The sequence below is a fragment of the Chlorocebus sabaeus genome, chromosome 8 (genome assembly GCF_047675955.1).
Source record: "Chlorocebus sabaeus isolate Y175 chromosome 8, mChlSab1.0.hap1, whole genome shotgun sequence".
NCBI classification, from domain to species: domain Eukaryota; kingdom Metazoa; phylum Chordata; class Mammalia; order Primates; family Cercopithecidae; genus Chlorocebus; species Chlorocebus sabaeus.
This window is the reverse complement of record NC_132911.1, coordinates 23,231,204-23,375,382: the sequence shown is the minus strand read 5'-3', so window position 1 is coordinate 23,375,382 and position 144,179 is coordinate 23,231,204. Positions and strand designations below refer to the sequence as shown.

The 144,179-nt window shown below is 42.9% G+C and overlaps 1 protein-coding gene, 1 long non-coding RNA gene and 1 other non-coding gene across 3 annotated transcripts; 2 read left to right on the top strand and 1 right to left on the bottom strand.

The window, feature by feature from the left end:
* Positions 1 to 15,796: 15,796 nt before the first annotated feature.
* On the top strand, positions 15,797 to 15,936 carry LOC119618965 (small nucleolar RNA SNORA67). Its single transcript, XR_005235307.1, has one exon. It is a non-coding gene; the product is annotated as a small nucleolar RNA SNORA67 (small nucleolar RNA).
* A 12,219-nt stretch (positions 15,937 to 28,155) lies between these two features.
* Positions 28,156 to 124,922, bottom strand: LOC140712184 (uncharacterized). Its single transcript, XR_012093666.1, has 3 exons — positions 124,819 to 124,922; positions 32,440 to 32,549; positions 28,156 to 31,872 (listed from the first exon to the last, which is right to left on the bottom strand). It is a non-coding gene; the product is annotated as an uncharacterized lncRNA (long non-coding RNA).
* Positions 124,923 to 124,926: 4 nt separating this feature from the next.
* On the top strand, positions 124,927 to 130,011 carry NKX2-6 (NK2 homeobox 6). The gene is made up of 2 exons (XM_007961944.3): positions 124,927 to 125,476; positions 128,665 to 130,011. Exons 1-2 carry the CDS (start codon positions 125,002 to 125,004, stop codon positions 129,294 to 129,296), a joined length of 1,107 nt encoding a protein of 368 aa, XP_007960135.3. The 5' UTR covers positions 124,927 to 125,001; the 3' UTR covers positions 129,297 to 130,011.
* Positions 130,012 to 144,179: the final 14,168 nt, after the last annotated feature.

The window sequence follows — 144,179 nt, the reverse complement described above, 5'->3', positions numbered from 1 at the left end:
AGATCCTAGGTCTTGATTTAATACAACCCATTTGAGGACTTCAGAGCAATTTCTTTTCTCTAGCCCTTGGTGTTTTTCCACTGTCAAACTGTGGCTAATGTGAGCTAACCTTCTGGTGGTTTGGAGGATAAAGTGAGAGAATGTATTGTGAAAGCACTTTGGAAAAGCATATGTGTTATATCCATGTAAGAGATCAGATTATTAAAACAGCTTTGTGGGCTACTTAGTTTTCAATTCTTTCCTTCAAAGCCAGACTAATCCCAAGAACCTAAGCCAATGGCAACCCATTTATGATTATAGTCAAATCATGACTTTGATTCCTAGAGCAGCTCACCCTGACTGGCTTCAGATTCTTCTCTCAGCTTCACTGAGTAGTTTTACCCTCGGCTTGCCAGAAAATAAAAGGCAGGGCATCTAGTTAAATTTGAATTTAAGACAAACAAGCAATATTTTTAGTACATATATGTTCCAAATCACACATGAGACATACTTAAAACTGTATCCCTCATTTATCTTCAATTCAAATTGAAATGTGTTCTGTACTGTTATTTGCTGGGTCTGGCAAGATGCTATTTTATCCTCATACTGACCTCTCATCTCCTTCGGAACCCAATAAATTTTAATATGGTAATGCTTTTAGTTACCCTTAAAGCAGAAAGGGAGACATCAGCTGCCAATTTCATTCATCTTGAAAACATAGAGTATCTTTTTATTTATAGGTTTATTTCATAAGTAAATTTCAACATTTTTCTCATAACAAGACTATAAAAACAACAAAAAGCTCAGAGATTAGCAAGCCCATCTCGCCAGCCCCATTCTGATCTTTGTATCTGTGTTTTAGCCCAGCCTACCCAAATAACAAACACTAATCTCAAAACAAAAACAGAACAAAGAAAAACCCTCCCCTGCCCCCAGCACAGACTGTAATCCTGGCCTCCAATTATATCAGTGACATGCAAAGGCTAAAGCAGTGGTTCTTCAATCCCAGATGCACATTGGAAGCAAGGGAACACTAGAAAATTCAAAAGTGGCCAGGCACAGCGGATCCCGCCTGTAATCCCAGCACTTTGGGAGGCCAAGGCGGGCAGATCACGAGGTCAGGAGCTCGAGACCAGCCCAGCCAACATAGTGAAACCCCGTCTCTACCAAAAATACAAAAAATTAGCCAGCATGGTGGTGGGTGCATGTAATCCCAGCTACTCATGAGACTGAGGCAGGAGAATCACTTGAACCTGGGAGGCAGAAGTTGCAGTAAGCCGAGATCACACCATTGTACTCTAGCCTGGGCAACAGTGCAAGACTTCATCTCAAAAATAAATTAAAAATAAAAAAAAAAAAATTCAAAAACTCAAATCATACCCCAGGTAAATTATGGCACAAACCCTTGAGGTGGTACTCAGACATCAGTATTTTTTAGCACTCTCATGTGATTTTAGTGTGCATCCAAGATTAAAAACCACTGCTCAAGCCCTTACTTCTCATTTTTATACCCAGTCCAAGCCCCTTACAAAGCTTTAGGAAAATACAGGAATCAGATGGTTGGAGAAGGGGAGCAAAACAGCAAAAAGATATGAAAGATATTGTTGCACCCTCTCGGTCCTCAAGTCCTGAATCTTGATTTTGTCTTTCTTCTATTTTCCTCTGGCCATAGCCACCATTGCCATGGAGCAAATGTGTCATCCAAAGCTTGTTACTCAACTTCCTCAATATTAGCAAATAGATTTAAAACGTGGGATAAAATATGAATAACAACTAATGCTTTTTAAATTTGTAACCTGTTTAATTCTCACAGCCACCTCTGTAAGGTAGTAATTATCACACTCACAGTACAAACAAGGTAACAGAGGATCATAAAAGTTAAGTGACTTGACCTGGGTCACCTAATGTGTAAATGGTCCAGTAAGAGTCAAGATCAGGCTCTTTCTATAACACAACAATATGCCCCCACATACACAGTTCCCTAGGGCCTGTGCAGACCAATTCCAGGGAGCATCATTCATTGTATTATGATATGAATAGCGGCTATACAGCAGAACCACAGACAATGTGCACAACCTAGTACAGCAGCCCCAAATGGCTTCCCCCAAATTATCAGAGGCTGTTGATAAACGGACCAAGAATCAGAGTTCTGTGAGTGGGAATCTGATTTTGAGAAAATGTCTCCTCAATCAGGTATTAAATTCTCTTACGTTTTTTGTCCCACCAGTAGGGCAGGCACAAATGAGAGAGAGAGAATAAGCATTAAAAAGAGCATCTTATCACGGCCACCTCAAGCTCAGCACTTCCTAAACTCTCCCTGCCCCAGAACTGTTCCTCCCCACCACAGCTCGTAACATTTCCTTCCAGCATTTTTCATGTGGTTATTCTAGCCAAAAGACTGGAACTTATTTTATGCCCACACCCTCTCCCGCATTCCCTCACACACAGTAAGTTAAGATGCCCTGACATTTTAACATCTTAAATAATTCTCATCTCTCTCCCTAAATGTCCATCCCTAACCCCATATTACAGTAAGGCCCCAGCTTCTCTTCCTTGGACAAAGGTAATAACCTTCCAACTTATCTTCTGAAGGTCAGTCTTTGCCCCTCAACTCCATCCTCCTCATTACAGGGTGATGTCTGTAATGTCACATCCCTGCTTCAGAGGAGAACCTTCAGAAGTTCTCCATTATTTACAAGACTAAGGCTAAATGTGTGAGCATGACAGATAAGGCTGTTCATGAGCTAGCTGCCCATTTCTCCAGTCTCACCCACCATTTCTACCTTGATGCAATGGTTAATTTTAGGTGTCAACTTGACTGGATTGAAGGATGGCCTGGATGGTTGCTGAAGCATTGTTTCGGGCTGTGTCTGTGATGCTGTTTCCAGAAGAGACTGGCCTATGAGTCAGTGGACTAAGGGAGGAAGACCTGCCCTCAGTGTGAGCAGGCACCATCCAATCTGGGGACCCAGTTGGGACAAACAGAAGGAAGAGGATGGATTTTCTCTCTCTTCTCACTCTCCCTTCCCAAACAATATGACTTTTTTTTCCTCCTGACTTTGAATATCATACTCCAGATTCTTTAGCTTTTAGACTCTGGGACCTACACCAATGGCTTAACTAGGGCTCTCAGGCCTTCAGCCTCAAACTGGAAGCTGCACCATCGACTTCCCTAGTTCTGAGGCTTCAGGACATGAACTGGGCCACACTTCTGCCTTCTCTGGTTCTCCAGCTTGCAGAGGGCCTATCATGGGACTTCTCTGCCTCCTGTGATTTTGTGAGTCAATTCCCCTAGTAAATACCCTCTCATATATCCTATTGGGTTGTGTCTTTCTGGGGAACTCTCACTTGAACACTTGCTTATTATTCTTTGATAAAATCAAACTGATCGTAGTTCCTACTTCATACCTTGTGATTCCACATCAATATGTTTTTATCCACGGTGAACCTCTGACCTGAGGTATCCTCTCTTCCCACCATGCCTTCTTTATCAAATAACATGTGTGCAGTCATCAAGGCTTTCTCATACCTACTGTGGGGTTAGAGCCTCAACTATTGAGCTCCCATAGCAACTTTTATCATGGCTCTTACTACATTCAATTAAAAATGCCATTTTTGCCTGTCCATGTGACTGACTATCTCAGAGATCACAAACTAATGACCTATGGGCTAAAAGAAATCCCAGATGGTTTTTGTTTGCTTGCAGCATATCTTTTAAAATTCTGTATTAAATGTCAGTATTTAATAAATGATGTTCAACTTCTATCCAAGATACAGTAACAAGGATCAGATTTACCCTCCTTCCTGAAACAAACCAACCAAAGTAAACAAAAGAACAACAAAAAAAAGATAAAACACATGTAACAAAAATTTTCAAGAAACTGCACATCAGGTAATGAAGGGCAATGATCCCTGAAAGATGATAAATTAAATGAGATGAGCCCTGCCATTGCCCCCAATATATTGCCTTGAGAATGTTTCCAAGCCAGAGAATAGTAGGGAGAATAACTTATAAGGAGCCTAAAGCAGTCCCTAAATTGAGAAAATAGAGCTGAAAGACTAAGGTAGTTAGAATTCACAGGATAAACTATCAAAAAGGAGAGAGATGCACATGGAAAGAACCATGGATATCTGCAGAGTCCCATTTGGGTTTTCAGCAGAATCCTAGTCAGAACATGAGGCCAGGGAAAGAACCATCCAAAAGGACCAGGAAAAAAGTTTTTGACATTCACATAAAGCTAAGAATATTGGCTATTTTCAATAGCTAGACTAGAGAATCTCATAATTCACAGAGCATTGGATACAGCACCCAAAAGGGTCTTGCTTCAATAGTATGAAATAATTAGCCCTTGATATGGTTAGGTTTTGTGTCCCCACCCAAATCTCATCTTGAGTTGTAATCCCTACGTGTTGAAGGAGAAAAGTGATTGAATTATGGGGGCAGTCTCCCCCAGGCTGTTCTCATGATAGTGAGTGAATTCTCACAAGATCTGATGGTTTTATAAATGATAGTTTTTCCTGTCCTCATACATGCTGTCTCACCTGCCACCATATAAAACATGCCTTTTCCCATTCTGCCATGATGGTAAGTTTCCTGAGGCCTCACCAGCCATGTAGAACCGTAAGTCAATTAAACCTCCTTTGTTTATAAATTACCCAGTCACCAGCAGTGTCTGTATAGCAGTATGAGACCAGACTAATACACCCCCAAACCAAACACTGTTCTTGTACCACTTACCAAATCTTAAACAGCAAGACACCAAATGAATCAAAATATTTCCAAATATCTCAGCGGTGTGCCTGAACAAAAATTAAAAATATTTATAAAAATACAAAAATATCTAGCACCAAACAAATAAAATTCACAATGTCTAGAACCCAGTCAAAAATTATCAGACGTGCAAATAAACCAAAAAAAATATGCCTTATAAAGAAAAAATTCAATCCATAAGAACCAACCCAGAACTAACAGAGATGTTAGAAATAGAATGCAAGGTCATTAAAACAAATGTAAAATATAATAGTATTAACAAGTTAAGTAGAAATACGGAAGGTTAATAAAGACACAGGTGCATTGCAGATTGTAAAATAATGTTGTATGGGAATAATGGCAGATGAGACACTGCAGAAGAAAAGAGAAAAGGACGTGAAGACATAGCAATAGAAACTATACAAAAAGGAACACAGAGAGAAAAACAGGAAAGAGTATCAGTTGAACAAATTTAGTTGGACTAACATACATATTATGGAAGTCTCCTAAGAAGGGGAGGGAGAAAAAATATCTTTAAAAATATTTTGCTACGGGTGAGTTAGGTGAAAAAAAAAAGAAAGAAAGAAAAAATATTCTACCAATAACACTGTTTTCGTGTTATTTTGAGCAAAAAAAATAAATTAGGTATCATTATATTATAACCCAAATTATAAAATAAATACCCATGAGTCCATACTAATATTAATAAATAATTGCATACAAAAATGAATGGGAGAGGTGTGATTTAAATATAGACACAAATAGATTAAAATTAAAAGTGTTATACCATGCAAACACTAATTTTAAAAAGATTATTACTACATCAATATCAGAAAAAGTAGATTTCAAATCAAAAATTATTACCAGAGATAAAGAAGGTAATTTCACAATAATAAAGTGGTCAATTCATCAAGAGGATGTAATAATCCTAAATGTTTGTGCTCTTCCTAACATTGCTTAAAAATACATGAAGCAAAAACTAATAGAATGTCAAGGAAACATGAGCAAATACACAATTATCATTGCAGATTTCAATGTCCCTCTTTCAATAACCGATAGAACAAATAGACAAAAAATCAGAAAGTACATAGAAAACTTGGATAACGTTATCAATAAAGCTACAGTAATTAGAACAGTATAGCATTGGTATAAAGGCAAACATATAGACCAATGAAATATTATAGAACAGAGTCCAGAAATAAATCCTCAAATATGGTCAGTTGATTTTTGTTAGAGACAAATTGCCCCAAGAAAGCTTCTTGGTGCTGCTCACCCTTCCCCCAAGCCTCTTTACATTTCTAAGCCCTTGTCTAGGTGCTACAGTGAAGCCAGCAGACTTCACTTATCAGACCTTGCTGCGATAAGCAAATCCCAATTACAAAACATCTGGACTGCACAGGGGGAGGTCATGGGAAGCATAAACAAACTTTACCTACACCCTCCTGTAATAAACATCACAAGGTGATATGTGGCCAAATTAACCAGCAAACAACCCCGGGATGTGGCCATACCAAAGAACTCCCTCAAACTCCCCTGCCCAGCCATACCAAAGAACTCCCTCAAACTCCCCTGCCTAATATAAACCCCTCATTCTGTAAGCTTAGTGCTGCCTCCTCTGTCTGCGGTGGAGCAGCCAGCAGGTTAATAAACTTCCTCACCTGACCTTGGGTCTCTCTCTCATCCTTTCTCTTGGCTAACCTTACAATTTTTGGTAAGGATAACATGACTATTCAGTGAGGAAAAGACAATCTTTTCAACGAATGGTGCTGGAAAATAGGATATTTATATGCAAAAGAATAAAATTGAGCTCTTACCTTACACTGTATAAAAATTAACTCAGAATGAATCAAAGACTTAAACATAAGAGGTAAAACTATAAAACTCTTAAAACACTGGAGAAAATCTTTATGACATTGGATTTGGCAACAAGTCCAGAAATATTACACCAAAAGCACAGGCAACAACAGTAATTCAAGCTTCACGTATGTAAATGTTTAAATTACTATATCATATTTCTATATTAAATTTTTTACTAATATATAATATCCTTCTTTGCCCTCTGAACTTTTTTGAAGTTAGGCCTATTTTGTCTAACATTAGTGTAGCTGCTTCAGCTCTCTTTTAGTTACTATGTGCATGAAATATCTTTTTCTATCATTTCATTTTCAACCTACTTGTGTATTTGGATGTAAAGTAAGTCTCTTGTAGTCAACATATAATTAGATCATCTCGTTGAAGGAGGGGGGTCATTGTGCCAGTCTTCGTCTTTGTATTAGGGGGTTTAATCCATTTGCATTTTTAAATAATTACTGTTAAGGAGAAACTTCTGCCATTTTGCTATATGTTTACTATTTGCCATATACCTTTTGGTTCTTCATTTATTATTGTCTTCTCTTGTGATTACTTAATTTTTTGTAGTGAACTGTTTTGGTTTTCAGTATTTTCTTTGTGGTTACCATGGGGCTCACCTTTAACATCCTAAAGTTATAACAATCTAATTGGACTTTAGACGAATTTAACTTCAATAACATACAAAATTCTGTGCTTAGAGCTCTTTCCATATCCTCCACTAGCTCTTAGAGCATTTTTAAAACAGCTGTTTTAAAGTCTTTGTCTAGTAAGTCTGATGTCTGGGCTTCCTCAGGTACATTTTTGTCAACTTACGTTTTTCCCTTGAGTGGACCATACTTTCCTGTTTCTTTGTGATTTCTTTTTTGGTGTAAACTGCAAGTTTGAATCTTATAATGTAATAACTATAGAAATTACATTCTCCTCCTGCAGATTTTGCTTTTCTTCTGATTCTTGTAGCATGGCTCTATGCCTGGGTCAGCTTAAAGTAAAAGCTTAAGTTTTCATTAGGTTTTTACTGCATCTGTGTCTTTTTCTGGGCATAAGCAGTTACTTTCTAATGCTTTCTATATGCAGAGCTGCCTCTGATTGTCCAAAGAACAGGCTCAGACCTTTCAATATCCTGGAAAACACTTCAGCCCATGGAGGTTAGAACAATGGCATCCAGCCTCCATGCCCATACCTCAACCATTAAAGCAACAATTCAAAACCACAAAACAAACCCCCAATATTTGGGGAACAAAGTCCTTATTACCTACTGTGGATAACACAAGCAGCACTAAAACCACAAGTTGCCATTCCTCAGCAGCTGCCACAGGGTTGGGAATGGAAAGAGAATAGGTAGCTGCCACTGTACTGTTGGTTAAAAGTGACCAACATTGCTGCAATTTACCAGCCAAGGTCTTCACCCAGAAGTTGCAAACATTCAAATAAACTCTAGAGGTTCAAAAACATTTACCTCTTACAGTTTCTGCTGCATTATTGTTGTCTAGGTGGAGAGACAGATTCCTGGCACATCCTACTCCACCACCTTCCCTGATACCATCCTTAAAGGTAAATTTACATCACTAAATACCTATATTAGAAAAAAAAGCCTCAAATCAATTACCTCAGCTTTCTCCTTAAGGAAACTAGAAAAGGAAGAGTAAATCAATTCCAAAGTAAGCACAACAAACGAAATAATAAAGATCAAAGCAGAAAACAATGAAATAGATCTACTTATACCAAATCAATAATACAAACAAAAAAAAAATTGGTTCTTTGAAAGGATCGATAAAATGGATAAAACTCTAGCCAGACTGATAGGAAAAAAATGGAAGTCATACAAAATTACCAATATCAGGTATGAAAGTGTTGATTCTACAGATATTAAATGTGACCACTTAGATAAAGCAGACACATTTCTTAAAAGACACAAGCTATCAATACTTACTCAGAAGAAACATTTAATCTTAATAGCTCTATGTCTAACAAAGAAATCTAATTTATAATTTCAAACTTTCTCCAAAAGACAACTTCAGGCTCAGATGGCTACACTGGTTAATTCTCTCAAATATATCGGAACCAATTCTACACCAACTCTTACAGAAAATTCAAGAGAAGGGAATACTTCCCAATGTATTCTGTGAGGCTGCATAACCCTAATACCAAAGGCAGACAGAAACATTACAAGAAGAGAAATCTACAGGCCAATATCCTTCATGACCTTTAGTGTAAAATTATAACAAAAAAATTTTGGCAAGCATGTTCAACAATATATTAAAAAGACAATACATCATAATCCATCAGTGTTTTAACATTCAAGAATCCATCTATTTAATTCACCATATTTATAAACCAAAAACTAAAAATCATATGATGATCTCCATTGGAACAGAAAAAAATTTGTTAAAATTCAACATCAATTCCTGAAATAAATTCTTGAAACACTAGGATTAGAAGAAACTTGATATAATATACCTATTTTTAAAAGACCATAGCTCACATCATTGAATATTTTACACCCAAAGATCAAGAACAAGGCAAAGACTTCTACTCTCACTACTTCTATTCGACATTCTATAAACAGTTTCATCTAGTTTAATCAGGAAAAAAAAAACAACAAACAAAAGGCTCCAGATTGGAAAGAATGAAAACAAAACTGTCTTTATTTGCAATCACATAATCATCTATGTAGAAAATCTAATGATATCTAAAAGAAACTGACTACAACTAATATATGACTGTAGTAAAGCTTCAGGATACAAGATCAACATAGAAAAATTAATGCTGTTTCTACAAAACAGTAAGGAATAATTAGAAATAGAAAAAAATGAAATACCTTTTACAATAGCATTAAAAGTATTAAAATACTTGGGTAATAGCTGACAAAGATATGCAAGGTCTGTACACTAAAAAGTACAGAACACATTCCCATTGTGATTGAGGATAGTGAAAAGAAAAATAACTACAGAACATTGATGAGAAAGAAAGAAGTTCTAAATCAATGGAGAGTTATACCTTGTCTGTGGATCAGAAGGCCCAATATTGTTAATCTGTGAATTATTCCTAAATTTATCTATACATTCAATGAAATGCCAATCAAAATTTCAAAATTCTAGTAGGTTTTTGTTGAAATTGATAAACTTACTCAAAAATTCCTACAGAAATGCAAAAGATCTAAAATAGACAGGACAATAGCCAAAACAATAGCCTGGAGTTTTCTTGAGGTTTTTAAATCACAAATTTCTTTGTTAGATGTAGAGCTATTCGGGTTAACTATTTCTTTTTGGGTAAGCACTGCTAGTTTGTGTCTTTCGAGAAATATGTCCATTTCATCGAAGTGGTCAAATTTAGTATCTGTAGAATCAACTCTTTCACACCTGATACTGGTAGTTTTATGTCTACTCCATTTTTTCCTAGTGTAGTATGTGTATAAAGATAGACAAATAGATCAGTAAGACAGAATAAAGAGTCCAGAAATAGATCCACAGATATGTGTACAATTAACTTTTGACAAAAGTACAAAGGCAAGTCAAGAAAGTCAGGAAAGCCCAGCCTTTTCAATAAATGGTGCTGGAATCATTATATATTCATAAGCAAAAAAGAACAAGAACTTCAATATGTATTTCAAAACATACACACAAGTAAATTCAAGATGGATCATAGATTTAAAATGTAAAACCTAAAGCTTCTAGGTTTTGTAAACCAAAATGTAAAACAAAACTTCTAGAAAAAACCATAGAAGAATATCTTTGTGGCACAGAGTTAGGCAATGATTTCTCATCTAGAACAAAAAGAAGAGTATACACAAAAGAAAAGTTGATAAATTGGACTTCATCTAAACATAAAAACATCTGTGTATTATTTATTTATTCTCTAGACAGGGTCTTACTGTGTCACCCAGGCTGGAGTGCAGTGGCACAATCACGGTCACTGCAGCCTTTAACTCCTGGGCTCAAGCGATCCTCTCAGCTCAGCTTCCCAAGTAGCTGGGACCACAAGTGCACACCAACACATCCAGATAATTTTTGTATTTTTATAGAGATGGGATCTTGCCATATTTCCCAGATTGATTTCAAACTCTTGGGCTCAAGTGATCTGCTCACCTTGGCCTCCCAAAGTGCTGGGATTACAGGTGTGAGCCACTGTGCCCAGTCAACATCTGTGTATTAATCACAACTTTTATTTTGTATATTTTATAATGTGTTGACATTTTGGGGAGGATCTTGCTGCCTAGGGAAAGATTGCCCCTGCAAGGGCTAGTTCATTCCCAGAGAGAGTAAACAATTTGTTGGTAAGCCTACCTTTCATATATTATTAAATAACTAACCAATCCAGAGTTCATACCCCCAATCACCTCCTTTATCTAACACACACCAAGTCAGTATTTCCCCTGCCCTAAATCAACCCAGGGCAAAGTACCAAACAACTAGGGACAACCCTGTACCCTAAAGGCTGCTGGAGCTGATCGTAAGTTTTTTCCCCTGCCCTACTTTGCCTTTCCCATAGAGACCCCAATAAGTTCTGTAACCTGTGCCTTCCCCTTGCTTCTTTCTGCCTCCTAACTGACACTGCTGCTTCACCTGTGGCCAGTATTTTATGCTGTGCCTATCATTTCTAAGGAAACTATGAGTAACATTAAACTTTTCTCTCAATGGCATTGACCTATCTGTGTTGTCACTCAATAATCTCTATAAATTAATACCCAAGAACAAATCAATCTGCTCCTCAAAAGACCCTGCCAAGAAAATAAAAACAGCAAACACAGATAGCAAGCAATTATCCGCAAAGCATATATCTGATGAAGGATGCATATAGAATACACACACACACACACACACACACACACACACACACACATACTTATTTACCTCACTGAAGGAGGTTAGGGGGAGGTACTGCCCTAACAAACCTGAAAATGGGTGAACTCCACAACATGAAAGGCAGAACAAATTGTACATAAGTACTATACCCTAGTTGATAAAGTTGTTTCCCACAAGGTATAACTTAACAATCATGATACCACTATACACCTATACTAGAACTGAAATATATATATAATATTCTTAAACCTCTTCATTCCCAATAAGAAAACCACAACTCAGTATAATAACAGACAAACTATTTGAATAGACACTTCACCAAAGAAGATATGTGAAGGACAAATAAAGGACGAAAATATGCTCAGTATTATTAGTGACCAGGAAAGTGCAAATTAAAACCACAAAAGGATACCACTACACACCCACTGGAATAGCTAAAATTAAAAGGACTAATCATACCAAGTGTTGGCGAGGACTTGGAAGAATGGAACTCTCCTTCACTGCTGGTGAGAATGTAAAATGATGCAACCACTCTGGATAATACTTTGGCAGTTTCTTTAAAGTTTAACTGTTCATTTATTGCATGACCCAATCATTCTAAGAATATTAATATGAAATAAAAAATACACATCCATATAAAAACTTGTATACAAATATGCAAATCATCTTTGTCATACCCAAAATTTGAAACAACCTAAATGAATAGTAATAGATGAATGGAGAGACAAGTTATAGTATACCATGCAATGTAAAACTATGCAGCTATAAAAATGAACTATTGATAACACAACATGAATAAATCTGAAAATATTTATACTGAACAAAGAAGGGAGATAAAAGGAATGCTCAATGTATACTTTTATTTACTTAAAAAAAACTCTAGAAAATGCAAACTAATGTATAGTGACAAAAAAGATCAATGACTGTCTGGGAGGTGGGATAGGAAAGGGATTTTCAAGAAAAATGAGAAAAGTGTTTGGAGTGATGGGTTTAGTGGCATAAACATATGTCAAACTTTACCAAATTTTATACTTTTAATATGTAAAGTTTATTGTCTATATTTTTAAAAAATGTAACAGTCTATACAAATCTAGATTTTTGGCTTCTCTTGAAAAACTTACAAAATTTAGAAACACTGGAGCCAAGTTCCTGTGTCAAAACAGTTAGCTACAGCCAAGTGGCAGCTAGACATATACTTTGAGTAGCCACAGACCCAGTCACTCTGTTTTTCTCATATATATCCATTTTCTTAATTTATTCTCTTCTTGGTCTCCATAACCCTCAAGTGTTTGATTCCTGAACCATCTCTGTACTCTCCCCTTCATGAAAGGGAACCAGAAACTTTCCAGCAAAGTCAAAGATTTTCATTTTAAATCTCCTGGGTCAATTAAAAAAGTAATATTCATCTCATTTATTGTTAATAGGAATGTAAAATAGTACAGCCACTTTGGAAGGCAGTTTGGCACTTTCTAATTATAAGATGTAGCAATCATGCTTCTAGGTATTCACCCAACTGATTTGAAAACTCATGCCTACACAAAAAACTGCAAGGGGATGCTTGTAGTAACTTTACTCATAATTGCCCAAAACAGGAAGCAAATAAGATGTGCTTAAATAGCTGAATGGATAAACAAAGTGGTACATTCATACAATGGGATATTACTTAGTGATTTTTGAAGAACTACCAAGCTGCCAAAAGACATGGAGGAATTTCAAATGCATTCATTGCTAAATGAAAAATGTCAGTCTGAAAAGCCTATATACTTTGTGATTCCAACTATATGACATTCTGGTAAAGGCAAAACTATAAACATAGTAAAAATATCAGTGTTGGCCAGGATCTGGGGGAAGGAGAGAGAGTTGAGTAGGTAAACCCCAAGGAATTTTTTAGGGTGGCAACATTCTTTATGATACTGTAATGGTAAATACATTATTATACTATGCATTTGTCAAAACCCACAGAGCTTCATAAGCACAAAGAGCGAGCCTTAATGCATGCACTGTTTTCAAAAATCATTTAGGAGTTTGAAGAATATCAAGATGAAATGCAGAATATGGCAAAATAATCTAATTGTATTACAAATGTATAAAACCACCTCCCTGAAGGGGGTGGGGGAGAGATACTAACCTAACAAACCTGAAAATGGGTGGACTCTGTAACATCAAAGCCAAAACAAATTGTACAAAAGCACTATACTCTAGTTGATAAAGTTGTTTCCCACAGGGTATAATTTAACAATCATGATACCGCTGTACAAACATACTAGAACTGAACAAGTAAATAAATGGATCTCAAATGGTGGGAGCCAGATTCTTACTGTTGGAGTTGGAGGTTGCAATTAAACAAGCGGAGGAGGCTAGACTGATCCATCTGGAAATGGATTTGAGTTGGAGCTATCAGTATGAAGTTATGTTTGGATTTCTATAGACAAGGCAGTTATATTCAGATCTATTTATAGGTATGTGTTTATAATGAGTTACTACATACATACATTTTCTTGCTCTGTCAGTTGACAAGGCTCAAAAGCCTTGAAACAGTGAACCCCAGGAACAATGAACACACTTAGCACCCAAATCTTTCTCTGGACAACCACTTCCTACCTGCCCCTGGCCCTCCATTTCTTCCTCCTAAAGTGTACCTTGGCAATCATCTATTTCAATTCTTTAAGTTCTGGTGGCATTAGTTTTCCAAAGTCACAGAGCCAACAGATAATAGGACCAGCAATGGAACTCCCCGATATTATTGCAATGACTTTTACTTACAGGGTAATTCCCCTACTGTGGGGTGCATGTTTGTTGTATTTTGTATAACAAAACAAACAAAAAAAGGACCATTTGGGACCAGCTCCTTCCCTTAAATATACTCCAACACCTTTCTTAGGACTAGGAGTGCTGGAGATAAATTTGCCCCAGTTCTTTTTTGGATTCACTTTAATAAAAACTGCTCATCTTCTCAACCTCACAAGATTTTCTTTGACAGGTGTTGCATCTTCTTATGAGCATAAATGTCCTTCCAAAAGAAGACTTAAATGGATTAGAATTTGTTAACATGAAGCTTTTTAAAAACGAGCAAACAGAACAGAGGACATTTCGACTTGGCCCAAAATCAAAGAAACTGATGGACTGATGCGCTTATCTACTTTTTTTTTTAATTTCATTATGTAACAAGGGAAAAATCATCTCAAATTTTCCTGGCCATCACCCTTCCTGCTTCTCTTTGCTTTCTTTATAGTTAAGCAAAGGCACTCAAAAAAATTGGCTCTTTAAAATGTCTTTAGAAAAAGTGCCTGGTTGTAAGGTAGGTAATGCGCTTTCCTTTCTGCTTACTCTGGAGCTTTGCAGACATTAAAACTCAAATTTCTTACAAGTTGGCACTGTCTTAATTATTCCCCCTTTGTTTTGTTTGATTGGAAGTAATTACAATAATTCACAATTACCCATTAAATCACCTTTTTTCCAACAGCAGCACTGTCCTCTCTGTTCCACATGTTCCTAATGTAACTTGAGAATAATGTTTTTTTCCAAGGTCTTGAATCAATCGGGGCCCTATTTTATCCCATCTAATTTCTAACTTTCCTCCAGCATACCTTCCAGTTCACCTGAGCTAAAATTTCTTCCTTTCTACCCCCACCCCTCTCACACCCTCAGTCTCATCTGTCTCATAAACACATATGCACACCATACACAGGTACACGTGTGTACCTTTGTACAAACATGCATACACACACATGCATACATACATAGGTACACACATGTACCTTTGTACCTTGCTGACAATTGCATTCCCAGCTCAGATGCTTCCAACCCTTTGTCTATGCAAACTCTACTCATCTTCCAAGCCTTGCAAAGTTACCTTGTTTCCAAAAACATTCCCTAATTTGCAAGATACTCTGCTAGGCACAGTTAAAGAAAAAAGATTAATTCTACATAGCCTCTATCCTCAAGGAGCTGGTAATGCTTATTGGTTCCTTCTCAAAGATACTAGGACATTTCATCTCACCACAAGTGCTTGATTATATAAAGAACATCTTGCTATTTTCTATCTCAACCATGGATTGTTAGAACATAAATCATACGTTATTCTCCATTTTGCTTTGCTATTCCAATTTAGAGGAGGAGTGGCTGACAGGGGAAGGAAGACATGAACACAGTGAAGGGCTCGGGTAATAATTTCAGTAGCCTTGAATTCTGGGCCTAGGCTCAAGAGAATAACCAGGACTCTAAGTCACCTAGGGAAAGAATATATATCAAAGCCCATGTACCATATGGTTAAATATTTAAAAGTATAGATCAAGCTAACAAATAAAATATGCTCTCTCCTCTTATCTTGATGAATATTCCCTCACAACGATAAAATTGAAAAGCGTGTGTAAAGCTAGGGTTTTAAATAACTAAAAATCAAAAAATATCAACAATCCAAGGGGACTCCCTCTCCAAGGGAACATGCAGTACCCCTCTCAGGAAAGTACTAGCTTAGAATAGAATCTAGCATGCCTGAGGTCTTTGGGGAACAGGGGATGCTTATTTCCTCTGCCTTCCTTGGCTCCTACATGGACAACTAAGTCTCTTCCCTTCAGGATAGATTGTCCTCTCATGCACATGCTGAAGAGTTGTCTTTCTTGACATAGGCCAGAGGCACTGATGTGCAGTAGGTTTCTTTAGTCATCAGCTATGCCCTTCCCACCAATAGGGAAAAGTATATCCACAGAATCAGTCGAGGTGGACGGTTTGGCCATAAGGGTGTGGCTATTAACATGGTGAAAGAAGAAGACAAGAGAACTCTTCAAGACACTGAGACTTTCTACAACACCTCCACTGGGAAGATGCCCCTCAATGTTGCTGACCTCATCTGAGGGGCTGTCCTGCTACCTAGCCCCAGTCAGAGTTCAATCTTGGGGGGCTGAGGAGCAGCAGGAGAGGGGAAGGAAGGGAGACAAGAAGTGGACATCTTTTTTTCTTTGAATAAATATCACTTTTTGAGGCAAAAGAAATACATATATATGTGTATATATATATATATCAACAATGACTAAATGTAATTATTATTGTCTTTTCCTAATGTTCTGTTGCTGGGCTAATAGCAGTGTGTAGATCAGTAATAAAAGCAAACATAGTTCATAATTACTACTTATTTATTTCATAAACTTTATTTTCCTTGCCTTCATTTCAGCAAAATCACTGTTATCATTGAGATTTTCATGTTTCATGTTCTATTGATAGTAATGAGATTTTAAAATATATTTGTATCAAAGTTTACAAAATTTCAATATATTTTCAACAAATAGTAAATTTCAAAAATAAAAAGTTTATTTTTATAATATGTTTCAAAAAGGTATTTTTTCCAAAGCACACAAAGTAATCCATTAAAATTAAAAGACAAAAAAAGTAATTTAAAATATCAAGTTTAAATCAAAATTATTTAAGTAAAGCTGAATTTTATTTAACTTTTTTACTTAATTATATCTTACTATGTACTTTATAAAAATAAATTTATTCCCAATTCAATGTCCATCTACTTGCCAATGAAGAATTAGTATTACATTTCACAGTGTTACATCTGGATCCACACATACACAAATCGAAGAGTATTTTTGTTTAAAATTGAAAATGTTCTTCAGCTGTTAGAAGCAACTGTAGCAAATATTATGTCAATCCGTGAATAACTCTGAAACCACAATTAAAACCTGAAGAGAAACAAGAAATGGATACCGGGTACTACTGGAAAATTATACTTCACTATGCAAGAATCTATTGTATTCATGCAATCTGAGAAAATGACTTGACAAATTAATTTCAAATGTTTTACATTTACATAAGTGCTGCCACCTTTCACATCCTCACCACTCGTCTAACCAGTGTCTTCTCATGTCCTTAGTGATACCACCCACAAACCTTCTCAGCATTTAAAAACAATTCTCTTCAGTTTTGAGACAAGACATAAGGCAAGAGTAGTGAAGAAAGATTTCCCTGGAATGATGAGAACTAACGTTTAAATTACATCTCATGCCCAGCACTGAGCACCAACTATCAAGGGACAGAGGCATTCAGGTGCTCTTTAACAGTATTTTTTATGTATTTTTATTTTATTTATTTATTTATTTATTTATTTATTTGAGACAGACTCAAGCTCTCTTGCCCAGGCTGAAATGCCATGGTACAATCTCAGCTCACTGCAACCTCCGCCTCCCAGGTCCAATCCATTCTCCTGCCTCAGTCTCCTTAGTAGCTGGGATTACAGGTGTGAGCCACCACATCTGGCTAATTTTTGTATTTTTAGTAGAGATGGGGTTTCCCCATGTTGGCCAGGCTGGTCATGAACTCCTGACCTTAGGTGATCCACCCACCTCAGCCTCCCAAAGTGCTGGGATTACAGGCATGAGCCACCGCGCCAGGCCAACAATTTTTTGTTTGTATGCCGTGTCCAGGACTAATAGCAATATTTTATATCTGACAGCCTCCAAAAATTAAGAAATGAAAAAAGTCCATGAAAAAGAACATAACACAATACAAAAGGGATACATTCAGAATGTCAGAAAGAGTTCTTGATACAAAATGATGACTATAGCTGATAACAATGTATTGTATTCTTGAAAATTGCTAAGAGAATAGATTTCAAGTGTTCTCACCAAAAAAAAGTATATATATGAAGTAATTCCTATGTTAGCTCGATGTAGCCATCCACAACATATACATATATTTTAAAATAGGTTGTACACAATTAATATATATGATTTTTGTCAATTTAAAAAGTAAACAATAAACAGTATTTTGTTACCCAAAAAAAGTGTTCTTGAAAATTAAAAATACAATAGCAAAAATTTAAATCCAACAGAAGTGTTTGAAAATAATGTTGAGGAAATATCCCAGGAAGTAGAAAAAAGAGAGAAAGTAAGTTTGTGAAGTAAGTAAGGAAACTAGAGGATCAATCCAGGATATACAGCAGCCAACTAACAGGAGTTCTAGAAAAGAAAAAGAGGGAAAATAAAGAGTAACAATTCTATTATAATTTCAGTACTACCTTCAAGAACTGAAAAATATGAGTTTCCAGATCAGAAGGGGTCACTGAAAAAACAGTGCAATCGATGAAAAAATATTCTGTATAATGGTCCATCGTGTGGTATTTGTAAATACCAGGGAAAAAGATAAAAGCCTAAAATTATGTGAACGGTGGGAAAAGAAAAGTGTTCATTTACAAAAGATATATCACTGTCATTAAAACTCCTATTAGCAACACTGGTAGAAAACAATGTAGCAATATCATCAAAATGTGAGAGGAAATTGATGTCAGTCTAGAATTCTGTACCCAGCCAAACTATCAGTCAAGCATATAGGTGAAATAAGGATATTTCAGAGTTTCAATATGCCCCCAAAATTGTCTTCCCAGCTACCTTTCCCAGGAAGCTACTGGTTGACCCATTCATTCCTCCTCAGTGAAAAGTTAAGCAGGAAGGAGAAAGACAGGGAAACGAGGTAACAAGGCTCCTACACAGGAAAGGTGAAGGCATTCACAGGATGAGAGTGAAGAGAAGTCCCAGGATAGCAGCTCTAGTTAGAAACATCTAGAAGTCTCTCTAGATTTCTCTCTAGAGAGAAATCAGCTTGACTAGAACAGATGCAGGAGGCTTCTGGACTAGACAGTCATGAAGAAAATATAAGTAACAGAATACTTGACAGGTTGTAAACACACTCAGACAAGATTTTCTGGTCTATTCCAGGGGAAAGTTTGAGAGATTTCACAACTGATGCAAAGAAAATTTTGCAAATAAAGAAGTGGCAATAATTAATTCCAAGAAAAAAATCAAAAGTTATTTTTCAAAAAGAAGAAAAAATGTTATCCTAGCATACTGTGTAAGTTCAACTGTGAATATTAATTACATAGTAATAATATAAACATTGAAAAGTGACTTACCCAAAAATTTTGGGGGAAAAAAACCATACTGGAAGAATGCGAGAACAGTCAGAAGAATAACATGAGTGTGTGTGTAAAGGCACTATCATTGAAAAAATAAGAAATGGTAGTATAATAATGGTCTATGGGGGAAAACATAAGAGTTAAAAATATTACCATGGGAATTGGGAATTAAAGGAAATTTGGCACAGAACTACTCTTTCTTAGTTACCTACCTAGTATTATTTATTGACTTGTTAAACTATGTACCTGTTTTACTTTGACAAAATTCAATTTAAAAATCAGTTGCACGGGAGGGAGTACATGGAATGAGACTGTAACAAATCATGAAGCAATTCTAGAACAATGAGAGTGTGCATTGGCCAGGGACAAAGAGTAAAATTGTTTCTCTGCATTAAAAAGTTTATTTTAGAGTCAAGGTCGTGATTTTAAAGTGCAACTAGCCAGTGTAATTATATCTTTTCCTCCAACTACATTTGTCCAAGCACAGATACAGGCACCAAGCAAAAAGCTGGATTTAATTAAGGCTGCAGTTTGTTAAAGTGAATATATGAGAAAATGGAAAGTGAGTCAAAGACATATGCAAGGGTTATAACAATTGAACACGGAATTTAAGATAGGTGAAGAAGGAATCAAGACAGCAAGGGAATCATGACAGTGAGGGGATGAAGGGCAGGGAAAATATGGTAGGACCAATGGATTGAAAGTCTGATGGAATAGAATGGTCATTGGCGTTGGACTACTAGAAGGAAGGAGGTAGAAGAGTGGAGGTGTTGGTCAAAGAAAGGGAGCCATGAGATTGAGATTAAGGAGATGTAATTATTGGTGATGACAAAGTTGCAAGTGTAACTAGGGGAATGAGTGGCTGAGAATGGGTGGAGGACAAAGAAATAAGAAGAGCTTAAGGAAGTGAGGAGACAGGACTTATTCTGGGTAACATGACGACAAGTAATAAGGATGAGAAGCTGTTGCAGGGGGCAATTATTGACATCCATAATGTAGAATGCCATTTTCACATTTCATATCTATGACTTTTATGCTCCTGAGTTTACAAATTCAGGATGGGAATAGCTGTTTTACCATGTCTGTAGTAAATCCTGTATACATCTGAGGGGTAGGAGTGGATAATATACTTACAAATCCTTGCAGAGGATGACAACAGTGTCTTCAGTTCAGAGGTTCTTTGGTGGTTCTTAATGACCTGCATAATAAGGTACTGAACTGCTGTCTTTCATTTCAGAGGACATTTATCAAGTTCTACTCTATGTCTACTCCATCCTTTACCCAAAATGGCTGAAGCCCATCTATGCAGACTCACTGTGAATACATGAAAGCCACATGCCGCATCCTATCTTCGTTATTCACTCAGACCCACCCTACTTCCTTCACTCCTCTTCCTTGGATCACCAATCATTTGATTCTATCCTTGTTGCCCTAATTATTATTTCAGGGTTCCCATTTTAGGTCACCATCTTGTAATTCTTCAGTGGATTTCAGCCAATTGTCTTGTTTTTGAACATGCACTGGGACCAACCCCTATTTGGGATCATCGTCCATTTCAAATAATACCTTCTCTCTGTTCATCCTAGTTCTTTGAGAGGGCCAAGGCTACTCTGTACATGGGCCATGGTGAGGGTGAGTGTGCACCCTGTTCCAGACACTTGTCTCCTCTTTGAATTCTCACCAAACAAGGGAGAAGTGTCAGCAAAAACAAACCAAAAAATAGTATATACAGTTTCACTGCACCTCTTCTTCTGCAGATGAAGATAAATAATCCAAAGTTCTGGTACCCCAGGATATGTATTCATGCTTCATGTCTTTGCCTCCAAATACAGGCCATTGTTTTTCATCAAACAACACATACTACATATCTCCTATGTGCCTAACACATACTACATATCTAGTATGTGCATGGCACATACTAGATGTGCTGGCTTCCATCTAGCTTTCCATCAATCCTTTAGACACTTAAAGACTACATACGTGTTTCAGTACAAGTTTCCCTTGCTTTGGGAATTGGAGGCTTTGTCTACTAAAACAAGGAATAGTTTTTGCTCCATATCCTGATTTGATTGAAGTTATGAAAAATCCAATCCCATCAAAACTTTACTGCCAATTATCTCAACATCCTGCTACAATTTTATAATTAGACAAGGAATTTATACAGCCTAAAAATAAAGTTTGAGGTATTATTTTTATACTGAATTTACAATTTTTCTAATGGTTGTTTCAAGGGTATTTTAAATTATTTTTCCCAAAGAATCTGCATTTAACTAATTAATATGATCTTTTAAAATATTTCCTTGATTTTTAACATTTTACATGTTTATATTATTTTCCTAGCTAGGGCTCATGCCTGTAATCCCAGTATTTTGGGAAGCCAAGGTGGGAGACTCACTGGAGCCCAGGAGATCGAGACCGGCTTGAGCAATGTAGGAAGACTCCATCTCTACAGAAATAAAAAATAAAATTCACATTTAAGAAATCAGTGTCTTATATTTTCCTCATTTTGGACACAGCTCCAAACATCTTGCTGGATATATAGTATGCCCTTAATACACGTGTGGGAGTTTTGTTTGCTTGGCTGGTTTTGGTTCTGATTTTGTAGCAATACACTCAAGAAAGGCATACAGAACATTTTTTTTAAGCTTTATGCAATCTCAACATTATTGCCTCCATTTAAAAATCAGCCTTGGCTGAGCAAGGTTGCTCATGCCTATAATCCCAGCATTTTGGGAGGTCGAGGTGGGAGGATCACTTGAGCCCAGGAGTTTGAGACTAGCTTGGACAATAAAGGGAAAACCCATCTCTACAAAAATATAAATAATTTTTTTTAAATATAATGGTCTCTAGTAACCACACTACAATTATCTAAGAAAGTATCCTTAGAAAATACACACTGAAGTATTTAGGAGTTAAAAGGCACAATGTCTCCAATTTACTCTCAAAGGGAATGTATGTGTATATAAAAAGAGAGACAGAACAAGAGACAGATAATAGAGCGAGAGACAAAGAGAGAAATGGTCAGACAGAGAAATGGTGAAGTGAAAATTGGAGTAGCCAAAAACATAGAGACAGAAAGTAGAATGGTGGTTGCCAGGGCTGAGGCAAGGCGGAAACATGGTGTTATGTCATAGGGAGAGTTGCAGCTTTGCAAAATGAAAAGAGTTATCAAATGGAGTTATGGATGGTGATGATGGTTGCGTAACATTATGAATATAACTACGACTACTGAACTGCATACTTAAAAATGATTAAGATGTTAAATTTTATGTGTATTTTACCATAATTTTTAATTTGGGGGAAAAGAGAGCAAATGGGGGAAATTGTCAACAGGTGATGAATCTGGTAAAGAAGGGTACATAAAAGTTCTCTGGACTATCATTGCAAATTTGCTGGAATTTTAAAATTATAGAAAAATAACAAGTGACCCAAATAAGTCAATATCTAGAAAAAAGCATATCCTAGAGTAAAAAATTCTATCTTGCCATGCACTAGAAAGCAGGAGGAAAAAGAGGTTTCGAGTGCCGAGTTTCAGATGATGGATGAGGTGATGAACTACCAATTGTTTCGGTAGGGAAAGAGCCCTGATGTTAAATGAATTTTCACTTTTGCTAGACTTGGTTTGGCTCTTAGACAACTCAGTCGTCAGACTTTAGGGAGCTTTAGGAAAATCCCAGCACACATGTTTGAGCATCATCTACGACTGCTTTTGAAAGCCCTGCCCTGAGACAGGTCCACCCTTGAGACACTGTCCAATGAGAAAGGAAGTCAGTGGAACAATGAGTTATAATTACCAGGGAGACTAGATGGCTGAGAGGCTGGGAAACAGCTGACATCTCTCTGCTTCTGAAAGCAATTCAAGGTGAGCTCCTAATGCTACGTTGGCTCCTGAAACCACAAACTATGCCTTCTCTCCCCCAGTAAGTCATCACCAAATGCCAAAATGCATGGACTCGTGTGCTTCAGCTCCTGTATATTGTTAGGAAGTTACAATTCAGAAGCCAGCATCTGGGCACAGTTGGCAAAGTATTCTAATTTCCCAGCTCCCTCTTGCTGCAACCTGGTCCTCCGGAGTCCTTCTGCAGTGACCCGTGAAGCCCAGGATGGACTTCCCATGTTCAGGTTTACTGTAAACTGGCAAAGAATTAAGTCAAGAAGCCTTAGGCAATGAAGACATGCACGGGAATGCTGAGGCCTGACCACAATTGAAACTGTCTGAGTCAAAAGTCAAGAAGTCATTCACATGCCAAGGGCCATTTCCTCCACCTCACCCCCACCCCCCGCTATGCTGGAAGTCAATTCTCCACAGTGCGTGGTGAGTCAGGCGTGAGCACTTTGATTACGGCTCAGCTGATGTCATTCAAGAAAGCAGGGGGCGTCACCCACTGCATCAGAGGAAGAGACATTTGACTGAGACAGATCCACCCTCAAGCTCTCTGGGGAGCCTGACATTTCCAGGACACAGAAAACAAACTTCCTCTTAGGAGGGAATATGCTTTCAGTGTGGGAAAAAAAATAAAAAATAAAAAATAAAAAGACGGAGAGAACTGGAGAGGGTCAATACGTGCTCACCTCTGGCTGAAAGCCCACAATCAGGGAAATTTCTGTCCTTTCCGAAAAGGTGAAAGCATCAAAATGTCCTCTGGTTCACAGGCAGATCCAAGGAACTGCACGTACACAGAGAAAACCTCAGTCTTGACCCAACAGAGCCTACTGGATCTAGCAACCACGTAACTCCCTTTCAATTCAGCTCATACATTTAAGTATTTATTGAGAGGCCACCTTGTATGTGGTATCAAAGCTATTCTTTGTGGTGGGAAGATGGAATTCAGATCCAACAGGGCCAACATTTAAGCTGCTGTTGTCGTTGCTGCTGTTGTAACTTACCTTGAGTTCTCATTTTCTGACACTCCCTTTGCATAGATTATCCTATTTAAATCTCAACAATTTTGCCAAGTAGATACTATTATTTTCTCTATTTTATAAATGAGGAAACTGAGGCACCAAAATGCTAAGTAACTGATTGAAGATCACACAGAAAAGAAGTGGAAGGGCAAGGGCTTGAGCCCAGCCTAGACCAGCAGTGTTCAATAGAACTTTCTGCAATGATTGCAATGTTCTCTATCTGCCCTGTGCAATAAATAGGGTAGCCGCTAGCCCTATGTGGTTAATGAGCCTTGAGATGTGCTCGCTGCAACTGGAAAACTAGATTTTAAATTTTTATTCAATCTTATTTAACTTAAATTTAAGTTGTACTTGTTGCTAGTGGCTACCCCATTGGACAGGGCAGATTTAGACTGACTCAAAAGGTACACAACCATGTACTAAACAGCAGATGACAGTAGGGAGGACCACAGCCTCACCATCTTTTAGTTGATAGAAAATCAAATTACAGTAGACATCCATGCCATTCTTGAAGAGGAAGAGGGTTGTCATGAGGCTGTAAGGAGTGGACGAGAGAAAGGCATGGCCTGCGGTTGCCAGAAAAGGGAACACAGGCTGACTGGGGCTCTCCTTCAGGCACTGATGGCATATGTCTTTAAACATGCTGAAAGCACGTGGCTCACATCCCTAGCTACCACACTTTTCCCCCATCTACCCACAACAGCCTGCATACAACTGTGACCCTGGTCCTGTAGTGGAGTCTGCAGGCCCCGAGTGCATGGAACCCCAGGGCATTCCACCCTCTGATGGGCACTGTGCCCAACACCAAGGAGGATGCACGGGAAAGATGTGTCCCTGGCCACCTGCTTGGGAGGAAGTAGCTCACACCCCAGAAGGCCAAGACTTACCAGCCTGAACTCACTGAGTCACAAGAGACAATGTGTGAGTCAGTTTAGGATGGGTTTCAAGGGAGAGAAAAAAAAAGGATAACAAATTTGGGCTGGATGAATAGGTAGGCACAATGTCACACAGGAAGAAAGATTTGAGCTAGGCTGCAAGGAATGGATGAATTTGGAAGGTCCAAGAGATGGGGAGGAGAGGGCCAGCCGACAAGAGTGAGCACAGATGTCATGAAGAGGTCTTGTGGCTTATGTACGCAAGGTGGGACAGTGGTCAACTTTCTGGCTAGCCCTGTCTCACTCCAGTGTTGGGAGCTCTGTTAACAATGTCCTTCTTCTCAAAGTGCCAGAAGAGATCTGAGATAATTTTTTTTTTTTTTTTTTTTTTTTTTAAAGACAGAGTCTCTCTCTGTTGCCCAGGCTGGAGTGCAGTGGAGTGACCTCAGCTCACTGAAACCTCCACCCCCAAGCCCAAGTGATCCTCCTGCCTCCCGAGTAACTGGGACTACAGGCAAGCACCACCACATCTAGTTAATTTTTATTATTTTTAGTAAAGACGGGGTTTCACGATGTTGGCCAAGCTGGTCTCAAACTCCTGAACTCAAGTGATCGGCCTGCCTTGGCCTCTCAAAGTGCTGGGATTACATGCGTGAGCCACTGCGCGCAGCCCTGAGAGATTATTTAAGCTGGCAGGAATTTCATCCAATTATAGAGATTTCAGAGACCACCCCATAGGGATTCCATGAGATGTCCATTCTGTTTTGTCAGCCAGTGAACGGGGTGATTCTGATGCCTCTGAAGCTCTCGTGGGTGTACAGATCTCAACCACTCCCTTTTCTAAACCAGGACCTGCTCAACTGTTAGAGGTCAAGGAGAATTTACCCCATTTCAGAGCTGTCCAGAAAGAATGACCCAGACTCTCTTGGGAAGCTGTTCTGAGAAGTAGTAAGTTTAGCTCAAGATACAAGTCCTGGTGGGCCAAGGGAAGAACTGTCTGCCAAAACCCAGCAGCAACTTCAAGTGGCTGTATTGGAATTAAAGATTTCTTTACAGGGAATTTTTTTTTGAGGCAGAGTCTTGCTCTATTGCCCAAACTGGAGTGCAGCGGTGCAATCTCAGCTCACTGCAACCTCCGCCTCCCAGGTTAAAGCAACTTTCATGCCTCAGCCTCCGGAGTAGCAGGAACTACAGGCAAACACCAACACACCCAGCTAATTTTTGTATTTTTAGTAGAGATGGAGTTTCACCATGTTGGCCAGGCTGGTCTTGAACTTCTGACCTCAGGTGATCCACCTGTCTTGGCCTCTCAATCCCTGTAATCATGGGATTACAGGCATGAGCCACCATGCCCGGCCTTCTTTGCAGGGAACTGAAAATAGTTTCTCCAAGCATTTCATTTTGCAGTAGAGGAAGCTGAGGCTGAGAGAGGAGAAGTGACAATTTCAAGTTCAGACAGCTATGAGGCCATACACAGGAGGTAAAAAACAGGATTTGAGGCTGAGATCCTTTGACTCAGTGCCACTTGGACAGAACAAGGTCTGTCCCCACTGCATTGACTCCTGAGTACCATCCAAAACTAAAGACAAAACCCTTCTCTTGGCCTCTTTCATGCCTATTTTCATTAAACTATTTGACTTGACAGCAGTTCTGTATTAAAAAGCAGGCACGTATCTTTCAAGGGCTGTATCCTTTGTTGTACTATCTCAGTATTTTCCAAAAGCACGAGGAGATCCCGGGGAAGATAAACCTCTGCCAGTAAGGTAAATGTTCCTGTTGATTATGGGGAAAAATATGAAGTCCCTCAGTGTTTGCTGCCCCTATGGGAAGAAAGTGGTGGCAAGTCTTGTTTTTATTCTGAATTTCCTCCTGGAGAGTGCAGGTCCTTTTTGTTTTTGGTCTCCCGGCCAAGTCAATACATTTTCCTTCCTCTCTTAAGGAATTCCTACTCCGGATGGCAAATTTCACCCACGCAGCTCTGGGGTTCCCATGTGTCCAACTCAGAAGCAGACAGGGTGCAAAGGTAGCACTTCCCTTTCCTTTTTCATCAGCATAGGCTTGTGCACGATGAAAGAGCCCAGCACTTTCGGAGGCCGAGCACCTTGGCACAATAGAAAACGCAGACCCAAAACAACAGCATGCATGATAATGAGCCTTTCCTTTCTCCTGGGAGGTGTCATGTGATATTCCCCTAGGAGCATCTCTAGTCCCTCCTGGGTTCTCCCCTTGCAACCACTTTATAGGGTAGAAAGAAACATGGAGCGTTGGAATATTTTTACAGGGAGATAGAGGGTCTTGCGATGTTGCCCAGACTGGTCTTAACTCCTGGGCTCAAGTGATCCTCCTTTCGCCTCAGCCTCCCATGTAGCTGGGATTACAGGCTTGAGCCACCACGCCTAGCTCAGATTTATCTTCTAACACATTCTTTTAAAAGGTCATTTTAAAGATTCTTTTTATCTAGTTTAAAAAACAAAAAAAGTCCCAGAAAGAAACTGAAACAGGAAGACTCCTGCAAAGCTCATCTGCTAAATAGGTTGGTTTTTATCTGACAAAAATGCTCAGGTTGTGAATATTTCTGACAACAAGCTGGTTCACACGACAGAGGATACTGCTGGGAAATGTGGGGAGGAATTAGCCTGTGTGTGTCATTAGTCACAATGGGCATTTCCTATTTAAAAAAAAAAAAAAAAACACCCCACATTGAAGAGGTTCAGAAAATGAATTCCTCATTTTTGAGCTGCGTTTCAGGTTGTGATAGAACTTAGAAACAAAGGAACATGCTCTGCCAGTCCCAGTCACAAACTCCGTTCCAGAAATTAAGGCCCAGGGCAATTCTGATATTTTGATTTTTTTTCTTCCCTTTTCAGTGTATAGAAAATGACTAAAGTCAAAAGCAAAGATTCCTAAGAGTCATTCTGACAGGCACTTGGGGCCAGGGACAGTGCTAGAAGATAGAGGACAGGTGGTTCCAGATGACATGCGAGATACACTGAAGCTCTGCGTTCCTGCCCCCACCTCCCCAGACCAACGCCAGTAGTAGAGTAGTTGATGTGTTTCAGTAAATAAATACTTCTCTAGGCATTTAGTAAAGCCAGGGTATGCGATCCATTTATTTGGAAACAGAGTTTTATGTAGTGTTTTATTATTTTTCCCTTGTAAGGTTTTTTTTTTTCCCAAAGAAGAGTACTCATTAATTTCAACCATGGCCCTTAGGTATGTTGAAATCTTCTACTTATATTGGCTACCACAGAATCTAAGTTCAAATAACAATCTTTTACGAAGAGCAAATATTTGTCAGTACTAAAATTGAATGTGTTCCTCTGTGAGATACACTCCAACACCATCCTAGAGACTCCAGGAACTTGGGTAAAGCTGTCACATAAAGAAGCTGGAACTTGGGGGTCTCTGATACAACCCCCAACTGTGGTGCTCAGAGGGTCCATATTTTCCATGGCTGTAAACTGGGTTTTCATCCAGCTGCTGGGCTACTGCCTTATAATACATGACAAGTACCTTGAAGATGGGATTTAAGACAATTCATTCCTAAAGCATCTGAAAAATCTGGCCAATGCCTTTTTCAGGGTGTGTATCTTCAGTAAATAATACAAGCTCATATATATTGAAAGCTTACTTTGCACTAAGTACTGCAAAAAGAGCTTTCCATGTGCTGGCCATGCTCAGTGGCTCACATCTGTAATCTCAGCACTTTGGGACACCAAGGCGGGTGGATCACTTGAGGTCAGGAGTTCGAGACCAGCTGGACCAACATGGTGAAACCCTGTCTCCACTAAAAATACAAATATTAGCTGGGTGTGGTGGCACGTGCCTGTAGTCCCAGCTACTCAGGAGGCTGAGGCAGGAGAAAGGCTTGAACCCGGCAGGCGGAGGTTGCAGTGAGCCAAGATCATGCCACTGCAGTCCAGCCTGGGTGACAGAGTGAGACTGTCAAAAATAAAAAAGGCCGGGGAGGGGGCTTTCCATGTGTTATCCTCTCTGATCCTCCCAACAAGTCAATGATAGAGTTATCATTGTTATTCCCATTATATAGATGAGGAACTGAGGCACAATAAGTCAAGTCAATCGCCCAAAATCATACAGCTAATAAGTGGTGGATGTGAGATACACATCTTAGCATCCAGATGCCCAAGCTTTAGAAAGAAAAGTCTCAAAACTATCATACTATCCTGCCCCCCATTCAATAAAAAATATCACTCCTTAAGTGAGACATTGTTTTAACTTCAGAGTCAGCTCTTCTGAGATGGTTTTGCAAAGTTAGTTTTTGTATAGATCTGCATAAAGTTAGGTTATGCTACAGTAATAAAAATACCTCCAAAATCTCAATGGCCCAACACAACAAAGGTGAACCTCTTGCTCACTTCTGCTAGGACATCATTAGCCAGGTCTAGTCAGGCAGCCCCAACCTGACTACTAAGGAATACTGGGGGACACCCGGAAGGTTTGGTGAGCAGTGACTATGTCCCGCCACCTGGAAAGTCCTTCTCAAGTCTCTAAGGACTTTGTGGCAACAGCATTGCTCTGAAGGATGAGGTTCCAGTCCCAGGTCTTCCACAGACCCACATGTGGCTTGAGCAAATGACTCCTCTTCTGAGCTGCAGTTTCTTCATCTCTTAAATGATGTGATTACACTACTGTCCTTCAAGATCACTCCAGCATACTTTTGAATTTACAAATGAATGTCCCTTACAAAAGACATGTGCCAAGGCTACGCTGGCACCCTCCAGAGGATGTGGAAACGTGTCTCGATGTGAGGCAAGGCTGTTCTGTGGCACAAGTCAAGCTCACCGTTTTGCTTGGATGGCGGGCTTGGGGAGGCTGTTTGCCAACCTAACGGAATGGGGTCAGCGGTTCATGGCAACTCCTAGGCCTCTGGAGATGTTGGGAGCTTTTTTTGTTGGTTTTTACACCTAATAAAAAGCAATTTCCTCTTTTCAAAAGACACATTTTTTTATGTTTTGAAAGATTAGTGGTTTGCGGGGGCGGGGGAGGTTGTTTGGCTTTGTTTTCTAAATTAAAAGGACATCATCTTTTAAGGCTAAAGATATGAGTAACAGAAAGGACAGATAGGTTAACCCAGGTCACTCTGCAAGACAAGAGCAGAGCAAAGAGGAAACCCCACTGCCCTGGATGGGCCTCACTCCAAGGCAGGAAATCATTCTGGGATAAAAATGATTGCCAAATGGTCCGTGGTGAACAAGTGTAATGGGTCCCAAACATGGATTTTATATCCCTTTGAACACACCTAGAAAAGGGGACTCGGCAAAGTAGATTTTGGCTCCAACCTAGCTCTGAAAAGATGCCCATTGAGACACAACCCTGAACCAACCCAGGAGCAAGCTCCTTGCTGGCCTCTTCTGGGAATGGAGCAATTTTACCTTTTCTGGAAGTGACATTAAGGGCAGGTAAGTGAACAGTCACACATGAGCCAGCTTTCCCTTCTTCAAAACCAGCCTCGGCTATCTCTAGACAGGAACGTGAAGAGCTCACACACCACGGCATGTTCACACTAAGTTACACCACCATTCCATCACATTAGCCCTGAAAAAGACATCTGCACACCCACAAGGCCAGCCTGCAAAGGGAAAAGAGAAATAGCAGCAGTACCAACTATTTCCCTGGCAATACAAATAATTCCCAGGTGTGTCTAAAGATCACGCTGCTTAATCTACTTCCTCCTCTTTTACCCTGAGGACCTGCTTGCCCATCCAGCAGAACATACTTCCCAGAGGTTTGCCAGACTAGTGAAGCTGACCCAGTGCTATCCTTGGGGCTCTGACAATATCCCAAAAGTTTCACGATAGCGGTATCTGAGGGGCTAGTGCTCCCCTTTTCCCCAATGCATCCCTCATGTTGCCATAAGGAAAAAAACCCCTTACCCTACACCATTCGTGGTGACTTGATTTGAAAATACCTCCTCAAACATCCAGTTTGATCTTTATGACAAACTTCAGGGAACATAGATTCTCATTTCCACTGTAAGATGAGGAAAGTGCAGCTCATAAGGCTTTGAGTGGCTTGCTGGGCTTCCCCGGCATTCACAGGTACAGGGTGAGAGTGTTGCAGCTAGAACTTGGACTTAGATGTTCTAGTTCCATATCCAAGCTCCTCTACCATTTGCCTAACATTCACACGGGTTCTTAGTTGAATCTTACCAACATGATGTTCCCCTGCTGAGAGCATCAGGACCCCAATATATCTAAGTTGGCCCACAAGTTCCATAAACAGAGGCCAGGATTTCTCATGTCAGGGAGAGGACTGCCAGGAAATGATTATGAAAGTAAAGGAAACTGAAGTCAGAACAATCCTGACCCCAGGTCACAATAGCCCTTGCACAGGAGGACATTCTGGCTGCTCCATGACTCAACCTGCGTGGGAGGCCGCTCTAATATCCAACTCATCTCCCAGATTGTTCAGGTTACCAGGGGCCATTTGGCTGGGAGAAATTCAGGCTCCTGGTCAGCGGTCAGAGGCCTCGGGCCTCTTGTGGTCAACGGTCTGTTTTCCCAGGTCTCCATGCAACCATGACCCCAGGAACCATCAGATGACAGGACAACACTGGTGATAACTGCCCAAGAAGCCCCTGCAGGCCTTGGAGCTCAAAGTCCGTGAGACATCTCCACTGCCCGACAAGGGCCCACCGACCTCAATAGGAAATCGGCACAGGGCTAGGACATAGCGTACAGACACCCACTTCAACTGCTTTTGCATAGAAGGAAAGATCCACTTGAGGAAAAACAGGCAGTTCCACTGACGGCAGTTAATCATCAGGACTCTGGTTATCTGGAAAACACACAGAAAGTTACAAAGCAAGCTAGAGTGGAAGGACATGAAGAATTTTACTCTTGCCTGAAGCTTTTAATGCTCACAAGTGTACACAGTCACCATCACAACTGATCCCACAACCCTCCCCTCCCCCGAGGGAATGCAGAAATAATTATCACCATTTGAGGAATAATTATCCCCAAGGAAATAAGTTTCATAAGGAAATTTGCCACCGGTTCCAGAAAATTCCAGAAAAATAGATTTGCCCGTGATTTCACAGCTGTCTAGTAGCTGTTCCCCACACAGACCAGCCTTGTTCAGGTTCTTCTGGGTCAACAGTGTCCTCCCTTTTGCCCTCTGCTCTCTCAAATTTTTAAAGGTGAAGTTCATGTTCATCTTCTTGGAGAAGCTTTGCCTATTCACTCTAGAGCCAGAACTTGGTCTCTGAACTCCCTCTTCAGGTCCTTGTCCTTCTTTTCTAATCCATTCACCATTTATTCACCCATTCAATAATGAGATGCTGCAAGAGTTCTTCATTGGTACAAATACCTCCCAAGCTTGGCTTCCCAGCAGACCTGGAGTTACCTGCTTTGCAGTCATTTGTGGATTGAGAATGTTTCGTTACGTTACTCCTCTGGAATCTTCTTGTTCCTTCCCATTTCTACTCTCCTCTCCCATTCACATTCAAACGTTTTCTGAAAAATATTTTTTTGAGACAGAACAATTTATTCTCCCTCACATTTTTTTTTAGCGTTAAGTTCAGGGGTACATGTGCAACTTTGTTACATAGGTAAACTCACGTCCTGGGGGTTTGTTATACAGATTATTTCATCACCCAGGTATTCAGCCTAGTACACATTAGTTATTTTTCCTGATCCTCTCCCTCCCCCCACCCTCCACGCTCTGGTAAGGCCCAGTGTGTGTTATTCCCCATTCTGTTTCCATGTGTTCTTATCATTTAACTCTCATTTATAAGTGAAAATATGTGGTAGTTGGTTTTCTGTTTCTACGTTAGTTTGCTAAGGATGATGGCCTCCAGCTCCATCCATGTTCCTACAAAGGACATGATCTCATTCTTTTTTATGGCTGCATAATATTCCATGGTGTATATGTACCACAGCTTCTTTATCCAGTCTACCATTGATGGGCATTTAGATTGATTCCATGTCTTTGCTATTGTAAATTGAAATTCAGGAAATCTTTTAACAAGGTGAAAATAGGATCTAGAGACCAAAGGATAAATCTAATACAGAACCATGATTTTATCTTTCATTGTTGTATGATTTAGATCGTTCAGCCTCTCCACTCCACTTTTGCTATAAAATGGAGAAACTTATCACCAAGAACTAAATATCAACTAACTCATCAGTCTCCTTAGCTGCATTAGCTGTTAAAATATTTCTATATGACCCTAATGGTTGGTTTGAAAGAATGGCTAATGAAGCTAGACATGGTGGCTCTCACCTATCATCCCAGCTACTTGGTAGGCTGAAGTCGAAGGACTGCTTGATGCCATAAGTTTAAGACTAACCTAGGTAACATAGTGAGACTCCATCTCCCAAAAAAAAAAAAAAAAAAAAAAAAAAAGAGAGAGAGAGAGAGAAAGAGAGTTCTCTGACTCTCCTTTCCCAAACATTGTCCTAGAGCCACCCACACTTCCCATGATCCAGCAACTGAAGGGTGAGCACCTGGACCAGACTTAGAAACTTGCTTCAACACAAGGACACATCCTTTCTGACTGGTCAAAGCCAAGACATAAGAAAAGGCTACAAAAAATCAGGAAAATAAGTAGAAGAGGGAAATGCAGCTCTGAGTGGAAGTGCAACTCCTAAAAGCTCAGCAATGCAGTTGCTAAGCTGTTGAACTACAGTGAAATCCGGGATCATAAAGCAATTTTCACCTGGACCACAAAAGCTCTTCTTGAAACACATCACTTTTCCCATTGAGAAACACTGGACTTCCATCTCCTGTCTTGTTTGCTTTTGGCCTCTCTGCATGTCTTTTGGGGTTCTCTCAGCCTATTCCCTGAAGACCCCAAAGTGAGCACTGGCTGTGGGCAAGCTGATCCCCACACAGAACAAGGCTGGTGCCTTGTTCAGGTTCTCCTGAGTCAACAATATCCTTCCTTTTCCCCTCTGCCCTCTCAAATCCTTCAAGGTGAAGTTCATGTTTATCTTCCCAGAGAAGCTTTGCCTTTCCACTCTAGTGCCTAGTGGTTCATCCCTCCTTTGAGCTCCTACAGCACTTATGATTTGGATAATATAATCTTCTGCTGCCTTTTGTTGTTTTTCTCTCATTTCATGCATATTGATCATTTGTCTTCAGTTTCATTAAAAGATCAAGAACCAATTCTTACCTTCTCCTAGACCCCTAGAGCACTGGCATAAAGCAGGCAACTTAGAAATGGTGTGGTACCTGCTTGTCCATGGAAATCATGCTCACAACTAGCTTGGTCAGTCTGCAAAGGTCTCTGTCTGAAATTCTTCCACAGGTCCAATTGGGATCCATTTTAGAAGACATGGTGGGCATTTTTGACATCTGACAGCAAACTCATAAACGTAGCTAATGTCATTCTAACTCCACAAACTGCCAGAAGATCCTAAAACCTACTTTAAAACCAGACATTGATCAGCTGTTACAGAAACCACCAGCCCTGTTGATAACCTTTGCCTAAAGTAGAATAAATATGTGCATAAACTCATTGACCATGAAATTGACCAGCAGGCAGTGGGGAGGAAAATTAACACCTGCCTTTACTGTTTCTAACAAAAGAATTAGCACATCATTCCCACCTTCCCTCCAGAAAAGGGGAAGAAGACATGGATTGGGACTGGGGGAGGCTGATTTCACTTCTCCTTTTGTTTTAATCTGTAGAGCTTTAAAAGAGAAAAATCTCTGCAGACAAGAAAATGAGACCAAAGACTGTGTCTGTGGGTCTTATCTTTGGAAAAGGCTTATGTTTACTCTCAATAAACTTGACTGCTTCTGAGACAATGAAAAGAATGATTGCTTAGATTATGTTTGATGATCTCAAAATGTCAAACAATAATAAGGGTCAGCCTTTAAGAGAGAAAATTATAAAATGAAAGGCAGGGGAGAGAAGGACAGCTGGAGGTAGATGCAGTCACATTCCAAGTGTCGCTTTATAAACGGAGAAAGTCACATGGAGAGGGGTCCTCCCACTTCGGTGAGCTGCATCAGAATCACCTGAGGAGCCTGTGAACAGGCAGATGCCCAGCCCCCACTCCAGGAATTCCAGCTCAACAGGTCTGAGTAACAAAGTGTCTAGAGCATCACTCTTTGAGAAATCCCATGCTAGAAGAAGGAAACATAAAAAGATGAGAGGCTTAGTGTTCCAGAGAGTAGGTTAGATTAGGAGACTCTGAATTAGCCAGAAAATTTAGGAATCCAAGTTACCCACAAAGAGGTATTAACAAGACAATTCACATATTCCCATATATATAGGGCTGGTTTGCAGCTTGCATGCACCTGCAGGGCCATACCAGTGATCTGTACCTAGTATCTGTGCTGATTGGCCTGGGCCTGTGCTATCCCAGTTGCCAAACCTTACGCATGTCATCATTGCAAGGACATGGTAAAAGCAGCTGAACACCAGCCATGGTAATTCTTAAAAATATTTAAGGGACCCTATTTGTAAAACTGACAAGTACACAAATATGCAAAGCAGATGAACATTTAAATGTTCGAAGGAGGTTTTGTTTCTTGTTATTCTTGCTTAAACTGAAATATTTGGTGATTTATGGAAAGTAAAAGAAAGTTGCATATGTGACAATGTTTCTGCCTAAAAGTAGGAGTATGGCCGGGCGTGGTGCCTCATGCCTGTAATCACAGCACTCTGGGAAGCCAAGATGGGCGGGTCACCTGAGGTCAGGAGTTCGAGACCAGCCCGGCCAACATGGCAAAACCCTGTCTCTACTAAAAATACAAAAATTAGCCAGGCCTGGTGGCGGGTGCCTGTAGTCCCAACTACTCCAGAGGTTGAGGCATGAGAATTGCTTGAACCCGGGAGACAGAGGTTGCAGTGAGCCAAGATTGCACCACTGCACTCCGGCCTGAGTGAGAGAGCAAGACTCTGTCTCAAAAAAAATTTATAATAATTAATTAATTAATTTTAAAAATAAATGAAAAGCAGGAGTGTCCACTGACTTATTGCTGCTTCCCTCAGTTCTCCATGTTTGAAGTGAATTCAGCTATAGTGTCAAGGGTGCCTCATGCACTCAAGAATCAGAAATTGCTCTGTGATTTGCCTACCACCGGGACCCTCCTCAAAGTGAAGTGGCTGTCCGAGTGACTGTCCTCCTTCTCATCCTCTTGACTGATTTCTTCTCACCCTGCCCTTCTGCCTCTACTTTGATCTGACCCCCTCCCCCTTAATCACAACGGGTCTGTTTATCTAAACATTATCGGGCTTTGGAGAAATTACACTACAGAAGCCAAATAGATAAATAAACTCTGATCTTAGACCTCAACTAGATCAAGTTTATTAGTCCCATAGGGATGTTTATCTTGGAGAAGTGCAACTTCAGATCTGGATTCATTATTTGTGGAGGCTGCCAGATACATCCATAGTACGATCTATGTGGGGAAAGGGCAAATGAGGACAGTGCTAATCCCAGCATTCAGGTTTAAGAGGCCCCCTAAAGAACATCTCTCTTACTGGCCTGGCTTCTGGGACAACTGAGAAATGAGAGTAAAACCTCTCTTTAATGAGAGACTAAATTATTATCTTTATTACTGATAAATATTACAGTAGAGAATGTGGTGGCTAAGATAATGGAACAAATAGGCTTCCTCATCTTGGATCCCAGAATTTTCCATATTTTACCAGGAAATCACAAGAAGATGCTATCCTTGTTTTAGCACTGAAAGCCCCACATCCCAAGAAACCCCTAAGTCCTGAGCAAACCTGGGTGATGGGTCACCCCAGCTAGGCCAGGGTAGACTGCCTCCAACAGCATGGGGAGAAGAAGAGATTACACTTCCTACAGGCAGCTCCCTCTCAAGGGAGAGGAACCAGGAAGGCCTCAGTTACGGAGCCCAATTTCTCCTTCCAAGCTCACCAATCAAATTAAGTAACTAAAGGACAACAGCGTCAAGCTGGTGAATCCCCACCCCATGGAAGGAAACATCTAAAGTGGGGGAAAAAATTCCTTTCCATCACCAAATTCTATTAATGTAACCAATACAAATGAACCCTTGACAATCCAATAGGAATTCACTGAAAATATGACTTTAGACTAATTTGAAAAGATATATAATTTCAACCCACCAGGCCCATATGGTGAAACCCTGTCCCTACTACAAATACAAAAATTAGCCAGGCATGGTGGTGCACACCTGTAATCCCAGCTACCTAGGAGGCTGAGGTGGAAGAATCATTTCAACACAGGAGGCAGAGGTTGCAGTGAGCCAAGACCTCACCACTGCATTCCAGCCTGGGCTAGAGTGAGACCCTGTTTCAAAAAAAAAAAAAAAGAAAGAAAAGATATATAATTTTGTAGGTTTCATACAATAACAAACTAACTTTTATAAGTGTTATTTAATAATAGTTTCATTGTTTAATAAAGTATGCATGATATAATGGGGGTCTGTGGTTGGATTAGGCCATGTGATCAATTCTTGCCATTGACTTGTGAGCATAAGCAATACGTGTCATTTCCTGTGCAAATGTTTAATTTCCAGTGTGTGGCCATTCAGTGCACTCTTTTCGCCATACAGTGGTAACCAGAAAAGTTCCAGATTGTGATTACTCTGAGTAAAGGCAATAATGACATGGGTACAGGGCCTCCAATCAATCTGCAAAGGACATGTAGCACATGTGAGAAATAAGCAACTGTACTCTTGCACGATCGAAACTTGGAGGTGAGTATTACCACATCACAACCAAGTCTATCATGACTGATACCATAGGTCATAGCAACTACCTAAAACATAAATAGAAAAAAGATTGAAAGGAAATATTAACAGTGATTGCCTCTTTGAGGTAGGATTTTAAGGTCTTCAATTTCTGCTCCTTGATTCTTTTTTGTACTCCTAGGTTTGTTTCATTGAGATTGTTTTAAATGTCCCCATTAAAAAAAATTAAACAAAAACAGATGCCTTTAGACCATCTGCTTTGAAAATATAGAGAGGAATGCTTTAAAAGTATTGTATCAGTTGTTTATGTGCAAACCATGTGTCATGACACCAGTTTAATCTCAGTTCTAAAATATTTTCATATAAATTCTGCTAAAAATTCTGCTCTGTGTCCCATATATGAAGAAATACTTTCCACAAAATTTCCTAACTGAGATGTCTATAAAACTCTTTGGTTTCTAAGGAATGCTAAAACTATTTAACTAACAAAGCACAAGGTCCAAAGTACTTCCAACAATTCTCCACCTGAAAAGGAATTCAAAAGTGTTTTACTTTTCAAGAGTCACCATTGAAATCTACATTTCAGAAGAATAAAATGACACGAAGTGCATGCTTCTCATCATTATAGACATTCTATCCACTGTTCTCATATTTTTTCTTTTCTGTGATATTTATAGGGAGAGAGAGGAGGAGAAAGAGAGGTTGTTCTGAAAAGCAAAAACTAGAATTATTGGGCTACTCTATTAATTAACAGTATACTCTAGGAGCAGACTATTCAAAATGTGGCTATAGTCAATACAAAGTCCTTAACAAGAATTAATACAAATATCTCAACAAGGCCACATAGTAAGAGGTAAATTGCTGGAGGTATTTTATAACTGAACATTGTACACTTCTTTTTCCAACTCGAGAAGAATACTGAGCCTTCAATGATCCCTGGCAATTCTTTTACATAAATCTCAATCAGTGCTTTCTCTCAGATTCTCGGCAGTGGTTCTTTCAAACCCACTCCATCCACTCAATCCTTGGATCCAACCACTCCTTCCTAAAAGTTGACCTGACCCCAAGGAAGATTTACGAGTTGTTGGCCTTCCTGGTATGTAGTTCCCTTTCTAGTTTACAGAGAGTAAATTCAGACAAATAATTTAAAGAGCTCATTGTTTCCTGACAGATTAAAAAGTAAGTATCCATGCGATGGGGTGCGGGAGGGAGAGGTGGTACTCCTGGAACATACCGTACTTACTAGTTAATGGGTTGCCAATTTATAGTGACTTTGCTTGAGTGGGAAGGTTTGCTGGGGAAAGGCACCAAAGAGGAGTTGAAGGGTGATGTGTTGCTGGAGTAGTTGTTTCTTTCCTGACCTGAAAGCCAACCACTTACTAGACAGAGAGACACTCATTATAAAATTCCTCATTATAAAATTGTAAAGGTAGGATTTGAATTGCATCTAAAATAAACTCAGTTGTAACTCATATAGCATTTTCATAATGAGCCAAACATCACAGTTTACTTTTTTAAAAATCACTTCTTGCAGTACTAAGAAGGGCATGGAGAATACCTTCAAGGACTTTTCAAAAAAGAAAACTTGGTTTCATTATAGAAGAACAAGTCATCTTAAAGAGCTATGAAGTTATCCAACAAATTTGCCTTTTTAGAGTGTTTAATAACAGTCATTTAAAATAAAAGAATATCAAAATTTTTCTTTAAAAATTATCACAAGCATGTAATAGGTACAAAGCTCCACTGAATATATGGCATACGAGAATGTTACCCAGCCAAAGCCAGCTTTGGCCCCGTAGATGGGCTGACGAGCAGTCAACACTAAAGCAACAGGAGCTATCCTGCCACAAGTACAGGTTCACAGGCCTTTGCCAGGAGATGCCTCAGTTAGCAGAAGGCACAGACAAAGGCTCAGATATTGAGGTTAACTTCCAGTTTCGAAGCCTAGCATTTGATCCCCAAAACTCACAGGTATGACCTGTATAAACCATGGACAAAATGTTACATTGTGAAGGCCTTCTCTCTATTTTGTTACTTCCATCAATATGAGTCTCACCTTCTGTGATGGTTAATTTTATGTTTCAACTTGACTGGGCCATGGGATGCCCAGATATCTGGTTAAATATTATTTCTGGGGATGCTGGAGAGGGTGTTTCTGGACACGGTTCGCACTTGAATGAATGAACTGAGTAAAGCAGATGGTCCTCCTCAATGTGGGTTGTATCACCAACCTATTGAGGGCCTGAGTAAACAGAGAAGTGGAGGAAGGTGGAACTCTCTTCCTCTCTCTGTCTCTCTCTCTCTCTGTCTCTCTTTCTCTTTCTCTCTCTCTCTCTCTCTCTGCCTGACTGCTAAAGCAGAGACATCAATCTTCTGCCTTTGAACTGGGATTTATGCCACTGACACTCCTGGTTCCCAGGCCTTTGGACTTACATCATCATTCCCCAATTCTCAGCACTTCACACTTGGACTAGGATTAAAACACACGAAGTGCATGCTTCTCATCATTATAGACATTCTATCCACTGTTCTCATATTTTTTCTTTTCTGTAATATTTATAGGGAGAGAGAAGAGGAGAAAGAGAGGTTGTTCTGAAAAGCAAAAACTAGAATTATTGGGCTACTCTATTAATTAATAGTATACTCTAGGAGCAGACTATTCAAAATGTGGCTATAGTCAATACAAAGTCCTTAACAAGAATTAATACAAATATCTCAACAAGGCCACATAGTAAGAGGTAAATTGCTGGAGGTATTTTATAACTGAAATAAACACCATCGGCTGGACATGGTGGCTCACGCCTGTAATCCCAGCACTTTGGGAGGCCAAGGTGGGCAGATCACAAGGTCAGGAGATCAAGACCATCCTGGCTAACACAGTGAAACCCCGTCTCTACTAAAAATACAAAAAGTTAGCCAGGCATGGTGGCGGGCACCTGTAGTCCCAGTTGCTCAGGAGGTTGAGGCAGGAGAATGGAATGAACCCGGGAGGCAGAGCTTACAGTGAGCTGAGATCACGCCACTGCACTCCAGCCTGGGCAACAGAGTGAGACACCATCTCAAAAAAAAAAAAAAAAAAAACCCTCACCCTATCAGTTCTGCTGATCCTCAGGCATCACACTCAGACTGTGACTATACCACTGGCTTTCCTGTCTCCAGCTCGCAGATGTCAGATCATGAGACTTCCTGGCCTCCATACCACGTGGGCCTGTTCTACAGACAGACAGGCAGACAGATAGACAGATAGATGATAATGAAGATAGATCGATAATAATGAATATGATAGATAGGTGATAGACATGACGATGATGATAGACAGAGAGACAGACAGACAGATCTCCTATTACTTCTGTTTCTCTGGAGAACCCTGAGTAATACACCTTCCCAAAGTAGAATCAAAAACAATATACTTCCCAGACTCCCTTGCAGCAGTTATAGGCAAATGACCCATTGGATCCACATGACTTGGATGCAGAAGAGAATTACATGAGGCAGTAACTGAGTGCTAGGATGGAGCTTCTGAATCCAGTACCAGACACATTTACAGTTGGGGAAGGTGGCAGCAGTGGTATTTTTGCCAGGACAGCTCCATTATATGGCTCAGGGTGGGTCCTAACTACCTCGTTCCTGGATGGGCTGCTCACTCTCAGTTGTGCAGCACCCAGTCTGGTGATCTGGCCCTCCCAGAGATTTTGTAAAATATGCAACATTCTTTTTTTTTAGAAACAAGGCCTTAGTCTGAGGCCAAAATGCAGTGATGCAATCATGGTTCATTGCAACCTTGACCTCCTGGGCTCAAGAAATCCTCCCACCTCTGCCTCCTGAGTAGCTGGGACTACAGGTGAATGCCACCATCCCTGGCTAATTTTTTATACTTTTTTTCTGTAGAAACGAAGTCTCACTATGTTGCCCAGGCTGGTCGTGAACTCCTGAGCTCAAGTGACCTTCCTGCCTCTGCCTCCCAAAGTACTGGGATTACAGGCGTGCACCACCATGCCCAGCCTGCAACATTCTTCAATACGTCTCTTTTGGCCTAAATTAGCTAGGATAGATTCTGTTATTTACAAGAACGAACCTCAGCTGACAGAAATGACAGTTTACAGGTCAAGGATTGAGCCAATAAATATGGAGAATAATAATATCCAGGAGTGGCAATTACCACTTCAGGAGCATACATAAGGCTCCATTTTCCCTTGGCACCACCCCTAAGTGCCTGCTCTTGGTACTTGAAGAGTGCTCTCAGCTGAAAAAAACTTCTATTTCTATGATCAAGTATAAGGATTAGAAGGCAGATTTTTTTGGTAGAAATGGCACACAGGCTTAATCTCACAACATATTTGTTAAAGTCATGTGATGTTTTTTCTCTAGAGCAGGTTTTAAGATGAGGTCATGGGGAAAAGTATGAAGGAACTGGATGAAGGATGAGCAGAAAAGAAGCAAGGGAGAAGGCAGAAGCAAGCACCAGAGATTTCATCTGCTTCTCAATTTTTCCTAAAACATGGGGGAAAGACTGAAAATAAACATGCCAAAATATTAGGACTCTTGTCCCTCCTTATCTGAAGGTATTGGTTTCAAGACCTCCCTTGGATACTAAAATGCTCAAGTCCCTGATCTAAAATGACACAGTAATTGCATAAAATCTATGCACATCCTCTCCTATACTGTAAATCATCTCTAGATTTTTTTATAACACCTAATACAATGTAAATGTTAAATACTTGTTATACTGTATTGTGATAGTTGTTATACTGCATTGTTTTTATTTGTATCTTTTTTTACAAATAGCTGTTATATTGTGTCATTTTTATTTGTATTATTTTTATTGTTGTATTTTTGTTATTTATTGGGGTTTTAAAAATTATTTTCCATGCATGGTTGGTTCAATCTGCAGATGCAGAACCCACAGATACAGGGGCTGGCTGTAGTTGCTACCATTACGTAGGATTATGAACAATACTTTCTCTACACATTTATATTTTTCTTAACTTCCCAAATCTTTTGTAATCCACATGTATTTTATAACTGGATTTTATTTTTATTTATTTTTTTTTATCACACAAATAATGTCATTTTAATAGAGTTTTTTTCTTTTTCTTTTCTTTTCTTTTCTTTTTTTTTTTAATTTATTTATTATTATTATACTTTAAGTTGTAGGGTACATGTGCACAACGTGCAGGTTTGTTACATATGTATACTTGTGCCATGTTGGTGTGCTGCACCCATCAACTCGTCATTTACATCAGGTATAACTCCCAATGCAATCCCTCCCCCCTCCCCCCTCCCCATGATAGGCCCCGGTGTGTGATGTTCCCCTTCCCGAGTCCAAGTGATCTCATTGTTCAGTTCCCACCTGTGAGTGAGAACATGCGGTGTTTGGTTTTCTGTTCTTGTGATAGTTTGCTAAGAATGATGGTTTCCAGCTGCATCCATGTCCCTACAAAGGACACAAACTCATCCTTTTTTATGGCTGCATAGTATTCCATGGTGTATATGTGCCACATTTTCTTAATCCAATCTGTCACTGATGGACATTTGGGTTGATTCCAAGTCTTTGCTATTGTGAATAGTGCTGCAATAAACATATAACTGGATTTTAAAGTATTTTTAATAATAGATTATTCTAAGTCTCATTGCACTCAAAGCAATTGGTTAACTATTTAGACCCAGAAGGGAACTTTGGAGTCATCTAGCCTAATTTCCCACACACAGAAGCTCCCCCAACATGCCAGACCTTCAGGATCCTGGGTGAAGAGACCCTGACCCTCACAGACCCTTCTTCACCCAGAGTTCCCTGACATACAGAGGACAAGCCCCTGCTTCCTCTGCCCACGACTCTGCCTCAGATGTTTGAAAATAACTTTCATTTGAAGGTCCTGAGACTTTTCTCCAAGTTAAACATCCTTGTTTTTTTTTTTAAGTAATTTCTCAAATGGCTTCTCACAACCCTAGTTATACTGAGATTTACAAATGTCCTTCATAGAATGTGGCACCCATAAATAGAACAAGATATTCATGTTGCCATTAGACCAGGATAGGGTATATTGCCCTTGACATAACATTGACCACCAAATATATTTTCCTTTCATTTTATTTTCCTTCTTTTTATTTCCTTTCATTTCCTTTTCTTTTTCCTTTCCCTCCCTTCGCTTTCCTCCTCTCCCGTGTCTCCCCCTTCTTCTTCCCCTTCTCTCTGTCTCTCTCTCTCCCTCCCTCCCTCCCTGTCTGTCTTTATATATTCGTATTTCTATCTCTCTATGGCAAAATGTTGCCTTTAATGGATGCACACTTTTTCTCATAGAAGCATCTTATATTCCTATGATGATTTCATAAAATGTTAAACATAGAAACAGATGTGTATAGAGATATGCACTGAGCCCAACATACTGTGAAGGAGGCATAGGAGCAAGTTCATGTTCATGTTCCCATCCCAAACCCTGGGCCTTTTTCCTATTTGCAGAGCCCTCCTTCCCTCCTTATATACTATAGCTACTCAAGCCTCCCCTCACTGCAGAATAAACTCTGGCTCATGTCTGTAAAACACTTATCCTCCCTTCTCAACATACACATCTGGCCCAGCTAGGAGGCATAATCTTGGTGCTTGGCTCTGTTTCCCAAAGTGACCACTTTTATTTGATAAACCCCAATTCTTACCAATATGCCTATGGTCAACAATAGTTTTCTATGTTTCAGCAGTATTTGCATTTCAACAGAGAATAATGCCTTTGCTTACAGGTCACACAGATCTAGGCAAACTGTCAAAGTAAAAAAAGTAGTAACTTCACAAAAATGAGTGTCGTAATCTCCATGTTATAGATGAAAACATGTCAGACCCTTAGAATTTTGAAGATGTTGCCAGAAGTTAACCCACTCACGAGTGGCAGAGCTGAGAATCCAGTGACTATCAACTCTGCACTGCCTTGCCCTACTCCTCCAGATCAGTCACCGGAATTCCGGGTCCTTCATTCTCTCCCTTCCCCATCTAGGAGCATCCTGTTTCTCCAAACATAATAGCCAGGGAGCTTCACTGTCTTTCTCTTCTCTCAAATCAAAGCCTCTCCAATCATCTTTTCCTACAAGTGTGTTACATACTAGTAGATATTATCTGTCCAGCATGTTATATAAGACATTGAAGAGCTAAATAATATAACTCTAAAGTCCATTTTAAATATCAAGCTGGAGCAAGGAAGAATTCCTCTGAAGTCACACGGTGTGTTCCTCCTTTTATTAAAACTCACTTTGCCCTGTTGCCTAAAGATTAATATTTTAGAGCAAAGTTGTTGATTCCAGGAGGGCTCTCTCTCTTGTTCACTTCCTTTGGTCCCAGCACCTAATGCATTTCCAAGCACATTGTAGGACCTCAGTAAATACTTACTGAGTTGATTAATGAGCATCAATAGCCAACCACCTTTTGAAATGTTCTACAGGCCTGATGTGGAATTCCAAAGCCCACCTGACTTACAGATATTGAGCCCCCCCGGAAGGGGAGACCTGAGCTAGGAAAAAATCTTGTAAGTTGAAGCTCCAGATTTATACAAAAGAAAGAGAAGTCCAAAAAAATTCCAATTAAACTTTGGAATTTATTCATATAGTCAACAAGCATGCATTAAAGCCTTCCATGAGGCAGGCACTGTAAGAGAGACAGAGAGCTGAGATGAATAAAACACAGACCCTACCCTGAAGAAACCCACAAGCTACTCTGCAATATAGACGCATGAACAGATAATTCTGTGTCAGAATGAAGTAGGACTTCTCCTCCCCCATTCTATGGAAAGGATATTTTAAAACTATGAGAAATCTAATTAAACCTGTTACTGGGCCAGGCGTGGTGGCTCATACATGGAATCCCAACACTTTGGGAGGCCAAGGAGAGAGAATCACTTGAGGCCAGGAGTTCGAGACCAGCCTGAACAACATAGGAAAACCCTATCGCTACAAAACATTTTTTGAAAAATTAAACAGGTGTAATGGCTCAGCCTGTTACCAACCGGCTGAGGCTTAAGGGCATTGGTAGCCACCAGGGTGGAATGGAATACTCATCACGAATGATAAGTTTTCTTGCTTTGCAACAGGCTGAGTCAACCACACCAGGAGAAGAAATAGACCTTCCTCAAGCCTCAACTGTGTTACCTGCCTTTATAAGGTGAGCTTGAGTTTAGTTAAAAGTTGTGGAGAGATTCCACTGAAATTAGAACACCCACCTCCATCCTTATTTTGAGAATTAAAGTCCAACTCTACTCAGCCAGAGGCAGCGATGAAAACTGGGACAAGTCCCATCAATGTTCAGCCCGTTCAAGAGGCATTCAGACCTCTAAGGTGCAGGGGTTGGGGGCATACACTTTATATGGGGAATGGTGGAGTCTTCTGTGAAAGGTAAAGGAGAAAAGGAAGAGAAAAGCTATCAGAAAACAGGAAGCACCACCTGAAATGTCCACTTTTCAAAGACCTCCATTTGTAATGTCCTCCCTGGTCAGGTACAAGGGAACAAGCACATTAGATACAGATATCATCTCCATTCAGTCCACCCTCTTCTGTTCTTTTGACATCGACACAGCCCCTCAAAAAATGACATATTCCTCCACTGTCATAGGGTTGGGTCTGAAAAAGACTGAAAAACTCTAGGAAGACACAGGAACTGCTCCTCAATCATGTGGCAGAGCCAAGGCTGGAGAGGCATCCATTTCTTACCCTTCAATCAGCACCTCTCTAAAGGCAAAGTCACCATTGATTAGCAACAGCTGCCTAGAAGAGCCCATGCCCAAAAGGCAGTACATTCCCAGGTAATGCTTCATGCATTAAAAACAAGAATTAAAAGGCATGAAAAGTGAGGATTCCCCTACGCGTGGGTTATAAAAAATATTGCAATAGACACAGTAATTAGTATGTCAATAATAAATGCCATTTACTGAGTACCTATTATAGGCCTGACACTACACATACATTATTTAAGATCATTCTTCCACTATCCCCATAAATTAAATATCATCATCCCCAATACATAAATGGCAAAACTGCAGCTCAAAATTGGAAAATACTTTTCCCAAGGCCTCAGTGCTGCCACTTATATCCAGGTCATGCTTCCTCTACAGTCCTTGTTCTTTTCATTATACCACAGAGCTCATTTATTGGCAGACTTTGGAGGACTCTGAGCAGAAGCTCTTTAAGGGCTCCAAGAAGGCTTCCTAGAGGAGGTTCCACCTGACCTGGGTCCTAAAGGATGAGTATGAAGTATTCAAAGAAAGGGCAGGAAGAGGAAAGACACCATCTTCACCAAGAGGACCACCTAAGTAGAAGTGTGATGTGAGCAGGAGCCCAGCATGAGCTGAGAATGCCAAGGCCACCAGTATTGTTAGAACATAAATGTGAGACAGGCAGACAGGAAGAAAGGGCAGAGGAGGTAGAGAAATCTGGAGGGGTTGGTTTGTGCTGGGCTTTGCATGCTGTGTTAGAAGTTTGAACTTTCTCCTATAGACAGCATGGAGCTTTTGGAGGAGTTTAAGAAAGGGGAGTGACGTGATCAGATCAGCATTTTAAACACATCATCATGGCAGATGTATGAAGGGTAGATTTAACAGGAACAAGACCAGAGGCACAGATGAGTCAAGAGACTGTGACAATAGTAAGGTGAAAATTAATAAAGACCCAAACATAATGTTTTTAATAGGAATGGAGATAAGAGACAAATCTAAAAATTAGAAAGAAAAGTTGGCAGGTCTTGGTGGTGATTTAGATACAGCGGGCAGGCGAGTGGGGGGTGGCATTTGGTGGTGCACGTGGCATTCAAATCATCAGAAACAGAACTGGTTTAAGAAGAGAATGAGTCTAATGTTGGAGACATTGGGCTGAGGTGTCTGTGGGATCTTGAGTAGGATGTCTAGGAGGCAGCTGAATATAGATGTCTAGGGGTCCCCATGGAGACCTGAAGGCTACCTACATCTAGGTGGCAATTGAGGTCATGGGTTTTGATGAGTTCTTCCAGTATGGAGGACCATGGGCTAAGGACAGGACCCAAGAGAACACAAACAGTGAAAAGTTGGACAGAAGGCCATATGCAGTGGCTCATGCCTATAATCCCAACACTTCAGGAGGGCCACGGTGGATTGCTTGATCCCAGGAGTTCAAGACAAGACTTAACAGCATGGTTTAACCCTGTCTCTACAAAAAACACAAAAAATTAGCCAGGTGTGGTGGCACACACGTATAGTCCCAGCTACTCGGGAGGCTGAAGTTGGAGAATCACCTGAGCCCCAAAAGTTGAGGCAGCAGTGAGCCATGATCATGCCACTGCACTCCAGCCTGGGCGATGGGGTGAGACCCTGTTTCAAAAGAAAAAAAAAGCTGGACAGAAGACAGGGAGCTCCTGAAGGAAGTGTTAGTAAATGGTTAGAAAGGAACTAGAAAAATCAGGAGACTAACGAGTTCTGAAAGCCAATGTACAACATTTTCAGAAGGTGAAAGTCATTCATAGTATCAGATTCAGAAGAAAGCTAGAGAAAACTCAGTACAAAAAAAAAAAAAAATTCCTTTAGATATGGCTATTAGGGAAATGCCATGACATCAGAAGAGCGGTGTCAGTCATGGTTTGAGAAGTGGTGAAGGGGGTTTCAAGGTCAAAGGAGAGTTGGGGTATTATTAGGATGAGAAAGAAGTAACCATGTTTACAGACTGAGAGGAAGGAACTGTAAGGAGACGGAAAGATCAAGGATATTAGCCAAGGTAGGGAGAGAGATGGAGGGGTAGGTTAATGTACCAAAGTGATAGAAGCTGTGGTCAAAAGCACAGACACAACAGCAAAGCAGCAAAGGTGGCCGTGGGCCCGGAACACAGGTGCACCCTGAGGTGGCTGAAAATAGCAAGGAAACTAGAGCTGCAGGTACATTGGAAAAGATTATGGGAAGATTTAAATATATTGAAGAAAATCATGCCCTTTGGTTTCCATTTTTCTTGATAAAGTAGAAAGCAAGCCTTCAGGGCTTTGTAGTGATGCTAATCCACAGAGTTGTGTCGTTATCTCCAGCAGCAAACGGGGAATGATGGGTTGTGGGGAGATGAAATTCAACATTGGCTTATTTGGGGATTTTGCAGCCAAGCAAAACTGTGAGAAAGCCTAGAAGATACATATAGTGGCAGTCAAAGAGTAAGTTTAAGAAACTCAATCTGGGGCAGTCCTGAGAGTCCCACTCAAGAACATACTGTCCTACAACTCCCAATGTGATTTTAGTCCTGGAAAAGACAAGATTCTTAGAAGCACCTTGCACTAAAATAAGTTGAGCTTCGTCATGCTAAGCAGACGCTGCTAGTTTTGGGTTGTCCTATAAAGAAGTATTAAACTGGAAGAACTGGTAGGACTCCAGCCAGCTCAATGGCACAGCATCTCCATGTTCCCTGGCACCTGTGGGGCCTGTTTGCTTGTTTTGCATTTTGGGTTCTCCTAGGGGGCCAGATTAGTCAATGCACTATGCCTTACCCTTCTCCCCACTGCTTTTGTAGCTTTGCTTCTCTTCCAATAAAAGAAAATGTTTCAGCCTCAAAGCTTTTAAATCAAAATCAGTTAATTCCGGGCTCTCACCCCCTCCTCTTTCACATTGGTCCATGCCCCTCTGCCTCCCTGCTGACTGAAAACCCCACCTATGCCACCGAAAGAGACTCTCTCCATCAACTTGCCTTGTCTAAAGCTCACCCTTCCCCAGCATCAGTGCTTTCCTTTGTAGCCCTCTAGAATAGAGACTGCATGCACTCCTGTGCCCTATGCTAGAGCTGGGATATTCTCCCAGATCTTCATTGTCACATTGAAAGTCCCTCCCTGTTGGCCCCCATGCTGTCTGGCTCTACCACTCACTGACTCTTCTCACAGTATTCCTGTCCTGACCTCCCAGTAAATCCCACTACAGTCATCAGACTTCGGCAGCTGGATCACTAGCATCTTCCTCACCTTAAGCACTGACGGCATCCCGGGGACAATCCTTCCAACACCCTGGTTTCATTGTCCCAAGGTCAACTGCTCCACTTGCAAAATATTAGCCTCTTGGACCCTGGAGCTCACCTCCAGTGAAAACATCCCATACTTGCAGCTTCCTCCCTCTTTTTTCCTACCCTACTCTCCAGCTTCATGGAGCACCCAGGCCCTTGAAGCCTTTCCTCCAAAGCTGTTCACCTTCCTCTGCTTCATCTCCACCCTTGTCTAGACCAGACCCTAAGTGGAAGAATGTCGACCACTTCTCCCCATCACTCTCAACTCCCTTGTCCTGTCCTGAGCTACGCTGGTCCCTCAAGCTCCCAGGATCCCAACCATCCATGTTCCCTAGGATTACAGGACTTACTAAAGAAACATTACAGCTGGGGAGATTTGACAATCCCAATATATTGATTCCATTCTCAACCAAACCCTCAGGTCTGCCAAGGTATCCTGTTATATTCCTGAGTCAGCTCTTTTTCCCTAGTCTCTGCAGTAACGATTCCAACTTTAATACTCTTTTCAAACCCTCTCCACAACAACATCTCCACTCTGAATAAGGTATCTTGCCTCTTATTTCACCAGAAACAGGATGCCTCAGGCAAGATCTCCCTCAACTTCCTAAGTGTTTCTGTACCTACCGCTTCTTCTCCAAGCAGTGTTCTAAGGTTCATTCTTCCATCCACCTTTGCTTTAGAGACTATCCCTGAAACATTAATTATCCCTCTTTTTCTGTATCTCCTATCTCTATTCTTCCCTCAGATTTTAGCTTATAATTGCATTTAAGCCTCTCTCAACTTTAAAAAAAGAAAATAGTTACTGTGACTCAAGATCCCACATCTAGACGGTGCTCTGCATAGCCAAGCTGTGCAAGAAATACTTTTCATTCATTTTTTAAATCAAAGGAATGCATAAGCACAGCTTTTGAAGTTAAATAATGCTACAAGGCTTAACAAATTTTTAAGATATTTTTCCATAATCCTCCTTTTTCTAAATAACATATGTATGTTATACTTTAACTTTTTATATTTAAACATTATATCTCCCTAGTATGGAAGATGAAGATCAAGCTCTCTCTACCAACTGCTCAGCATCTCCCACCAGACACACAAACATCCCTTTTCCCCCTTCCTTCATCCTCCCCATATTGTTATACCATAATTAGTGGTTAATTAATCAATATTCACGTGACCATGTCTATATATATATTTCATATATTTAGTGTACTAATGTTTTTTAATTTAGTTTACTAATTTAGTTTTTCCTTGTACACATTTTGTTTTTACATATTTTTTCCTAATCTTTCTTTCCCTGTTCAGTCCCACACTTTCCAAAAGAACAGTAAAACTCTTCTCAATACAATGAAACACATGAGGAAATCCACCGCTTAATATTTGTGTCTCCTATAATCCCTCCATCATCAGTTCCATATGGAAGGATTACTGCCTAGACTGACTGTCCAGCTGTCATACTGAGGTTTTCCTTTGCTACCATCTGTTAATTTTTTCTTTGCTTCTCCCAGTTTTAGAGAACCTGATTCCTAGATTCTAAGTCTTTCTATTTCTTGGTTTATATCCTTGTTTTGGTGGATTGCATCCTACAGTAGCTTTCTGAAAACAAGGGCACGGAAGGAACATCTTTTGAGACCTTGCAAGTCTACTCTCACTCCTAAATGGTCATTTTGTTTGGGCTATGGCTCTAGGTTGGAAATCATTTTCCCCCAGAATGTTGAAGGCACTGCTGCACCATCTCCAAACTGTAGAGATGTCCTATGCTATTCTGATTCCTGGTCCCTAGTATATAATCTGTTCCTCTCTGGTAGCTTTTACAAACTTCTCTTTATCATTAGGGTCCTGATATTTCACCATGCTGTACTTTGTATGTGAACTGTTTTTCATCTATTATGCGCTAGGTCCTCACTGGCTCTTTCAGTTTGGAAAGCCAGGTCTTCAGAAGACTTGAAAACTTTGTTCTCATTTATTTGATAACTAACCTCTTCTACTTTCAATTTTCTCCTTCTGGGCTCTTATTAGTTAGATGTTTGATCTTTTGGACTGATTTTCTCATTTTCTCATCTTTTCTACTTTCCATCACTTTATCCTTCTTTTCTTCTTCTGAGCCATTATCTTTCCTCAACATTATCTATTGGCCTTTAAAATTTCTACGATCTGCCAGGCATGGTGGCTCATGCCTGTAATCTCAGCACTTTGGGAAGCCAAGGTGGGAGGATTGTTTGAGGCCAGGAGTTCAAGACCAGCCTGGGCAACACAGCAAAACCCTGCCTCTACAAAATTAAAAGAAATAATAATTAGTATATGTGCTGCCAGAGAGAACACAAATAATAATAATAATTAGCCAGGCATGGTAGTGCATGCCTGTAGTCCCAGCTACTCTGGAGGCTGAGGTGGGAGGATCGCTTAATCCCAGGAGGTTGAGGCTGAGGTGAACTGTGATTGTGTCACTGCACTCCAGCCTGGGCAACAGAGTGAGACCCTGTTTATTAAAAAGAAAATACTAACATATTTTAATTTTCAAAAGCCCTTTCCTGTTCTCTGAATGTTTCTTTACATAAAATCCCATTCTTATTTCATAGATATATTTTCTCTTATCATATGAATAGCATTAATCATTATATTTTGAACTTTTTTATGCCTCCTACATTGTCTCTACTCCTTTCTTCCATTCATTTATCTGTCAGGATCTCCATGTACACTTACAATCTGCCTCAGTTTGTTGGTGATTCCTGGTTTCTCTTCATACTTAATGATTAGGCACTACATTTAAGAAGTTCATCATGCATGGGCAGAGCCTACTGCCTCATGAGCCTCTCCAGAGTTTAAGAAAGGATCCGTCTCTTCTGCTAGGCCCTGTGTTTGGGGAGGCCAATCTCCTCACCTGGCTGCCTGTGTTGAGTGGGCTGTAAAGCAGAAGAGGCCAAGGGAAACTTCCTGTTCCGCATGCAAAGTGTCACTTAGTGCCCCTGCTTCCAGCACATGACCTGAGGGCCAGAATTAATCCCCAGGCATGGGGTGTGGTGGGAGGAATGGCAGGTACTGGGGAAGTTGCCTGGTTGCCTAAAGATGGGAGAGAAAATATGGGTATCTAAGGGTTCCTTATGAAATGTTCCCGCAGCCTGCTTTTTGCCCTTTCCCAGTGCCTCCACCTTCAGTGGTACCTGATGCCTCTGATTCCAAGCTTTTCAGAGTTTTCACGACAAGAATGCATTTCTTCCTTCATGATGTAACCCCCATGCCAACCTCACAGACAGTTTAGCTTTCACCAAAGGAGAAAGAGGGAAAGAGGGAAGGTTGGGGGGGGGCGCAGGAAAGAGAAAGGAAGGAGAGGGAAGGGAAGAACTGAGAAGGGAAGGAGAGAGGGAAGGAGAGAGGGAGGGAAGCAGGGAGGGAGGGAGGGAGGGAAAATTTTCTTGAACTTCTATTATGTACCAGATTCCATCTGTCCTGGGCCCTTCACATAAATAAACATTGTAATCCCAACAACCCTCTTAGATGGCTACTGGTATCATTACTCACATCCATCAGACGGTTGAGGAAATACTGCTCAGAGATACTATTGGGTTGGTACAAAAGTAATTGTGATCTTTACCATTAGAAGCAATGGCAAAGACCACAGTTGGTTTTGCACCAACCTAATAGATAACTTGCTCAAGGTCATATAACTAGCAAATGTCTGCATTCATACTCAGAGCACTGTGACCCCCAAACCCCATGCTCCTTTCCCCTAATAGAGATATATGGCCCTGGGGACCACTGGCCACCTCTTAAGTCACAAAGTGTTGGCAACCTCTGCCTTTCCTTCATGCAAGGCCAGTTCCGCTGCTGGGGTTGACTCTGGAGGCCCTTCCATCTTCTGGTCCCCCAAAGCTTAGCCAGCCTTCTCAGGCAGCGGATAGAGTATTTTATATTCTCCCTGGAAGGGGACCAAGGCGCTGTGTTCTCAGCTGCCTGGGCTAAGATCTGAAGCTCAGACCCAGCCACTGACGTCACTCGGCATGTCCTCCACTTCCACCAGGCCGTTTATGCTGGCACAGCCCAAGAGCAGGGCTGGCGGGAAGAGGATCAGCCCAAACAGCATTAATAAGAGGCAGCTGGTCTTTAAAAGCTTCCCTGACAATGTAAAGAAACTAAGTCAGATGTTTTTGGAAAGGGTATTTGAATGAATGCGTCTAGCACCTCATCTCTTTCTAGTGCCACTCTTCCTACTTCCTTCCCCACATACTTGCTGCAAGTTTCCTGTGGCTCCTTTCAGCACAAATGGATGATGACCTGATGGGCTAAGGTCAGACACTGGCCAGCATGAGTTAGGGTCCCAGGACTGAGTTGCAGTCAGGGTGCAACATCAAGGCAGGTGCTCTCTCAGGATCACCCAACAAGCACCCTCAGTGCCTGGCTTACCATGCCCTGGTCCCAGGCCTGTGGGGTAGAGTTGCTAAGATGTTTGGGTGGAAAAAGGGTAAGCAGACACAGAAAGTGGGCAGGGATTAGCCTCTTCATGGATTGGCCTAAAAGCTGCACTGGCTACCAAAGTCACGGCATAGATTATGCCGACAAATGGTAACCTTCCTTCAGGGACTAGAAGAAACTAAACTAAGATAAACTGTGCACCCATCGCACACTGGGCAATGTGTTACAGTCTTTTATGTGCTTCAATTCCCATCCTTAATAAAGCCCCATCCATGCTGTCTTCTTCTCAAGCTATTCCAAATCCTTCTCCTCCGCATGGCCAAGTTCTTGCCTCTTCTGTGAAGCTTTCCCCAGTCAACTCCTCCAACAGAGACCTCTGAGACCTTTCAGTATTTTTTATCTACCCAATCCACTCTGAATCACATGGTTTTTGTTGAGGACAATCTGTCCTTTACATTGGCCTGTGATTCCTATAGAAGGCCCCATGCAGGAAATTTCTTTTCAAATTCTGTGCCAGAGGAAACTCTCATCATGAACAACCAGCATTCTCTCTCCTTTCTGACAATGAGATCTTTGTAATGGACCATATTTCCTTCTTTGCCTACCAGGAAACTCCAAGCACAGGGAGGGTATAGTTTAAGTTAGGCATTCAGAGAAGGTCTCTACTATATAAGGAAACGGTTTTTTAAGCTGGGACCCAAAGGATGAAAAAGATTTAACCAGATGAATACTGGAGGGAGCATCATCCCATTCTAAAACGGCAGCATGTGCTAACGTCCTGAGGCAGAAAAAAACCAAATGCCCAGTGTGGCTGCAGCATATTGAGTAAAGGAGCCAGCAGTACCAACAAGACTCAAGAATGCACTTGAGACCCTCCAAGAAAGGGAGCCAGCTCTTACAGATCCTGTGGGCCATGGAGAGAAGTCTGGCTTTTAGTCCAAGTGTATTGGGAAGCACTTGGAGAGGTTAAGTAACACATTCCATCTTAGTTGGCTTTTCAGCAGCAGAGCCAGGTCTCACCACAATTCCGCCTGGTTCTGAAGCCATTCCTTATGGTACCTTTGAAAACTTGAGAAGTTTTATGTGGAGGTCTGATGTGAGCCAATTTACCTCTTAAGATGATTTCTCTAGCAGCTCTGTGGAAAATGCATTGAAGAGAGACAAAAGCAGGAAGAGAGAGATCAGTTAAGAAACTATTGCAAGTTGCCAGGTACAAGATGATGGCAATCTAGCCTGGATACATCTGTGGTCATAAAAGGAAGTGAAGAGCACCATGGCATGTTTTGGGGATGGAACTGACAGAACATTTTGGTTGCATAAAGTACTATAAGGAGGCCAGGCACAGTGGCTCCCGCCAGTAATCCCAGCACTTTGGGAGACTGAGCTGGGCAGATCAGCAGAGGTCAGGAGTTCAAGACCAGCCTGGCCTACACGGCAAAACCCCATCTCTACAGAAAAAAAAAACACAAAAATTAGCTGGGTGTGGTGGTGCACACCTGTAATCCCAGCTACTCAGGAAGCTGAGGCAGGAGAATCGCTTGAACCTGGGAGGCAGAGGTTGCAGTGAACCAAGATCTTGCCGCTGTACTCCAGCCTGGGTAACAAAGTGAGACTCAGTCCAAAAAAAAAAAAAGGTACCATAAGGAATGGCTTCAGAACCAGGCAGAATTGTGGTGAGACCTGATTCTGCTGCTAAAAAGCCAGTTAAGATGGAATGTGTTACTTAACCTCTCCAAGACATAGACCCATCATTTGCACAATGGGAATAACACCTATCTCGAAGGCCTGAATCAAGTATTAAAAAACATGATGGCCGGGCGCAGTGGCTCACACCTGTAATCCCAGCACTTTGGGAGGCAGAGACGGGCAGATCACGAGGTCAGGAGATCGAGACCATCCTGCCAACATGGTGAAACCCTGTCTCTACTACAATACAAAAAAATTAGCTGGGCATGGTGGTGCACGCCTGTAGTCCCAGCTACTTGGGAGGCTGAGGGAGGAGAATAGCTTGAACCTGGGAGGCAGAGAGTGCAGGGAGCTGAGATCGTGCCACTGCACTCCAGCCTGGTGAGAGAGCGAGACTCCATCTCAGAAAAAGAAAGGAAGCATGATGTGCTGGAAGTGCTTCAGAACACAGCATGAACCTGTTGAGAATCTGTTTCTACAGACTGGGCTGCACCAGCCCGGGGACAGGGACAAGAGGCCTGCAGATACCTGCCCTCGTGGCAATGGGAGCCGAGGCTCAGCCACCCCACGGGCTCAAGAGGCCCCTGTGCTTGTCACCCCTTTTTTCCCGAACTTCATTTTCTTAGAAATTCTACCATAGGAAATGATACTTTCAGACCCCAGAGGAGGGCAAGTTCTAGTCCCCAAAGAGCACTTGAGCAGGAGGGGACAGAATAATCTCAGGAGGGCAAGTTTACTGCAGTGAGAAGCTGGGAAGTAAAATTAACTCTTTAATGAATATTTTGCAGTGTGTTCTTTCTACGAAGTCCCCTCTTTCTCCCTCTCTCTCTCTCTCTCCCTCTCTCTGACTTCTTTCCTTTCTTTTTCCTCCTGTGCCCTCCTTTTCCTTTCCCTTCTCCTCTATAGTCATGGCCTCTGGAGATCTCCTGTCCCCAGTGTTAGGACTCAGGACCAAGAAAACCCACCTCTGTTTATTCTCCACCCCTTTCCTCAGCAGCTCACAGCTGAATTCTCTAAGGTCAGTGAATTCTCTAAGGAGAAGTTAGCCTCTGAACTCGAATTCTCTCTTTCTCTGCTAGGAACCTAAGAAGTTCGATTTCACCAGCTTTCCCCGCAAATTTTCTACGGGCTTAGGGCCATTGGCTATAGAATTCAGTGTCTTCAGTACACCAGACCAAAGCAGTTGCATAATGTTCAGCCAGGCTCCCAGAAGCCTTACAAAGCCAACCTTCCAAAATAGCCCTGGTGAATGAGCCCAAATAATATGTGAAACTGTATCAGGGCTGCTGTGCTCAGAAGCCTCACACAGGGTGGGGAGGGGCACTCACCAGACCAAGCTGCTGACCGTCGATATCTTCTCACTGCCATGGGCCGATTAGAAAGGGATTAAGATTAAGTGGACAGGGGGCAACTCCAGTGCATGAGGCTGGAGCGTGATGAGAGGAGAGCAGTCAGCTAACGACTAAGCCCTATGATCGGACCCAAGCAGGCAACACACCGAACCCTCAGAGATGGCTGGGATCCCTGTTCTGCACTTCACCCGTGTTGCTCTCTCGTGTGTCCCCACAGCTCCATCATCATTTCCCCTTGGTAGATGGAGACACCAAGGCTCAGAGCCGCTCAATAGCCTGCCCAATCCACTATCACTTGTCTCCTTAAAGGCATGCTCGGGGCCGCAAGGGCTACCAGCTGTAGTTAAGTCAGATGTCACAGGTGCAAACCAGGCTAAGCTGCTGCGCTCCAGAAAAGAGGCAAGGAGGTATTCCCAGAGAGATCGGCTCTCAGGAAGGAGGTATTTGGATCTGTCTCTGTTTAAAGTTCTCTGTGGCACTGGTTTTAATGCTGCACAATTCTAGCTGTTGAATAACAGCTCAGAGAGCAGGGCAAACAAAAGGAGAAACTATGAATACAGTGGGAGCCCCTGGGAGCTGCAGGAGGAAGTCATGCACAGTGCGGCCAGGTGTCCCACCTGCAGGCACTCTCAGCTCCCCCAGTTGCTCCAGCAGAGGGTGCTGCTCATGGTCCCTGCGTGGACCCCAAACCTGGCTCTTCATGCTGCAGCTGCCCTGTTGCCACCAGGCCTCTCTTCCATCCAGCCTCCCTCCTGCATCTGCCAAGAAAACGAAGGCTCAGGGACAGGACCTGCCTCAGGGTCCCACGCCCTTACCCACAGCCTACCTATATCCTCCCAATCCACTCCTAGCTTTTCTGTGCCAACCTCAGTGGGATACATACCCCTTCCTTCACCCAGGCAGGGCCACCAAAAATGCCCTCCTGAGCCTTGGTTCCTTTTGGTGCTCTAGTTTCAAATCCTGCTTAACTCTTTCAGCCCCTAACCTTGCCCATGTTGTACTCAAAAATATCATTTAACATCCCAAGTGTCCATGTCAGATGAATGAATAAATGAGGTCTATGCATACAGTGAAATATTATTCAGCTTTAAAAAGGAAGGAAATCCAGGCAGGGTGTGGTGGTTCACGCTTGTAATCCCAACATTTTGGGAGGCTGAAGTGGGCAGATCACTGGGGGTCAGAAGTTTGAGACCAGCCTGGCCAACAGGGTGAAATCTTGTCTCTACTAAAAATACAAAAATTAGCCGGGTGTGGTGGTGGGCACCTGTAACTACTCAGGAGGCAGAGGCAGGAGAATTGCATGAACCCAGGGTGGGGGCTGAGGAAGCAGTGGGCCAAGAGAGCACCACTGCACTCCAGCCTGGGTGACACAGTGAGACTCCATCTCAAAAAAAAAAAAAAATTCCTACAAAAAATTTAAAAATTAGCTGGGCATGGTGGTGTACTCCAGCAGTCCCAGCTACTCAGGAAGCTGAGGCAGGAGGATCAGCTGAGTCTGAAGAGGTCAAGGTTGCAGTTAGCCGTGATCATGCCACTGCACTCTATCCTGGGCAACAGAGTAATGACCTTGTCTCAAAAAATAAAAAAATTTTAAAAAGGAAGGAAATCCTGACACATTGTGACAGGATGCCATGTGAAATAAGACAGTCACAAAAAGACAAATACTGTATGATTCCATTTGTACCTAGGCACCTAGAAGAGTCAAACGCACAGAGGCACAAAGCAGAACAGGACTGCCAGGGGCTGGGGGATGGGGAAATGGGGGCTCGTGTTGAATGGGCACAGACTTTCCATTTGGAAAGATGACAAAGTTCTGCACATGGATGATGGTGGTGGTGGTGGTCACACAATAATGTGAATGTTTTTATTGCCACAGAACCGTACACTCAAAAATGGTTAAAAAGGTAAATTTTATGTTATGTATATTTGATCACTTTTTAAAACTTCACATGAAAGTAAAAACCAGTTTCAAAAATGAAATCGCTTAGAAGCCTCTCTCCAGGAAGCCTTCCCTGAACACCCAGGCTTCACTAGATGCTGCCCTGAGCTCTGTCCATAGCTCTATCATAGCACTTCTCACATTTTACTTAAAATGTCTATGATGTGTCTGTTTGCCTTTCCCAATAGGACATTAAGGCTGCAGGCAAAATTTCATCCGCTTTCGGGTACTTGGTGCCTGGTCAGTGCCTATCACATACACAAGTTCACAATACGTGTGCCTTCAATGAAACAACTGAACCCTACATCTGTCTCCTCTCATCCTCTGTCTTTCCATTGTGAAGTTCCTCAGAAATGTCAACCTATACACACTTTGTTTCTTCAGTTCCCATTCCCTCTTCACCCTCCAACAATCAAACACCTTACTCAGACAGTGCCCTAGTAATTACTCCACCTCGTGAGCCTCTGCTCCAGTGACTGCTCTTCCAGAATCTTCCACCATCACCCAGTTGTGCCATGAGGTCTGTTCTCCGTGTTCACACAATCCCTGAGTCATCCCCATGATGTGATTTTCCACATTCTATATCAATTATTAATTTATGTGACACTCCATCAACTATGAGCTTCTTGGAAGCCAGAAAGGTATCTTACACATCTCTGAGCTTCAGTACCTAGCAAAGAGCTTGCCACATGGTAGATACTTGATAAGTGTTTGTTGAATGAATTACTGAGCCCCAATCACTTAGTTCCTATCACTAGTCACTTCCCTCTTGTGAACATCAGATTAAAAAAGAAAGAAAGATAGGCAGACAGAAAGTATAGTGCATGACTGAAAAAGGAACGAAAGAAAAAGAAAGAAAGAGGGGAGGAAGGAAAAGGGGAAGGAGGATGAAAAGGAGGGGAAGGAAGGAAAAATGTAGTGGGGGGCTGTCTACAGGACTAGCTCCTTAAAGTTTTGCTTCAGTTGACTCTAACACAAATCCTTCCAGTGCCATCTCATGCCTCCTGGGGTGTCTTGTTCCGGCAGTTTGATTCATTCTTTATTTTAGGGGGCAGCCAAATACCCTACTTCCCTTAGTAGGCAGAGTCTTAGACGGATCTTGTTGCACCAGGACTCATCTGCACTCCAGAATCATCTTCATCTGTATTTAACTATCCAATTAAATCCAGGCAATCAGCCATTCCAGATAGGGCTGGGGGCTGTGATCCCCATGCATTTTGTGAGCTTGCAGCAACTCAGACCAACAGCTGCACAGTGTTTAGTTTAGGTCTTTTTTGTAGTGGTGCAGGAGATGGTCTTTTTGGTATGTTTTTATGGAAGGGATAGAGGAGGGGAAGTTGGGTAGATGCTGAGTGATCACAGTGTCCTGGAGGATATTGAGCACCGGGGGAAATTACCTTCCTGATGACTCAGAAACAGGAAGTAGTGACCCAGAGCAACGCACGAAGGGGAGACATGTACATAAGTGATGACATCGTTTCCTATTTTGATGAGTGTGGTCGTATGGGAGTGGAAAAGAGGGGAAGAAAACAATCAAAGGGATAGGGCAGTGGATCTCCTGCGCGTCTTTGCTCATATCCCCATATCCCCAGCCCCCCTTCCTGCACTGTCATAGGGGCAGCACCTCGGACAGCCTTCCTCTCTGTCAGCCTCGGGCTCTGGTGGAGAAGAGAGAACCTAGCAGAGCTCATTTTGAGTCATCCTGACCAAGGATAGGAGCTAGATGAGCAGGCAGGTGCCCTCAGTCCTGCAGAAGCCAACGTGCTGGAGGTGGGAATCCTCTGAACAGTCAGCGGAAGAAACCAGAATCCTAATCTTCTGAACTCCTTGCCTGCTCCCGGAGCACAGGAGTGGCCCCCACCACCCCCACTTCACCACTGTGGGGAATGGGTAAAAGGGATTGGAGGTGGCACAGTGAGCAGCCAGCAGCCGGGCACAGAGTGAGGCCAGATAGACCCAAGAATGTGCAGCAGAACATCTCGAATGTCACCAGAACATCCCACAATCCTGGGGGGAGGTCAGAGCACAGACAGAACTAGGTCTATTGTGACTACAGAATCAGGCAAAAACTGAGGGCCAAAAGATCTTCCTTTCCCAAAGTTGGAACCTCGGCCAGGTGAGCATGTCCCATCTGCCAAGCAAAAACACAGCCCCAGCTCTCTCTTTGCCAGGGTCCCCCATACTTCCCTCCACCATAGCAATGAACTCTGTATTAGTCTGTTCTCACGCTGCTAATAAAGACATACCTGAGACTGGGTAATTTATAAAGGAAAGAGGTTTAATGGACTCATAATTCCACATGGCTGGGGAGGCCTCACAAACAAGGCAGAAGACAAAGGAAGAGCGAAGAGACGTCTTACATGATGGCAGGCAAGAGCGCGTGTGCAGCGGAACTACCCTTTATAAAACTATTGGATCTCATGAGATGTATTCACTACCACAAGAACCATATGGGGAAAACCATCCCCATAATTCAATTATCTCCACTTGGCCCCACCCTTGACACGTGGGGATTATTACAATTCAAGGTGAGATTTCGGTGGGGACACAGCCACACCACATCAAGCTCCTCCATCCCAAGAATTCTCTCTTTAGAAGTCTCTCTGGTTGTACAGGCTTATTGCCCACCCCTGGGAGCCCCCAGGTCAGGGAGCCCCAGCAGAGAGAGTATGGGGGACCCACTGGGAAGTTCTTGGAATGTAATTGACAGTCCATCTGCTCCCAGTGTGCTCTCTTTGCAGAAGCTCAGGATGAAACCTGTAACCCAGGTTGTCAATTTTGTGAAAACTGATAGATGCATAGAGCACAGCACAACAAGTCCACCAGCATAGATGGCACCAGGCCCCTGTGTTTGCCCACATTTGGAAACCAAACCACCACCATGCTTAGCCAGCCTTCTGTGTGAGCAAACCCATGTCAGCCAATTTATCCAACAAGACAACCAATCTGCAGCTAACCCAATAGGCAACTATTTGGTTCTCTGGGATTTTTTTTTTTTTTTCATGGAAACTCAAGTTTCCATGAAATTAAATGGCTACCTGAGCATGTGTGCCCCAAAAGTCACTGTAGAGGGAACTGGAAAATGAAGAGTTATATCCGAAGTCTTATCTTTGGAAGGGACTGATGAAAAGTTTGTCCAGTGAGTCTGGGAATGTCCTGGTCCTGGGTATCACATTGGCTCCCCCCGGTAGCATCATGCTGTCCCTCAGCTCTCCAGCCTGCTCCAGCACCTGATACCTTGGTCCACCCATTCCTTATTGGGGTAGAGTTGAGATGGTGTCTAAAGTGGAGGAAAGACTGGAGGAAAGAGCCACCTTCAAATCACTGGGCAGTGAAAGGGGTTCAATGGGACAAGCATAAGAAGGAAAGGGAAGAAAAGGAAACATCTCCCTTGGTCTGATGGGAGGTGTTTCCCATGTGTTATGAATTTGGTCCTCACACTTCTTCTACAAAATATTATTACTGCAGAAACTGAGGCTCGGGGAAGCAGAGGAACCAGCTCTAGACATCACAACGAATCATCAGCTGAGGCAAGGTTTGGCCTGAGGTCCTGAGATGCACTTTCTCTAATTTATCCTGTTGCCTCTGAAGAAAGAGGAAAGAAGTCACAGAGACTGGTGACATGTGAGATGCCATGAAATACCCTCCCCAGGCCGGGCGCAGTGGCTCAAGCCTGTAATCCCAGCACTTTGGGAGGCCGAGACGGGCGGATCACGAGGTCAGGAGATTGAGACCATCCTGGCGAACACGGTGAAACCCCGTCTCTACTAAAAAATACAAAAAACTAGCCGGGCGAGGTGGCGGGCACCTGTAGTCCCAGCTACTCGGGAGGCTGAGGCAGGAGAATGGCGTAAACCCGGGAGGCGGAGCTTGCAGTAAGCTGAGATCCGGCCACTGCACTCCAGCCTGGGAGACAGAGCGAGACTCCGTCTCAAAAAAAAAAAAAAAAAAAAGAAATACCCTCCCCAATAGGAGTCTCCACGGCTTCTATCACAGAACCTGAAATTGGACCACCAAATCGTCATTCCCTGGATCTTAAAAAGGTTCTGGAGGTTTCGCTCAATTCATCAACACAGAGTAATTCTGTGGGCTTCTGCTATATAACCAAAAAAATATAGATCCTAATTCTGTAAAGACTGAAAGTAGATTTGTGGTTGCCTAGAGGCGGGGTTGGGTGGAATTGGCAGTGACAACTAATAGATATGAGATTTCCTTCAGGAGTGATGAAAATGTTATAGGTCAGGCATGGTGGCTCATGCCTGTAATCCTAGAAATTTAGCAGGCTGAGGTGGGAGGATCACTTGAGCCCAGGGGTTCAAGACCAGCCTAGGCAACATGGTGAATCCCTGTCTCTACAAAAAATACAAAAATTAGCCAAGCATCACCAGGTGCAGTGACTCACGCCTATAATCCCAGCGCTTTGGGAGGCCGTGGTGGGTGGATCACCTGAGGTCAGAAGTTCGAGACCAGCCTGACCAACATGGAGAAACCCCGTCTCTACTAAAAATACAAAGTTAGCCAGGCGTGGTGGCGCATGCCTGTAATCCCAGCTACTCAGGAGGCTGAGGCAGGAGAATCGCTTGAACCCAGGAGGCGGAGGTTGCAGTGAGCTGAGATCGCACCATTGTACTCCAGCCTGGGCAACAAGAGCGAAACTCCATCTAAAAAAAAAAAAAAAAATTACCCAAGCATCATAGCATGTGCTTGTAGTCCCACCTACCCTGGAGGCTTGAGCCCAGGAGGTCAGGGCTTCAGTGAGCCGTGATGGCACCACTGCACTTCAGCCTGGACAACAGAGGAAGACCCTGTCTCAACAAAAAGAAAAAAAAAGAAAAAAAAAAAGAAAACGTTCCAAACTTAGACTGTGGTGATGGTTGCACAACTTTGTGGATATATAATTCACATTGCATACTTCCAATGGGCAAATTTGTTGGTATGTGCCTTATATCTCAAGAAAGATGTTTTAAAAGATAGGACCTATTCTTGAGGAGCTTAAAATGCAATTATAGTGAGAAGACCTATGCAAAAAAAAAAAAAAAAAAAAAAAAAAACACAGACAGACACACACACACAGTATATGCCAAATAGCAAGAGGCCCCAAAGGAGTTCAGGAACAAGAAGCTCTAATTGGAGTATCAGAGAAAGTAGAAATGGTTGTATTTGGATAGATAAAAGGGAAAAATCAATGTTTCCAGGTTGGAGGAATATGACCATGGGTACAGGAGAAGGTGTGAATGCATGAAGCATGCCCAGGAAATAGTGAGTGAGCAAACCAATAAAACCCTGTTTGGCATCAGACACAAAGATGACTTACAATACTGTATCAGCTATCTATTGCTGTATAACAAACACCCGAGAACTCAGTGGCTTAGCAACTACGTATTTGTTTGCAATTACACAATCTATATTGGGCTCAAGTGAATGGCTTATCTCCACTCCACAATAAGTTCAGCCCAGGGCTGAAGAACCCTATGGCCTCACTCATAGTCTGGCACGTCTAGCTAGCTGCAACTAGCTAGAAGCTGGGTGTTCCTCTTCCTTTCCTCATGGCCTTTAGTACTCAAGGGCCTTTCTCTCTCCCAAGAACATGCACCCTCAAGGAAGCTGTCCCAGGCTTTCTTGCATGACCTCTCAAGACAGCAAAAGAGCAAAAACAAAAGCTGCAGGTCTCTTCCAGCCTAGGCTCAACACCACATCCAAGCAAGTCATAACGTCAACCAGATTCAGTGAGAAAGGGAACTATACAGGTGTGGATTAAGGGAAATATGACTTGCTGGGTATCTACCACAAGTACCACTTAGTAAAGTATATACCAGCCTCAGAGGAGCTTATTGTTCAATGGCCTGGTGGCTTGAAAGGTATTTAGAGGGGGAACATATCTGGGAATGTAGGATGGGGAGCTAAGCATAGAGGACATTGAATTCAAAGCTAAGGAGTTTGGATTTCACTCAAGAGTTCTTAGTAGAAATGCAAAAATCCCTAGGAGAGGTGATATTGTGAGATTTCATCAGACACCTTAATACAAGTTGATCATGTTGGCCAGGAATGGTGTCTCATGCCTATAATCCCAGCACTCTGGGAGACCAAGGCGGGTAGATCACCTGAGCCCAGGAGTTCGAGACCAGCCTGGGCAACATGGCAAGATCCCATCTCTACAAAAAATATAAATATTAACTGGGCATGGTGGTGCGTGCCTGTAGTCCTAGCTACTCGGGAGGCAGAGGTGGAAGGATCACCTGAGCCAGAGAAGGCCAAGACTGCAGTGAGCCAAGATCATGCCACTGCACTTCAGCCTGGGTGACAGAGAGAGACCCTGTCTAAAAAAAAAAAAAAAAAAAAAAAGTTGAAGTTGATCATGGGCACAAGTAAGGCAGAATAGAACCCTGGGTCTATCTACGAAGTCCAATCAGCTACAAGGACTATGCATGCATTCCTGTTCCCTAAATCAGATACCACCACCTTTTGATAGAAGACTGGAGGATGACAAGCAGGTTTGCATGCCTGCAGCCCGGCGGGCAGGCACACACCACAGATAGTAAGAGACTCTGCTCCTTTATCCACCCTGTCTCTTCAATTCTCCTATTCTTCTTCCCTCAAGAAACTGTTTGCATCTCCAAATCAGTGGATTGTAACATACTGAAGCTGGAGTCAGAACTCAGGGAGTGAGAGAAAGGAAAGCAAAGACAGCCAGGACGGAAGCCCGACTGTGCTATGGCAATAAACAGCAGAGGGAACACTGAAAACGGCTGGTCCAATCTAACTAACTATTTGAGTAACAACTGCTCCTTTTCTGACCATTGCTCTCCTGACTTCACATTCCACTACACCAAAACTTATAAAGCTAATATATTAATTAAATTGATTGTGGTAACCATTTCACAGTGTACACATGTATCACAACATCATGTTGTACACCTTAAATACATACAATATTTTTTCTTTTTGAGAACAAGATCTCGCTCTGTTGCCCAGCCTGGAGTGCGGTGGTGCCATCATGGCTCACTGTAGCCTCAATCTCTTCGGTTCAAGCGATCCTTCCGCCTCAGCCTCCTGAGTAGCTGGAATTACAGTTGTGTACCACACCATGCCCAGCTAATTTTTTTATTTTTGTAGAGATGGGGTCTCACTCTGTTGCCTAGGCTGATCTTGAACTCCTGGGCTCAAGCAGTCCTCCCACCTCAGCTTCTCATACACAATTTTACTTGTCAATTATACCTCAATAAACTTGGAAGAAAACAGAAAAAACTTAGAACTCTAATTCACAGAGTAGCATGATTTCAGCTAACTGTGAGTGTGAATGAATATATGTTTGCTCTATAACCCAAAGAAATGAATGTGGCCTGGTAGCATTTTAGGTAGAGTTTGTGATAGATCAGAATTTCCAGATAGATTTGGGGTTTTTTATTTTTATTTATTTATTTATTTATTTATTTATTTATTATTATTTTTAGATAGAATCTGTCTCCGGAGTGCAGTGTCGTGATCTCAGCTCACTGCAACCTCTGCCTCCCAGGTTCAAGCTATTCTCCTGCCTCGGCCTCCCAAGTAGCTGGGACTACAGGCACACGCCACCATGCCCAGCTAATTTTCATATTTTTAGTAGAGACAGGGTTTCACCATGTTGGCCAGGATGGTCTCGATCTCTTGACCTTGTGATCCTCCCACCACAGCCTCCCAAAGCTGGGATTACAGGTGTGAGCCACCGTGCCCAGTCTATATTTGTCTTTCCAAAGAAAAGTTGAACCAGGGAGAGAAAGGAAGGAGGAGAAGACAGGGACTTGAACTCACCTCTTGACACCTCACTCCTCCCTGCCCCTCATCCCAGTCACATCAATGTAACGTCAGCCACCAACTGCAGTGACCCTCTGTGTATACAGAATGACTGTCCTATGACAACAAGAGCCACGTGCCATCCACATAAACACGGCATATATCTCATTCCTACTGTAAACCATTGTGAAATACCCAAAGGAGGGGACTGTTTCCAGCAGAAATCACTTCTGACATCACTCCCTGAGTCCGACAACCGAAACTTTCCATTGAGACAACAGCAGCTAACTTCGGCCTTTTGAAGCTGCTGAGATGCCAGCAGCTTCAAAAGAAAGGGGTAAAAAGAAAGAAACACTCAGGCTTGACAAGGAGCACCATCTAGGGGATTTATAAGGCAAAACTTTTCTTCAAGCAAATCCTAGAGCTGGAAGCGTTCAATAGTGAGGACTAAATGCGACCTCCACCTTGGGCCAGGCTGGCAGGAGCCTAGATCGGAGACATTTAGCCACATCTGACCCCCAAGCCCAGCTCTGGGCATCCATCTGACAACTCAGAGCACCACCTAGTGCAGAAAACTGCCTTTCTGGCACTGGAGAAGGGATTCCTGTTTGGAGAGTTGAGGAGAAAGGAAAATGTCTCTAAGCGCACTTCTGTGATTCTGCCAAAGCAAAAATGTCAAGATCCATGTTTCCAAGACTTCCTAAATGAAGATATTTAATTAGGGTGATTAAGAGTTCCACATTCAAGCAATTGAATTTAGTGTTTTCTCTCGAATTCTAACCTTTCAGTTTTAAAAGGATGTCAATGTTGGCATTATCTGACTTTATTTTGAGATTCTAATCCCCACCTGTACGAGGCAGAGTTCCTTCATTGGGACTGCAGGAATTAAGCCTGCCGGCAGTGAGCAGAAAGACCCCCACTCCTCCACCACTCTGAGGAGCAGGATCCACAGGTTAGGGGTCCTGAGGGAGTTAGGGGAGTAGTGAGAGACTTATGGGCTACCTCTCAAGCCTATCTGGGTCCTTAAAAAGGAGACTCCAGAATAGTCCATTTAATCCAACCCCTCATTTTAGTGACAAGAAAAATTGAGACCAGACTCATACTATAATGGTGGCTATGTATCCTTTGTCCAAATCCACAGAATGTCCAACAGCAAGAGTAAACTCTAACTTAAACTATGAGCTTTTGGTGATTATGACGTGTTGATATAGTTTGATCAGTTGTAACAAATGTACCACCTAGAGGGGGATGTCCACAGTCGGGGAGGCTATACATGTGTCGGGGCAGGCAGGATGTGGGAAACTTCTGTGCCTTTTGTTCAACTTTGCTGTCAATATAAATACTCTAAAAAGCCTATTTCTCTATTAAAAATTCATCTATTAAAATGTCTACTCAGTCGGGCACAGTAATGTATGCCTGTAATTCTAGCACTTTGGGAGTCAAGGCAGGCAGATTCCTTGAGCTCAGGAGTTTGAGACCAGCATGGGCAACATGGCAAAAACCATTCTCCACTAAAAATACAAAACTTAGCCAGGTGTGGTACTGCATACTGTGGTCCCAGCTACTCAGGAGGCTGAGATGGAAGGATCGCTTGAGCCCAAGAGGTCAAGGCTGCAGTGAGCATTGATTGCACTATTGCACTCCAGCCTGGGTGACAGAGCAAGATGCTGCCTCAAAAAAAAAAAAAAAAAAAAAAAGATTTACTCAAAATTCCCAAGAGAAGGAGGGCACGCCAGGCCATGGGAGTGGGAGGCCATCAGGGTTGGGTCAGGGGGCAGAGGGCTTCCATGTGAAAGAAGAGGCAAGACAGAGTCAGCAGGTTTGAATAATTTCAGTGGGCTCTAGGGCTAGGGGTTGGCCCTAGTCATCTAGTACCTGGCCTGGGGTAATGAAGACAAGGGAATAGCAGTCCAGAGTGTGGGAGCCAGATACAGAAGGTTATTGAAGGAATGGGCTCTAGATGGGTTGGTCTGTATACGAAAGGTACACTCAGAAGCAAGTTCTTCACCATCTCTGGAAATTAGCTAGCCTTGGAAGGGATAGTCCCTCCTATGGCAGCAAGGCCCCACATGTCAAAGCATCAGAAACACATGGGTAATACACTGTGGTCACACAGTGCACTTAGTGGCACAGACAGGTAGGACCTGGGACTCTCAACCCAGTTCTCTCCTCAATGAAGTTCGCTGCAGTCCCTCCAGCCCAGCCCAGTCTCATCTGCATCCTCCATCATCTTGCAAGCTCAGAACATTCTTTCTTAAGGAACTTGCTCATTTGACTCTGAGAGGCTTCTTTCTCTAGTTTACCCTTTAATTTTCTCCTCTTAGAGCTACTTCTTTTCTAACAACAGAATCCTTTTATGCACATGATGCACATAAAGTCACCATGTCCAGCTGGGACTCACACCATAGGTTACTGGGCTTTACCCACTTTCCAGGACTTAACTAATTAGCATGCGAGGCCAACTGCATGAAACGGGCAGGTGTCAGCTCTGTGTTTTCTCTGGGGCTGGACAGGGTTTCCTGCTACTACAAGGGGCATCTGTGGAGGCTCAGCCTATCCTGCCCCATCACAGTTCAAGCAAAGAGTTAGCATCAGGGATGTATTATCTGTAACAAGATGTTCCTTCCCACACAGAGCAAGCCCAGGCCCCGGAAGGAAGGACTCTGAGGTCCAGGCACATAAGCAGGCATCGTCTGGAAGGTGTGAGTCATGGGACTCTGCCACACAGACAGGTGAGGCACTTGGTCTCAGCACTTGAGGAGGGGAAACTGGCAAGAATGAGACAGTCACGGAGGACCCCACCAGGTGATCAGAACAGGAGCCCAAGGGGACGTGAGCTCTTTGTGTGGGTACAAATCCCTGGCAACAAGCAGAGACCTGAGCAGGCACTCAGTGAATATGGAATGAATAAAGAAACAAATGACAAAAATATATTGGGTGCATGGCAAAGGCTCCAGCTGTGGAACTTGGAAAAAGAACCTTGTTATAAGGCCAAGTTCATGTATCAAATATAAGGGTGCAGGAGGAGCTGTGGGAAATAACAAGGCAGAGGTCTATGGCTGTGGTGGCAAAAAGAGTGACTCAACACTGTGTCCCACTTTAGTGTGTGTGTGTGTGTGTGTGTGTATGTATTTGGGTCTGGAAATAGGGAAACCGTTACAGAGCTGAGCCAGTGTAGACTACTCTTGCCTCGATTCAAAATTGGTCTGAAAACTGGTGTGGAAGCTGAGCTGCAGGGGAGGTAAATCAGTGGCCTGCTCTGTAGAAACACAGTAACAGGGGAACCGAGGCAGGATCAGGGTTGAGTTAGGATTAGGGCAGGATTAGGGTTATGGTTAGCAAAAGGAAGGTAGCTGATGTGGTAAGCAAAAAGAAAAAAAAAAAAAAAAGCTAGTAGTTTATGCTTCTGACAGCATCAGGGGATTAGAATAATCTTCAGGCTTCAGTGTTCTGGGGCACATTGACCTCCCAAAGCCACCTTTTTCCTATTTTCATGCCTTGCACCAGGAAGAGGCAAATCTAGTTTATCCTTTCTTCTCAATTCTCAAACCTATGCCTAGATACGACTTTCTCCTTTCACGTACAAGGCCTGGAGATTCTGCATATTGTCTTATTAGAAGAGGTGCCATTCCCATAGAGCTGACTCAGAGGTGTGGGTCAGAGAACTATGAAATTCTTTGAGGCCAGTGATTCACTAACAGGGAAAGGAGAGGTGAGGAATGGATGGGGAAGTGGGATGCCTCCCCCATGTGCTTCATCAGGAGGACAAGGGCCCATGAAGGCACTGGGTCCCCATATCTGTCCATTCTCACACTGCCATAAAGACACACCCAAGACTGGGTAATTTATAAACAAAAGAGGCTTAATTGACTCACAGTTCCACACAGCTGGGGAGGCCTCACGAAACTTACAATCGTGGCAGAAGGGGAAGGGGAAGCAAGGCACATCTTACATTGCAGCAGGGGAGAGAGAGGGAGGAAGAGGGAGAGAGGAACGAGGAGAGGGAGGAGAGAGGGGGGGAGAGAGAGAGCACACACAGGAAACTGCCAAATACTTGTAAAGCATCAGATCTCATGAGAACTCACTCACTATCACCAGAACAGCAAGGGGGAAGGGCCCCCATGACTCAGTCACCTCCCACAAGGTCCTTTCTTCAACAGGTAGGGACTATAATTCCAGATGAGATTTGGGTGGGGACACGGAGTCAAACCATACCAGTCCCCAACAAAAGGAACCCTGGAAGGAAGACAGAAAGACTGAAGGTACCATAAGACATATTCTCAAGGGCTGACCACAACTTGCTGTTATCTTAAATTTAGAGTTCAATAATCCAATAGTTCATTAGACATTTATCACTGAAGTTGATGATAAGTCATGCAAATTACTTGGTAAGTTAAAAACACAAAACCTCTTCTTCAAAATTTGAGGACACTCACTCTAACCTATCTACTGGGCTAGATAGTCCAAACTGACTAGGAAAGTGTCTTGACCAGGCGTGGTGGCTCACTCCTATAATCCCAGCACTTTGGGAGGCTGAGGTGGGTGGATCACCTGAGGTCAGGAGTTCAAGGCCAGCCTGACCAACACAGTGAAAGCCGGTCTCTACTACTACTAAAAAAAAAAAAAAAAAAAAAAAAAAAAAAAAAAAAAAAAAAAAAAAAAAAACCAGCCAGGCACGGTGACACGGGCCTGTAGTCCCAGCTACTTGGGAGGCTGAGGCAGGAGAATTGCTTGAACCCTGGAGGCAGAAGTTGCAGTGAGCCAAGATCACACCACTGCACTCCAGCCTGGGCAACACAGCGATACTCCATCTCAAAAAAAAAAACAAAAATGACTAGGAAAATGTCTGGATTATCATTTGCATTGAGGATAACCAGAGCATATTCTGCCCCAGGTGCAAACAGATGAAGGAATGCCAAGAAACAAATCCCTAATGGTAAGTGGTGGAGTATCAAGCTCCAAGAAAGCCAGATGGGGCAGATTTTGAAATAAGAAATAAGAATCTTTATGGTAGCTGATGGTCCCCAAACTTTGTATGTGAAATCATCTGAGGAGCTTTAAATACTGATGCCTGGCTCCTGCTCCTAGACATTCCAAATTAATTGATGGGCCTGGAGTGTGATCTGGGCATTGGGACTTTAAAAATCTTCCTGGGTGGCTGGGTTTGTTTCCTGTGGCTGCTGTAATGAATGACCAAAAATGTGGTGTCTTAAGATAACAGAAATGTATTCTCTTACAGTTCAGGAGGCCAGGGGTCCGAAATCAGTTCTCTCTGGACTGAAATGACAGTGTTAGAGAACTGAGCTCCCTCTGCAGGCTCTTGGGGAGAATCCGTTTCTTGCCTCTTCCAGCTTCTAGTGGCTTCTGGTTTTCTGTGATGTGTGGCTACATTACTCCAATCTCTGCTTCTGTCTCCAAAACCCCTCCTGCATTTGTGTATTTAATCTCTCTCCACCTCTGTCTTATAAGCACATTTATGGCTGGGCACAGTGGCTCATGCCTGTAATCCCAACATTTGGGGAGGCTGAGGCGGGTGGATTCCATCACTTGAGCCTAGGAGTTTGAGACCAGCCTGGCCAATATGGTGAAACCCTGTCTCAACAACAACAACAAATTAGCAAGGCATGGTGGCGTGTGCCTGTAGTCCCAGCTACTCTGGAAGCTGAGTTGGAAGAATCACCTGAATCCAAAGAGGTTGAGGATGTAGTGAGCCATGATCACATACTGCACTCCAGCCTGGGCAACAAAGGAGACCCTGTCAGAAAAAAAAAAAAAAAAAAAAGACTTTTTTGGTGGCATTTGAGATCCACCTGGATAATACAGAATTACTTCCTCATCTCAAGTTCCTTAACTAACTTAATCACATATGCAAAGGCCCTTTTTCCAAAGATGGCAACATTTATAGGCTCTAGGAATTAGGACCTGATATGTTTGGAGGCCATTTTCAGCCTGCTACATGGCTCCTAATGTGCAGCAAAATTGAGAAACCGCTACTGCAGGTCCGTTCCAAGATGGCCGAATAGAAACAGCTCTAGTCTGCAGCTCCCAGTGTGTTGGACACAGAAGACGGCGATTTCTGCATTTCCAACTGAGGTACCTGGTTCATCTCCTTGAGACTGGTTGGACAGTGGGTGCAGCCCACGGAGGGTGAGTTGAAGCAGGGTGGGGCATCACCTCACCTGGGAAGTGCAAGGGGTCAGGGGATTTCCCTTGCCTAGCCAAGGGAACCTGTGACAGACTGTACTGGGAAAATCTAGACACTACTACCTAAACACTGTACTTTTCCAATGGTCTTAGCAAATGGCACATCAGGAGATTATATCCCGTACCTGGTTCAGCAGGTCCCACACCCACAGAGCCTTGCTCACTGCTAGTCCGAGATCAAACTGTGAGGTGACAAGCCTGGCTGGGGGAGGGGTGTCTGCCATTGCTGAGGCTTGAGTAGGTAAACAAAGTGGCTGGGAAGCTCGAACTGGGTGGAGCCCACCGCAGCTCAATGAAGCCTGCCTGCCTCTGTAGACTTTACCTCTGGGGATAGGGCATAGCTGAACAAAAGGTCCCAGAAACTTCTGCAGACTTAAACATCCCTGTCTGACAGCTCTGAAGAGAGCAGTGGTTCTCCCAGCACAGTGTTTGAGCTCTGAGAACAGACAGACTGCCTCCTTAAGTGGGTCCCTGAACCCGTGTAGCCTAAGTTGGAGACACCTCCCAGTAGGGGCTGACTGATACCTCATAAGCCAGGTGCCCCTCTGAGATGAAGCTTCCAGAGGAAGGATCAGGCAGCAATATTTGCTGTTCTGCAATATTTGCTGTTCTGCAGCCTCCGCTGGTGATATCCAGGGAAACAGGGTCTGGAGTGGACCTCCAGCAAACTCCAACAGACCTGCAGCTGAGGGACCTGACTGTTAGAAGGAAAACTAACAAACAGAAAGGAATAGCATCAACGTCAACAAAAAGGACATCCACACCAAAACCCCATCTGTAGGTCACCATCATCAAAGACCAAAGGTAGATAAAACCACAAAGATGGAGAGAAACCAGAGCAGAAAAGCTGAAAATTCTAAAAACCAGAGCACCCCTTCTCCTCCAAAGGATTGCAGCTCATCGCCAGCAATGGAACAAAGCTAGATGGAGAATGACTATGATGAGTTGACAGAAGTAGGTTTCAGAAAGTCACTAGTAACAAACTTCTCTGAGCTAAAGGAGGATGTTCAAACCCATCGTAAGGAAGCTAAATACCTTGAAAACAGATTAGATGAATGGCTAACTAGAATAAACGGTGTAGAGAAGAGCTTAAATGACCTGATGGAGCTGAAAACCATGGCATGAGAACTACGTGACGCATGCACAAGCTTCAGTAGCCAATTCGATCAAGTGGAAGAAAGGATATGAGTGACTGAAGATCAAATTAATGAAATGAAGTGAGAGAGAAGTTTAGAGAAAAAAGAGTAAAAAGAAATGGACAAAGCCTCCAAGAAATATGGGACTATGTGAAAAGACCAAATCTATATTTGACTGGTGTACCTGAAAGTGACGGGGAGAATGAAACCAAGCTGGAAAACACTCTTCAGGATATTATCCAGGAGGACTTCCCCAACCTAGCAAGGCAGGCCAACATTCAAATTCAGGAAACACAGAGAACACTACAAAGATACTCCTTGAGAAGAGCAACCCTAAGACACATAATTGTCAGATTTACCAAGGTTGAAATGAAGGAAAAAATGTTAAGGGCAGCCAGAGAGAAAGGTTGGGATACCCACAAAGGGAAACCCATCAGACTAACAGTGGATCTCTCAGCAGAAACTCTACAAGCCAGAAGAGAGTGGAGGCCAATATTCAACATTCTTAAAGAAAAGAATTTTCAACCCAGAATTTCATATCCAGCCAAACTAAGCTTCATAAGCAAAGGAAAAATAAAACCCTTCACAGACAAGCAAATGCTGAAAGATTTTGTCACCACCAGTCCTGCCCTATAAGAGATCCTGAAGGAAGCACTAAACATGGAAAGAACAACCAGTACCAGCCACTGCAAAAACATGCCAAATTGTAGAGACCATCGATGCCAGGAAGAAACTGCATCAACGAACAGGCAAAATAACCAGCTAACATCATAATGACAGCATCAAATTCACACATAACAATATTAACCTTAAATGTAAATGGGCTAAATGCCCCAATTAAAAGATACAGACTGGCAAATTGGATAAAGAGTCAAGACCCATCAGTGTGCTGTATTCAGGAGACCCATCTCACGGGCAGAGACACACATAAGCTCAAAATAAAGGGATGGAGGAAGATCTATCAAGCAAATGGAAAGCAACAAAAAAGCAGGGGTTGCAATCCTAGTCTCTGATAAAATAGACTTTAAACCAACAAAGATCAAAAGAGACAAACAAGGCCATTACATAATGGTAAAGGGATCAATTCAACAAAAAGAGCTAACCATCCTAAATACATATGCACCCAATACAGCAGCATCCAGATTCATAAAGCAAGTCCTTAGAGACCTAAAAAGAAACTTAGACTCCCACACAATAATAATGGGAGCTGGTACCATTCCTTCTGAAAATATTCCAATCAAAAGAAAAAGAGGGAATCCTCCCTAACTCATTTTATGAGGCCAGCATCATCCTGATATCAAAGCCTGGCAGAGACACAACAAAAGAAGAGAATTTTAGACCAATATCCCTGATGAACATCAGTGCAAAAATCCTTAATAAAATACTGGAAAACCGAATCCAGCAGCACATCAAAAAGCTCATCCACCACGATCAAGTTGGCTTCATCCCTGGGATGCAGGGCTGGTTCAACATATGGAAATCAATAAACGTAACCCATCACATAAACAGAACCAAAGACAAAAAACAACACATGATTGTCTCAATAGATGCAGAAAAGGCCTTTGACAAAATTCAACAGCACTTCATGCTAAAAACTCTCAATAAATTAGGTATTGATGGAACATATCTCAAAATAATGAAAGCTATCTATGACAAATCCACAGCCAGTATCACATTGAATGGGCAAAAACTGGAAGCATTCCCTTTGAAAACCGGCACAAGATAGGGATGCCCTCTCTCACCACTCCTATTCAACATAGTGTTGGAAGTTCTGGTCAGAGCAATCAGGCAAGAGAAAGAAATAAAGGGTATTCAATTAGGAAAAGAGGAAGTCAAATTGTCCCTGTTTGCAGATGACATGATTGTATATTTAGAAAACTCCATCATCTCAGTCCAAAATCTCCTTAAACTGATAAGAAACTTCACCAAAGTCTCAGGATACAAAATCAATGTGCGAAAATCACAAGCATTCTTATGCACCAATAATAGACAAACAGAGAGCCAAATCATGAGTGAACTCTCATTCACAATTGCTTCAAAGAGAATAAAATACCTAGGAATCCAACTTACAAGGGATGCGAAGGACCTCTTCAAGGAGAACTACAAACTACTGCTCAACGAAATAAAAGAGGACACAAACAAATGGAAGAACATTCCATGCTCATGGATAGGAAGAATCAATATCGTGAAAATGGCCATACTTCCCAGGTAATTTACAGATTCAATGCCATCCCCATCAAGCTACCAATACTTTCTTCACAGAATTGGAAAAAACCACTTTAAAGTTCATATGGAACCAAAAAAGGGCCTGCATTGCCAAGACAATCCTAAGCCAAAAGAACAAAGCTAGAGGCATCACGCTACCTGACTTCAAACTATACTACAAGGCTACAGTAACCAAAACAGCATAGTACTGATACCAAAACAGAGATACAGACCAATGGAACAGAACAGAGCCCTCAGAAATAACACCACACATCTATACCCATCTGATCTTTGACAAACCTGGCAAAAACAAGAAATGGGGAAAGGATTCCCTATTTAATAAATGGTGCTGGGAAAACTGGCTAGCCATATATAGAAAGCTGAAACTGGATCCCTTCCTTGTACCTTATACAAAAATTAATTCAAGATGGATTAAAGACTTAAATGTTAGACTTAAAACCGTAAAAACTCTAGAAGAAAACCTAGGCAATACCATTCAGGACATAGGCATGGGCAAGGACTTCATGACTAAAACACCAAAAGCAATGGCAACAAAAGCCAAAATTGACAAATGGGATCTCATTAAACTAAAGAGCTTCTGCACAGCAAAAGAAACTACCATCAGAGTGCACAGGCAACCTACAGACTGGGAGAAAATTTTTGCAATCTACTCATCTGACAAAGGGCTAATATCCAGAATCTACAAAGAACTCAAACAAATTTACAAGAAAAAAATCAAACAACCCCAAAAAAAGTGGGCAAAGGATATGAACAGACACTTTTCAAAAGAAAACATTTATGCAGCCAAAAGACACATGAAAAAAATGCTCATCATCACTGGTCATCAGAGAAATGCAAATCAAAACCACAATGAGATACCATCTCACACCAGTTAGAATGGCGATCATTAAAAAGTCAGGAGACAACAGGTGCTGGAGAGGATGTGGAGAAATAGGAATGCTTTTACACTGTTGGTGGGACTGTGAACTAGTTCAACCATTTTGGAAAACAGTGTGGCAATTCCTCAAGACTCTAGAACTAGAAATACCATTTGACCCAGCCATCCCATTACTGAGTATATACCCAAAGGATTATAAATTATGCTACTATAAAGACACATGCACACGTATGTTTATTGTGGCACTATTCACAATAGCAAAGACTTGGAACCAACCCAAATGTCCATCAACGATAGACTGGATTAAGAAAATGTGGCACATATACACCATGGAATACTATGCAGCCATTAAAAAAGGATGAGTTCATGTCCTTTGTAGCGACATGGATGAAACTGGAAACCATCATTCTCAGCAAATTATCACAAGGACAGAAAACCAAACACTGCATGTTCTCACTCATAGGTGGGAATTGAACAATGAGAACACTAGGACACAGGGCGGGGAACATCACACACCCGGGCCTGTCGTGGGGTGGGCGGATGGGGGAGGGATAGCATTAGGAGAAATACCTAATGTAAACGATGAGTTAATGGGTGCAGCAAACCAACACAGCACATGTATACATATGTAATGAACCTGCACGTTGTGCACATGTACCCTAGAACTTAAAGTATAATAAAAAAATAAAAATTTGTAAAAAGTAAAAAGAAAAGAAACCACTGCTGCAGCAGCTGTTCCCCATGGGGCCCCTGCCCTGCCCTAATACACCTACTCTCAGCTCTCACCTCTTGCATTCCAGGAACCCTCCCTGCTCTGTGTATGGACACCTCTCCACCTCACTCCGGGCTCCCCCAAACACTGTGTGTCCGTATCCAATATCCTGCCCCTCCTCGCCCATTAAAATAAATCCCCTCCAACATCTGTGTTTCAAAAAGAACCCTGCTCATATAAATGAGATATCCAGTAATTATAAAGACATGCAGAAACAAGGTTTGGGAACACATTTGAATGCTTTGCAAATCATAATACTCACTGAGGCTCTACAGTCACTTTGTCAGCTTAGAAATATACTGTGCATAAATTAGTTTTCTCATAAAACGCTTGAATATCTTCTAATGTGAAGACAGAAAACAGGAAAGTTTTTTTTTGTCCCTTAGGAGAAATGTTTTAAAACTTTAAAAATAGAAAATTTTACACTGTGGAGTTTTTTAGTGCTTTCATTTCTTTACACCCTCTTCTATCTCCAAAGGGTTTTCTCAGGATTAGACACTGCATCCCCAGAGCTTCTCTGAAATGAATGAGGAGGTCCAGGATGGTATGGTTACCTTTGCCCATCGAGGCTCCAGGTGTGACGTTATTTCTTCTAACCATCCTCAATGCTGCAATTTTGCATTACAAAAAGAAGAGCAAGCTGGGCCCGGTGGTTCATACCTATAATCTTTTGGAGGCCGAGGCAGGTGGATCACTTGAGATCAGGAGTTCGAGACCAGCCTGGCCAATATGGTAACATCCTGTCTCTTCTAAAAATACAAAAATTAGCTGAGCGTGGTGGCAGGTGCCTGTAGTCCCAGCTACTCGGGAGGCTCAAGCAGGAGAATCGCTTGAACCCGGGAGGCGGAGATTGCAGTGAGCCGAGATGGTGCCACTACGCTCCAGCCTGGGTGATAGAGCAAGACTCCGTCTCAAAAAAAAAAAAAAGAAAAGCAGATTCCCGGCCCCCATCGCAAACCCGTTCCATTCAATTATCTGTGGGTGCCGCTCCGGGCAGTTCTGACGTGGAATCCCCAGGTTTGAAGGTCGCTGACCTGAGTAACCGGGTCTCCTTCCCTGCGCCAACAGAAGGCACTGGGCCTGCCGCCCTCTGCAGGAGCGCGGAGGGACCTCACCGCGGAGCCCGGCGCTAACCAAGCCGGTGCATGGCGCTAGATTCCCAGCAGAGAGCAGTGTCGGCTCAAGGTTTTCCCACGGATCTTTCTTCGGCCTTAAGCTTTCCCTCCCGACCTAAAGGCATTTTTGTTTTTGTTTCTGCTTTTGTTTTTGTTTTAATAATAATAAAAGGTAGCAAATATAATTCCTAATTCTATCACTTCTTTGAATTCTGTAAAGTACAATGCAATCCCACCTCACAAAGTGACCGTTAACATTCATCTGTATCCTTTCTGACTTGTTCCTAAGTTGAAACACACGAGTCCATTGTGTATTTATACATACCATACATATGCACATGTAAACTCTTTTTCTCAGTGTGGAATTATATAAAATTTCTTGGTCCATAACTCATATTTTTCACTTTAAAAATATATCATGATATCTTTTTTCCAAGTCCATACATTTTTATAGTGGGTATGTGCTATTTCACTGTATTACCACTGAAATATACATTAATGAATGGGGTTTTTTTGTTTTTCAGCTACAAATGCCAGTCCAATTACTCTCCTGGGGCATACATCTTTATGTAATTATGGCATTGCTTTTGTAAAACAGAAACAGTTGTTAAGGAGCCCAGGAGTTTGAGCGTAGGGTGAACTATGACCAGGCCACTGCTCCAGTCTAGGCGAGAGTCTGTCTCCAAAAAAATAAAAATAAACATAAATTTTTAAAACGGAATTGTTAAGTCAAAGGACATGCTCAATTTGTAGGGGGGTTTTGTCTTATCAAATATTGAATAGTTAAAAATATAGTTTGACATGTTCTGAGTATAAATCATACCAAATACTCAGAAGTCATTTTCTTTAATTTAGCTTTTTTCTTTTCCTTTTTTTTTTTTTTTTTTTTTGGTGGCAGTTGTTATAAAATTGGCTTATTTCCTCAATTACAAGTATTTTGAGACAGGAATATTTTTGTGATCACTAAACCACTCCATGGATACAAAAGAATATTGCTTAGACTATACTACTCATTTATTTTAGCATTTTTTTAAAAAAAAATAAGTGTTTGTATTGCCTCTTGTGTTTTACAAAAGATATAAAAAGTAATTCATATTTAAATCTGTTATACTCCTTATGGACAAAATCAGAGAAGCAAATAGACTCCAAGTTGCACAGTGGTGCTGGGATTACTTCTGTTAAAAATTGCAAGGCAGGGACCCGGTGTGGTGGCTCACGCCTGTAATCCCAGCATTTTGGGTGGTCGAGGTGGGAGCATCACCTGTAGTTGGGAGTTTGAGAACAGCCTGACCAACATGGTGAAACCCTCTCTCTACTAAAAATACAAAATTAGCCAGGCATGGTGGCGCATGCCTGTACTCTCAGCTACTCTGGAGGCTGAGGCAGGAGAATTGCTTGAACCCAGGAGGCAGAGGTTGTGGTAAGCCAAGATTGTGCCATTGCACGCTAACCTGGGAAACAAGAGTGAAGAAAGAAAGAGAGAGAGAGAGAGAGGGAAGGAGGGAGGGAAGGAGGGAGGGAGGGAGGGAGGGAGGAAGGAAGGAAGGAAGGAAGGAAGGAAGGAAGGAAGGAAGGAAGGAAGGAAGGAAGGAAGGAAGGGGAAAGAAAGAGGAGAGAGAGAGAGGGAGAGAGAGAGAGATTGCAAGGCAGACACAGATTTCATGCTGCTTTCAGGGTCCAGCCCTTTCGGTTTCTTCCAAGCTCCTATATTCTCATTGGGATAAAAAGGGTCATTTGGTTAAATTGTACCCGCTTGCCATACCGCCCTTGAAAGGGACCCTTCGAGGGAGTCCCTTGAAGGAGACCCAGTTACCTAGGCCAGCAACCTTCAAACCTGGGGGTTGCATGTCAGAACTGCCCCGAGCGCTACCCACAGATAATGGAATGGAACAGGTTTGCAGTGAGGGCCAGGAATCTGTGTTGTTGTTGTTGTTGTTGTTGTTGTTGTTGTTTGAGACAGAGTCTCACTCTATCACCCAGGCTGGAGTGCAGTGCCACAATCGCGGCTCACTGCAACCTCTGCCTCCCGGGTTCAACCCTTGAAAGCTGAGTTATTGCCAGATCAGGCAGTTGCCAGGTCAGGCAGTAACCAGGTGCTGGGCTCGTGTGAGTTTCCAATTTGAGACTGAAAAAAACCTAATGTGTTATCAGTGGGGATAGGAGGCCCCTTGTTGAAAAGTCTTTGGGAGATTTTCTTTCTGGGAAGAAATTTCAATTTCTCTGGAAATGATTCCACAATCTCAAGGGCAAGCAGGTAAGTAACCAAAAAAGGCAGGTCCAGGACCTTGGCTCAGTTTGCACCCAAGAAGGCAGACAAGGGATTCACAACGCTGAGAATTCCAACTCCTCAGTGCCCTCCCTCTGAATCCCCAACACTAGAAGCAGGTAATTTTACAACAAAAGCAAAAGTTGAATACACAATTTGGAGAAAAATAAAAATCTTGGAGGAGTTTTTAAGAGATATTTTTCCACATCTAGGCAGATTAAAAGTTGCATAGAAATGAAAGATGACATTAGATTTTGCAATATCAAAGTCTGAGTGGTATGTGGCAGGAAGCCTCCCAGGCAGTAGAAGCTGGCTTGATCTCTTTCTAAAGGTCTAGATTGGAGGTTTTCCTGGAGAAAACCACACCGTTTTCTCCACTGTTCGGCTACTGGAGTTGCCAGTACTTCCTTGTGTTTCACTCAACCCCACATTGTTCAGTCCCACAGCTACGATATGACTTCAGCTTACTAACTGAAATCTAAATTCTGGCTCTTTGATGTCACTTAGCAACAAAAGAAGAAAATTGTAAAATACAGTACACAAGAAACAGGAGAAAATATAACTGACACCTTAATTGTTATCATTTGCTTTAAAAAGTTAATTTTAAGTATTTCTCTTGCATATTAGTTTTTTAAAGAGAAGACTATCTATTCAACTAGAAATAGATGCCTGCCACTGCAACAAAAGAATAATATGAGAAACCAAAGTTCAAAAGCTGAAGATGCAATAAGAAGGGAATAATAAATTGGCCTCCCTAGGCCAGGTAGAGAGTAGAGGGCGGGACAAAGGTGACCAAACAGCTTACTAAATGAGAGGCACTATTTCCTTCCAAGAAGAGTAAAGAACAGTTATTCCCAGCCAGGTGGGCCAGGCACTTGTCACGCTATTCATAGTTAGGAGATGGTTATGACGACTGATCTGTCTGAATTACGCTCAAAGGAGGATGAGGGGAGAACCAGTGTTGTTTAATTAACTGAATCTTGGGAAGCAGGATGTCTCTTAACAGGCAAAAGACCTAATGGGGCCAGGCGCGGTGGCTCAAGCCTGTAAACCTAGCACTTTGGGAGGCCGAGACGGGTGGATCACAAGGTCAGGAGATCGAGACCATCCTGGCTAACCCGGTGAAACCCCGTCTCTACTAAAAAATACAAAAAAAAAAAAAAAAACTAGCCGGGCGAGGTGGCGAGCGCCTGTAGTCCCAGCTACTCGGGAGGCTGAGGCAGGAGAATGGCGTGAACCTGGGAGGCGGAGCTTGCAGTGAGCTGAGATCCGGCCACTGCACTCCAGCCTGGGCGACAGAGCGAGACTCCGCCTCAAATTAAAAAAAAAAAAAAAAAGACCTAATGGGGTGTCAGTGTCTCCACTGGCTAGGCTCACCATTTTTTGTCAAGCAGCCACATAAACTCCTTCCCCTCCACAAAAAAAAAAGGGTCTGTCTGGATGACAAAGTGTCAAGATATTTGATCATCTGCAGATAGAAGGTATTTCATGAGCAGAACGAAGACAATACCTGGATTTTTTTTTATTACTCAAAATGAATTCATCTGAAAGTAAAATAACCCATTGCACTGAGGTCTCCAAAGCATCTACACATCGCTGAAAGCAGTGTGTGGCTTTTCTCATTAATACCATAAGAAGTTTTTAAGGTACGAGATGGCACAATGGTGGTCTAGGGACATGCTTAGAACTCTCATGCTTGAAGGAGCCGGGGATCCTGCACACACACACACTTTGCAAGACCTGAAAACAAAGGCCTCATGGTAAACCACGCTGCAGTTCAGGGTGTTTTGAGTACTCAAGAGTAAGTAGGGAAAAGCATCAATGTGAAATCTTATAGATTTATAGGACTGTTGACATGGGAGTTGGGGGAAGAGAGGAAGAGAGAAGAGGAGAGCAGAAAAGGAGAAAATCTGTCCCAGAGCCAGTCCTCAGCGCATAAATATAGCAGCCAGTAACTCGCCCACCTCACACAGTCACCAAGACCCCATGACTACGGTCCCATCACCGTAAGGAGCATCATGTGATTTCGATTAATTGTTTGAACAGGTCAACTGATTCTTCTCTTTAAAAAATCATAACATCTCTGGTCTTTCACATTCAATCTGGAGCTTTGTAAAGTAACTATTTGTCTGGGATGACGGAAGTTGTCAGCAGGTGTTCTGCCCATTTCCAGGTAAGGCTGAACACCAGGATTTTGTTCATCCAGTTTCCTCTCAATGGGTCATCCAGACCTGTAAATGTGGACTTGGAGAGTGTCACCTTCAGGCCAGCTTAAGATCCTCCCAGAAGAATTTGAATCCTGTGTCCATTGTTCCACGTTTTTAAAAGAAATAGACATCAGGATATGATTTTATTCAAATCTTTGCCTTTCTATCTGCTTCCTGTCACTAAGACTCAATGTATTCCTTTTCAAATGGAAATTAAACTGTCACCCTATTTGATAGTCTCTTTTACATCCTGCTACTTATTATTATTATTATTATTATTATACTTTAAGTTCTAGGGTACATGTGCACAATGTGCAGGTTTGTTACATACGTATACATGTGCCATGTTGGTGTGCTGCACCCATTAACTCATCATTTACATTAGGTATATCTCTTAATGCTATCCCTCCCCACTCCCCCTACCCCCCAATAGACCCCAGTGTGTGATGTTCCCCTTCCTATGTCCAAGTGTTCTCATTGTTCAATTCCCACCTATGAGTGAGAACATGCAGTGTTTGGTTTTTTGTCCTTGCGATAGTTTGCTGAGAATGATGGTTTCCAGCTTCATCCGTGTTCCTACAAAGGACATAAACTCATCCTTTTATATGGCTGCATAGTATTCCATGGTGTATATGTGCCACATTTTCTTAATCCAGTCTATCATTAGTGGACATTTGGATTGGTTCCAAGTCTTTGCTATTGTGAATAGTGCCACAATAAACATACACATGCATGGGTCTTTATAGCAGCATGATTTGTGATCCTTTGGGTATATACCCAGTAATGGGATGGCTGGGTCAAATGGTATTCCTAGTTCTACATCCTAGAGGAATCGCCACACTGTCTTCCACAATGGTTGAACTAGTTTACAGTCCCACCAACAGTGTAAAAGCATTCCTATTTCTCCACATCCCCTCCAGCACCTGTTGTTTCCAGACTTTTTAATGATCGCCATTCTAACTGGTGTGAGATGGTATCTCATCGTGGTTTTGATTTGCATTTCTCTGATGGCCAGTGATGATTAGCATTTTTTCATGTGTCTGTTGGCTGCAAAAATGTCTTCTTTTGAAAAGTGTCTGTTCATATCCTTTGCCCACTTTTTGATGGAGTTGTTTTTTTCTTGTAAATTTGTTTGAGTTCTTTGTAGATTCTGGATATTATCCCTTTGTCAGATGGGTAGAATGCAAAAATTTTCTCCCAGTTTGTAGGTTGCCTACTCTGATAGTAGTTTCTTTTGCTGTGCAGAAGCTCTTTAGTTTAATTAGATCCCATTTGTCAACTTTGGCTTTTGTTGCCATTGCTTTTGGTGTTTTACACATGAAGTCCCTGCCCATGCCTATGTCCTGAATGGTATTGCCTGGGTTTTCTTCTAGGGTTTTTATGGTTTTAGGTCTAACATTTAAGTCTTTAATCCATCTTGAATTAATTTTTGTATAAGGTACAAAGAAGGGATCCAGTTTCGGCTTTCTATATATGGCTAGCCAGTTTGCCCAGCACCATTTATTAAATAGGGAATCCTTTCCCCATTTCTTGTTTTTGCCAGGTTTGTCAAAGATCAGATGGATGTAGATGTGTGGTATTATTTCTGAGGGCTCTGTTCTGTTCCATTGGTCTATATCTCTGTTTTAGTACCAGTACCATACTGTTTTGGTTACTGTAGCCTTGTAATATAGTTTGAAGCCAGGTAGCATGATGCCTCCAGCTTTATTCTTTTGGCTTAGGATTGCCTTGGCAATGCAGGCTCTTTTTTGGTTCCATATGAACTTTAAAGTAGTTTTTTCCAATTCTGTGAAGAAAGTCATTGGTAGCTTGATGGGGATGGCATTGAAGCTATAAATTGCCTTGGGCAGTAAGGCCATTTTCACAATATTGATTCTTCCTATCCATGAGGATGGAATGTTCTTCCATTTGTTTGTGTCCTTTTTTATTTCGTTGAGCAGTAGTTTGTAGTTCTCCTTGAAGAGGTCCTTCGCATCCCTTGTAAGTTGGATTCCTAGGTATTTTATTCTCTTTGAAGCAATTGTGAATGGGAGTTCACTCATGATTTGGCTCTCTGTTTGTCTATTATTGGTACATAAGAATGCTTGTGAGTTTTGCACATCGATTTTGTATCCTGGGACTTTGGTGAAGTTTCTTATCAGTTTAAGGAGATTTTGGGCTGAGACGATGGGGTTTTCTAAATATACAATCATGTTATCTGCAAACAGGGACAATTTGACTTCCTCTTTTCCTTATTGAATATCCTTTATTTCTTTCTCCTGTCTGATTGATCTGGCCAGAACTTCCAACACTATGTTGAATAGGAGTGGTGAGACAGGGCATCCCTGTCTTGTGCCGATTTTCAAAGGGAATGCTTCCAGTTTTTGCCCATTCAGTATGATATTGGCTGTGGGTTTGTCATAAATAGTTCTTATTTTGAGATATGTTCCATCAATACCTAATTTATTGAGAGTTTTTAGCATGAAGGACTGTTGAATTTTGTCAAAGGCCTTTTCTGCATCTATTGAGACAATCATGTGTTGTTTTTTGTCTTTGGTTCTGTTTATGTGATGGATTACGTTTATTGATTTCCATATGTTGAACCAGCCCTGCATCCCAGGGATGAAGCCAACTTGATCATGGTGGATGAGCTTTTTGATGTGCTGCTGGATTCGGTTTGCCAGTATTTTATTGAGGATTTTTGCATCTATGTTCATCAGGGATATTGGCCTAAAATTCTCTTTTTTTGTTGTGTCTCTGCCAGGCTTTGGTATCAGGATGATGCTGGCCTCATAAAATGAGTTAGAGAGGATTCCCTCTTTTTCTTTTGATTGGAATATTTTCAGAAGGAATGGTATCAGATCCTCCTTTTACCTCTGGTAGAATTCGGCTGTGAATCCATCTGGGCCAGGACCTTTTTTGGTTGGTATGCTATTAATTATTGCCTCAATTTCAGAGCCTGTTATTGATCTATTCAACAATTCAATTTCTTCCTGGTTTAGTCTTGGGAGGGTGTATGTGTCCAGGAATTTATCCATTTCTTCTAGATTTTCTAGTTTATTTGCATAGAGGTGTTTATAGTATTCTCTGATGGTAGTTTGTATTTCTGTGGGATCGGTGGTGATATCCCCTTTATCATTTTTTATTGCATCTATTTGATTCTTCTCTCTTTTCTTCTTTATTAGTCTTGCTAGCAGTCTATCGATTTTGTTGATCTTTTTAAAAAACCAGCTCCTGGATTCGTTCATTTTTTTGAAGGGTTGTTTGTGTCTCTATCTCCTTCAGTTCTGCTCTGATCTTAGTTATTTCTTGCCCTCTGCCAGCTTTTGAATGTGTTTGCTCTTATTTCTCTAGTTCTTTTAGTTGTGATGTTAGGGTGTCCATTTTAGATCTTCCCTGCTCTCTTTTGTGGGCATTTAGTGCTATAAATTTCTCTCTACACACTGCTTTAAATGTGTCCAAGAAATTCTGTTATGTTGTGTCTTTGTTCTCATTGGTTTCAAAGAACATCATTATTTCTGCCTTCATTTCGTTATGTACCCAGTAGTCATTTAGGAACAGGTTGTTCAGTTTCCATGCAGTTGAGCCGTTTTGAGTGAGTTTCTTGATCCTGAGTTCTAGTTTGATTGCACTGTGGTCTGAGAGACAGTTTGTTGTGATTTCTGTTCTTTTACATTTGCTGAGGAGTGCTTTACTTCCAACTATGTGGTCAATTTTGGAACAAGTGCAATATGGTACTGAGAATGTATATTCTGTTGATTTGGGGTGGAGAGTTATGTAGATGTCTATTAGGTCTGCTTGTTGCAGAGCTGAGTTCAATTCCTGGATATCCTTGTTAACTTTCTGTCTTGTTGATCTGTCTAAAGTTGACAGTGGGGTGTTAAAGTCTCCCATATTATTGTGTGGGAGTCTAAGTCTCTTTTTAGGTCTCTAAGGACTTGCCTTATGAATCTGGATGGTCCTGTATTGGGTGCATATATATTTAGGATAGTTAACTCTTCTTGTTGAATTGATTCCTTTACCATTATGTAATGGCCTTCTTTGTCTCTTTTGATCTTTGTTGGTTTAAAGTCTGTTTTATCAGAGACTAGGATTACAACCCCTGCCTTTTTTTGTTTTCCATTTGCTTAGTAGATCTTCCTCCTTCCCTTTTTTTTGAGCCTACGTGTGTCTCTGCACATGAGATGGGTCTCCTGAATACAGCACACTGATGGATCTTGACCCTTTATCCAATTTACCAGTCTGTGTCTTTTAATTGGAGCATTTAGCCCATTTACATTTAAGGTTAATATTGTTATGTGTGAATTTGATCCTGTCATTATGATGTTAGCTGGTTATTTTGCTCATTAGTTGATGCAGTTTATTCCTAGCATTGATAGTCTGTACAATTTGGCATGTTTTTGCAGTGGCTGATACCAGTTGTTCCTTTCCATGTTTAGTGCCTCCTTCAGGATCTCTTGTAGGGCAGGCCTGGTGGTGACAAAATCTCTCAGCATTTGCTTGTCTGTGAAGGATTTTATTTCTCCTTTGCTTATGAAGTTTAGTTTGGCTGGATATGAAATTCTAGGTTGAAAATTATTTTCTTTAAGGACATTGAATATTGGCCTCCACTCTCTTCTGGCTTGTAGAGTTTCTGACAAGTGATCTGCTGTTAGTATGATGGGCTTCCCTTTGTGGGTAACCCAACCTTTCTCTCTGGCTGCCTTTAACATTTTTTCCTTCATTTCAACTTTGGTGAATCTGACAATTATGTGTCTTGGAGTGTTGAGGAGTATCTTTGTGGCATTCTCTGTGTTTCCTGAATTTGAATGTTGGCCTGCCTTGCTAGGTTGTGGAAGTCCTCCTGGATAATATCCTGCAGAGTGTTTTTCAACTTGGCTCTATTTTCTCCATCACTTTCAGGTACACCAATCAGATGTAGATGTGGTCTTTTCACATAGTCCCATATTTCTTGGAGGCTTTGTTCATTTCTTTTTACTCTTTTTTCTCTAAACTTCTCTTCTCGCTACATTTCTTTCATTTGATCTTCAATCACTGATACCCTTGCTTCCAGTTGATCAAATCGGCTACTGAAGCTTGTGCTTTCATCACATAGTTCTCGTGCCATGGTTTTCAGCTCCATCAAGTCATTTAAGGACTTCTCTACACTGGTTATTCTAGTTAGCCATTCGTCTGATCTTTTTTCAAGGTTTTTAGCTTCTTTGCTTCTCTGCTTCGATGAGTTCGAACTTCCTCCTATAGCTTAGAGAAGTTTGATTGTCTGAAGCCTTCTTCTCTCAACTTGTCAAAGTCATTCTCCGTCCAGCTTCCTTCCATTGCTGGCGAGGAACTGCATTCCTTTGGAAGGGGAGAGGCACTCTGATTTTTAGAATTTTCAGCTTTTCTGCTCTGTTTTTTGTTCATCTTTGTGGTTTTATCTACCTTTGGTCTTTGATGATGGTGACATACACACGGGGTTTTGGTGTGGATATCTATTGTTTGTTTGCTTTCCTTCTAACAGTCAGGTCCCTCAGCTGCAGTTCTGTTGGAGTCTGCTGGAGGTCCACTCCAGACACTGTTTGCCTGGGTATCAGCAGCGGAGGCTGCAGAACAGCAAATATTGCTGAACAGCAAATGTTGCTGCCTGATTGTTCCTCTGGAAGCTTTGTCTCAGAGGGGTACCCGGCCGTGTGAAGTGTCAGTCTGTCCCTACTAGGGGCTGCCTCCCAGTTAGGCTACTCAGGGACCAAGGACCCACTTGCGGAGGCAGTCTGTCCATTCTCAGATCTCAAACTCCATGCTTGGAGAACCACTACTTTCTTCAAAGCTGTCAGACAGGGATATTTAAGTCTGCAGAGGTTTCTGCTGCCTTTTGTTCGGCTATGCCCTGCCCGCAGAGGTGGAGTCTACAAAGGCTGGCAGGCCTTCTTGAGCTGTGGTGGGCTCCACCCAGTTCAAGCTTCCTGGCTGCTTTGTTTACCTACTCAAGCCTCAGAAATGGTAGGTGCCTCTCCCCCATCCTCGCTGCCACCTTGCAGTTTGATCTCAGACTGCTGTGCTAGCAATGGGCGAGGCTCCGTGGGCATGGGACCCTCCCAGCCAGGTGCAGGATATAATCTCCTGGTGTGCCGTTTGCTAAGACCATTGGAAAAGTGCAGTATTAGTGTGGGAGTGACAGGATTTTCCAGGTGCCATCTGTCACAACTTCCCTTTTCTAGGAAAGGGAATTCCCTGACCCCTTGCGCTTCCTGGGTGAGGCGATGCCTCACCCTGCTTTGGCTCACAGTAAGTGGGCTGCACCCACTGTCTTGCACCCACTGTCCGACAAGCCCCAGTGAGATGAACCTGGTACCTCAGTTGGAAATGCAGAAATCACTCCTCTTCTGCATTGCTCATGCTGGGAGCTGTAGACTGGAGCTGTTCCTATTCAGCCATCTTGGAACCACCCCCACATCCCACTACTTTTAAAAAGTTAAAAACTTAAGGTCTTTTTAAAATATAAGCTACAGGATTTTAAAAAGGTCCAGCGTTGTAAACAATGAAGCATTCCGGAAATTTTAGGATTCTGGATTTTTGAAACAATAGAGGGGAGACTTTCCATAGTCTTCAGTCTTAGACCCTAGCTCTGTTGGCCTTGTTGAGAAAGCTGCAGCTCTGATGCGTATCAAAGCCAATGTGATGGGCTTCCCAGGAAACTTAGAGCCATTGCAGATAACTCTCAGCCAGTTGGGCCTGGCACCTGTCAACCATCTGAACCAGGGCATTCTCCTTCTTATTAGCAAAGTTGTCACTGACTGCCCAACACCATGAACAGAAAAGGAACAGGTTTGGGGTGTGACTCTCTCTAACCACCAGCACAGATTTGCCTGCTCCAGCCAGGCCCAGGCTGCCTCCACCCGTGGAAGGAGAGAGGAGCCTCCAACTTGAGGAATCTCAAAGGTGAGAGAAAACCCAGTCCTTGTATGTACAGAGGCAGAGCTTATGCCACATGCGTGGAAGGCTCTGGGCTTCTCTAGCAACTTTTTTTTTTTTTTTTTTTTTGAGATGGGGGTCTCACTTTGTCACCCAGGCAAGGATGCAGTGGTGCAATCATGACTCACTGCAGCCTCTGCATCCCGGGCACAGGTGATCATCCACCTCAGCCTTCCAATTAGCTCAGACCACAGGTGTGCACCGCCAGGCCCAGCTATTTTTTAAATGTTTTGTAGAGGCAGAGGTCTCACTATATTGCTGAGGCAGGTCTCAAACTCCTGGCCTCAAGCTATCCTCCTGCCTCAGCCTCTCAAAGTGTTGGGATTACAGGTATGAGCCACCATACCCAGCCTTTAACAGCTCTCAATAAAGATTTATCATTTTCACCACTAAAGGTCTTATACGTATTTTTAAAGATTTATTTTTATGTACTTCATTTCTTGGACTTATTATAGATGGTATGTATTTACTTAATTTCTGTTTGTTGTTAATAATGTAAATGTAATCGGCTTTTTTCACCTTGACTTTATGCCCAGCAACCTTGCTAAGCTCTTATCAGTTCTAATCATTTATCTGTAGAATCATTTGAATTTTTCAGGTACACAGCCATATAATCTGTGAATGATGACTATTGTGTTTCTTTCTTTCCAGTCCTTGTATTTTGTGTGCCTTGTCCATGCATTCCTACACTGGTTAGGACCTCCAGCACAAGGCTGAAAACAGGTGCTGGTAGTGAACATCCTGTCTTACTCTTGATATTGTAGGGAATGCTTTCTGTGTCTTGTCTTTTACCTTCACACTGTAGGTTTTAAAAGAATGAATACACATTATCTGATTATGAAAGCTTTCTTCTATTCCTGCTTTGCTGAGGTTTTCATTATGAATGTAGAATTATAATCAATCTTATTTCTAAATATATCAAAATGGCTCATTACATGACAAATGGCATTCATTGATATTATAAAGTTAAACCAACCCTACATTTTTGTGGGAAATGCAAGATTCAGTGTGGAATCTCTTTGTATGCTCTGGAATAGTTTCTGTGGAATTGGAATTACTTATTCCTTGATTATTTAGAACTTAGTGCGGTCAATAGTGACTACTGCTTTCTTGAAGGAAACATTTTTTAGCTACCAACCGAGGACCAGGATAGTATACTGATTAAGAGCATAGACCTAAAGCTCAACTGTCTGCATTTACATTCCAGCTTAGCCTCCTACAAGCATACCTTTTAGCAAGTTATGTGATCTGTGACTTAATTTCCTCATCAGTAAACAAGAATAATAAGATCACCTACTTTAAATGATCTAATCTACCTAAAACATTTAAAATGATGCCCAGCTCATGGCAAGGGCTATTCATTTGCTATTATTATCACCAATAATGTCTTTCGAAATTGTAAAATTATTCCAGTTTTAAATTTTTATAAGTTATTCTAATTGTGATAAAATCCATGTAACATAAAATTTGTATCTTAATCGTTTTTAAGTTTATAGTTCAGTGGTATTAAGTATATTCATATTGTGCAACCATCACCACCATCCATCTCCAAAACTCTTTCATCTTGCAAAACTGAAACCCATTAAACAAGACTCCATTCTTCCCTCCCCATAGTGCCTGGAACCACTATTCTACTTGTTCTACCTATGAATTTGACTACTCTAGGTACTTCATGTAAGTGGAATCATGCAGTATTTGTCTTTTTGTGACTGGCTTACTTCACTTAACAGAATGTCTTCAAGGTTCTTCCTTGCAGCATATGTCAGACTTGCTTTTTCTTTTCTTTTCTTTTTTTTTTTTTTTTTTTTCTTTCTTTTTTTGAAACGGAGTCTTGCTCTTATCTCCCAGGCGGGAGTGCAATGGTGCAATCTTGCCTCCTGAGTTCAGGTGATTCTCCTGCCTCAGCCTCCTGAGTAGCTGGGATTACAAGCACCTGCCACTACGCCTGGCTGCTTTTTTCATATTTTTAATAGGGATAGGGTTTCACGCTGTTGTCCCTGCTGGAACTCCTGACCTCAGGTGACCCATCTGCCTCGGCCTCCCAAAGTGCTGGAATTACAGGCATGAGTGACCGCACCCAGCCACATTTCTTTTTAAAGCTGAATAATATTGCTTTGTATGTATGTATCACATTTTGCTTATCCATTTATCTGTTGTTGAGCATTTGTGTTGTATGCATATTTTGGCTATGGTGAAAAATGCCACTGTGAACATGGGTGCACAATATCTTCTCAAGGTCCTGCTATATTAATCTGTTTTCATACTGCTATAAAGAACTGCCAGAGACTGAGTAATTTATTATATAAAGGAAAGAGGTTTAACTGACTCACAGTTCAGCCTGGCTAGAGAGGGCTCAGGAAACTTAAAATCATGGCAGAAGGCAAAGGAGGAGCAAGGCACTTTTCTCCACAGGGTCGCAGGTAGAAGTGCCGAGAAAAGGTGAGGGAAGAGCCCCTTATAAAACCATCAGATCTTGTGAGAACTCACTCACTATCATGAGAACAGCATAGGAGAAAACGTCCCCGTGATTCGATTACCTTCACCTGGTCTCTCCCTTGACACGTGGAAATTACAAGGATGACAATTAAGATGAGATGTGGGTGGGGTCACAAAGCCTAACCATATCACCTGCTTACAATTATTTTGGTTATATACCCAGAAGTGGAATTGCTGAATCATACGATAATTCTATGTTTAATTTCTTTTGGGAGCCAACATACTGTTGTCTACCGGAGCTGTACCGTTTTTTATTCCCTCAACAGTGCACGAGGGTTTCAGTCTCTCCACATCATCACCAACACTTATTATTATTCTGGAATTTCTTATAGTAGCTTGTCCTAATGGGTATGAAGTGGTATGGTTTTGATTTGTATTTCCCTAATGATTAGTGATGTTGAGCATCTTTTCGTGTGCTTGTTGGATGCTTGTATATCTTCTTTGAAGAAATGTCTCTTTAAGTCCTTTGCTCATTTTTTAATCAGATTGTTTATCTTGTTGTTGAGTTTTAGGAGTTCTCTGCATATTGTGAATACTAATACCTTATCAGTATGTAATTTGCAAATATTTTCTCGCATTCTGTGGGCTGCCTGTTTTCTCTGTTGGTAGTATCTTTTGATGCACAGAAGTTTTTCATTTTCATGTGGTCTAGTTTGTCCACTCTTTCTTTTGCCTGTGCCTCTTGTGTCCCACATTCTCCCTTTATTCTTTAATCAGTTTGGGTATACTGTATTCTTCCAGGAATTTTACCATTACATCTATTTCCAAATGTATAATATTCTTCTATCACCTGATTAATGTCTGCAGCATATTTTATTATTCCATTTTTTTATTCCTGGTTTTGTTTTCTTGCGCCTTCTTCATTTCCTTAATCAATCTTGCCAGAGATTTTTCAACTGCGTTCATCTTTACACACAGCATTTTGGCTTTGCTAAAGTTCTCTTTTGCATGTTTGTTTTCTATTCCATCAACTTGTACCTTTCTCTCAATTTCCACTTTGCCATTCTCTTTAGAATTCTCCTCCATCTTTTTCCTAACTTCTTAAAGTCAATGCTTAGCTCACTCATTTTCAGCCTTTCTTCTTTTCTATTATAAACATTTTGGAGCTATAAATTTTCTTCTATATTCTACAAATTCTGATATGTAGTATTTTTATGATAATTCAGTCATAAATGATTTTTAATTTGTATTTTATGTTCTTTAACTCATGGGTTTATAAATTTTGCTATTATTTATAAGTTATATACACTATATGTGACTGAGACTGCACATTAGGAACAATGGTGACAGAGAAATAATACCGTGGATTTAATTCAATTATCTGGCTTGAGATTTGAAAGCAAACTACATGGCAAATTAACAGTCTGGTTGCACTTAATTAAATAAGACTAATCTCACAAAAGCAACCTTATTTTGTGAACAAAAATAATCTTTCTTTGAGAGTATTATTACAAGGGGGAATATCATCATGAACAATGTTCAGATTTTGAAATGTGCAAAGAAAGAAAAGATTACTAAGTGTTCTATCTACAGCATCATTCCAGGTTGTACCTGCCTTTCATTGCCTTTGAACTATTTTATAATTCCGTAAGTTGAAAAACTCTGACAATGATGCAAATGTTTTTGTCTATAGAAGTACAAATTAGTCGGGCGCGGTAACTCACGCCTGTAATCCCAGCACTTTGGGAGGCCGAGGCGGGCAGATCAGGAGGTCAGGAGATGGAGACCACAGTGAAACCCTGTCTCTACTAAAAATACAAAAAAGTAGCTGGGCACGGTGGCGGGCACCTGTAGTCCCAGCTACTTGGGAGGCTGGGGCAGGAGAATGGCATGAACTTGGAAGGCGGAGCTTGCAGTGAGCTGAGATCGCGCCACTGCACTCCAGCCTGGGCGATAGAGCGAGACTCCATCTCAAAAACAAACAAACAAACAAAAAAGTACAAATTAATTAGGTCCAGTTGAATGCAATTGATTAGTGACCCATTTTGCATCTATTTCAAATTCATTTTAGCACTCCTTATCTGTGTGGGTGTGTTTGTGTGTGTAAGTGTGTTATTTCGAATTGTCCTTTGAATAAGTTATAACTTAATCAATGAGATAAATGAGATAAATTAGAACTCTGGAATATGTTCATTTAAAGAGATAAATTACTTGGCTGGGCATGGTGTCTCCTGCCTGTAATCTCAGCACTTTGGGAGGCCAAGGCAAGAAGATTGCTTGAGCTGAGGAGTTTGAGACCAGCCTGGGCAACATAATGAGACCCTGTCTCTACAAAAAAAAAAAAAAAATTGAATAATTAGCAGGGCATAGTGGTGTGCATCTGTCTTCCCAGCTGCTCAGGAGGCTGAGATGGTCTGCACTCTAGCTTGGGTGACAGAGCTAGACCCTGTCTCGAGGAGGAGGAGGAGGAGGAGGAGGAGGAGGAGGAGGAAGAGGAAGAGGAAGAGGAAGAGGAAGAAGAGGAAGAAGAAGAAGAAGAAGAAGAAGAAGAAGAAGAAGAAGAAGAAGAAGAAGAAGAAGAAGAAGAAGAAGAAGAGGCGGCGGCGGCAGAGGAGGAGGAGGAGGAGGAAGGGGAAGGGGAAGGGGAAGAGGAGGAGGAGGAGGTCAATTGCTAAAAGTATTATTTTAAAACTTTTTCACTCTGGACATCTATTTGTCTATTTCTCCTTATACATACAATAATTTTTGCTCTATATGCTTTAAAACTATGTTATTAGATACATACAAGTCTAGAATATTAACTCTTCTTCACAAACATAATCTCTCATTATAGGGCAACACTTTTTCTCTAAGAATGCTTCTTAACTCAAAGTCTATTTTCTCATAATTGATAGTATTGAGTTAGTAGGTATGTGCTTTATCTTTTTTCATTCTTTTAATTTCAAGTATTTTTAAGCGAATATGTTTTAGGTGTGTTTCTTGGAAAAATCTATTTTTTAACTGCAGGATTTAGTCTGTTTGCATTTATTGTAATTGCTTGTATATTTGCACTTTTTTTTTTTTTTTAAATGAAACAGGGTCTCACTCTGTCACCCAGGCTGGAGTGCAGTGGGTGCAATCTCGGCTCACTGCAACCTCTGCTTCCCAGGTTCAAGCGATTCTCCTGCCTCAGTATCCCAAGTAGCTGGGATTACAGTCACCTACCACCATGCCTGGCTGATTTTTGTATTTTTAGTAGAGATACGATTTTACCACGTTGGCCAGGCTGTTCTCGAACTCCTAGCCACAAGCAATCCAGCCACCTCAGCCTCCCAAAGAGCTGGGATTACAGGCAGGACTACAGGTGTAAGCCACTGCACCAGGCCTGCACTTACTTTTATAATCTTATTTTATATTTCCTTTCTGTCCTGTCCCACCTTTTATTTATTTATTTGCTTTTCTGTTTGTTTTGCTTTCCTTTCTCTCCTTTCTTGCCTTTTTTGATAATGAAGAATTTTTTTCTCTCATTCCAATTTCCCTCCCTCTTTCTGTTCTTTTAGTAGCCATTTGTTATGTGTTATGTTGTGTCCTCCCCTCGACCCCACCAGAAAAATTTGAAAATTCTAAGCCCCAGTACCGCAGAACATGACATCATTTAAATAGGGTCATTACCAAAGTAGTTAAGTTAAATTAAGATCATCATACTGGGTAGGGTGGGCCCTTAACCTAATATGTCTGATGTCCTTGTGAAAAGACAGAGATACACAGGAAGAAAATCATGTAAAGATCAAGGCAGAAATTGGAGGACTGAATCTCCAAACCAAGGAACACTGTAGATTGCCAGCCATCAGCAGAAGATAGGACAGAAGCATGGAAGAGATTCTCCTTCCCAGCCCCAGAAGGAACCAATCCTGCTGGCACCTTGATTTTGGACTTCAAGCCTCCAGAACTGGAGAAAATCAATTTCTGTTGTTTTAAGCCTCCCAGATTTTAGTACTTTGGGATGGTAGCCCTAGGGAATTAATACACTACCCCAGAAACTATAACATGCATACCCAATTTATCAAAATCATTATTACCATTAATGAGGTCATTATCATCCTCATGAACAACATAAGGACTATGGGATATTTTAACCATGGTTTTCCTATCGTCTTAACATGCTTATTTTTGTTCTTTTCTATTTTATGTTTTACCCCAATCCCATAGGACATTATTTTTATGAATGTTATATGCCTTTGTAATTTGTTTACTTTCAATTACTTTCAATTTGTTTACTTTCAATTCACCATCTTCTTTGTTTACCATTCGTTTTTTGTATCTCAAACTTCCTTTCTGGGATTACTTTCCTTGTGGCTAAAGTGCATTGATTAAGATTTGCTGGTGAAAATGCTCTGTTAGTCTAATAATGTCCTTCTTAGATACACTATACTAGGTTGTCAGGTGTTCACTCTTGGCACTTGACACCCTTGGTATATCTTGGAGATATTATTCCACTGTCTTCTGGCTTTCATTGTTGCTCTTGAGCACTCTATTGATAAGGCAGCCATCAGTCTAATCATTGCTCCTTTTTGAGTCATCTGTCTTTAGGGCTTCCTTAAGATTTTCTCTGCTTTTTGCATTCTGCCGCTTCCTCTGATGTATCTAGGTGTAGATTTCTATTTATATTTCATGATTGGGATTTGTTGGGATTCTGGAATCTGAGAATCGATACCTTTATCCTTTCAGAAAAATTGTCAGCCCAGTCTACTCAAATATTGCCTTAGCCTCATTCTCACTCTCCTCACCTTTGGGAACTTCTGGAATGTAGGTGACATATATGTTAGACCTTTTGCTGTCTCCTCTCTTTCATAGCTCGTGTTTGTCATTCTATACGCATAATCAGTAAATTCTTTAGATGCATTTTCCAGTTCACTAATTCTCTCTCTAGTGTTCAACCTGTTGTTAAATGTGTTTAATTAGTTCCTAACTTTATAATTTTATTTATTGAAGTACTATTTGATTATTTTTCAAACTGGCTTGATTTTTATATTATCAATTATCTTTAGGCAAAGAACACCAGGAACACACCTGTAGTTGAGCAAGTGGGTTCATTACTCATTGCAGCAAAGGCACATGCATACCATAAGGATCCATGAGGATCTCAGTAAGAGGGTCTAGAGGCTGTAGATGCCATTAGGCATCTCAGTAAGGGGGTAGTAAAAGGACCTGTTAAAAAGATTTGGACTTTGGCTGGGTGATTTGAGGGAAGGTTTAAGAAACCAGGGTTTTGCTTTGTATTGGATGCGGTGAAGAAGCAAAATTAATTCTATAACTGTGTATCAGTAAATCTTATCTAAAAAGAGAACAATTACAATCACTCATATTAGCCAAGATACGGGGATATTTGGTCATTTTTGCTATTAGGACAATGTTCATATATTGTCAGACATGACAGTGGAGTGGTCTTGGTTTTGCCCAGGTCCATAGTGGTCACAGAGTAGCCTTGTCTGGTGCTGATTTTCTTTTTTTTTTTTTTTAAGACAGGGTCTCACTCTGTTGCCCAGGCTAGACTACAGTGGCTCACTGCAACCTCCGATTTCCAGGCTCAAGGAATCCTCCTACCTCAGCCTACCAAGTAGCTGGGATCAGAGGCGCTGCATATCCCCACCCCCGGCTAATGATTTTATTTATTTTAGAGATGGGGGTCTCGCCATGTTTCCCAGGCTGGTCTCGAGCTCTTGGACTCAAGTGATCAGCCCACCTCGGCCTCCCAAAGTGCTGGGATTACAGGTGTGAGCCACAGCGCTCAGCCAATTTTCTGTTGTCTATGTTCAACAAAAGAACAGTGAGTGTCAGGCCAGATATTAGATGTTAGAGGCTACTTTTTGCTTTCTCAATAGTCTCTTACATTTTAAATTTTCAGTCCTTTCTTTTACATCATTACACACACCAAACATGGTTACTTTCGATTCTGAGTCAGATCACTTCAATATCTGTAACTTTTGTGGACCTAATGTCGCCATGTGTCGTTTCCACTGGCCCTAGCTTATGGTGCTTTGTTTGTGTGTATATGTGGGAGGTTTTTTGTTTGTTTGTTTTTTGTTTGTTTGTTTTGAGACAGAGTTTCGCTCTTGTTGCCCAAGCTGGAGTGCAATGGTGCGATCTTGGCTCACTACAACCTCTGCCTCCCGGGTTCAAGCGATTCTCCTGCCTCAGCCTCCCAAGTAGTTGGAATTACAGGTGCCCGCCACCACGCCCCAGTAACTTTTTGTATTTTTAGTAGACATGGGGTTTCACCATGTTAACCAGGCTGGTCTTAGCCGGACCTGAGGTGATCAGCCCACCTCGGCCTCCCAAAGTGCTAGGATTACAAGCTTGAGCCACCATGTCCTGCCTACGTGTGGGTTTTAACTCTGCCTTTGGTTTCCTACTTTGTGGCATTTTCCCTGTGTGAATTCTGAGTCTTGGAGTTGGGCTCCTGCAGCGAATATCTGCACATGCTTCCACCAGGACCCTGTGGGCACTACCAATCTATAAGCATGCTCATAAATTATTGGCTTGTAAATTATCAGTGTGATGTTCAGACCAGCCTGATGATGTGAATTGGTGCTACAAACCTGTGTGGGTGCCAGTTTTAAGCTTGAGTTCTCAGGTAATATGTTTTTTACTTTCTGCCTTAGTAGGCAAATTAACTGGCTGTATCCTCTTTTCTAAATCATTCTTGCACAGAGAATGTCATCACATGAAGTCCTAGCTTTCTGTAGAAATTCTCTATTAGCTTATCCCCAGTGAGCCTTAGGCTCACTGTCTCTGGTGCCATAAAAACTGAAACTCAGCTGGACATGGTGACTCACGCCTGTGATACCAGCACTTTGAAAAGCCAAGGTGGGCAGATCACTTGAGGTCAGGAGTTTGAGACTAGCCTGGCCAACATGGTGAAACCCTATCTCTATTAAAAATACAAAACAAAAATCAGCTGAGCATGGTGGTGGGCGCCTGTAGTCCCAGGTACTAGGGTGACTGATGGAGGCTGAGGCAGGTGAATCACTTGAACCCAGGAGGCAGAGGTTGCAGTAAGCCAAGATTGTGCCACTGCACTCCAGCCAGGGTGACAGAGCAAGACTCTGTCTCAAAAAAAAAAAAAAAAAAAAAGAGGGAGAGAGAGAAACAATATATGATGCCAGCTCTTCCAGTTTCTGAGAAATGCCAAAAATCAAGATTTGGTGATTTTTTTCGTCCTTTCTCATTTGAAAAACTTTTAAACATTAAAAAAGTTGCAAGAACAGTACAAAAATTCCATGTGCCCTTTACCAATTCCCTGGACATTAAAATTTTACATTTACTTCATCCTTTTTTTCTCTCTATGTGTGTGTGTGTGAGTTATTTTGTAAACTGTGAAGTTTAAGACATAATGCCTCTGTATACCTAAATACTTTGGTATATGTTTTCTAAATACATTATCTTATATAACAAGAGTGAAGTTATTAAAATCAGGAAATTAGCACTAACATCTTACTCAGATTTCACCAACTTTCCAAATATTGCCTTTCATCGGAAAAAAAAAAAAAAGACTCCTGGATCATGTTTTGCATTCAACGTCCAGGTCTCTTTAGTCTCACTGAATCAAGAAGAGTTATTCATTGTTTCCTTAACTTTTATGATCTTAACAATTTTGATGATTAAAGACCTGTAATAGATCGCATGTTCTAAAAATGGCCACAATATTTCTAGTTCAATATGCTCTTCCAGAATAGTCTTGACACTCTCCATTGAGATGGGTAGAGTCTATTTCTTGAACGTGAGTGGGTTGTTGTTGCTTTGACCAGTAGAGTACAGCAGAAGTGATGCTCTCTGATTTCTGAAGCTAGGTTATGAAAAGAATGTGACTTTTGTCTGATTCTCTCTTTCTGTCTCTATCTCTTTATCTCTCTTGCTGTCTCTCTCTTCACTCATCCTTGGAATCCAGTCACCAAGTTGTGAAGAAACCAAGTAGGTCTCATGGAAAAACCGCATATTGGTGTTTCTGCCAAGAGGCCCAGCCAAGATCCCAGCAACAGGCAGCACCAACCACCAGATATGTAAGTGAATGAACTTTAAGACACTTCCAATCCCCAGGCTTTGAGTCTTCCAGCCAAGACCCACATATTATGGAGTAGGAGCAAACCACTCCTTTTCACACTTTCTGAATTCCTAGCCCAGAGGCCATAAACAAAATAAATAATTGTTTGACACAAATATGTGTTGGGGTTATTTGTTACACAGACATAATAACCAAAATAAGGCCTGTTATTTTTTAAGATATCCCTCAATTTGTGTTTATCCAATGTCAGATTTGTTCCTTAACATGCGTCTTTTTGTTTTTCTTTTTTTTTTTTTTTTTTTTTTTTTGAGATGGAGTTTCACTCTTGTCACCCAGGCTGGAGTACAGTGGCACCATCTTGGCTCACTGCAACCCTCACCTCCCGGGTTCAAGCAATTGTCCTGCCTCAACCTCCCAAGTAGCTGGAATTACAGACACCCACAGCCACACCCAACTAATTTTTATATTTTTAATAGAGACGGGGTTTCACCATATTGGCCAGGCTGGTCTCAAACTCCTGACCTCAAGTGATTCACCCACCTTGGCCTCCCAAAGTGCTGGGCTTACAGGAATATTTCTACTTTTAAAGTATGGGCTTAAATTCAAACATTTTAACATACAGTGTGGACCAGGAAACGATTTTTTTTTTTTTTTTTTAGATACAACACTGAAACACAATTCATGGAAGAAAAACTGATAAATTGGACTTCATTAAAATTTAATACTGCTCTGTGAAAGATGCTCTTAAAAGAATGAAAAGACAAGCCATAGACTAGGAGAAAATGTTTGCAGAATACATACCTGAAAAAAGATTTGTGTTCAAAATATACAAAGAACTCAACTCTCAATACAAAAACAAACAACCTAATGTAAAAATGGGCAAAAGACCTCAACACACACCTCACCAAAGAAGACATGCAGATGGCAAAATAAGCACATAAAAAGATGCTCCAGTCATTTCCCATTAATGAATTGCAAATTAAACCAGTGATGAGATACTACTAGAATGACTAGTTGACCAGAATGAGGTATCATTTGAATGACTAATAGCCAAAACACTAACAATTTTGAATGCTGGTGAGGATGTGGGGCAACAGGAACTCTCACTCATTGCTGGTTGGAGAGCAAAATTGTACAGCCACTTTGAAAGACTGTTTGGAATTTTCTGACAAAACTAAACATACTCTTACTGATCCAGCAATCAAACTCCTAGGTATTTACCCAGATGAGTTAAAAACCTCTGTGCAGACAAAAATCTGCACACTAATATTTATAGCGGCATTATTCATAATTGCCAAAGACTGGGAGTCAGCAAGATGACCTTCAATAGATGAAAGGATAAGCAAACTGTGATACATCCAGATAATGGAATATTACTGTCGCTCACATCTATAATCCCAGCACTTTGGGAGGCCAAGACAGGAGGAAAGATTGAGCCCAGGAGTTGGAGACCAGCCTAGGCAACATAGTGAAACCTTGTCTCTACAAAAAATAAACAAAATTACCAAGGTGTGGTGGTGCACAACTGTGGTCCCAGCTATCCGGGAGACTTAGGTGGGAGGATCATTTGAGCCCAGGAGGATGAAGCTGCAGTGAGCCATAATCACACTACTGCACTCCAACCTGGACAACAGACTGAGACTCTCTAAAAAAAAATTAAAAAAATAAAAATAGAGCTATCACATCATGAAAGGACATGGAAGAACCTTAAATGCATGTTGCTAAGTGAAAAAAACCAATCTGAAAAGGCCACAGACTATGATTCCAGCCATATGGCGTTCTGGGAAAAGCAAAGCTACAGAAACATTTACAAAATCATTGGTTGACACGGATTCAAGGGGGAAGGAGGAAGGGATGAAGGGAACGCACAGGATTTTTAGGGCAGTGAAACTATTCTTTATGATACGGTGATATTGGAGACATGTCATCATACATTTGTGAAAACCCATAGAATATGAAACACCAAGAGTGAACTCTACAGTAAACTATGGAATTTAGATTAAGACTAAGCTATCAAATATTGGTTCATCTATTATAACAAATATGTCACACTAATCCAAGATTTTATTATCTAGTATGGGAAATTGTATAGGTGGGGTACATGGAAACACCACTTTCTGCTTAATCTTTCTATAAATCTAAAACTGCTCTAAAAAATGTCTATTAATTTGGCTGGGCACAGTGGCTCACGCCTATAATCCCAGCACTTTGGAAGGCCAAGGCGGGTGGATCACGAGGTCAGGAGATCAAGACCATCCTGGCTAGCATGGTGAAACCCCATCTCTACTAAAAATAAAAATGAAAAAATTAGCCAGGCTTGGTGGCAGGCACCTGTGATCCCAGTTGCCCCGGATGCTGAGGCAGGAGAATGGTGTGAACCCCTGGAGGCAGAGCTTGCAGTGAGCCGAGATTGCGCCACGGCACTCCAGCCTAGGTGACAGAGCAAGACTCCATCTAAAAAACAAAAAACGTCTATAAATTTTTTAAAAAATACAGCATGGGCCAAACGCACCATCTCTGCAGGACCAATAGTTGGTAACCCTTGTTTAAGAGAAGTGAATCCATTAATATACAAATGAACCCTATTTTCAGAAAAAGGAACAGATGCCCATTAATGACTACAGTAGTTAGTTAGTGACTAAGTCAAGACTAGAATTTAGGCTTTTTGTTCAATTCCAAGTTCTTGTCAATGCACCTTACTGCAACATTAGGGTCCTCACCCTATCTATGAACAGGCTTAGATAAAACTTGTCTTTGCTCTAAGTGAGCTGTAAGTTACTACAGGAAAAAGTCCACGGAATAGAAAAATGATCATCATTCCCAAAAATGAGTTGGAATGAGGCCTGATAAAGTACCAAGGGCAGTGGTCAATGTGGTCAAGGATGCCTTCCAATGCCCAGCTCCAGATGGCACTGTGCCCCTAAGGGTCCCCACCCCAATGCACATGCTCTCCTAAGATTGATGTGAGAGGTACAGAAACCAATGCCGCCACAAACTGTCACTTTTCTTTCTATGCCTTTCCTTAAGAATTTGAACTCATAATAGTGAAGCATGATGCTTGAGTCATTTCAGGGAGAGGAATGTAACTTTCACTTTTGAACAAAACAGCTGTGTAAATGCATATGCATTTAATATCCCTTGTATTTGTGTGGTTAGTCACATCAATCTACCTTTTGAGAACTTACTGCAAATCCATGGAGCAGAAAATATTAAACCTTTAAAGGCAGTCAAGGCTTTACATCTAGAAAAAGCATGTTTATATGGGGTTTTCCGCCTATAATTCTTGCATAAACCCAGTGATACAGATTCCTATGCCCATTTTACAGATGAGGAAACAAAGTTCAGAGAAGCTGTGTGACTTACCCAAATTCATGCAGTAAGTGATGTAAGCCAAACTTAAGAGCTTGGCCTCCAAGAGGCCTGCTCTTCATCTGCTCTTCATTACAAACCTTGTCTTTTTTTTTTTTTTTTTTTTTTTTTTTTCAGACCTTGTCTCACTCTGTCATCCAGGCTAGAGTGCAGTGGCATGATCTCGGCTCACAGCAGCAGTATCCACCTCCCAGGTTCAAGGGATTCTCCTGCCTCAGCCTCCCAAGTAGCTGGAATTACAGGGGCAGATGACCATGCCCTGCTAATTTTTGTATTTTTAATAGAAATTGGGTTTCACCAATTTGGCCAGGCTGGTCTCGAACTCCTGGCCTCAAGTGATTTACCTGCCTTTGCCTCCCAAAGTGCTAGGATTATAGGCATGAGCCACCTCCCCTGGCCAAACCTCCTTGCCATTTTAATCAATTCATAAACAAAGAGTCCACTCAAGCAAAGGAAGGTGATGCCAACTGAGGGCTGTGGGGAAAGGCAACTACCCTAAGTTTTCTGTCCCTTGAGCCAGCCCCAAACTCTGAATCCCTTAGAGCTTTGCTATTCAAAGTGTAGTCTGAGAACCAGCAGCTTATGGGAAGTGTGGAATCTCAGGTCCCACACTGCTGAATCAGAACCTGCACTGTGACAAGGGCCAGGGTAATTCCTAGACTCTTTAAAGTCTGGGAAGCCCTGGTACAGACACGCAGTCCTGTGGGATAAGGCATTGTCTCTAGCAGAACTGTCCCTCATCAAGTGAACATGGAAAGTGGAGAAACAGATTGAGCCAGACACCCAATGCCATCAAATCTGCCAGCTAGGTTTTTGGTTTTTTTCTTTCCCCAAAGGGGTACATCAGTGGGCAGGTGAGCGTAGGTACATGAAGGCTGTTTCAGCAAGGAAGCTCTAGCAATCACAAAGTGGGGGAGCTCTTGAATGGCCCCAGAGTAGTCCTGGAGTGTAGGTGGAGCACTATGGGAGAGCAAGCGGCAAGACTGTCAGAACTGCAGGAATCGCTTTCTAAGCTTGCCTACAAAACCTCAGGTGCGGGCTGGTTAGTGCCAGCAGATACCAGGTGAGTGGTCTCCTGCACCTCCCATGCCTTCCCAGGCTGGGAGAGCAGTGAATGTTCAGTCAAGGCCCCGCCCCTGGGCTAGGAAGTCTCCTCCAGTCACCCAGGAGCTGAGCATTACCGTGCCGCGGATCCAAGCCCGAAAGGCATGCGCAGCCGGGTGTGGGGCAGGTGCGGGGCAGGTGCGGGGCAGGTGCGGGGCAGGTGCGGGGCAGGTGCAGGTCAGGTGTGGGGCAGGTGCGTGCTGCCATCCCCAAGAAAGGTCCCTACGCACCTCACCTCTTTCATCTGTACAATGGGACTGGTTGTGGTGGGGAGAAGAGGTCTAAAATAGGATTAAATAATCTCTCGAATGTGGTTTGCAGGTCACAGCTAGCGTGAAAGACGATGAGAAGAAACAGTTTTGCAAGTTATAGTTATAATGCAATAACAGTATCCGTTAAAGCATATGATACTATGCTTTTACGGATACTACTATCTAGATTTAAGTTAAAATACATATTTTGTTCCACATTTTCTAAAAGTAAAATCAACATAAGCTATTTAGTAAATAATATTAACAGTACAGAGGGAAGTGGAGTGTGAGAGGAAAACAGGAGTAGGGTCGGGACAAAGGGTCTTGGCCACCATGCAGGTACAGTGCCCAGGGTGGGCGCGCAGTCGCTGCCGGCTTCGCTCCTCGGCGTCCGGGAAGAATGGGAGGGCCCCTGGTCTTTTCACTGCTCTGTGTGGACTTCTTGCGCCGCCCCTGCCCGGCCCGGGGTCGCCGCCCGCCGCGGCTCCTCTTGCGGTCCCGGCCCGCGCCGAGCTCCACCACCCGCCCTGGCGCCGGCGGCCCCGCGCGGTCAACAGCGGGAGGTGTCGGGTGGCCCAGGGTGTTTAGGCCACACCGGGAGGCTGTTGGAATGACAAGGACGTCCCCGTGGCCAAACGAAAACAACCCCATCCCCTGCGGCGCCACCCAGCGGGGAGCAGAGAGAGACTGACGGCGGAGGCGGACCCGGACCCCAGCCCCATCCGGGACAGAGTCCAAAAGTAAGCGGGGCCACGGGGAGAGCAGGCACCATAGCCGCGTCCTTCCCAGAAGCTCCTAGGAGGTGGCCGCGGTGTCAAAGCCGTCCCAGAGTTTGTTTCGTCGTTCCAGATAGCTCGCGTCCTTGTTGTTCGCCTTGTGGCAGGAACCTCGCCATCGCGCAATCTGCACTCGCCCCTCCGCAGATCTAAGGCCAGACCTGGGCCACCCCTAACTTCTCGGTATCTCCTGTTTCTACAAACCTGCCGGGTGGAGGATGCAGCCGGGCGCGGTGGCTACAAGGAAGTGCTCTGGTGTTAAGAACTCAGCCTCTGAAACCCGCCCAACTTCAAATCAGCGACGTGCTTTTGTTGTCCCAGCCTTAGTATCCCCGCTGCAATAAGGGGTACTCAGCTCAAACCATCTGGGCGAGGATTAAACGAGTTCATATCCATAAAGGACTAGAACAGGGCCTGGCACCACGTAAACATTCTTATCATCAAGGGTTAAAAAACAAAGTTCTCTAAGATTTAGAAAGTGAACAGGTTATTTTTCTACGGAGTATTTGTGTCTGTTTCAATGTAAAATTCAAGGTATATATTTCAAAATAGATAGCTAAATGAATGGCTGTTCTATTAAAATGATAAGAGAAACCTCTAATGAGAAAATGCAACATACAAGTAAATCTTACACAAATAATTCTGCTGAGACAATCACCGCTTATCACCTTTCAGTTTAAAAATCAAATCATCCAGCAAGTTCTGACTTGCCTGAGAACCCATGCTCTACACTTTTTTTTTTTTTTTAAAAGACAGGGTCTTACTCTGTCGCCCAGACTGGAGTGCAGTGGCATGGTCAGGGCTCACTGCAGTTTCAGCCTCCTGGGCTCAAGCGATCCTCTGCCTCAGCCTCCTAAATAACTGGGACTACATGCGGGCACCACCATATCCGGCTAATTTTGGGGTGTTTTGTTGTTTTGTTTTGTTTGTTTGTTTGTTGTAGAAATGGGGTCTTTCTCTGTTGTCCAAGCTGGTCTCAAACTTCTCAGCTCAAGTGACCCGCCCACCTCGGCCTCCCAAAGTGCTGGAATTACAGGCGTGAGCCACCACACCCCAGCCGCCATCTACACTTTCTAATTCCCCTCGTTTCCCTAATTTTGCCATGAAATTCTTCCCCAGTTGGTCCACACATTCCCAGTAATATACGTAGGAGTGAACAGCTTCCTTACCTGCCCCGCTTTCTGCCTGGTTTTGCTGAGAATAGGGAAGGGGGCGGGGCTTTGGGAGCCTCCACCTCAGGGTTCCTCCCACTCAGAGGCTGAAACCCTGGTGGGCAGCTGGCTTTTGTTAACTCGGAATACACCTGACTGGGAATAATGACTTATTTGAAGTGTCTGCTCTATTTGTGGAGAAAAGTTTTGTTAAGTAAAAATAATTATAATAAGGACATAGATACTATAACGCCAGCAATGATTCATTTCGTCAATGCAAAGATGATGACTGCAGGCTGCTTTCAAAAGATGGAGACACTTTCAGGCTAAGCCTTGTTATGTTCGTTACATTTAAGTAAAGATAAATCAATTATCTCTACTACAGGACTAAATTGGCCCTTGAAGAATCTACTAGGAAAGAATGTAACGTCCACAATGTCTTAACATAGTTTCACTTTATGTTTCACTAACATAGTTTCACTTCATGTGCATAGCTGAAAACAGCGAAACTTTATCCTTCCACTCCTCCATTCTTTAATCAGAAAATAATAAGGGTTCCCCCAACCTCTGCCTCAGATAATCTCTATCCCTATTTTAACTGGGAGGAGGGATACAAAATATAGCAAACACACACACCAAAGAATGTATAAAACATAAATGTTGAAGCTAATGAATTGTAAAACAAACACTAAGACAACACCCACCCAGATCAGGATACCCGGAAACTCTCACAAGCTTCTTCTGGCTCACAAACCTCTCTCTCCCCCTCCTCCTTAGTAGTCATCACCACCCTTACTTTTATGGAATTCATTCCTTTTCTTCTTAGTAGTTGCATTACCTAAGTATGCCTCTAGAATATACAGTAATTTTGCCTGCTTTTAAGACTTGAAGTAAATGAAATCATATAGTATGTGTTTTGTATCTGGCTTATTTTGTTCAATATTTTGTCCTTAAGATTCACCCCTGGGGCCGGGTATGGTGGCTCCCACCTGTAATCCTAGCTCTTTTCAAGGCTGAAGCGGGAGGATCACTTCAGCTCAGGAGTTTAAGATCAGCCTGGGTAATATAGTGAGACTCCGTCTCCATTTGAAAATAATTTTAAAATTAGCCAGGCGTGGGTGGTGCATGCCTGTAGTCCCAGCTACTTAAGAGACTGAGGAGGGAGGATTGTTTAAACCCAGATAAAAGATGCAAGGAACTCTGATTGTGCCACTGCACTCCAGCATGGGCAACAGTGCAAGACCCTGTCTCGAAAGAAAGAAAGAAAAGAAAGAAAGAAAGAGAGAAAGAGAGAAAGAGAGAGAGAGAGAGAGAAAGAGAGAGAGAAAGAAAAGAAAAGAAAGAAAGAAAGAGAAAGAGAGAAAGAAAGAAAGAAAGACAAAGAAAGAAAGAAAGAAAGAAAGAAAGAAAGAAAGAAAGAAAGAAAGAAAGAAAGAAAGAAAGAAAGAAAGAAAGAAAGAAAGAAAGAAAGATTCATCCTTGTTGTGTGTATCTGTACTTCACTTACTTTCGTTGTTGTGGAGTATTTCATACTACTTATTTACTTAGCATTTCATACTTACAGTATTTCATACATATTCTTCTGGGTCATTCCATACTATAACACACTTTCTTTTATCCAGTTTTACTATGGGTGAACACTTGAATTATTTCCATTTTGGAGCTATTGAAAACAGTGCCACCATGAACATTAATGTAAGCGTCTCAGTGCAGGTGTTCACATACTTCAGTGGGGTTTATTTGCACAAGCGGAATTGCTGGGTCATAGAATAATTGAACCTCCAACCTTGTTAGACACTGTCATGCAGACTTTCAGTTTTCACTCCCACTCTCAGTGTATGGACATTTCTCTGGCGCCACATCCTAGCCCACGCCTCCTGTGGTCAAGCTTTAAACTTTTGGCCAATTTAACCTGTTGATGAATGCCCCTTTTTGTGCCTTATTGCCTCTTTAGATTTCTTCCTTCTAGGGGAAAAGAAAAAGTTTTTTGTCCATTTTTAAAATTCTTATTGATTTGGAAGAGATTGGTCCATATTCTGGATACCAGCTCTTTGCCATGATATGCTGCAAAAATCTCTCTGGTTCACCTTTTTAGTAGAGTACTGATGGTTTTTGATGACCAAAATGTAGTCTCATTTGCCAGTCTTTTCCTACATAGTTATATGTATTATAAGAAATCCACCCCCTACCCCGAAGTCATGAAAATATTCTTCCAAGTCTTTTCTTTTTTTTTTTTTTTTTTTTTCTTTAGACAGAGTTTTGCTCTTGTTGCCCAGGCTGGAGTGCAATGGCGCAATCTCGGCTTACTACAACCTCCGCCTCCCTGGTTCAAGCGATTCTGCTGCCTCAACCTCCTGAGTAGCTGGGATTACAGGGATGTGCCATCACGGCTGGCCAGTTTTGTATTTTTAGTAGAGACAAGGTTTCTCCATGTTGGTCAGGCTGGTCTCCAACTCCCGACCTCAGGTGATTCGCCCACCTCGGCCTCCCAAAGTGCTGGGATTACAGGTGTGGGCCACTGCACCTGGCCTCATTTTTAAAGAAGCTTTAACCATTTGCTTTTCACTTTTAGGGACATTGGGGTTTTGAGTCGGTGCCTTAAAATTCTACCTCCAAGACATTCTCCTGCGATGCAAGACAAATATCCTCAAGATTCTGGTTGTAGCCTCTATAACCACTGGGTTTTCTTGACCCCAGGCAGCCCGAAGTGGGGGAAGCTGCAGGCAGCCAAGAAAAATTCATGTCTGCTACTGTGCAACCATCTCAAAGCCAAATGATGCAGATGTGCTCCACGTTTGCCCCTTACATCCCCAAGGCAACTTGCAAAAATACCAGAAGGCGCTCACAACCCTGCGCTGGCTGCAGGCTGTGCCCAACAGTGGGTTGCCCAACATGAGCCCTTCTCCAAGCTCCAACAGCCATTTCTGAGCCAGGGAACTCTGGGAACCAGGAACTGGGCCCATTCAACATCCACCACCACCCCTCCACCCCTGTCACCTCCTGATCCCTTGACTTCTCCTGGTGGGATCACTTTCTCTAGAAACTAAGGTCTCCTAGGAGACTGGGAGGAGCCCCCACCCCACCCCTATCCAGAGAAGAAGTGGTTGTGAATGTATCCTGCTAGGCGCCAAGGCCCAGCTGGGCACAGAGGGGCTGAGACTACACCCAGAGGCATCACTTGAGACTCTCTGAGTGGTGTCCACTTTTCTAGTAGGTTCTCCCACCACAGGCCACCTTTCTGGAAGAACTGATGCCCTCCATCCTCCTCCCTCTCCCCCACTTTATACCAAGGAAAAACAATCTGAGAAAAATATTTTTTGCAGGAAAGTTTATGGTGATGAACAACACTGTGGGAGGCCATTGTTTTAGACTGAGCTCTTGCACCAGGCTCCAACAGACCAGACCAGCCAAAATGGAGTCACTCGGGCTAAATGCCACAAAATCAAACTGAAATTTTATGAAAGCAGACAGATTTCAAAACGGCCACTTTTTTTTCCTAAAAACAAGAGATTCCAGTCTACTCAAGTCAGGATGATCAGGAAGTCCCCTCTGCTTTAACCCTTACAAAAAAGTAAACTGATATTAACCAATCAGCTTCTTTTTTATTGTTTTGTTTCCTTGTTCCCACCTTCCAAAACTCACTGTTCAAACACTGCCCAGTGCAACTCTCCAGATATTTTGTAGAATGGAGGCTCCCCCCATTCAGGAATGGCAACTAAAAGTCAATTACATCTATCACAAATTTGGTACAATTTTATGTCTTTTGACAATAGAAATGTTACTTATAAAAGTGATCTGTAAGAAACCTAAATATCCCACAAAATAACTCTAACGTTAAAATTCTATAGATCCACTGGGTGCAGTGGCTCACATCTGTTATCCCAGCATTTTGGGAGGCCGGGCCAGGCAGATCACCTGAGGTCAGGAGTTTGAGACCAGCCTGGCCAACATGGTGAAACCCAGTCTCTACCAATAATATAAAATTAGCCAGGCATGGTGGCGGGCACCTGGAATCCCAGCTACTTGGGAGGCTAACGCAGCAGAATCGCTTGAACCTGAGAGGCAGAGGTTGCAGTGAGCCAAGGTTGCACCACTGCCCTCCCAGCCTGGGCGACAGAGCAAGACTCCATCTCAAAAAAAAAAAAATTCTATGGATCCACAGGATAAAATATAATTACTCAAAATTATGTTATAGAAGAATGTTTGATGACATGCACAAATTTCTATAATACATTGTTATATTGTTAAGGGGGGAAAGCAGAAAGCCACATATCTAATCCTTATTTATTTAAAAGGAATTAATTATATACATATACAAAAAATAAGCAAATGGATGATAACAAAAATTTTTTTCTAGGTAACGGGATTAGGAGATTTTGAGTTTCTTTGTGTTTTTCTAAATTTTTCTTTGTGTTTGATGAATGTGTGCTACTTTAGGAATCTAGTGTCTTTGAATAAAGGAAGAAGGAGAGTGATCGAGAAAAAAAGAGATTGAGATTGATTCACGACATTTTCAAAACTACTTTGGCTCCTTGGGGTGAGGGCAGACCTGTCATCAAGGCTGGTTTCTGTGCAATCAACCCTGAGGCAAGGTCTATATCCCTAGAAAACTCTGAATTGAGGCAACTACTGGGGTAATTCAGGCAGGAGAGAGAGAGAGAGAGATAGAGAGAGAGACAGAGAGAGAGAGAGAGAAAGGGAGGAAGGGAGGGAAGGAGAAGAAACCTCTGCTGTTTTTCTGCCTGGAGAAGACTGGAATTGGCTTAATAAATGTACGCTTTATTCTAGTTATTTTGGTTTTTCTATGCAACCTTCTCCATTTGAATTAATTTACTCCCTGTCAAATAAAAGCCAATCCCAGTTACTGTACTCAGAGGTTTCTTTGAACCACCCCTGAGCGCTGCCAGAGAAAAGTCAATCTGTGTTGCCAAACTGGAGAGCCAAGACAGAGCCCCCAGGTCCCCCTCCTGCCCGGTACAGCTGCCCAGTTCACTCACCGTGACTCATCCTACACAAAGATGAGTGACCCCACACACATGCATTCCTGGCTTCTGGAGGCCCAGGCTCTGAATCAGCATGCCCATCCTCTGGGTTTAGCCAGCAGAGGTGACTGTCACCCACCCGCCTGCCCAGCCACCTTGCCAAGGTCACCATTAACTCTGTTTTCAAATTCAAGGTTCATTTCTAGGTCCTCTTACTTCACCTACCAGTAGCATTTTACATGGATTTTCTTTTTTTTCTCACGCTGCCCCCAGGCTGAAGTGCAGTGGCGCCATCTCAACTCACTGCAGCCTTTGCCTCCTGGGTTCAAGCGATTCTTGTGCCTCAGCTTCCTAAGTAGCTGGGACTAGAGGTGCACACCACCACACTCGGTTGATTTTTGCACTTTTAGTAGAGACAGGGTTTCACCATGTTGTCCAGGCTGGTCTCAAACTCCTGACCTCAAAAGATGGGCCTGCCGTGGCCTCCCAAACTACTGGGATTACTGGTGTGAGCCACTGTGCCCGGCCTTGCATTTCACATGTATTTTATGCCCTCCTGCTTTATACGCTTCCTTCACTTGGCTTCCAGGACACCTGTCGCCCTCTCTGGTTGTTCTGCTCTTCTCTAGAGTCTCCTATACTGGTTCTCCCGACCTTGTTTTCTCTGACAGTTTTTTTTTTGAAATTTTCATACTATAGGAAAATTGAAAGAACAGGGCAATGAATACCCACTCCTATTTCCCTCACCCAACTATTCCCCTAACCATTCACCAGCTATTGCCAGTTCACCACATTTGTTCTCTCTCCATGTGTATTTGTTGAGCCATTTGAAAGTTGCGTATGCCATGACTTTCAACAGAACCACTCTATTACTACTACGGCTAAGAAAATTAACATTAATATGATACCATCTAATATCTATTCAGATTTCTCCAATTGTCCCAAAAGGGTTTGTTTCTTGTAGCTTCTTCTTAGTCAGTATCCAGTCCAGGTTCACAAAATGTATTTGGTGGTGATGACTCTTTGGTTTCTTTTAATCTAGATCAGCTCAGCACATTTAAAGAAAATAATAATAACATTGACCTTTTTTGCAGAGTTCAGAAGAGTTGGTCTGTGAATTTCTCCTATCCCCCAACCTCTTAACTTTTGGGCTGCCTGAGAATTTGGTTTTGGACTTCTTTTCTTCTCTATTTACACTCATTTTCTTGGTGATCTCATCTGGGATAATGGCTTTAAATATCATCCACATGCCAATAACTCTCCAATAATATATTCTTAGCCTAGGCCTGTCTCCTGAATGCCTGACTCTAAGTATTAATGGAGATCTCTACCTGGTATTTCAAAATCAGCTCAAATTTTAAAACTGAACATTTGGTCTTCCCAAAACTTCTTCTGCCTGTGGCCTTTCCCTTCGCAACTGATGGCAACTCCACCTATCCATTTGCTCAAGCCAAAAAACTTAGAATCATCCTTGACTCATCATTGTGTCTTACTCTCCACATCCAATCTGTCTGGAAACCTTGTTCCCTCACCCTTCAGAATATCCTCTGAATCTGACCACTTTTCACTACCTCCACTGCTTCCACCTGGGTCCGCTGTCTAGATTATTGCAATGGCCTCTAAACAAGTCTCCCTCCTTCCACCTCTGTTCTCCTGTAACCTGTTCTAACACAGAACTCAAGGAGGGCTTTCACAATCTTAAGTCACATTATGTATTATACACTCTTCTACTCAAAACTTTCCCATGTTCTGAGTTTGCCTCAAAAGTAAAAGCCAAAGATATTCACTAGCCCATCAAGGCCCCCTTACCTCTCTTACCTCATCTCCTCTATCCCCTTTCCCCCTTCCCCTCATTCACTCCACTCCATCTATTCTCAGCACATTGATTCTCAAACATACCAAGTGTGAGCCCACTTTTGGGCCTTTGCACACTCCCTCCAGACTCCCACATGGCTCCTTCCCCCACCTCCCTTGGGTCCTTGCTCAAGCGGCACCCTCTCAAAAAGGCCTATTCCTAATATTTCTTCTTAAAATTGCAATTGCTCTCCTTTGTGCAACACACATGCATGGCACACACACATCCCTGATCCCCCTTGCCACTTATCTTACATTACCTTCTAACTTGCTATGCAGTTTACCCATGTGTTATACTTCTTGTTTATTTCCTGTTCCTCCCTCCCCAGTGTAAGCTCCTAAAGGCAGAAATCAAGCCGACCTAAGCAAAGACCTGAAGGGGCTATGAGGACATCTGGCACAAAAGATAATGCTAGGGGTAGAGAATTGTACAAACACATGAGAAACATCCACAGAAAGCACAGCGTCTGGTAAGCACAGAATGAGTACTAGCTACTATTAATATTTAGTCCACCTCTCCCTTCAAAATGGAAAAGCAATGCTGTGAATTTTAATAAATCATTTATAATTAAACCAACCATGTTTATTTAAAGCTACTTGGCAGAAAGGCACTAGGTAAGAAGGCTGGGCGGGGGGAGAATGCCAAAAGTTGATACCCCACAGACAGCTAACTCATGCCTAGGAGACCCAGGGAGGAATGTGGCATTCCTAGCATAATAGAGGCCCTGATCCTCTGCTTGGAAGGATGTGCTGTCAATTACATTATTCAATTTCTCTGGCCCTGTCTGTAAAAATGAAGGGGTGGTTGATAATGCCTAGAGTTGGATAAATTAATAGCCAAATATTAGCTTTTGATAAAGAGTCCCTCCTGGAATAAGACAGGAAATAACAATTATTGTTAGGACTGGCAGCTTTATTCTCTGCATAAACTTGGTTTGACACTCTCTCCTGTGTGTTTACACAATTTCAGCTCCTCCCTTCCTATCTCTATTCCCAGACTCTCAGAGGAATCAAAAGGAAACAGAAAGTAAAATTTTGAAGATGTAACTATTTGACAGTCGGCATGACAGTTCAGAGTCAAATATTCTATAACTTTTTCTTATAATTTCTGTTCTGCAATCTCTCAAATTGCTAGGAATGGATAATGAATTAGCAGCTTCTTTTAGGATCAATGTATTCCCCTTCCATCCTTCACCTACCCCAAGCATACCCAGGGTCTTCTGGCCACAGGTCCACTCCAACCCTGCTCCAGGCAAGCAAGGCAGCCTGGAGGGAGGAGTCCTGCCAAAGAAAGTTGGATGAGCAGCTCTGGCACAGTGAGAGTCTTCTGGGCCTAATTCTTTTATGTAAAATGGACCTGCTCAAAAAAAAAAAAAAAGATCTTCCCTGGGTCGCTTTTAAATGACCCATCCTGCTCTCTAATATTTCTACCCAGCGTCAGACTGTCTGGGGAGGAGGTAGAAAGGGAAGCACACACTTGGTTATCAGAATAATTTATCTACATGGCACCAAACGTCAGCATGCTGCTGTGCCTGCCTGCTCCATCTTTATCCACGTAGTTGCTCCCCACTGCACTCCCCATCCCGCCACTGCTATGCATGTTTGGAGAGTGGCCACTGGGGAAAGAGTAATGGACTGTGCTGCAGCAACTCCCCAGGCCCTGGGTTTCCCCTCCACTCCCCCTGCACAGTAACTCACATGCCGGGAAGCATCCACAAGTTCCCTGGGCATTGGGGGAAGATCTCAGGAGAGTTTCCACTTACTCTGGCATCCTTCCAGGATGAAGGAACATGGAAGCCTGTGGCCATACTACAAATTAAGCTCCTTCCATGCAAGGCACCCTCCAGGGCTGGGTGGTCCCACAGATGGCTAGGGACATAGTCTGACGGTTGTTGCCTTAGGGGGCAATAGATCATCAGACTATGAGTACCTTAGGACTCAAAGAGTGCCGTGCATCAATGATAGAATGCATAAAGAAAATGTGGCACATATACACCATGGAATACTATGCAGCCATAAAAAAGGATGAGTTCATGTCCTTTGCAGGGACATGGATGAAGCTGGAAACCATCATTCTCAGCAAACTAAAACAGGAACAGAAAAACAAACACCGCATGCTCTCACTCATAAGTGGGAGTTGAACAATGAGAACACATGGACACAGGGAGAGGAACATCATGCACGGGGGCCTGTCATGGTGTGGGGGGCAAGGGGAGGGAGAGCATTAGGACAAATACCTAGTGTGTTCCGGGCCTAATACCTAGATGATGGGTTGATGGGTGCAGCAAACCACCATGGCATATGTATACCTATGTAACAAACCTGCATGTTCTACACATGTATCCCAGAACTTAAAGTAAAATTTTTAAAAAAAATTTTAAAGAGTGCTGTGCAGAGGCAAAATACATCTGAAGGATGGCATGTCACCTCATTCACACCTCCATTCAGTTATGGGCCCCAGAAGCTGGGATAGAGGGTTGTGTGTGTGTGTGTGTGTGTGTGTGTGTGTTTTGTTTTGTTTTTTGAGATAAGAGTTTCACTCTGGTGCCCAAGTTGGAGTGCAGGGGTGCGATCTCAGCTCACTGCAACCTCTGCCTTCCAGGTTCAAGCAATTCTCCTGCCTCAGCCTCCCGAACAGCTGGGACTACAGGCACCTGCCACCAGGCCCGGCTAATTTTTTGTATTTTTAGTAGAGACGGTAGTTGAGATGGGGTTTCACCGTGTTAGCCAGGATGGTCCCGATCTCCAGACCTCATGATCCTCAGTCTCCCAAAGTGCTAGGATTACAGGCGTGAGCCACGGCGCCTGGCCGGATGGTATTTAACTGGGAAGCCCACTTCACAGCTGCTCTTAACACTTAGAACTGTTTCTAGTTTGGCCTGACCCACCTTACCTTAGCAGGTTTCTCCTTCTCCTAAAGAGCGTGCTTAAAAGGTCTTTTAAAAGTTAAACTCACAAGCACAACTAGTTTATCTGTATTATACCCCAAAAATAGCTTTTAATTAGAAAAACAAGTTCAGAAGCCTGGGCTGATACTAGCAAGTCACAGGAGGCCCCTGGAGGGTGAATTCAGGAACAATCCTTGGGAACTTGTAATTATGTTGAAGAAAGAAATCAACAAGGGTTTTGGTTTGTTTGTTTGTTTGTTTAAATGGCCTTTTTTTTCTTTTTCTTTTTTTGTAGAAAGATTCCATTTAGAATGTTGTTCACTGTGGACATCTCCCACTTATACAGCCAGTGGAGGGGGTGGGTGGCCCTATATTCAGTGGGCACAAGGAGAGGTGTAGACATATTTTACATTTGTAGAGAATAACAATAACGATACTAGAAACTTATTTATAGCAATGTGCAGGTTGGTAACTTCTTTTTTGTTTGTTTGTTTTTGTTTCTTTTTTGTTATACTTTAACTTCTAGGGTACATGTGCACAACGCGCAGGTTTGTTACATAGGTATACATGTGCCATGTTGGTGTGCTGCACCCATTAACTCGTCATTTACATTAGGTATATCTCCTAAGGCTATTCCTCCCCGCCTCCCCCGCCCGCCCCGGGAAGCCATGAATAGTATACCTGTCAGGTCCCCCTCCCTAGGCGAGCGGCTGGCCAGCGGCTATAAACAAGTTAAGGGACTCCTCTAAGCCTCAACATCCCATCCCTGGAACGGAGAGAAGGACGTCTGCCCTGCTTATCTCAAAGGGACATCGATGAGATCATACAAGCCCAAGCTGAGGTTACATCTGATGCTAAAAACTAGATGAGAAAGGGTCTGTCTGGCCCTCAAGGTCAGCAATGTGTGTGCAACTCCCCTCTCGGGGTTTGGAGACGCAGCCACGTGTTCCATCGCACACCATGCTTTGGGGATGCTGTAGGGCTCAGCAAGACCGCCGACTGCCAGTTATTAAAAGAGCAGCTGCGGTCCTGCCGCGCAGTGGGACTGAGAGCTGCAGCCCGGCTCAGGCTCCACCGGGCAGGGAACCGCGACGCGGGGATGGGCAGCTCTGGGCTGCGCTGATCTGGGACTCTGTCGGCCCTACAGACACACACACACACACACACACACACACACGCACACACAGATGCATGCACAGCCGCTGGGCCTGGAGTTTATTTTTCCAGGGCCTGGTGCGGACTCCGCTCCCGCGGCAGGCGGCGGCACTGGAATGTTAATTGAAACGGAGCTGGCGAGCGCGGCGCAGATAAGCTTCGCCCAGCAGCGTCCCCGCCTGCGGCTCCCCGAATCCGCCATCCGGGGAAGGACCCGCCGCCTCTCTGGACGCTGAGGGTTTTCTTTTCCACGCTGGAGGAATGAAACGCGCGCGGAGGCGGCTCTGCTCCCGCGACCCCCCGGAGTCAGCCCCACGGTCCGTCCCAGAACTAAACGGTCTCCGCCACCCAAAGCCGAGAAGCTGGGAGGCCGGCTCGGGGAGGGTGACGCAGAGAAATGGAGAAGCCCACCTGGCGGTTACATACCAGCAGATTTTTATTTTCTTTAACTGGTTGGTTTTTCTAAACACTTAATGCAAGAAATCTCTTGGCCCGCTTCACTTTACGCTCCACCCATGCTCGGAAATACCCCTAACCCTGAGAATTTTGCACAGATTTTCGGGGTTCGCGGGGAGCGCCTCTGAAAGTGATGGCGGGCAAACCGTCAAAACGGCCTCAGCACAGCAATTTAGGAAAAGATCATATCAGATCCTTAATTCACACCATACACTCGAATACACTCGAATGTAAGCAAAGAAATTATAACAAATACTAAAATAAAATGTGGGTGAACTCCTTTTTAACCTCAGTGTAGGAAAAGAAAGGTCTTCTCACCATGACTCAAATCAAGAAGCAAGAAAGATAACAAAAATGATTCCATTTTATAAAATGCATGGTAAAAAGCACTATAAAAGAAGTCAAAAGACAATTGTCAAACAGGAAGAAAACATTTTCAACACATAGCACACATAAGCAAAGTAACTGATATTGAGAAAACCTAAAAATTGAAATTGGGAGATGGATGCAATTTACATTTGTGTATATATGTGTATATATTTATGTGTTTTTAATTTTTATGTATATTATACATGTATATATATAGATACATACACATATGTATATATCCCTTAAACATATAAAAGGATGTTGCACTTCACTTATAATTACAGAAATGCAAGTTAAAAACAACACTGAGATACTGTTTCTCACCTATCAAATTTGTGAGAATTAAGAGGCGTGATCACGCATTCCATTGCCCAGACTACCTGGGAAGCAAGCACTCCCATACAATACTGGTGGAATGCAAACCCATAGAACCTTTCTGGAGAGGAGAACTCCTAAAAATATTATATATGCATTTATGTTTCACCTGTGGTCCCATTTCTTAGAAATTTGTCTTTTGACAAATTCAACTGACAATTGTCTTTTGACTCTAAACACATGCCTCCAACAATATGAAAACACATACAAACTTAAAGTACTGGAAAACTCTAAATACTCATTCATAGAACGGTGGTTGAATAAACTTTGGTACATTCACGCAATGGAGTACCAGGCAACTACAGAAAACAATAAGGAAGACCTCTTTGGACCAATATGATGTGACTGCTGAATATATTGTTAAGTGAAAAAAAGCTAAGGGCAAAAGAGTATCTTCAGGAATCAATGAGAGCTGGGAACAGTTCATGTTCTGGGGAGGACGCTGTGCCAGCCATGGGACTTTGGGTGGGTGATTGGCTGCAGGTGCGCTTGCCTTGTGGCAGCAGAAAAAGGATGCACCAGTGATCAACCAGTCTCTTAATATGGAATATTTTAGAATATCTTTTTACAAAATTTTGATTTTGAGAACCATGTTAATTTTTCAAATACTCAAAAATATAAATACATTATTCGAGTATTAAAAAGTGGATCCCAGGAAAAGGGACCATAGCAAAGCGGAAATTTCCACCATTGATGATCCCCAGACACCCTTTGGGCCAGTCCCCAGAGTATCCTAGGAACTATCCCCAATCAAGCAGGACAGATACCTGTCCCCAACAAATATTTGTTAAAGACCTACTACGTGCCTTGGGGACACAGCTGTGACAACAGACCCAGAGCCCAAGTCTAGTCTAGTCTAACGGGGATCCTGCACTTGGGTTAAAGAGAAATGATTTCATCTCGGCCCACAGGGCCCACTAAGCCGCGAGGTAACCAGGAATTGCCTGTTGAGTATGGTACCTGCTGGAGGGAATCCCTTCGTTTCAGGAGAGTGAAAGAAACAGGAAATAATGACTTTTGTTAACCATGGAGAAGAAGAGGTTCAGGGCCTGGCACGGTGGCTCACGCCTGTAATCCCAGCACTTTGGGAGGTCGAGGCGGGCTGATCACGAGGTCAGGAGTTCGAGACCAGCCTGGCCAACATGGCGAAACCCCGTCTCTACTAAAAATACAAAAATTAGCCGGGCGTGGTGGCGGGCGTCTGTAATCCCAGCTACTTGGGAGGCTGAGGCAGGAGAATCGCTTGAAACCGAAAAGGCGGAGGTTGCAGTGAGCGGAGAGCATGCCACTGTACTCCAACCCTGGCGAAAGGGCGAAACTCCATCTCAAAAGAAAAATTAAAAACTCAATAAATATAGTGTACAAATTCCGTCTGATTGTGCAAGGTAACACACTGCATGGGAATCATTTAAAAGTCTGTCTTCTATGCAAGAATGCAAGTTCGGATAAGAGGGCTGTGACCTCTCATTTTCTCAGTATTCCCAGAGCTTGGGCAAAGCCGGCCCATGGTAGGCGCTTAAAACACTCTGTGGACCTGAGTGAAGCAAAGCGGATCAATCACACCCCCAGCACGACTGTCTCTATCTCACGTAAGAACAGAGGTGATCACGATGTCTCCATTCCTGAGTAATGGACACACACACACACACACACACACACACACACACACCCCTCCCCGCACCACGCTGTTGGGGCTGCACGGAGTCCTGCCTAAGAAAGAGTCTCTGGACTCTGACTTTTCTGTTCTCGCCGCCCCTCCTAGTTTCCTGCCCGGCTCTCCTGGGCGCCAGCGCTTAGGCAGGTGGCCCATCGCTCGCGCCTCTGTTGCACTGTGAGGCAGCAGCCGCTAACGCGCCTCCAATTGACCCGGAATGGGCGAGATTCCAGGTACCAGTTCCACTCTCGGCGGGCGGGCGGCTTTCAATGCTCCTGGCGCTGAAGGAGGACGAGGGTGGAGGGACGCCAGACCCCTCCGAGAGGTGACTGAGAGAGGGCGAGACCCAAGCGAGCAAAGAAACTGAAACCTGAACGCAGGACACTGCAAATTCCCGCCGCGTGGCGCAGTGCTGCAGAAGGACGGCCTTGCTCCCTGCAAGGGTGGGGCGAGCGCGACAGGGACTCCTATCCCCAGGTTTGCGCCCGGAGCGCGCATCCCGAGCCGAAACGACCCTTTCTGTAACAAGGACTCGCTATGGTGGAGAGCCTGCTCTTGCAAAGCGGCGGGTAACTGCTCCGCAGACCTGGACTCCGGGCGAAGGGAGATGTTTCCACCACTCGAGAGGGGTTAGAAAGTATTTTCACGTACAAAAATCTCATCTGATCCTCGCAGCAAGCCAGGAAGGGCAAGGCTGGGAACGTAGGGCTAGGATTTGAAATCGAGGCTTCCGAAGCCAAGTCCCCCGCAAGGTGTCCTTTCTTCTATGACTTAGGTAGAGCGCGACTGTCTGCCACGAAAATTCCACCAAGTGATAAGGCGCTGGAAGGTTTCTGGCGTTAGGTTTCTACCCCGGGTCACCCTACTTCCCGCCTCCACCACTTGGAAGGCGAGAATCCAGTGAGCCGTCAGTATCCCCTGGAAGGACGAGGCGGAGCTCCTACCGCGGAAATATTCTAAATTCAGGGTCTCTTGTGGGTGTCCGGTGATGATTGTAAATACCCACAGACTAGCCACTCGCCTGCACCTCCAGGGAAAAAATACGATAATACTGTTTTTCTAGAAAGCCCTGGAATGAATGGCATGTCTTATGAGCATTAAAATCTTTGATTCATTGATGTTTCTTCTATATATGTATCCTGAGAAAATAATAGAAAATATTGACAAGGATGGAAATCAAAGCCACAAAATAAAGTCTTATTTACCGTGATGGAAAAAAGATATTATCTGAAAACACAAACACAGTCTATTATGGTCTATCCATAACAAGAAATATTAGATTCCTATTTTAAATTATATTTGTTTAAAAAATTCTAAAGATGAACTGGGCATGCTTATGATGTAAATTTAAACATATACAAATAGATATACCCGATGAGCTCATGTATGCAAAAATAAAGAGAAGAAGGTGCACAAAAATGTTATCTCTGGGTGGATATTTTCTTTTAACTTTTCTTCACTTTTTCCAAGGTGAACATGATTGACTTTTATCAGGTAAGAAAAATCCAAATGAACGTATGGGTCATCACAAGATTTTGAGATCTCTAAGAGCAAAGGATGTCTATTTCCAAAGGAAAGAAAGAAAGGGTTAATTATCTTGGTTTAGAGGCTAGTCTGGTCTTGCCATTTGGTGAACTATCTGGGCCACCTTTCTGATCTGGACTCCTCGCTGAACAAAAAGAAGAAGAAGAAGAAGGAGGAGAAGGAGAAGGAGAAGGAGAAGGAGAAGAAGAAGAAGAAGAAGAAGAAGAGGAAGAAGAAGAAGAAGAAGAAGAAGAAGAAGAAGAAGAAGAAGAAGAAGAAGAAGAAGAAGAAGAAGAAGAAGAAGAAGAAGAAGAAGAAGAAGCAGCAGCAGCAGCAGCAGCAGAAGCAGCAGCAGCTGGAAATATTTGGGTATAGCTTTGATGTAAAGATTAAATGTTACTATGTATAAGAAATCATTACTTGGTAGCTGAATGATCAAATTTGCTGAAATTTTGCATAAATCTTTGTGTGCAATTTTGCACCCATTAGCCTGGGGAGATGAGTTGGGTTTATCTGGATTTCGGGAGATAATCATATTCAAACAGCTGTTGTAACATTGAATTCACGTAAGTAGGTTTAAGAAGCATTTGAGGCCTGAGCGGTGGCTCACACCTGTAATCCCAGCACTTTGGGAGGCCGAGGTGGGCACACTGCTTGAGCCCAGGAGTTCAAGGCCAGCCTAAGCAACATGGTGAAACCCCGGCTCTGCAATAAATAAATAAATAAATAAATAAATAGCCAGGCTTAGTGGCTGCATCTGTGGTCCCAGCTACTCAGGAGACTGAGGTAGGAGGATCACTGAGTCCGGGTCGAGGCTGCAGCGAGCCATGATCTGGCCACTGCACTCTAGCCTGGGAGACAGAGAAAGACTCTGTCTCAAAAAAAAAAAAAAAAAAAAAAAAAAGGAAGGAAGGAAGGAGAGAGGGAGGGAGGGAGGAAGGAAGAGAGAGAGAGAGAAAGGAAGGAAAGAAAAAGAAACATTTGATCTGAAATCCCCAAAAGAACTCTAATGAGATCCCATTGTGATTAAAACACAATTTTTAAACCCTCTTCGATTCTGTGCTGGAACTGCTGACACCAAATCCCGTTTCGCTGATCCAGGAGTAGTAACAGCAGGGGCTGGATCTGTTGGCGCTGTCTCCGTATTGGTAACCTTTGGGCCACACTGCCCCATTTACTCGGCGACCGCTGTAACCGAGGGACTTTTCTGGAGATCTAATGCGAGTCAAATCTTCCCAGCCCTTCGGCGGGCGTCGCATTTATACGCGTACACAAGCTGGCACGCTCCAGGCAATCCGCTTTAAGGAGGATAAAGGAGAAGAAGAAAACGAACGTGGGGACACCCAGGGCGACGGGAGCCCCCCACCCCACCCCACCTTGCCTCTGACCACTTTGCGCCGGCCGCAGCGATTGCCTTCCCGTCTCCCCCACCATTCGCGGAGCCCTTTAAGAGGCCGAGGGCTCCAGACATGTAACCCCCACACCCACTCCTCGGTCCTGGGACTGAGACGCTGCTCCTAGAAAGTGGCGGGTCGGGACTCAGCAGACCCGGATTCAGTTCAAAGAGAGAGGTTTCCATCTCTATATAGGCCCTGGCGGGTCACGACTCACTTTAACTCTGCGGTACGGCCTCTGCGCACGTAAGATCCCAGCGCGCACCTCAAATCCCGCGGGTCCCAGTTGTCTCTATCTTAGCTTTCCTCCGCCATAAGAATGCAGAGTTGAGCTAAGACCAGGCTGGATGGACCAGATCGGGTTGCACAGCAAGGACTCCACCCCCAGTCCTCTCATGTCCACTAGGAGGGTCCCCGTGGACCCTAGGTAGACCTCGGAAGCTCCCGCTAGTACCGTATTGACGAAGATCCTAGCCGAGCAGCACTGTCTCTCCGCGTTTTCTTTGCTTTGAGAACCATCAGTACGAACCAAACCTCCCAGGAAGGCGACTGGGGACTGGAGAGGATTAGACGGGCGCGCGAAGAAAGCGCTGGGGGAGGAAGGTGCAGGGTTAGCACGTGATTTCTGCGAGAACCAATGGGGGGCTACGGTCTCGTCACCCGGCCCTGGACCTGGGCCTGCCAGCATGACCCAGAGGAAGGCGCTGTGTGGGACGCTGGGCGTCTGTCCCAGAGTTTGGGTCTGTCTGCGGGGCCTGCAGCAACAAGACGGGAAGCTCAGGGTGCCGCTCCTCACGGGGACCAGGCACTCCGCGGCCCCGCCCCATCCGCCTTCGGGATGCTGTTGAGCCCCGTCACCTCCACGCCCTTCTCGGTCAAGGACATCCTGCGACTGGAGCGCGAGCGGAGCTGCCCGGCGGCTTCGCCACATCCGGGGATGCGGAAGAGCCCGGAAAACTTTCAGTACTTGAGAATGGACCCAGAGCCGCGAGGGTCAGAGGTTCACAACGCTGGTGGTGGCGGCGGTGACAGAAGGCTGGACGGTTCGGAGCCTCCTGGGGGTGCCTGTGAGGCAGTCTTGGAGATGGACGTGGAACGGATGGCGGAGCCACGTGAGTAAGCGCTCAGGTCTTGTCTCCTACGGGGGGAATGTGGGGGCGGGGGGGGGCGTGATCCATGGGTGCATGGGGAAAATATGCCTCCTATCTCCTGGGTTCGAGAGTCTGTCTCCATTTTTTCTCACTTCAGGAGTCCAAAAAAAGGCCTCTCGAACCCCATTCCCACCCTCTCCCGACACCTAGCGTGCTTCACACACCTCTAACTAAATTAAGCCCCTGAATCTTAAGGATTCACTTTTCCCAAATCCGCTCCTCTGATTCCCACAAACGCATGGCTCCCACTCGCAGCCACAGTGCCACAGGCTCCATCTTCTCATCTCCACAGCGAAACCCGCTGCAGTGTCTTAGCCGTGCCAGTCACCACCACCCTTCCCTTCCATCACCTGGTGTCTCTCCACCCCCAAACCGTTTGCAAAAGAGTGTGGCAATCAAAGCAGTGGAACCCTAGTGGCTCCGAGGTCACTCCTAACCAGGCCCTTTCTTGCTGGCCTGGCCGGGGGCGGGGGACCCATTCCTCCTCATGGATTTTTCTTCTGGAAGACGGAAGATGGGGATCGGGTGGCGATTGAGTCTCCCGAAGTGGAAGGCCCCGTTGGCACAGGATTCTCCGCGTCAGGGAGAGTGTTAAAGGCTGCCAGGGTTTTCTCTGCCCTGGGACATGGCTCTGGCCGAGTCCTGTCGCCTGAATCGGAAGGCGCAACCATGCGCGCCGGGCTGCGAGGCCCACGCACCTGTGTCCAGCAGGCTGGAAGGGAAGGGGCTGGCGGGGAGTTGTGTTGCGTCGATACGGAGGCTTTGGCTGGAGAGGCCCGACATTCCAAGGGATGAAAACTCCACCTTTTCCTCTCCAAACCTCAGCACCTCGCTCAGCATTCTCAACGCAGGGACCCCGAGTAGCGCCCGGCAGGGCAGGCCTCCTCTGCCAGACTGCCATGGCGCCTCCATTCAAGGCGCAAACGAACGAAATAAATCAAGGGGCTGGATCGGAGTTACCGGCTTGCAGGCCGGCTACTCACTAACTCCAGAAGCCGGAGAACATTATCTGTTGTGTCCGCGAAGAAGCTGGTAGGTTTTCTGCAGCGGATTCTAAACTCCCTCGGCGCTGCTCAGCTAACTCGGCGATCACTTCTGCTCCGCTGACAAAGGATCACGTTTCTTCGACCACCACAGTCGCCTCGCAGTCGATGGTATTGGTGGCGCCTTCCTTGTCCCGCTGGAAACCAAATCCTGGGAGCGTCTTTTCTGCTGCAGCAGTGGACGCCGCTGAGGAGGGACCCGAGGCGGGCTCCAGGAACTGAGCCCAAGGCCGCGGTAGCGATCCGGACAGGGAAGGCACCTTCGGTGGGCTTCATGCCCTCCTCCATCGCAGTCAACCACCTTGCCCTCAAGAACTCCAGGATTGTGAACAGGAGGGCGCAGGGTGCTGGCGCGCCCTGCGGTACTGTGCAGCCCCAGGGCCTGCATGATCTGTGACTTTCAAATAGGGTCCTCCTTGCTCTGCAGCCTGACTGAAGGTCAGTTGTTACCTTTCGATGTGCTAAGAAAACAAACCCACGTCAGGATTTTTCCTCTTTGCAAGGAGAGATGGCCTCAGTTTATTTGAGCACAGGCGTCTCTGAAGGAAGTTGTTCTCTCCTCCGAACTTTAAATACCAAACAGCTCCATCCCCCCATGACATTGTGGCAGGGCCTTGGGTCTTAGGAGTCTGCTTCCAATCGCACTGGCTCGTTTAGAGTCCTGTCCCTTCTTGCCATGAACTTGCACCCCCTCCATGCTCCTGGTTTTCTCCTGGCATGAGATCCCATGAAAACTCAGCATTTCCCTTCTATCCACCCTTGGGGTAAAACGGGGCTTAAGCCCAGACAGGAGAGAGGTGAGAAGAAGGGAGGAAAACGCTGCATCTCGGTGGGCACAGTCTCAGCTGTAGGGGTCGCCCTGGGTGAAAGGAGGACTTCAGGGTGAAGCCCACATCACCTGCTTGCCAGAAAGACCCCAAAGGAAGGAGAGGCTACCTTTTAAGAAGCCAATTGTGGACCTCAACTTTATGTAACTCTCAAAGAGAACCTCAGTTTCTGAGCCAAGAGTCAGGAGCCAAGAAATATTTTGTTTTCATCATATATTGTTATTTTGGATTACAAACCATCACATCCAAGAAAGCTGGGATGCATCCTGGTGTTGGTGGAGTGCTGCATCAAAAAGACAAGAGTGTGCACAAAAGTGGGGTGAAGGTAGGAGACACTCAAGGCCCCGGCTCCTGGACTTAGAGCTGAGTTCCCTGCAGTGCACTTGGGGCTGCGAAGGAAAATGAGGTAGACGGGAGCCTCCTGAGAGCCTGTCACCGAGTTTGCGCCTTCTTGACACCTGGGCTTCTCTGTTTTTCCTTCCTTCCCCGCCTTCCTCCTCCTCCTCCTCTTCTTCCTCCTCTTCCTCTTTCTTCTCCTCTTTCTCTACTTCCAAGGAGAGTCCAAAGTCTCCCCAATCTGATCGACACCTCCACTCACACTTGTTCCTCACAGCAAAGGTTTACCAAACTCGACCACCATACACACACAGTTTTTTTGTTTGTTTGTTTGTTTTTTGAGAAGGAGTCTGGCTCTGTTACCCAGGTTGGATTGCTGGGGCGCGATCTCGATCTCGGCTCACTGCAAGCTCCGCCTCCCGGGTTCACACCATTCTCCTTCCTCAGCCTCTCGAGTAGCTGGGACCACAGGCGACCGCCACCACGCCCCGCGAATTTTTTTTGTATTTTTAGTAGAGACGGGGTTTGACCGTGTTAGCCAGAATAGTCTCGATCTCCTGACCTCGTGATTCGCCCGTCTCGGCCTCCCAAAGTGCTGGGATTACAGGCGTGAGCCACCGCGTCCGGCCCATGCACACACATTCTAAGAAGCAAATGGAGCTGCCTTAACTCCTTATCTAGAGTCTACCTTTTGGAAAAGGACGCACACATCGGGGACCACATGGTGTCACAATTTATGTTCCAGCAGTAACATAAAAGTGACAGAGCTTGGAGGGAAAGAACATTGAGACAGTCCTGGGACAGGGTTCGGGGGGTACTAGGAGCAAGGAGGCGGGTGCGAAGAGTGAAGGCTGCCAGGGAGAGGGAAGTCTTGAAAACTAAGTAGAAACTGCTCAGGTGAGCCTTAGGCTGGGCGCTGATGTGTCACTTCCTGTGCTTTTAGAACCCGGCCTGAGCGCGGCCTCGCCCCTCGGCGGCGGGACCAGGGTGCCAGAGTGCGGCGTTGGCAACGGCGGCGACAGCGTGCGGAGTGGCCGCTCCGAGCAGCCCAAGGCGCGGCAACGACGGAAGCCACGCGTGCTCTTTTCGCAGGCGCAGGTGCTGGCCCTGGAGCGGCGCTTCAAGCAGCAGCGGTACCTGTCAGCGCCCGAGCGCGAGCACCTGGCCAGCGCGCTGCAGCTCACGTCCACGCAGGTCAAGATCTGGTTCCAGAACCGACGCTACAAATGCAAGAGACAGCGCCAGGACAAGTCGCTCGAACTGGCCGGCCACCCTCTAACGCCGCGCCGAGTGGCGGTGCCCGTCTTGGTGCGCGATGGCAAGCCCTGCCTGGGCCCCGGGCCCAGCGCACCTGCCTTCCCCAGTCCCTATGGCGCCACAGTGTCGCCCTATTCTTGCTACGGAGGCTACACCGGAGCACCCTACGGAGCAGGCTACGGCAGCTGCTACGCGGGCGCGCCCTCCGGTCCTGCGCCGCACACACCACTGGCCAGCGCGGGCTTCGGACACAGTGGCCAGAATGCCACCCCGCAGGACCATCTGGCAGCCACGCTGCAGGGCGTCAGGGCCTGGTGAGGCTCCTCGGCTTGACTCTGCCCACTAGGGTCAGATGCTTGGTCCCTTCCCCTCCGCCCGCAGGTCGCGACAAGAAGGAGGGGACGCGGCGCTGGAGGGAAGCTGCTGCCCAACGGCGCTTCGTTCCGCAGCGATCTCTGGAACTGCGATCTGCACCACAGTCACCCAGCTAAAGGCCTTGCCTGGGACGTTCTTCCCCCAAAAGGCGACCCCTTTACCGGTCACCCACCAAGCAACACAGGGACTGAAGAAAACCGAGGCTGACTGGAAGTTTGGGGTGTGGGAGCAGTACTGAGGCGCGTGACTTTTGGGGCTTCAACCCCAGAGGCCCAAGAGGCTCTCGCATCCGTACGCAGCAGCCCCGAGGCATTGGGGTGAATGGAGATGGTGATCTAGCGGGCCTACCATCCTCCAATTAATGACAGCTGTTGGGGAAGAACGAGAAGAGAATGGGAGTGCGGGAAGCGGGCTGAAGAGCCGGGAACTTGAGGATGGGGAAGTTCACGAAGAGGGACCTGCTCTGAGCCTCCTCCTGTGGGGTTTAAACATCCCCACAAGGCTGCGCCCTTGCAGACTCCATTAATCCAGAGGAGCGCTCTTTTCTGGCCACGACTGCTCTCCTGGAAGTAGGCTCTACCTTCCGGTCCCTTTCACTGTTGTGCATTTTATCTCTTTGTACAGCACAGCACCTCCAATAAATATACTAAATAAGTGTGCACGTGGTTGCGTGTGTGTAGGCCGTTAGAACATACATACGCCATTACCTTGAAAAATGAAGCCCAGAAGTGCTAGGAGAACAAAACCAATTCAGTCTTGGAGGTAGGTTTCCCAGTTTCTTCCCTCACAGTCCTCTCTCCCTCTTTGTAGGTTTTCTTTGGAGCATCAACAGTTTTGCACCAGGAAAAGATCAAGTGCCCCGAAGTCCTAAAAAGATGGGTAGAAAGCCTGACCTTTAGGCTTTCTAAAATTGTGAAATTTTGACATCTCCACCCCTAATGGTATCTGAAGTCATGCAAACTCAAGAATGCAAACAAACTCATTTTACTCATAGGGACGTCGGATCAAATAGAAAATGTGTGTTTGCTGAGACAGATTTTATAGAAAATTTAGTAAGAAAATGTGGCTTTTTTTCTCCCCTTGAATTGCATTTCTAGATAATGAAAATTCTAATTATTCATCCCGCAGGACTACTGACTTCTTGAATGTTAAATTCTCGTATTTGATAAATTCCCATATTTAATTCAAATGTACTACCCCTGAATTTTCTCATTTCTAATATGACCTGGTTGTTTTACTAAAGTGAGAAGCAGACTGCTTGAGGGTGTGTAAACTATACCTGACTGTTGATGGCTTTCATCCCTTAGAGTGTATATGTTTAAGCTTAAAAAAAAAAAAAGTAGTGGTTAATTTTTTTTACTATCATTTTCTTACATTTTCTCTCCTTTGGGGTTTTGCCACTTCTCTCTTTTATTTCTTTTTTCCATTTATTTATTTATTTATTATTGGGCTGGGGTATTTATTTATTCATTTATTGAGCCTGCTGTGTTACGCAGGCTGAAATGTAATGTCATGGTACAATCTTAGCTCACTGTAGCCTACACCTCCCAAGCTTGAACCATCTTCCCACCTCAGCCTTTCAAGCAACTGGGACTATAGGTGCATGCCACCACACCCAGCTAATTTTTAAAACTTTTTATATAGAGAGGTTCTCCCTGTGATGCCCAGGCTGGCTCAAGCGATCCTCCTGCCTCAGCTTCTCAAAGTGTTGGGATTACAGGTGTGAGTCACCAAGCCCAGCCCTCATTTCTCCATGCTCATTGCCAATAAAAGTGTGTTCAGGCCGGGCGCGGTGGCTCAAGCCTGTAATCCCAGCACTTTGGGAGGCCGAGACAGGCGGATCACAAGGTCAGGAGATCGAGACCATCCTGGCTAACCCGAGACCATCCTGGCTAACCCGGTGAAACCCCGTCTCTACTAAAAAATACAAAAAACTAGCCGGGCAAGGTGGCGGGTGCCTGTAGTCCCAGCTACTCGGGAGGCTGAGGCAGGAGAATGGTGTGAACCCAGGAGGCAGAGCTTGCAGTGAGCTGAGATCCGGCCACTGCACTCCAGCCTGGGAGACAGAGCGAGACTCCGTCTCAAAAAAAAAAAAAAAAAAAAGTGTGTTCAGAAACACTTCACAGTATCTTCCCATTACAGTGTTGTGCCCCTGGGATTAAAAAGTGGATATGCGTATTTTAAATTTGGGAATATCGGTGAGTCAACTTGGTTAACAAATCTGAGAAAAAAAGTGGAGATTACACTGAAAATTTCCACCATGAGAGAATTGTCATAGAGTGCCACCACTCTTCTTTCACTTGGGAGGCCATTTCTGACAAGAGGAGAGGTCTCACCCTTGGACTCCAGCCTTAGACCCATGACAGGTGAGCTGCAGTCCAATGCTGCCACTGAATTATAATCTGCCCAGCCCGCAATGGTTAAGTGAGGTTTATTAAACTTTTCTATTATCAGATTCTAGAATGCTATATGTTAATTTGTTTAAAATCCTCCGGGGAAGGTCCCTACCCCAGAAATGTAGGTCACTGTAGTATAGATTGAGAAGTATTTGGCACAGAGTAGGAAATTAATAAATGTTATTTCCTTCACCCTCTCACCCTCTTCTAACATGGAATAGTAGCAGAAGAAGCAGTTACTAGATATGTGATGTTTTGAATAACCTTGTCTCTGGAGTTAGGGCGAGTGAAAGACTCCCTTGCCTCCTCTACACCTTTGTGACCACAGGGAGAGGTACAGGAAGATCAGTTGGGTCAAGGCTCAGAGTGAAGGGAGCAAGAAAGAGGCGCAGTTTAATCATCAGGAACTCAGTCATTGCTGAACATTCCTGGTGGGAACACAAGAAAAAAATAAGATTTGGCTGCCATCCTTAAGGAATGTATTTTCTAATTGGGAAAGCAAAGACCAACATGAGGAAGGTATCTAAAAATACAAAGTGGTACATGCTGCATGTCAAATAGGACAGACATTAAGCTCACTCTAGAGAGAAAGAAAATCCGACCCAAGCTGGGGTGCTTAGAGAAGGCTACATGGAGAATGGGGGTTAATCCAGGTGATTAGCACAGGAATGACACTGTTTGCTAGGAGAAGTTCCAGGAAATCTCTAGGACTTTGGAATGGATAAAAGAAATGGGTATATGCCAAAGCCAGAGCTATATTTTATAGTAGTTTGAGACACAATTCAAGTTAGCTTCAGAGACTTTGTAAACTGCATTCAGTTGGCTGAAGGGGTGTGCGAGGTGGGAAGGGGTGTCAGTTACATGTACACCCAAGATCCTTTAGATGTTCCATTTGCCTGCCACATTTTTTGTTATGCTCCCTGGATTGCTGTGGCATCTATATCTGGCTGGCAAAAAAAAAAAAAAAAAAACTATAACCAAAATCTTGTCCATGTGCAATCCACGTGGCTTTCCCTTCAGACCACAGCAAGAAAGTTTGAGATTCACATGACAGCAAAGATTTCATTCCTAAAGGAAAGGAGAGTGAAGGAAAACTCTCTTCCCCCATCTCCCCACTCTCTGCCTGTCAAGATCACTTTAAAACGCATCGGTCTCCCAGCTCATCAAGCCCACCCCCAGCTGCCTGTCTTCCGTCTCCCTAATCTCTCCTCTGCACTGAAAGCTGCCCCTTTTTGTGTGTCTCTTACCCGACAACTGCTTATCCTCTGCAGGGCTTTTACCAGGGAGCCGCTCTGTAAGTAATCAGCCTCTTATCTCCATCGTTCACTCCGGTCACCTCTTAATGTTCACAAGTTCCCCAAATGGGAAGTAATTGACCTCTAAACAAAACAAAAAAGCTCTCAGAGAGATAGCAGAGGTTCCTTTCCTGACTGTCCCAGGGCTAGGGGTCTCACCTAGGCCAGGTGGATAAGTCAATAAAGTTGCAGACTTCCTGGCTCCCTGTCTTTCCTTTCCCATCCCAGCCCCACTCCAAGCCAGCTCCATCCTGATACCATCTGCAAGTCAGATGGAGTCTAATTCTAGGTCACAGACTTGCCAGATTCCTGGCATTTATTTTTTGTAATGTTGTCATTATTACAATTAACAAAATCATTATGATGATTTGAGGAAGGCATATTTAAATCTTTTAAAATTCCATTTGAAAAGTGTTTACAACCCTCAATGTTTAGACCAGCTCTTTAGGATTTTCTTGGCTTGTCAACTGACCCTTTTTCTTTTTCACAAAACGAGGGAACTCTCAGGCTTAAAAACTGTGCTCCTCCTTTCCCTTCCTTCCCCTAACGAAGAGTCCAGAGACACAGAGGATGTAGAGAAACCTGAGTTTGGAGTCCTTTCATTCTAGTCCCAGTTCCACTAAGAGCATGCTCTGTGACCTTGAGTAAGCCTCCTAACCTCTCTGGGTTTCACTCTCTGCACCTATACAATTGAGGAGATGGATCTCTGAGGCTACTATTCTAATTTGAGGTGGCTCCCTATTGATTTCAGATGTCTTTACTTTTTTTAAATTATAAGATAGATCATAGATCCAGAAGACTACACAAAACATATGTGCAGTTTAAAGAATACCTGTAAAGTGAGCACAGATGGAAGTCCCACTCAAAGCAAGAAACATGGGATGCCAGCTCCCCAGCAACCCTTCTTCCCACACCCCTCCCAGAATGCCAACCCTTTCTCCCTCCTCCTCTCAAAGGAGGTACCAGCTACTCTGACTTCTCTGTAATAGTAATAAATAATGAACAGGCTTCTCTTTATGGATTTATCAGGCTTCTCTTTTTGTATTTACCCATATGGATACATCTCTTAACAAATACGGTTTAATTTTGCTGGATTTTGAATGTTCTATAGGTAGAATCATACTACATATATTCTTTTTTTCTTTTTTCTTTTTTCTTTTTTTTTTTTTTTTTTTTTTGAGACAGGATTTCACTGTGGTTGGAGTGCAGTGGTATAATCATAACTCACTTAAACTCCTGGGCTCAAGAGATCTTCCTGCCTCAGCCTCCCAGGTATCTGGGACTACAGGCACACACCACTGCACCTAATTTTTTTAAAATATTAATTTTTTTTTTTTGAGATGGAGTCTTGCTCTGTCGCCCAGGCTGGAGTGCAGTGGCTGGATCTCAGCTCACTGCAAGCTCCGCCTCCCCGGTTCACGCCATTCTCCTGCCTCAGCCTCCCGAGTAGCTGGGACGACAGGGGCCGGCCACCTTGCCTGGCTAGTTTTGTAGTTTTTAGTAGAGACGGGGTTTCACGGTGTTAGCCAGGATGGTCTCGATCTCCTGACCTCGTGATCCACCTGTCTCGGCCTCCCAAAGTGCTGGGATTACAGGCTTGAGCTACCGCACCCGGCCCAATTTTTTTTTAGAGACAGAGTCTGGCTATATTGCCCAGGCTGGTCTGAACTCCTGGCATCAAGTGATCCTCCTGCCTCAGCCTCTCAAAGTGCTGGGATTATGGGCAGGAGTGACTGCACCCAGCTATGTATGTATTCTTTCATGACTTGCTGCTTTTATTTAATTTGATGTTTGTGAGATTTGTTCATGCTGTTGTGTGCAGCTTCTGTTAGCTCATTTTCATTGCTACTCTGTGTTCCATTAAATGCCTATACCTCAATGTATGTATTTATTGAAAATGTAGGAAGTTTCCAACTGTAGATTGTAACAGATTTCTGTTAGTGGTACCCTGTCTCACAGGTACAGCTGGATTCCATAGCTGGAATATGTCCTGGGCTGTCATGCACTTTTGTGACTTGCTGGCAAGCATCCATCCTCTGATAGATTTCTATTTTATATAACAAATAACAGCCTTGCACTGGCATACCCTTTGAACTATGGTATGATTTTATTCTGTACTTACCAACCATTCAAGCCAGAATATATTACTACTGCCATCCAGAGTCAGAGTCCCAGGGTCAGAAAAGTGACAGCAACATTGTGAGTTAGTGATGGAACCGGGAATAGACCCTGGGCTCTCTGTCCTCTCATCCCTGGGTTCCTTCCAATGAATACTCCACAAGGCATTCTTGTCTTCACACAAATCACGGGACTCTCGAGTGACACTTTCTGTCTGTGCTGAGTGAAAAATGCAGAAGAGGTAGGAGGCCTTTGGAAAGCATGAAGAGGGGAGAAATATGAAGCCAGATGCCAGAAAGGGTGGGGAGGGAAGGGAGAGATACAACTGCATCTTCCTATTCCTGTGGGTAAACAACGCGTGATGACCCTGGCTTCTGCATTCCCCTTGCCTAGTTCAGTCCACATTTTCCTGTGTGCCTTGAGGCCCTGGGGACACTGATTCAAGCTTTCAAATGGCTAACTCTTCAGAGTGGAGAGCATTCCCCTGACTGTTTCTCCTCCTCAGTTCCACCTCCCCCCACAGTGGGGAGAGGGCTTCCTGGGAAGCTGATCTGCCTTCCTCCCTGACCCTCTGTTTAGACTCGTCTAGCAACCCCCACACAAACCAAAAGAAATGTGGTCTTAGTGACATAGTCCAGATTCCACTGTAAGAAAAGCAAAGATATGCCCAGCAGCCCTGAGCCCAAACCTCAGAGTGCTTCTGACTCTGTCCCTGTGGGGCTGTCCTTGTAAGCTGCTCTCAGTTAAGCCTGCCTCCTTCTCACTCATGCGACAGTGACTCCTGCTTCCTCCCATCGCCAGTCCAGTTTAATTGCCTGAAATTTGAGGGCACAGGATTGAAATCCTAAGTGAGGACTTTAGTGGTCCAAAGGGGATCTTTTCCTTGCACAGCTCCCATATCCAGGACATCACAGAGCCCTCTGGTGCCTTGCCTGGACATTCCTGGTAGAGAGCCTGTCTTAATGCCCCAACTGGGTCAGGTGCCTCCGGCATGAGATCCTGGAGTACCCCGGATGTCTCCACGACAGTTCGGTGACTCTCCACGTTTGTTGTCCTTTTTAAACAATCAGTTGTCTATTATTTTTAAACAATGAATCTGTCCTATGTATTTCCAACTTGCCCTGTGCCCAACATAGCGGAGGGGCCCCCATACCATTTGTTGATTGATCAAATGCATGAATGGCTGCTGGTTGACTTTTTTGTATGACCTCACAAAGTCTTCATTAAACATTCAGGCTCTGAGCTGACTCCTGAGCAGTCAGATCCTCTGGAAGAAATCCCTTCTCTGTGCGGACAGGGACCTAGCTCTTGGCAGGGATTGTCTGACCCCTGATAACAGGGACCCTAAGAATTTCTGTCAGACAGGATTTATGGCTATGGAGAAAAAGGAAGTTCTTTGTTTGCTTCTTCCAACCATTCTCCTGTAGATCAACTTAACTTTAATTAGCAAGTATAACAAATCAAGCATTGTGGGTGAATATAAGATCAGTATCATTAAAAAATATTTACAAGAGACCTATTAATGCAAAATACTCTTCTATGCACTGAGAAAAGGGAGCACAGAGAGCAAGCGAGACCCATGGATGCAAAGAACATTTAGTCCTATTCTGAAGAAGATTATAAACTGGCAGGTGAGACAGCACCTCTACAGCTAATTATACCACATGGAAAACTAGAAGAGGTGCATTATAAACATCACATGGGAGCACACAGAAGGGAACTATTTATTCTGACTGTGGTCAATCATTCATTCAATTAATGGAATGTCTACATTATGATTCCTGGCCAAAAGATACTTATGATGAGAGACAACCTGGCTGTCGTCCAATGTCCATTTTCCTTCTTTCCTTTTTAGTAATTGAACCCGAGTTTTAGTTAAGCACACAGTCTCCCAGCTAAGGATTATATTTCCCTGACTCTTTCTGCAGTGAGGGGTAGCCAAATAATTACGTTCTAGCCAAAAGGATGTAAGCGGATGTGAGGGGGGCACTCTCCATGACACGGCCTCCACTTTCCTTCTCTTCCTGCTGCCGGCTGGAATACAGATGAAATGGTGAGGGCAGTAGCAGCTATCTTAGATTATGACAGAACAACAAGATAGAAGAAGGCTAGGCCTCAGGTTACTATCTCCCACCTGACCATGTGCAATTTCTCCTAACTGGCATTCCTGGATGCCAAGCCATTCCTTTTTCTCTCCAAGCCACTCCTCATGCTTCTATAGGATTTTTTTAAAATGATGTTTCTTGATGAAAAGACTTTCAAATGTAGTCTGCATTGTTCAACCAGACACATAAGAGCTTCAATAATCTGTCTCTTCCCTACATTTCCAGTCTCATTCCCTGCCAAATTCTTCTGCATGCTTTCTGCTTGCAGTCAGCAAACCTCTGGCTCTCCAAAACACATAAGGCATGTCTTCCTCTTTTGGTCTTTCATGCCCAGTTCAATGCCACCCCTAAGGAAGTCCTCTGAGCTGCCCAGTCAAGGACTCGTCAGGGTGCTCTGAGCTGCCACAGCTCATGGTTTGTTCCCTGTTGTAGCACATAGTTCACCCTTGGATTGTAGTTGGCTGTTTCCCTAATTGCTCTCCAATAAAAACATAAGCCACTTAATTGAAGAAATCAGTGTTACCCAATTTTCTTTGTGTATATACATTTTTATTGAAGTACAGCATATGTAGAAAAAATTGTATAAATAATAAATGTACAGCCAGAGAAAATTTTAATAAAGTGAACTTCCCATATAATCAGCACCCAGATCATGAAATAGAACATTAATATTCTCCCCCACAGAAACTCTCTTGTACTCTTTTTATGGTCAGCACCGCCCAAAGGAAACTACTATCTTGACTTTTAACATCATAGATGAATTTTGCCTGTTTTTGGAAAAGGCAAAAGTAAACATAAGTTGAATCATATGGTTTATACTCGATTTTTGTCTGGTTTCCTTTGCTTAACATTATGTATGTGAGTTTCATTCATGTTGTTGCAGGTGGCTGCAGTTCATTCACTCTTACTGCTGTTTGGTTTTCATTGTATGAATATACCACAATGGATACATCTGTTCCATGATGGATGGGCATTTGGGCTGTTTCCAGTTTGGAGTTATTCTCTTTAGTGCTGCTATGAACATTTTTTTTTTTTTTAAGACAGAGTTTCACTCTTGTTGCCCAGGCTGGAGTGCATCTCGGCTCACTGCAACCTCCACCTCCCGAGTTCAAGCGATTCTCCTGCTTCAGCCTCCCAAGTAGCTGGGATTACAGGCATGCACCACCACTCCCGGCTAATTTTTTTATTTTTAGTAGATACAGGACTTCTCCACGTTGGTTAGGCCGGTCTCAAACTCCCAACCTCAGGTGATCTGCCCACCTCGGCCTCCCAAAGTGCTGGGATTACAGGCGTGAGCCACCGCGCCCAGCCAGATATTCTTGTGCATGTCTTCTGGTGAACATATGAGCATATTTCTGATGCGTATATACTAGGTGTGGAAATTCTGAGTCTTGGGATAGGCATATGGCCAGGTTTAGTAGATCTATTTATCCAGAGGAGTTGTGTTAATTTACATTCCCACTAGAAGTGGGAGCTCCATATTCTCACCATCCATAATCAGTTGTCTATTCATGTCTCCCTTCTTCCCCTTCCTTGCCCAGAACAAGGCAATACAGACAGAGAGTGAGAGTACCATGAATGTTTGTATAACAGTATACAGTGGAGTTGAACCATTGGAGGAGCAGAGGGAGGTAAAAATAATGAATGTTTAAACCCATACCAAGTGCTGAGCTCTTGACATGCTTTATAGTATTTAATCACCATAATCACGCTCTACACTCTAAAATCCAGTGGAGCCCAATAAACTCCCAAATTAGGAAACTAAAGACCAGAGAGATTAGGAAACATACAGAATCACCATCACTAAAGGTAGAGGTAGAAGCTGAGCCTCCAAAGTCCACTTGCTTTCCATTATATTCTGTTGCCTTCTGGCACTCATAACAATTTGCTGCTCCTATTCTTTAACTACTTACACATACAGCTATATTTGCCAATGATTCAGCACCCAGCATCTGCCTTCTGACTGACTGTGGTGTTTTTTGATCCTGCTATTTTCATCCCAGCCTCAGAGGGAGTGACTTGGAGGGAAAGTGGCCCAAAGAGCACCTTCAGATGTTTCAGAAGGCTAAGATCTCAGCAATGCCTATGGGGCTCTGATCTCTATCCAGGGATGTCTGCATTCAGAATCTATAAACGACTTATTACGTACGAATATTGCATATAACGCCAAGAACGTCTGTGCCAGAGGAGCAACCAGCAGCCATTGCTTGCAGAACTTCAACTGCCCACCAGGGGACACCATTGCCTCCAGTTTCCTACCGTGGGAAAGAGGGAATTCCCCCAAACTCCTCGGGACTCCACTCGACGCCTTTGCATTTGACTTTGAGCAATGATTCAGGTTTCTTTTTTCAGGTCAAGCCCTTCACCTTCCTATTTGGATGTTGACAGTTGGGGATGAACTGGAGACATTGAATCAACAGATTAAGGGCTCCAGGGATAGCCGCTGTTGTTGGCCAGTGGTTTCAGTGTGGCAAATATTAATGATAACATTGGTGATGCTGGCGGCTATCAGATTAGTGGGATGCTTTACAATGCATTAATGTCCTCCGTAAATACCGTCTCATTTAACCACCATATGAGAAAGTATTATTTCCACATAGCTGAAGAAACTAGGGAAACTGAGGGACTTACCCTAGGTCACCCAGCTTGTAAATCAGAGAGAGAATACAAACCCATGAATCCTGTTAACAAATCCTCTGTTCAGGGTTTAATTTGTGTACCTAAAATACAACTGTTTTTAAGAAACGCCCTCTGAAGGGTTGGTAAAGCAAATACTGCTAACAGATTAGCCTGCAACTCTGCCTGCCTCCTCACCAGCATCCAGGCTCTCACTCATACATACCAAAGGGAAAGTGACCGGATCGGTTCCTTCCCACTGAACTGTTGTCCTTGACTCAGAGCAGAGGTTCCCCACTCTTCCTGAGTTGAAGACTGCTTGGAGAATCAACATCATTGAATCTAGTGGATTCTGGCCTCACTTTATCCTGACCAATTTGGTGATGGAGACCGAGTTACTTCATCTCTCCAACCTTCAACTGCATCTTAGGTAAGATGGAATGAGTTAAATCTCACCCATGAGACTCTTTGGGTTGTAAGTGACAGAGGCCAAACTCACACCTGCATGGGCAATTTCTTTGCCCACACAGCTGAATAGCAGAAAGGCTTAAGGTGGAGCTGCACTTAAGGATGGCTGAAACCAGGGAATAGCAGGATCTCTTAACCACTGAAATAAAAAATCAGTGCAGCTTTGGGGACTCTGTGCTTTCTTACATTACGGAGTAAAATCCTCTTGACCTAAAAATAGCCTTATCTACAGGGAACGGCCAAAACCTTCAGGGTGGGTCAGGCTGGGATGCAGTGGCTGGCTTCCTCCCTGGACTGCAAGCTGTGGCAACTGGCAGATACACAGAGGGGCAGTAAGAGAAGGACTTGGCTCCACCCAGGAAGATCAAAATGAAGTTAATGTGCATGAAGTCCAGTCTATAACTACCAGCCTCTACATACACACACACCCACTGTTCTGGGGACAGCTGGAGACACCAGATGCCCTCCAGCCTGCAGCATCCTCTGATAACTGCCTTAGGCTTTACTTTGACCTGATGCCCCCTCTATATACAAAATGTAGTGGGGAGCCCATAGACCACAGATTGCTTTGATTCTACACCACCCCCACAGAAGGCTCTGTTCCAGGGCTGCCTGGTTCCCTTCCCGCTAAGCGGCTCCTCTCAAGCTCCGAGCCTCAACACTTTAGCAACAGAGTACCAGCCTTCAGGATAATTGTATATCCAGAGGTAGTGAACCCAGGGTTCACCCAACAATACTATTAAAGCAGAAATTGATTTATTCAGACACACTTTTTCCTGCTTTTCAAGCACTCTCAGCTTCTAGGTTGGATAGTGAAACTGTTGGCAAAGCTCTTCTGGGTGAGCTGATGGAAGTCCTGCCCTCCTCCATCTATACTGATAGGGAATGTGACATGGCCCATCAGAGGCATCAGGGACACTGCTGGATGGAGCTGTCCAAGGCTGAGCTCATAAGCTGGTCAGACACTAAAGCAAAGACTACACATACTTTGTCAGTCCTTGGCACACTTCCATGTGACAGCCAACCCTCATTTATCAGAGGGCTCGCTTAGGCCAGGAGAGGTTAAGTGTACATGCACCTCGCAAATGGCAGAACTGGGATTTAAACTTGGCCTCTGAGAGCCTGAAGCCTGCTGGCATCCTTGCATCCTCTCCTGCATAGGTCCACCTCCTTAGCTCAGGCTCACTGGCCTGGGCCTCCTGATTCCACTGCTGCAACCTGTCTTCAAGTGCTGCAACGGCACATGCTGTCCACTATGAAGTGGACACCTAGTATTTCTATCAGCAGTGTCTTTCCAAAATGCAAATTTGGTGGTATTGCTTCTCTTTGCTCCAAATCACTGCACAGCCCCCGAGTGGCCTGTTGTATACAAACCCTTCCGTGTGGCAGTCCAGGCTGCTTCCCATCTCACACAGGCCCCGCATCCTTCTCCTCCCTCCTCTGCACCCACTCCAACTCTCTCAATGCGTCAAGGCCCATGTAAAAGCCCACCTCCTCCATGAAACCTTCTGTCCTGAAGCCACTGGTCTCAGAGAGTGAGAGTTGAAGGGGTTCCTTGTCTAGTGACTTTCAAACTAGGTGCTAAAAAACTACAAGGGTCCTCGGGACCTACACTGGGACAAACAGGTGCTGGGTTCATGTGGCAGGGAGGGGTCATGAGCTCCCAGCAGCAGATTCACCTTTATCTGCCATGGATTTGAGATTTCTGTAAAATTTCATCTGAAAAAGGTTCTGCTGCTAACATAATACATAATATTTTATGTATCACATACACATAATTATTATATTGTATATTATATAATATAGTATTTCTATGTAGTATATTATAAAAATATGTAATATAATATTGAATATATTGAATCATGTAATATAGTATTGAATACAATATAATATATAAAATATTATATTATAATAATATATTCAATACTATATAATTCAACATATTACTGAATATATTCAATATATTATTATAATATAATATTTTATATTTTACTTATTTTTCTATTATATAATAATATTAATATTATATTGTTATATTTATATTTTCTATTATATATCATGTTATAATAATATATATTATATATAATATATGTCATATATGTCATATTATATATTATATAATATTATACTGTATATTATATTTTAATATAATATAGTCTATATTATATTTTAATATATTATAGTATATATTATATTTAATATATTATATATTATATTTTAACGTAATATATTATATTATATATTATATTTTAACATAATATATTATATATCATATTTTAACATAATATATTATATGTTATATTTTAACATAATATATTATATGTTATATTTTAATATAATATATTATATTATAATATTTTAATATATGTAATATATTATAGTGTATATTATATATAATATATTATATTATGCACTATATTATATAATGTATAATTTATTATATTATATATAATATGCACTATAATATATATAATATAATATGTTGTTATATTATATATTATACATTATAATATATTATAATATATAATATATTATAATATATTATATTATATATTATATTATATATAACAATATATTATATATTTTAGTATATAATATATAATACATTAATGTGTATTAATGTATTATATTAATGCATATTAATATAGTATTATATATCATATATTTATATATGATATATATGTTATAATAATACAATATATAGTATGACAGCACAATATATTATATATTATAATTTATAATATATTATTATATTATATATTTTATATAATGTTACATAATAGCTTTTTTAGTATTATATAAATTATATGTAATATAATTATATTACTACTATAAAATTTTAATATGACATAGTAATGAGAGCATAATAAGCAGCATCCAGTCCGACCTTCTCATTCTACAAATTGGAAGCTCCTCTAGCACTTGCTGTTCACTATGAATTTGACATCTGGTATATTCTACCCCTGTTGATATAATTGTTTTTTCTTGTGTATATCTGTCTCCCCAACTTGAATATAAACTCCTCATGGGCAAGGATGAGGTGTTATATTTGGTTATCTCCAGGGCTAACAAGGCTTAAGATATGTTTATTTATTATGACTATTCCATCGTCTGCTTCAAGTATTTCTTTGAAGACATAACACAATGCAGACAGAGCTAAAGCCCTACCCCAATCCCTGCCTGCGCACTCTCTTCTCAGAGGCAACCACAACCCTCATGTTCGAGTGAATCATTTCTGTGAATGCACAGAAGCGTTAGTGTGAATGCACAGAAAATGCATCTTATGTGTAATTTATTGTTTCCTGAGTTCCAGTGCTTTATGTCAGTGGTCACTTCTTTATCCTTTTGCACCTTGAGTAATGTGGGGGACAGGTGTGAGAAGAAGGCTGCTGTTTCAGATCTATCATGTTCTCCAGTTGGACTCTAAGCTCCTTGAGGGCAGACAGCACATTCTGCAACCTCCCAACACCCCTCTTCCCAATTTAAATCACATGCTGACTCCAGGGACAATTCCTACTCATCCCTTAAGGATATGGCATTTCCTCCTATGGAGAATCCGTGGCTAGGAGCAATGTCAGCAGAAAGCAGCATCCTAGGTGATTAAACATGCAAGATTTGGGGCCAGATGGAGTGCATCTTGGCTTTGCTTCTTACTAGCTGAGTGGCTGCAACAAAGTTAGTCAACTTCTCCTGCCTTGGTTTCGTTTCCCATAAAATGGAGGTATAATAATAGCCTCTGTGCATAGGGTTGCTGGGATGACTAATATAATCAATATTGATATTAATATACAATCAACTGATATTACATCAATTGATATCATCAATAAG

Excerpts from the sequence above, each read along its gene's own strand:
- NKX2-6 (XM_007961944.3), top strand. The coding sequence starts at position 125,002 with ATGGGGGGCTACGGTCTCGTCACCCGGCCCTGGACCTGGGCCTGCCAG. Across the intron at positions 125,477-128,664 it reads GGAACGGATGGCGGAGCCAC|AACCCGGCCTGAGCGCGGCC; the intron begins GTGAGTAAGCGC and ends CTGTGCTTTTAG.